Consider the following 144179-nt stretch of genomic DNA (forward strand, 5'->3'; position numbering starts at 1 on the left):
AGCAAAGCATGGTGGAAATCAATTGTTATGGCCTGCCCCTCACCTCTATCCTCTTCACGTGCTGTATTTTGAATGGTAATTGGTTCTTTTGCATTACCACTATAGAATCTTCCTGCCATAGATTTATATCTTGTCCATTGGCTAGGAATACTTGGTCCATGCTGTCTGACATTTGGAGGGCTGGTTCTAATTCAGCACATTGGTCTTCTCCAAAGGAGGATTTAGTCCCTTGGCATATGACAGTCTGTTCTGGTGCACTGCCACGACTCTTGTACTACCGTGACCGTTGTACTTCTTATGTGATTAACACAACCACCCATTACACAGAGAGAGAGAGAGAGAGAGAGAGAGAGAGAGAGGTTGGGGGGTATGTATGTGTGTGGGTAAAACAATCCAAACCCACCCACAAAGGGCTGGATCTGGTTCATCGGCCACTTTTTGCTCTGTGGGTGCCAATTGTCACTGGATGCCATGGGACTTGATCGAACAGGATCAAACTGACTGCATGGGGCAGGACAGATTGGACTAGGAGTCCCGTCCATTGGGCATGGACACCGTAGCTCTTCTATAGTTCTTTGGATCCATGACATCTCTAGATTTGCCAATGAGAAGAACCTTGTTAGAGGGGAAATCAATCATGCTAAAGCCATTGCTTGGATTCCTCTTTGACTCCAAATATGCCTTAGCCTCATTAGCCATTGCTTAGATTCCTCTTTCAATCAAGATGTGCCTTAGCCCCTCCATTCTGAAGCCTCTTAACCGCTTTCGGAAGTCTCCAGTTAGCATGGAAGCTAGGAAAGCAGAGGGTGCCAACTTACTTGCACAATTCATATAGCTATCTCATAAAATTTTCCCAGCACGTAGTCATTTCTTTTGGTTTAGCAATTTGTGAGGCCACAATTGGGAACACCAAACCTCATGAGAGTTTTGAAGAAGTCTAGTGTATCTTATAAAGATTCTGTACAGAGAATGCAGCTATCTGTTGTCAAATATGTCTGTAAAAAGCAATAACAAATGAACCCCAACACTCCAGAATTCACAAATGGATTGGAAATGTGTACTCCTTTTGCAGTTATTCTCTATAAAAGAGCATACAGTGATAGCAATCCATGACAAACTGCAGTTATTTACAAGAGCAGAGTAATCAAATGTCTCAGCAGCTAATGCACTCAGTTTAAAATGGCCACTTATCTGCTCTGAAGAAGTACATACTAGTATAGTAGCATAGCATAAGATGGAGCAGCAGCACTGGTCACTACTGGTTACCTCTGAGAGAGGAAGTAATACTGAATATTATAGTGATGCAGATGGACGTAGCAAGACGAAGCCTGAGAGCACTGGTCGTGATCTTTCCATTACATTGCACAGAAAAATAATTCTGAAAAAGGAAAAAAAAGTTGCATTACTTGCTGCTGTAGTTCCATCTTTAATGCTAAATGTACCTTCATTATACATGGTAAATGTTATGTACAATAGGAAGTGTTCATTTTTTCAAGGTGTGCACAAGAGATGTCCTCACATGGATGTGCATATTGTGTCACTACCTTGACAATACCAATGACTATCTATGACTACTTTTGCAATGTGTGCACAAGAGGATTTCCTTGCATGGATGTGCTTGTTTATCTACAACTACCTTCACAAAAACATCATAAATTGCACATAACATGCCCACCTTGTAGAGGAGTCATCTTTCCACATCTTTGTGACAAGAGTTTCACCAGGATAAACATGAAGTAAAAAGCGTCCCTGAATAGCTTGAACTGATGAGGGGTCTCCTCCACAAAAGTGCCGTACAACAGCACGAACAGCAAAACCAAGAGTACAAAGTCCATGCAATATAGGGCGTGGAAACCTGTGGAAGTGAGAAACCAGTTAAATGCTAGTAGATGCATTATGTACATAGGAAGTAACTGTAATATAAGACAGGCATGCATGCACTTGTGTGCATGTGTGTAGCACACATACACAGAGAGAGAGAGAGAGAGAGAGAGAGAGACCCGGCTATTTCAGCAACTTCAGGATCTGAATGCAAAGGATTGTAATCCCCCGACAGTCGATACAGCAAAGCCTAAGCCGAGTGTCACCTTTCAGTACAGCCTAATAGCAAGACCTCAAGATTGCTCAAAAACAAAATGCTGCACAATCAACAAAGGCCTACTTGATTTGGTTGAATTTGATCTTCATGAATTATCAGTGCTGCAGACTTTGGAGGTTGAATAGGCAATTTAATAACTGCAGATAATGAAGGAGATCGACTATCATAGGAGTATGGTTTTGATGCTGACTTGGAGAATCCTCCCGCTCCTCGTAAAAAGATGGTCATTCTGCAGCTTCACTTGGTTACTGCTTGGAACACAAAAACTACAAGGGTGTTTTCAGGCACCGTGGCCCTAAGTTAAATCAAACAAACTTAAGATTCAACTTATCTGTTTTGAGTATGCCCTGAAAGTGATTACAGAGAGACTTCAAAAAATGAGGACAGAGGTCTACATCAGGCCCAATATAGCTGCTACACAAAGCCCTCAACACCAAAACACAGGCATCTTTTTGTGTTTTTGGCAGGTTTTTAAAGAACATCCAAGGCTGACCAGAATCATTGGCAAGAAAGGGTGGACTGACAGTATGACAGAGACCATGTGGACCAACAAAGTGACAACTAGGATCATGAAGACCAGTGTTACAATTACCAAGATTGAGAGAATCAATTTGGAGACTAAGATGATCGTGGAACCCAGGAGATCAGGTATCAGATCGAGGTTCAAATCATGACTGGGCTCCTTCACACCAACCATCCCTTCAAGTTTCCATCCTCAATGGCACCAAGGGCCCTTGCATTGGTGTTATGGCACCATCTATACGCATGCCTGTTTAACCTTCACTTCCTGAGAAGCAGAAGTTCAATCCCATTGCAACCTCACATCCCATAGTGGACCCCCACATAGGATCCATAGCTGATGAGGCTACTCTTTGGGACCACCTCAACTCTCAATCTCTATGATTGTCCATGACTCTATAGTTGTCCATGTTCACAGGATCTGCTCTGCAGCAAAAGTCTAGACCTGGCTTGCATCTCTTTAACAGGTTCAAACTTTTGCACATCGTATGACCCTCGAAATATGATTACGAGCTTTCTATGGTTAACTCTCTTACCGTGAAGGATAAACATCAACAAGATGGAGGAGATTTGGGATGAGCTTGTGTCACAGGGTCGCTCTGAGTCTAACAGCTCCGTCTCCTCTCTCACTGGAAGTCAAAGGCCACATAACCCGCTCACATGTGACTTGAGGAAGTGAGACATTGCCTCTACAAAGAGTAAGAACAGATACGGGGCCAGGGAGCAGCCCTGCCAAACCGATCTCTCCAATCGAAACTCCTCCCCTCACCTGCCACCTATGAGAACCCTGCTGGTAGCCGATTTGTAAAGTGCGGAGACCCAGCAGATTCATGCCTCCGGGAAGCCCAACCTCACCATGGTGCCCTCTAAGAAGTCCCAATCCACCCTGTCATAGGCTTTCTTGAAATCCAGGAGTAGTACAGTTGATCCCTGACCACTATGCTGGGCCCACTCTGTTGCCTCAAAGAAGGTGAAGACATTGTCTAGGATGCTCCTATCTTGGACAAAGCCTATCTGTGTGTCACGAATAATGTTTGGAAGCACGCGGCAGAGTCGCCTACCAATCATCTTTGCTAGTGCCTTATAGGCCACTGACAGCCTATCTTGGACAAAGCCTGTCTGTGTGTCACGAATAATGTCTGGAAGCATGGGGTAGAGTTGCCTACCAATCATCTTTGCTAGTGCCTTAGAGGCCATTGACAACAAGGTGATCAGTCTCCACTGGGATAGCTCCAACCAATCTCCCCCTTTAGGGAGGAGATTGATAAGACCTGCTGAAAAACTCCCTGGCATCCGTCCTAAAGTGAAAATCTCCTGGAAGGCCAGCAATAATGGGTCCTTCACCACCTCCCAGTCGGTACTGAAGAAGGCCTTAGAGAGGCCATCCTCTCCCGAGCATTTCTGCCGAAAAACTCCAAACCTGCCGAAAAACTCCCTGGCATCCGTCCTAAAGTGAAAATCTCCTAGAAGGCTAGCAATAATGGGTCCTTCACCACCTCCCAGTAGGTACTGAAGAAGGCCTTAGAGAGGCCATCCTCTCCCGAGCATTTCTGCCCGTCTTGTGTATGGAAAGCCTCCAATAGTTCCTTCTCTATGAAGGGGACTAGAAGAGAGCATCCCATCTCTGTGACGAGGGATGAGATGTATACCAAACCTGATATCTACATCACTGTCCTCTAGTTGAGGCTGTCTCCTGCTGCAAAAGGCGTCAGTAGTAGTTGGTGGCAATCTCCATCACCTCATCTGGGCTAGAACGAGTTCTGCCATATTGATCTTGAAAGCTACTTATTTGCTCTCCTGGTGCGGGGCTGGTGCAACTGGAAAAACTCCCTGCACATCATATCCCCCTTCCGTGCCCAGAAGGTTGTTGAGGTGCGGAATGAGAGCTTGGAGCGCCTGTCCTCTACACCAACAATGGCTACTCGTGTGTGCACCTCTTGTGAGTGGAGGATGGGATCCCCTGGTGCCTCCTATAGTAATCTTTGCGTGGCTACTAGGTCCTGCCAGAGTGCTCTCTCCTTCTTCTAGCTCTGCTACCTGGCTTGTAGGGCTGCCTTCTAGCAGATACTGCTCAACTTGGCTAGGATCTTTGCAACCTCCTTTGCAATCCGACCACTCCTGCCCCACTTCCTAGACCAAATCTGCTCAATCTCTCTCTTCATCTTCCTCCCTCCTATAGATCGAGTCAATGATCCGACAGGATCGTGTGTCTAGGGCAGATGTTGGGGGATCAATCATCAAGTGTCAAGAGAATCGGGCAATGATCGGACAATGTGATGCCCACCAACTGCCCTACCTGACCTCCGCGAGAGCGTCCCCACTCTCCCACATAGAACATGTCTAACCACTCCAACAAGACTCCACCTAGCCGCCTGTATCCCCAAGAGAAGTCCACCGACCTCTCTCTCCTGTGGATAGCTCGGTCTCTCCAAGCATCACGCGCTCCTACTGCTAGTAGGAAGGCCTCCCATGCCTCTTGCTCCTCCTCAACCATGCCTCGGTAGTTTCTGCCTCTGCCCTGCTGGTCCTTTAAGACCTCCAGGTTGTTGAAGTCTCCTCCAACAATCTAGGAGTCCACCTCTGGGAGTCCTACAGCAATCTCCACCCAGAACCTGCAGTGTGCCCTAACCTTAATAGGGGTATAGACATTGAGGACTCCAAGGCCCGAGTCCCCAAAATCCAATCTAATCCATAGAACCCTCCCTGCCACGATCGTCCCGTGGTCTCGTACACAGGCGGTGAGGCTTGGGCCAATAGAGGAGCATACGCCTCCACTCGTGCCGTGGGCATTGATGGCATGCTCCCAGTAATTGTGTGAACTACTAGGATAGGCTACAGCTCCTGTTGAACAATCAGCTTCCTGGAACCACATGCTCCACTATAGTGGAGGCTATTCACATTCTAGGATGCAAGATGTAAACTTATAGGGAAACCTATTTGGTGTGGAAGCTGCTCACGAAGAAGAGGAGCTATGAAGCATGTGGATATGCTTCGCTGTCGGCCTAGACGATGAGCTTCATTTCCCCATGGTAGCCCTCGAGAGAACCATGGGGGTGATGGATGCGCCTGGTGGTACCACCAGGGCATCTATCAACCAGGCTAAGAGGCGAGACTCCGTACAGTGGTAGACACAAGTCGCCTGCGCTACAGGCCACTCGATCATATACATCGGAGCTCTCCACTACTGTGGAGGCACTCGAAAGATAATGCTCAGATGTGGGACCTTGCCCCAGCCCACTAGTTAATGTCCATCATGCAACCTAGCCACTGTTGGGAGAATAGTATCAATCCATCTTCTCCCATCCACTGAGACATGTGGTCTCCTACCTGGCTCTTCACCTCCTCCTCTATCTAAGTCATTGTCCAGTCTCCTATGTGTGAGGTCTGAAGGAAGAAGGCGTAGTTTGGTCCATCCGGTAGTACTAGTAGATGGACCTTGCCGCTCCTTGACTTGCATACCACGAAGATTCCCACCTCCAAGGAAAGTGGGAACTCTCCGTGCTTCACAACTCTCATATAAGATCACGGCCCACTGTGAAAAAACTCCTGTGGTAGTAGTTGCACTTGTCTCGCAAAAGTGTGACAGCCCGCATGGACGAATGAGCTGGTGGCTCTATGGGAAGGGGGAGGAAGACTAGACTACTGGTGAGTGGAGGATGTGAGTGTATGGGGCTCCTCACCTCCTGTGGGGAAGGCGGGGATGTGGGGGGGGGGGAAAGAGGAGGGATCACCTGTGCTACATGGGGATCAAGGGGGCTGGTTGGCGGGGGTGGTGTTGGGGAGAGGGAGGATCGAAGGATGGTGGGGTGGTTGGAGGCACACGACGGGTGTTTTGTGGGTGGGGGGGTGTGTGGGGGGGGGAAGGGGTATATGGGTCCTTGGGTGAGGTGGCCTGTGACACCTTAATGGGGGGTGGATGCGTATGCCTGTGGTCTTGCCAGGTGGGACGAGGAGGGGAGGGCCGCGTGGTGCTCTGCTGAGAAGGGGGGGGAGGGACGCTCGCCCTCTTGTCCCCCCCTGCTGTCGTGGTTGTGTCTAAGGGGCTAGTTGTAGCACCCTCTGCCATCTCCCTCTCTGTCATCTCTCGACCCGTGTAAAGCCATCTGCGTCCACTTATGGGCTTGTCGGCAAAGCCGCCTTAGCTCCGAAGCGCATGTACTCTACTGCCAGATGCCCAAAGTCATGGCAACGCAGGCATTGTCCTGGCTGCCCAATCACAATAACCTACTGCTTGAAGAAATGTCCGCTTGCCTCAATCTCTAGAAACTGTAGTATATTCTTTGTCTCTTTCATTGCCACCCGTACCTTTGGGACTCCTGCGGCTATCACTATATCCGCAAAAGAGACGGGAAGGACAGTGCTAAAGAATCGTCCAAGGTCTTCCACGAGCTGGCAGTACTCAATCACTAGTCCGAGGAAGAGTAAGGTGACCGGGTGTCTAAGGAAACTATTGCGGAGCACGAATGCCTCCACTATGAAGCCATTGTACCAAGGGACCATGTAAATGACCCCCTTCGTGGAAGCATAGGAAAAACTGGTCACTAGCTCACGGGCTACGTTTGCCGAGTGACTCGTACCATGAAGATCCCTTACCCCATGAGAATCGACTCCACGATCTGCGCCGTGCCACTAAGCCCTGGATGGGGAGTGTTCTACGACATCACCAAAGAACATTGTTTCTTTTAGTTCCAGCTCTGTGGCATAGACTACTGAGAGCTGTTCCTCAGATAGGACGACGCGCAAGGTATTTAACTAGGGGACACTCGCAGAATGCATTGACGTCTGACAAGAGGTTTCCATTGCACGTCCCTACCGAGAACCTACCAAACACATTGTTGTACTGACAGGGGGGGAGTGTTGTTGCAAGTGGAGGGAGCAATGTACAAGGGGAGGATGATAGCGAGGACAAGGCAGACTATCTTCTAGCAGTGGTAGAGGCGCCGGGCGCCACGGGCGATTGCACTAGCTTGGAGCCACACGGGTGGGGAGCCTAGAGCTGCAAGGTGCAAGGCACCGGGGGCTTGGGGGGGGGCCAAACTGAAGTCGCAGAGGGTGGTGGGCTTGAATTGTCCGCTTGGGGGTAGCGCGGGGGGGATATAGCATGGAAGAACTGTAGGTAGACGCTTCGGGAGCCACAAGGGGGGCGAATGGGTTGTTGGTGAGAGGAGGCTCAGGAGGCGGCGTGAGTGGAGGTATAAGAGCAACATTCTAATGAGAAAAAGAGGGGGTTAGAGGGGCAAGTGAGAGGAACCAAAGGGGGCGCAATGGTCAGTTAGCGGTGGCGCTGATTGATGGGATTCGATGGTGGGGGCAAGGGCAGCGGCGCATTAGTAGGAAGCTAGAGTTCAATGTCAGTGAATATAATAAATGTGAGACATAGTCTAGCCACCTACCATCTATTGTCCAACCATCACCGATTGCAACTCATCAATCCTAGGTGTATGTTTCCAACCATTGCCGTGTTCTTTGGAGGTCTCCATTTGCTGTGTCATAATAGCACCTAATCAATCTGCATTTTCAGCATCTAGTGCCAAGCAACAAGCTACTCCCATCTCTCCTACTAGATGGCTACTGCAATATCCACGTTTCTATTGTGTAGCACACTGCCTATATCAACAAACATCTCTCCTCTTATCACTTGATGGTACTCTACCTTGGATGATCAAGTTTTAGCCTTCTCTAGTAGTACATTGCTGTGTTTAGTAGATTTTAGAGTCCAACATCTCCGACTAGTGATTACAGCACTTGAGATCTGTCTCCGGTAGATGTCACACTCCAATAATCTGCCCTTCAGCCATAGTGACACGGAATGGCCCCCCGAGATGCCTAAACGCTGGTTCGGACCGAAATCCGTTTCAAATCGCATCCATGTTGAATGGGACGTTCCCTATTGAGCATTTTGTACACTCATACATTCATTTATAGTATTCATGCATTTGCTTCAAAGTTCTCCTACTCTCTTTGTTTGTGTTTGTGTTTTTGCATTTCGAGTTTTGAGATTTGTGTTTTAAGTTTAGGGTTTGAGTTTTGTACATCATTGTCTATGTCTGTGTGTTTTTGTCTTAGTCGTACACTCTGTGTTTCCTTAGTGGAAACCCTAGTAGTTTCTTCACAAAAACAACATTGACCATTGCTACTTGACCATGTAATACCAGACACTTACTAAAAATTTTCCAACCAATATCACTATAACATAAGACTCGCAAAGAATCCAAAATTTCTACAAAAAACCCATAGAATGCATCTCTCATTAGCATGTCAACCGTTCTTGTCAAACAACCATAGTAAAGCTGAAATTGAGAATTAAGCATGGTCAAACTTTCAATGGCATTAATAAACACATTGGTGTCCAAAAAAATTTTGAATACCACTGACAACTAATTATCATCCACTAAAATCTTTGATAATCATACAATGATGCGTATTGATGCTTACTGATGCAAATGTATAGTTTTACAGCTTTAGTGGAAACCATATCAATCTGTATATCAAACTGCAATGATTGAATAGTGACCTCATGGCAAACATACTCTCAACGTAATGCCTTGGTTGCATGCTGAATACATCCAAGATCCACAATACACAAGAGCTATCTTTCATTGCAAAAGTCAAAGTGTTGACTACCCCTCAAGCATTAGGCAATGCTCTGAACCCTTGCTTTGCTAAAACTGACTGAATCTAATCCAAACTCGGTCTAATTCAAAATCGTCGAGGTAAAGCTATAACAACTAAGGATGGTCTGCCAAGTCATCCTTTTCTATCCACTTAGCATCTATCAGTGAATAATTTTGAAACTTCACCAAGTAACTTTGGAATCTTTATCTCCAATCTTCCTCTCTTTATGTGCCAACTCTGCTTGGGTACCAATATCTCATCCAACTTCCCAATCTCTAGTTGAATTTCAGCAGATACATCCTCAAGTACATCACCATGAAAAGACCTCAACAAGTGAAGGAATCGATTAGGCACGCAGATCGAGGCAGACAATCATTACGAGCAGTGAGAGAGATGGGGAGAGTGCGAGAGAGCAGAGTATAGAGTGAAGACGTTTTTCGGTACAATGACGAGTGTATCACTTTAGGTTTTAGATAGATATATATATATGAAAGTACAATGTGCTAAGGCCGTGTTTACACCCGTGCACATATAAAAGGCACAATGGTCCTTTATTCCCAACAACCTTCCACCTAAAGGCAATGTGCCTTAAGAGGAGAAAAGAATCAGCTAAGTCTAAGTGTGTACAAAGCTGAAATAAATATGTCTATCCAACTCCCATTATCTATCAGCAATGAGCAAACCGCTCTGCTAGAAGACCCTTCGTGAGAAGGTCTGCAGGATTATCATCTGTATGCACTTTGACAAGCTCAATGCTCTTACTGTCAAGTACATCTCTAATGAAGTGATACTTCACCTGTATGTGCTTTGTCTTTGCATGAAAGACAGGATTCCGTGCTAGCATGATATCACTCTGACTATCACAATGGAGAACAGGTAACTCTATGATGCCAAGCTCTCCCACCAGACGTGAAAGCCATAAAGCCTCCTTGCATGCCTCAGTGGCAGCTACATACTCTGCCTCTGTAGTAGACAATGCAACACACTTTTGTAGCCTGGAGATCCAAGAGACCGCTCCTCTTGTGAAAGTAAATACATACCCAGAAGTGGACTTCCTGCAGTCCAGATGACCAGCATAGTCTGCATCCGTAAAGCCAACAACAAATGCTTTCTACTTTCCAAAGCAGATGCACAACTCCTTTGTGCCTTTGAGGTATCTCATAATACCTTTCACTGCATCCCAATGCTTCTTGCCAGGGGTTGCCATGTATCTGCTAACCACTCCCACTGCAAAAGCAATGTCAGGACGTGTAGTAACCATGGTTTATCTTCATTCTATCGCCGATTTATTAAGCATTATACAACAATTGCAGCTCCTTTGACTGATAGGTTGAAGAAGGAGGCTTTCAATCATCTGTCTTCTTGCCTTTTTCTTTCTCTTTCTTCCATTTGTAGCAATCACGTTTAAAGTGATCCTTCTTGCCACAATGATGGCATTCAACATCTTTGCCACGTGATTTACTACGTTCCTTGCCATCATATTTGCCCTTTTGTTGTGATCTTCCCCTAGTATGCAAAGTACCGGAAGACTTGTTGGATGCATTGTTATGCCAATTCATCTCTTCCATAAATAGAGTACTCTCTACATCAGTATACAAAAGGATCACATTAGAATTGCTCATGGCAGTCTTGAATGTATCCCAACTCTCTAGTAGAGTGCAAAGCAAGAAAGTAGCCTTAAATTCCTCATCAATCATGAACTTCAAGGCAACCAGCTGGCTGAAAATAGAGTTACACTCACTCAAGTGAGTAGACATTGCTGTACCTTCTTTCATACGCAAATCCATAAGCTTTTTCAGCCAATACACTTGCAGCGCTCTTCTGTGCATACAGTTCTTCCAGTCTAGTCCATATAGCATATGCAGAATCCAAACCTTCAATGTTGAAGAGCAAGGCATCAGAAATCGATAGCGCTATGGTTGAGCGTGCAAGCTCATTCAACTCATCCCAATAGTCATGATCCATGTCCACATGCTTTGCCCCTTTAGTTTTGATCGGCTTTTGCTTGCTTCTTTTGTAATAGGATATTGTAGCACTGTTTTTGCCACACTGCAAAATTATGTGCGCCTTCAAGCTTCTTTATATGCATCAAATTACTGCTGTCATTGCTGCCAGCCATGGTTTTCAGCTCAAAAGTGACCAAAAAACAGTAAATGCAGGCCCAAATTGTCACCCAAGTGACCAAGGTACAAACAAGTACTAATCAGCAATAAATGACCACGCAGAAGGACAGATTTCAGATCTGTAATTCAGTTTTCAGAAGCACCAAACCAAGTGCTACAGCACTATCCAACTGATTACATCTGTTCCAAAAGGCATGCGCATCACTTTACATGAGAAATTTCAAAATTTCAGCTGCAATTTCTGTTGTACGTGTAACCACGGGCATAAAATTTGACACGAATGGTCAAAAGCCCCAAAATTTTGTGCTTAACAGCGTCAAACACACATCTGCATTTCCTCTGTCATGCATAGGGCTGTCCAATTTTGCCAAAATGAAGCAATTTCAGCAAAACCCCCAAATTTCACCGAGTATTGATGTCCAAATTGCACGGAATTCAACCGGCATATACATAAGATGATCAAATGCTGCACAAATTTTGCCCAAACTGCAAAAGCCCCAAATTGCACACAGTCCAATGTGCCTCAATGTCGAGAAATTGGGTCAATTTCAGCCCAATTTGTGCATGTACATGAAAAGCCCCAAATGTCGGGGACAAAATGTCACAAATTCCTGCAATTTCTGAGACAAATATAGCTATTGCATCTTGCGTGCAAAAAATCTGGACAAATCCCCAAATTTTCCAAGTCCTGCATGCACTAATTTCAGTGAAATTGAAAGAAATTCACTAAAAAAGTGAAAAACCCCAAAATTTCCGGGCAAATGTGCACCAACTTTGCAATTTCTGAGTCAGATTGTCCACTTCTGTGTTGAGATCCCCAAATTCGAGAAAAGCCTCAAATTTCTGAGTCAATTTTGCACAGATCTGACGTGAAGCCCCGTCAGTGGGTGAAGCAATTTTTGGAGAAAAAAAAAGATGAATTTTGGGAAAGAAAAAAAATTGGATGGATCAACGAACCCGTCAACCGTGCAATGCGACGGCTGCTGGACACGGCGCCTGTTTGCCATCCCGTGATCTCCATCCCATGACGCCTCGTCGTTGGCGTGGCCTCTCGCCCACGTGCCACCTCGCCTGGTCGTTGTTCCCTGTCACCTGTCGCGCAGCTCAATTGGCCACGCAGCAACAGCCTCCTCGTTTGTCAGCTCTATAGCCCATCGCACGCTTGGTCCATGCCTGTTGAAGAGTCACTACCTGCGGCTTACACCTGTGACACTCCTGCTCGCCTTTGAGCTCTCATCACCACACTGGTCTTCTGCTTCAGCCTGACAACCGTCTGCAGCACCTTACGCTCTGATACCAGTTTGAAGGAATCGATTAGGCACAGAGATCGAGACAGACAGTCATTACGCGCAGTGAGAGAGACACGGCGAGTGCGAGAGAGCAAAGTATAGAGTGAACACGTTTTTCGGTACAATGACGAGTGTACCACTTTAGGTTTTAGAGAGATATATATATGAAAGTACAATGTGCTAAGGGTGTGTTCACACTTGTGCACATATAAAAGGCACGATGGCCCTTTATTCCCAACAACAAGCTCACATGAAAGGCATTGTGTATCCGCTACTATGGAGACCCATAATATCTCATTCTCAGCTTTGGACTACATTTTGCCTTTTCCAACCTTGGCTTTTTAAAATGCAGCAACACATAATTGACCTTGACAACTACAAAGCACATCTATGATGATCAACTGTTTTATTTTGCTCCTCTTAAGACCTTTGAAGAGTATACTTAACCTTTACATAGGTTGCCTCCATGTTTACCATATAATGATCAACCTCAAAGATTTTGTCTTTGTGTGAAAATAGAGGGAAATTTCTTGCCATCCTCCACATCTTCAAATGGAGCATTACCAATGGAACTATGGATTGTATTATTGTATGCAAACTCTACCAAAGGCAAATATTGCTCCCACTATGACTAATGCTAAAAAACATAGCATCTCAAGAGATCAAGCATTGTAGAATTTGTCTGTTCTAACTAACCATCTACTTAAATCATAGTTACCACGAATAAGGAATGGGCACGGACGGAATGGCATTATATATATATATATATATATATATATATATATATATATATATATATATATATATATATATATATATATATATATATATATATATATATAGAGAGAGAGAGAGAGAGAGAGAGAAAATCAACATTTAAGTCTTAAAATCTAGAGAGATATCTCATATCAACCATAATTCGTAAAATTAGAGACATAGTAATCAAGTTTCAACAATAATAAAGATTCAAGACATTGTAATCAGCAATGGATTGTCGCATTCATGATTCAACATTGTAATCAACAATGTTGTAAAAGTCCAACAAGTGTGCATTGCAAAGACACACATAGTTGTCAAGTACGAAAAGTACGATATAGTACGGTATGATAAAATACAGTACTAAATGGTGCCTTGCGATTTTATAAGGTATGGTACGATATTAGTGCGAAAAAAATTTAAGATGATTTTTTAAATAACAAAAACCATAAATCATTAAATGATAGATCATAGAATACATGTTTAAAGTGAAAATAGCCATTTCATTACAGAATAAGATGAATACATGAGGGTGATTATCGCAATTACATGGGCTGATTACCTGGGCTGTGCAAAACATGCGATACAACTACAGTCTAGTATATTTGATACAAAAAAAAAAAGACCTATGAATCTACGATGAGTCATCTCTATCATCATCATCAGAACCATCTGAGTGCTCATCAAGAGAGTCTGAAGATGACTCCTTGGCATCCAATGATGAGACGTACTCATACTCATCCTCACTGATGAGGTTACCATCATCATCAAGTGATGGCTTCCTAGGTGGCAGCTGTGTAGGCAAGAGGGGGATGTCATCATGAGGCACATGATGTGAGCTACTAGAGCCCCGCCTTACATATGTCTGCAAGCCACTCGAACCACCTCTCCTCGATGATGGAGGGCGTTGAATGACCATGCCCTTGCTACCACCTACTCGAACTCCTCTCCCACGAGCACGCTGAGACTGCGAGTGTCACGAGTATCTGCTGCTATAAGCTCTCTATAGAGCTCTACAAAAATCATCTCCTCCTCGTCTACCTCCTTATGTATACTCGGAAGAGTGTCGCCCATCAACTTAAATGTATCAACATTCACCTATACAATGCAGTAATGCACATAAGATTGATCATTGTAAAAGCTAAAGTCTAAATTGTAAAGTATAACTTCAAAGCTCAAAGTTTAAAAGTTAAAACAACAAATTTTAAATGTTATGGTTAAGTGTTTAAACTTTACCTGCTTCGGACTACCCATGCTCATCATAGTCCTCATCATGTGTTAAGTTGGTGCGGCAATAGACTAGCCGCTCTAACTATCGCGTACTAAGCTGATTGCAAATGTTTGTATGAATGAGAGAATAGGAACTCCAGTTTCTCTCACATGCACCTGAAGAGCAATCTTGGGAAAGGACTCTCATGGTGGGCTGAAAAGGTCTCCAGTGCGTATCCAAAGTTTTCCCACCAAAATAAAGGCTTTACAAGTGACTCTCTTCTCCAACAAGTGGGAGAAGCAAAAGCCACATGCCCTGTTTGATCTGCATAACATCCTAGCTCCTCCAGCACTGCATTGTGTAGGCCGGATGTACCAATGCGGTAAAACCATAAATGGGCTTATGCATCCACACCCATCTCCTCTCTGCTATCTCTAAAACATGTGCACGTTGTGTCTCTATGATCATTGTACAAGCACGTGCCTCCACCAGTGCCGCTTTAAAGAAGTAAACGAGAAGACCCATGATGGACCCCTCGCAATCACTCATACGTAACACTCTATAAAAGGGAGTCGACAATGACAACGGCACGGACTTTTTGCCAAAACTGCTCATTAAGACACAAGCACTGCATGGCTTTGGCCTCCTCTATCTCATACTCATCCCACTCATTCCATAGAGTGGACACCACTGGCGGACCACACCTCATAAAGGCGCTCCAGCAATAACCACATGTAAGCAAAGCGAGTTGAAGAAGGCTTCTTCAACTCCAGTGTGCTATGCTCATGACACATCGCAAGCACCTTTACCTTTACCATGAAGAATGTGACAATGGATGTAGCTTTGCAGACCACCCTTTTCACCCACTTAAGCTTCCCAATGTCCTCCATGAGCAAGTCCAAACAATGACTTGCACGTGGAGTCCACACAATCTTAGGGAACTTGGCTAAAAGCAAACGCCCCATGCATCGACAATTCGATGTATTGTCGGTAACAACTTGCACCACATTTGAGGAGCCCACATTCAACCACAATTTACAAATTACAAGTATACTTATTAACAATACTTGGAAATTGGAGGTTAGAGAGAGAAAGAGTCTAGAGAGAGTTGAAACTCGAGCCTTTCAAGTTTCACGTTTCAACTTTCAACTTTCAAGATTCAAGAATAAAGAGAGATGCGGCCCGGGGGTTGGGGACCTTACAGCTCGGGAGAAAAGAGAGAATCAAGATAGATCATAGATACTAGAGGCAAATTAATTATTAGAATAGGGAAATAGATAGTTATGCATAAATCAAATTTCAATTATGAATCATTCAATCATGATATTATCATAATGAAATAAAGTGAAATAAATTTAAAAGGTAAATTGCAATGTATACGTAAATGATAGCTTGTCGAATGTGGCGACAGATAAATGCGCCTATCATTTTCCTCCCCCTCTTACTGGTATCTACAGCCCATAAAAAGTAAGTGCTGAGTGGACATGAGACGAGTATGTTGATGATGCCCCGTTTCTTACGATCACTCCATCCGTCGGTGAGAATGGAGCAATTATATTTTATCCATGTGGCCTGAATAGGATCAAGGGCTCTATCAATCCTCTCCTTCTCTTCATCAATCTTTTTCATCCTCATGTCATTGTATGTAACACCAGTGCATCCTTCACATGGATCCACATTGGCAATGGCTTTTACCATCTTCCTCCATTGCTCTTGCTTCAGGACATTGAATGCAAAACTGCACTCAATCACCGTGTGTGCAATTTCAATGTCCGCAAGTCCTTGCCTTTCTCTAACCACACATATGACCGGGAGCTTGAGAGAGAGAGAGGATTGTCTCTCCGGTAGTGCATGAGCCACTACTCTTTGTCTTTTATCGGAGCCAAATGCGGATGTGGAGCCCCCACCACAATGGTAGAGGCCTCTCCCGCATCGGTTGAAGATACGTCCACATTTGATACTTCCTCGTTAGTAGGCATAGGAGTTGATGCCGATAAGCCACTTTCTCCTCTTGTGGATCCCCCTCTCATCTTGGCGAGAATCTCCTCCACGATGTTTTGAGGGATCTCCTTGCATGGAGCAACTTGCCCCCCCGTCTTGGAAAGATGTTGGAGAAGCCGAGTTGCACCACTTGTATAGCACTTTCTGCAATACTTGTCCAATGGTGGGACTTCTTTGTGTCCCTCTCCACATGGATCGCATGCAAATTGAAGGCCCCGTGCTTCTCACCATTCATGGTGCCGATGACAGATAAAGAGGCGAGAGAGAGAGAGAGAGAGAGAGAGAGATGCTCAAGTCTCGACTCTTGAAACTTGAGTCTTGAAAGTTGAAAGGAAGGGAAACTCGAGAGGCCCGAGGGTTGGGATAAAGTTGAAAAAGCAAGAGTGAGAGAGGGGATGGGAGATCAAAATGGCAAATGCCTTGATAGGGTGCGGGATAAAGGGGATGGGTGATGAGATTTGAGAATGGTAAATGCTTCCATGAGTGCGGGAAAGAGGGGATGGGAGGCGAGATTCAAGAATGACAAATCACAAGTCCATTCAAGAATATCCAATAGAGGAAGATGAGAATCAAAGAATGGTAAGTGCTTGCTAAATTGATGTGGAAGCATGGAGGAGAGGAGCACCTTTTGTAGATAAGAGAAGAGTCAAAGTTCAGACAATCAAAGAGAGAAGGGTGAACGGTCAAAGAAAGGGTTGCAAGCTAGAAGGAATCCAAAGAGGGCGAGGGGGGGTTGGGATTGCATGGCTGGAAAAGGGGGTGGAATGAGGTATCCAAGGCTTCCCACCCCCCCAAAAAGTGCAACTGTGCAAGAAACGCAAGATGCGGGGGCGCAAGAAACGCGGGACATGGGATCGAGGACGCGCAAGCCAGATGGCCCAAATAGGCCCGTTTTTACGTATAAAGTCGTACCATACGGATCGTACCGTACGGACGGTGCCGTACGTTGTACGAAGGCAACTATGAAGACACAAAATATGCACTAAACTTTAAAGTCTAAAGATCCAAGTTACAAGAGCTCCAATTTCCAAGTTAATACTCTAAAGTTCCAAAAGGCTAGCCACTAAGTGCTCTGATTCATGAAAGATGGCTCCACTGTGCCTAAATGCTTATCCTACTAAACAACATCATGGCCATCACCATCACCATCGCCATCACCATCATCGTCGTCGTCGTCATCGTCGTCATCTTTTTCCCAACGTATAAAAGAATCAGCCTTTGCAACTGATGTACGAGCTAGCAAGTGAAGATTGGAGCTCACATAAACTAGGTCATTTGTCTTCATTATACCAAGACGATTTCTCTTCTTTGAGTGAATGTGATTGAATGAGCTTCATAGTTACTCTAAACAAGAAGAACTAATTGTTTGGCTAAGAATACGAATAGCCAAAGTTTGCAACTCTGGAGCTTCTGCCCTGTAGTCCTCCTACCATAAAGCAGCCCCAATATTTGTTCTATCCTCTAGTGCATCCTCTATACCAAACATCCCTAATGTTTGCCAATACACAAAGACTGATTTTTAATTTTGTGTTGCATTTCATGGCTAGTATAAAGCCTTGCAAGCAATGTGTTCCAAGCCTTGACCACCTCAAGGTCTCTTTCTTGCATCTTTCCTTGAAACTCGGGATCAAGCACATATGTTGCAGCATGCATAGGAAAGTCATACTCATTCCATCCTGCTAATGCATAAATCCTTGATCTACTCATATCTATTTGCATTTGGTTTCAAACTCTCCAACTTCTCAATCATGCAATCCATACCTTCATAGATCTTCCCAATGCATGGATCCATGCCATCTGCAAGCCTCAACATGTGCAAGATAGGATCAACCATTTGGTTGGTGCGATTCACCTCATCCCAAAAATCTCTATTAGAGACATACATTACATAACACAGTAGTAGCAGTTGCAACCTCAGTCCAATTTTCATACCCATCACTAGCAAATAGCTCCCTAATTGCATCTTTGCAATAGTGCAATCGACCAAGCATAAGAAAGTTATATGCAAATCGTGTATCCGAGTATTTGAGAAGTTCTTTGTCACTTCTCTTGCGAAACTCAGCATGCAAGTACTCATGATTACATATGAATATGATAATCGTGTTCCCTTTCGCAACAAGAGATGCGATCCATGGCAAGTCCCCAATATCCTTCAACAAGTTATTCAAGCAATGCGCCATGCATGGACTAAAGTTGATATGTAGATACATTGCCATTAAAATGTTTCCTGCTACCTTGTTTGTAGGTTCACCATCTGCCATAAACTACACTACATTTTCTGCCCCAAAGCTTGCACTGCCTCGCACCACTCTGATGCCAATAAATCTACACTCTTTCTAGCCTTTGAAGCATCATGACTACCAATGAAGTATACATCCCCACCAGAATATGGAACAACGCCATGTATGGACCCATGGCGTGTGTCACTCCATCCATCTGCTATCAATGTCACTCCATTTCTTGCCCATTGATTGCGAATATTTGCTGTTGCAATCTCTATGGCTGCTTTCTCCTTCTAAAGCAATGTAGTCCTAATAGTTTCTAATGAAGAAGGCTTATATGTGGGTCCGTACTCTGCAATCTTTGTCACCATATTTAAAAAATAAGGTGACCTGGCTGATTTGAATGCAATATGGTCATGGTAAAAAAAGTGTGCCACTACTGCATATGTTTCGGTCTTTTTTCTTTGGTTTCCATGAAGTGTGCAATGAGCTCTGTCTAACACCAGGACTTGCTGCCACTTATGGCCCACGAGAAGGCTAGGTAGCCACTATTCCTGGTGGTCTTCTGCATGAAGCACCATGCCTTGCTGGCCTTGGAGTCCATGTTGTTGGATCCACTACTATATTCGGCATCCTCTTGGCATGTGAATTCCCCATAGAAGTGGCTATGTGGTCAAGTAACTCCTGCCTTTTCTCAATTGATACATTGATGCAAAAACGCACCTCTTTCCCCTCCTCATGTAGAGGATGGACTCTCACTTTATCAACCCCACTAGTGAGAGCATAAGAGCAAAGTTTGCATTTCCAAGGGTGGGCCCCTCCACCTCTCAATGGCACTCCTACATCTACCTCATCCCACCATGACCAAGTACTGCTTCGGGATGATGAAGATCCCATAGATGTTAATGCTGCCATCTATATAAAAGCGACAAATAATTAGTAAAGTTCAATGAAATTGCAGAAATTTGCAGCCAAATTTTCAACATCCATGTGTTAAATGTTTGCTAAAAATGCCGAAACTTTGGTGCTACTTTAGCCTAAATTTCTTTTACTGAAAATGCCGCAAATTTGGGGCATTCCAGCCTGCATTCCCTTGCTGAAAAGGCCCCAAAATTTGGCGCATTTTCAGCTCCCAAATTTGGGGCGATGACTGATTCAAAATGCCCTAAATTTGGGGGCTCTTTCAGTTCTTGGGATGATGGATCCCAATGCCCCAAATTTGGCGACATTGCAGCCAAATTTGGGCCCCAAACCTTGAGAAAGTTCCAAATTTTGGGGCAACTGCCAACAACTCATCCAAAATGCCCCAAATTTGGGGAGATAATGATCCCACTGAACAAAATACAGTACTAAGTAGACAAATACTTTCGTGCTTTACACGAGAGTCCTCACTTGATCACGGGCAGGAGTCAGGCCAGGCAGGTAGGAGAGGCGGGCCAAGGAGGCGGACCTGGCAATCAAGCGGGAGGCAGTTGAGAGAGGCAGGTTAGGCAAGTGAGACAGGCGGAAGAGACATGAGTCGGGCCACCTGGCGCGAGGCAGGGCAAGAGTCACGACAGGTGAGTCATGACACTAATCACGAGAGGCGGGAGTCGGGCCAGCTAGCGTGAGGCGGAATAGGATAGGATCTACGTTTTTTTTATAAAAATGCCCCGCTGCTGGAACGGCCTGGAACAGAACAAGAAACACGATGGAACGTTCCCCCAGCATTTCCTGGCCTCGGACCTCCCGAAATGCGTTAATCCATTCCTAAGTGCAAGAACGGGTGTTCCCCCTCTCTATGACTTAAATATGAAAGGATGAAGAAAATTTTAGTGTGATACCCATGTTTTCGAACCACCCCTTCCAAAACAAACTAGTCATTTGAGGGTCTCCATCACGAATGATCAACTTTGGCATGCCATGATACTTAAACACATGCTGGCAAAATAAGCATGCCATGTAATCAACATTTATCTTCTTCCTCACCGGAATGAAATGGGCTTCCTAACTAAACTTGCAAATGATGATTCATATCTCATCATTCCCCCTAGGTATCCTAGGATGCTCAAAAATAAAGTCTGTAATACTAGGCTACAATAAACTAGGTATCTTTTGCTTATCGTACTTCACTTTTTGACCTATGATGCATGTCCTAACTACATGTTCAACTTCATGTCTCAAAGAAGGCCAATAAAAGAAATACTCCACTATCTTAACCATAGCATTAATACCTCTACACTCTACATGAGGAGAAGCATGACTCTCAATGATTATCTTAGGTCTCAACTGCTTTGTGACACAATCTCCCATGCATCATCAAATGTGAAAATGTAGTTGGAATAAGACATTGGTCTTGCTCACGTATACGCTGCCCTTTCTATCACAATAATCTAACATAATTGTGTGGGGTCCTATGCTTGGACGAGTTATATTTCTTCTTTTTTCTCCTTCTAGTTCACAAAGGAGCTATATTTCAAGGGGGTTTCTAACCACTTTACACATGACCTCTGAGTTAAGGTTGAAAGCTATAACCACGTATTCAGCCTCTCGTTATGAGCTCAGTGCCTCTAAGCCACACTGGCTTTTAGTCGGGCTTTGACCATACACATACACCTCTAAACTGTGTCTTACTTAGAGTCCCTGAGCTTTTCGAAGGACCATGTCATACCTATCTTATATTATCTCTCTCTTACTTATGTATCTCCTTCTCTAGAATCATTGTACCGGATTAGACACTGCCTCTTTGAGATAAGACCTTCCCATTTCTTTTTTCATATGTTTCGTATCACAAGTTCAATCACCCATGACCCGATGAAAGGTTTGTTAGTTTTATTTATCCTCACATGTGAATACCCCTTATTGTGTTATAAGTGTGTATTAAGATGTGAACACCTTTTACACCACTTAGCATTAAATATGGATGAAAGTGTTAGCTACACCACTTAGCCTATATAGTCAAGCTCTATCACTTGTTTTTTGCAAATAAAGTGTGGCTAATTATATTACTTCCGAAAAAACCTGAATACAAGGTAGTGCTCATGCTCAACAGACTACCTAGAGCTGATGCAGAGTCACAGGTATATCAGATGTAAAACCCTCTCAACGCAGTCTAGAGGGGATGGGGGCAAGAAGCCATGGAGAGGGAGTGTATTGCCATCTAGCGCTGCTTGCCTGCATAACGAAAAACAAGTCCTGGCCACCGCAAGTGCACATGAAATGATAATGGAGCTCCTCACGAGCCCTGGACTCGCCCTGCACCTAGTCCCATCGGCCGCAGAGGGAGTGGATGATGGAGGTCCAGAGCTCTGCTAAGGTTGCATGTATTAAAAGTCTCTCTCCGCCAAAAGCCTCCTAACACTGCGCCTTCCAGATATGCCATCCAATAAGACTCCCTATGATCTCCCATACCTCAAGGCTCCAATACCTCGCGGATGGGTAGAACCTCCAAACCCACCACTACGCACGACCCTGCCTCAATAATGAATATTGTGTCCTACATCCCGACCTCATACAGAATGTAAGGCCCTCACTAATCGGCTGCCAACAGAAAGCTCCCCATGAGATACATCCAAGGCTGGGTGCCAAGCATCCATGTGGCACCAGTCATAAGAAATACGATACCCTTCTCGGTCTCTAGCTATTCCATAGGCGGCGCCAAAAGATCCATCAAAAAGGCTTCGTGATGCTGTGCTCCGCCCAATGCCTGCTATGTGACCGCGCCCAATCCATGTCCTGCTGCATCAGTACGTGTCTGTCAATCCTGGTTGTGTACTCCAGGAACCTCGGTGGCTTCTTAGCAACCGTAGTAGCCGGCCATAGCCACACTCTCCCGAATCCCATTCCAAATCATCAAGTGCCTATCCTCCTAAATCCAAAGACGCCACTCCCTGAGCTCCTCCTAGAAGACATAATGGTCCAGCCGCCATGTCTTCCCCTAAAGGCCAATCACCCAAATCCTCATTTATGAAAGGATAGCTATCTCCTCATCCTTCTGCTCTCTGTCAAGGGCCAAACCCCCCTCTTGCACGGTAAAAAAGGTCCCAGGTGGAGCGCCGCCCACTCTACCTGCCACCTATAGGGGGATAACTACTAGTGAAAACCTAGTGGCCCATACCTTCCCGAGCTCTACCGGCTCTTGTATCAGGGGAACAAGCCACTCCTGAGGTATTGCTGCATCTTTCTCCCTTCTTCTCAACTCCACTACTCTTTGACAGCCTAATACTTGCTGCAGCACCTCCTCGTCCACCATCCTATACATCTCCCACCATGTCCAAATGGTACGAGCCGGTCCGGCCTCCCAACCAGCCCATTGAATATGGAGGAACTCGTCAATTTGTGCCCCTTCCCGATCTCTGACCTAGGGGTTCCAGATCACTGGCTGACGGTCTATCTCCTCTTGGTAACCTGGGAGGCTCTGGATTAGGATCTTACAAAAGCCCTGCTACACACGGAGCAAGCTGCCTAGCAAGGGGAATCTAGGGGGGGTGATCTAGGCTGTTGCATAGATCCATCTCAAGGACGGCCTCCACTCACCACCAAGCCTCGGTCTACAATCCTAAAGACCCTCTTGCTATAGGACCTTCCAGGTCTGCCCTCCTGGTGTGAGGCCGCAGACTACAAGCTTACCCAAGAGGACCATACTTTGATACTCTGGGTCTATGATCCCAAGCCCTCCCTCTAAACTGATGCCGGATGATGGTCACCCAAGCCACCTTGGCCCGGGAATCCTTGGAACCGTCTCACCTAGACCACAGGAAGTTCTCCACTAGGCAACGAAGCTGAACTACACAAAATGAGAAGAAGCACCAACATGAGGCGATGTACCACGTCGTCGCTAGAAGGACCTGGTTAACTACCAGGGCTTGGCCTGCTAGGGGGAGGCGAGTAGTACTCCAATAGGTCAGCTTCCTTCGAATAGAGTCAAGGACTAGAGGAAACTACTGGGTGGGAGTGATGTAGAGTCCCACCTGGAACCCTAGGTAATGGATAGTCTGCCCTCTGCTCACCCATCTAAATCCCGGGTGGATGCCCCACTCCGTGCTAGAGTCCGGGTCTATAAGAAATCCAACCAACTTTCGCTAGTTAGTTTTCGCTCTCGCTGCAATACAAAACACCTCAAGAGCTAGTCTCACTCTCTTCAACATCAACTCGTTGTCCTGTATGTAGAGTGTTGTATCATCTGCATACTCTGAGTCTAACAACTCCCTCTCCTCCTCACTGGAAGTCCAAGGCCACATAACCCATTCACACGCGACCTGAGGAAGTAAGACAGCGCCTCTACAAAGAGTAAGAACAGGTACGGGGCCAAGGGCAGCCCTACTGGACCGATCTCTCCAGTTAAAACTCCTCCCCTTGCCTACCACCTATGAGAACCCTGCTGGTAGCCGATCTGTAAAGTACGGAGACCCCACAGATCCATGCCTAGGGAAAGCCCAACCTCACCATGGTGCCCTCTAGAAAATCCCAGTCCACCCTGTCATAGGCTTTCTCGAAGTCGAGGAGTAGTACGACCAGTCCCTGCCACTATGCTAAGCCCACCCTGTCGCCTCAAAGAAGGTGAATACATTGTCTAGGATGCTCCTATCTTGGACAAAGCATGTCTGCGTGTCATGAATGATGTTTGGAAGCACAAGGCGTAGTCATCTACCAAATCATCTTTGCCAATGCCTTATAGGCCACTAACAATAAGGTGATCGGTATCCACTAGGAAAGCTTCAACCGGTCTCCCCCTTTGGGAAGAAGATTGATGAGACCTGCCGAATCCCTGGCATCTGTCCTGAAGTGAAAATCTCCTGGAAGGCCATCAATAAGGAGTCCTTCACCACCTCCCAGTAGGTAGTGCTGAAGAAAGCCTTAGAAAATCCATCCTCTCCCGGTCATTTCTGCTCATCCTGTGTATGGAAAGCCTCCCCTAGTTCCTTCTCTGTGAAGGGGGCTAGAAGGAAGAGTCCCATCTCCTCTGTGATAAGGGATGGGATGTGATCCCAGACCTGCTGTCTACATCGTTGTCCTCTAGCTGAAGCTATTTCCTATTGGAAAAGGCGTCTGTAGTAGTCGGTGGCAATCTCCATCACCTTCCCTGTATCTGCTCTCCCGAGGTGCGGGGCTAGTGTACCTAAAAAAACTCCTCGTACATCGTGTCCCCCTTCTGCGCTCAGAAGGCTACTGAGGTGCGGAAAGAGAACTCCAAGAGCCTGTCCTCTAGGCCAGCGATGGCTACTCAAGGGCACACCTCCTGTGCGTGGAGGGTGGGAACCCCTAGTGCCTCTTGTAGGGCTGCATCCTGGCGGATACTGCTCGACTCGTCGGCTAGGACCTCTACAACCTCCTCTGCGATCCTGTCCATCCTGCCCCACTCCCTAGACCAAACCTGCTCAATCTCTCTCTTCACCTCCTTCCTCCTATAGATCGAGTCAGGGATCCAACATGATCATGTGTCTAGGGCACTTGTTGGGGGATCAAGTGTCAAGAGAACCGGGCAATGATCGGACAATATATTGCCCGCCAACTATCCTATCTGGCCTTCACAAGAGCATCCCCGCTCTCCCACATAGAACCTATCCAACCGCTCCAGCAAGACTTCACCTAGCAGCTTGTATCCCCAAGAGAAGTCTAGCCACCTCTCCCTCTTGTGTGGAAGGTAGGATCTCTCCAAGCATCGCGTGCTCCTACTGCCAATAGAAAGACCTCCCATGTCTCCTGCTCCTCCCCAACCATGCCCTAATAGTTTATGCTCTGCCCTACTGGTCCTCTAAAGCCTCCAGGTTGTTGAAGTCTCCTCCAACAATCCAGGAATCCACCTCAGGGAATCCTGCCATGATCTCCACCCAAACCTGCTATGTACCCTAACCTCAGTAGGGGCATAAACATTAAGGACTCCAAGACACAAGTCCCCAATATCCAATCTGATCCATAGAACCCTCCCTACCACTATCGTCCTGTGGTCTTGTACACAGGCGGTGAGACTCGGGCCGATAAAGGTGCATATGCCTTCACTCTAGTCGTGGGCACTGATGGCGTGCTCCCACTAAGAGTGTGAACTACCGGGGAGTACCTTCCCTACCCGTTGGGCCTAGGCAGGAGTGAGCTGGTGCTCTTGTAAAAGTAGGATGTCAATCCGTTTGCCAAGGGCAGACTGCAACTCCTATCGAACAATCAACTTCTTGGAGCCACATGCCCCACTATAGTGGAGGCTATTCACATTCCATGATGCAAGGTGTAAACTCATAGGGAGACATGTGACTCACCGAACAAGCATCCGTTCGGTGTGGAAGCTACTGACGAAGAAGAGGAACTAAGAGGCATGTGTATACGCTTCGCTGCCGGCCTAGATGGTAAACTCCATTCCCCCATGGTAGCCTGACCATGGGGGTGATGGATGCGCCTAGTGCTACCACCACGGCATCTATCAACCAAGCTGAGAGCCGAGACTCCGTACACTAATAGAAACAGGCCGCTTGTGCTAAGGGCCACTTGATCACATCCATCGGCGCTCTCCACTGCAGAGGGGTTCGAAAGATAATGCTCGGATGAGGGACCTCACTCCCAACCTACGAGTTAATGTCCATCATGCAACCTGGCCACTACTGGGAGAAAAGTGCCAGTTCACCTTCTCCTATCCATTGAGATATGTGGTCTGCAACCTGGCTCTTCGCCTCCTCTATCTGAGTCGTCGTCCAGTCTCTTGTGTGAGATGTCTAAAGGAAGAAGGCGTAGTTTGGTCCATCCGGTATTGCTAGTAGATGGACCTTGCCACTCCTAGACTTGCGTACCACGAAGATTCCCACCTCCAAGGATAGTGGAAACTCTCCCAGTCCACAACTCTCAAGTAAGACCACAGTCCACTGCGAAAAAACTCCTGTGATAGCAGCTGCACCTATCTCGCGAAAGTGTGACCAGTGGCATGGACGGATGAACAGGTGACTATGTGGGGGGCAAGGGGGGGCTTGAGTCTTGGCTTATAAATTTAAGCCTTCTGACAAATACCCTTGAGTCCCCAACTGCATGACCAGATGTGGATTCTCCACTGATGTCTTGGATCGTCTGTACAGTACTATTCAAGGTGCATCTACCGTCAGAACTATCATATCTAGTCATCCTCGCATTTGTAGCTTGATGTTGTTGCTTTCCGCTTTGACTAGATACAGTCCAAATGCAACACATACGTGTTTTTGCGGTGTGGCCTTTTTGCCCTTGTTGGCTAGATTGGCCCATTGAGGTTCTAGGATCTCTATTTGTCTTTGTTCGGGTATAGGCTTTTGGTTGCTCCTTTGCACTCCATGCTTGTGTAGAGTCATTACTACAATAGGATCTAATTTGGAGGACTTGTCATGGTGTGTGTTTTCTCTCAAACCTACTTGGGGGAGCTGCGGAGGGGACAGAGCCCCCTCTGTGGGGGTCCAGAGGGGGCAGTCCCTGCCGGCCCGCAGGGCCGTTACGCTAAACACCATGCATGATTTGAATGACCATTAGTAGCCGACTTTTAAACTACTTGCTCTAGATTTCCGCCCAATGATGGATCTATGATGTGCTCTCAAGCTCTATATGGTCTCTGGGTCAGTTTCAAGGATTAGATGTTAAAATTTTAAAGAAATCCAAATTTAGCCCTGAGGAACCTGTTGTGGAGCGCGAATGCCTCCACTGTGAAGCCACTGTAGCAAGGGACCATATAGATAACCCCCTTCGTAGAAGTATAGGGTGAGCTGACCAGTAGCTCACGGGATGCGTCTACCAAGGTAAGTCGTACAATGAAGATCCCTTGACCCATTAGAACCGCATCCACAATCTGCGTTGTGCCAATGCGCAATGTGGAGTGAAGTCAGTCCCGAAGCTGGGCCCGGGATGGAAAATGTCCTACCACCTGACCAAAGATCGTTGTTTCTTTTAGCTCCAACTCTGTGGCACAAACGGCTAAGAGCTATTCCTCAGATAGGACAGCGCGCAAGGTGTTTGACTGGGGGGGTACTCGCTGAAATGCATTGGTGTCTAACCAGGGATTTCCATTGCGCGTCCCTACTAAGAATCTACCAATCACGCTACTGTGTAGCCGGCAGGGGGGTGATACTGTAAAGGAGGGGGGGAGGATTTTGTTTTCCAACGGTGGGTAAAGTGCTCGTCTCCACTGGTGGCTTGATCCCCCGGGTGGGGGCCTGACGGCGGCTGAGCCACAAGGTGAGGGATGCAAGGGCATTGTGGGGGAAAGGGCGAGGGGGGACTTGAAGGGGGGGGGGGGAGGGGGGAGGGCGGGGGAATGGTGTGCGGGAGGGGTGGGGGAGGGGGGATGTAGGGAGGCAGCCATCACGATAGTGGAGGTGCGCAATGCAAGGGGAGACCCAAGGCGGACAAACGGAAAGAGAGACACGCAATGGCGGGCAAAAAGGAGAAGGAGGCACGATGGCTGCCGAGATGAGGAAGGATTGTAATGGCGGTCAGACGGGAGGAGCAGTGGGCCCACTGGTAAACATGTGGAAGGGAGGGGAAGGCACAGTGGCGGCCAGGAAAGGAGGGGGGGCACCGTGGCTGCCGCCAGGAAGGAGGGAAGCATTAAGGTGGCCAAACGGTGGCGTAATGAAGGCTAGGAAGGGGACGCGATGACGGTCAAAGGAGGGGGGAGGCGCTATGGCAACAAGAGGGATGGGGGAGACACAATGGCGGCATGCAACGCATCGGTAGACCCACTAAGCTTTATCACTTGTACCTACATTTTACCTATCATTATCAATGTATCTTTCAAATTTGTATACATGCAAGAGAGCTCTCTCTCTCTCTCTCTCTTTTTCCATGGAGTTCCATCCGCCATAGCCTACTAATCACATGCAAGCTTCATACTCAAAACACAAACCTTCTATGTGGCTTGAAGATGCACTCCATCATCTAATTAAATGTGGCAACAACATTCATGAGTCCAAAAGGTATGACAAGAAACTCATACAACCCAAAAAATATCCTAAAAGCTATCTTAGAAACATCCTTTGATCTAATGTGAATCTAATGATACCCGCTTTTTAAATCAATATATCTACCCCTACAATCTGTCCATAAAATCATTGATCTGAGGGATTAAAAACCATTTTTCATTGTGATTTTATTCAGAGCACAATAGTCAATGCATATACGCCATGATCCATCATTTTTCTAAATCAAAAGTATTGGAGAATGAAAGAGAGATAAGCGAGGCTGAACAAGTTCTTTTTCTAACAACTCATTTACCAAACTCATCTCCTCTTGCTTAGTAGCATTACCCTTTAGGATGGCTTTTTAAAAGGACTACTTCTAAGAAGATCTATGGCATGATCTTCTTATTCTTTCATGTTGCAACTGCCCCAAAAGTAACTAAGAGAAGTTATCAACATATATTTAAAAAATCACATGCAATCCTTTTCTAACTTAGACATGTTCCCAACCTTTTCATTATTAACCTTATCTTTAGTAAAAACCAAGTATGCTGAAAGATGATTTCCCATTACTTTAGAAATGGCAACACTGAATAGTCAATATAATAGATACAAATTTTTCTTTCAATTTTACATCCAAATACTATTCAACCAATTTGAAGCAAACATTTGCTCAAATTGTACCCATGTTAACAAGGCTCCACCTTGCATCAAGAGTGTGGACCACCACTGCAATGCATTCCCCTTCAAGAAGGTAGCTCCTTTTACAATCTTTGAGGATTCAATGAAGTTGATTCTCAAACAGGCTCCATTAAACTGCTAAATAAAAGTCAAAGCTTTCAATCTATCTTCTGCCCCACTAAAGGCCTTTAACTTCACCATCTTTCAACCCTCATCATAGTCCTTTATTGCATCTTTGGGAGTCAAGTTGTCATAATTAGCTATTGCAAAAAGGATACATTTGTTATATTTATATCATGATAAGCACCATATGAAGCATTTGCATGACTAGTACCCATTCCTTGAGCCCCAAAAGCACTAAGGGATACAAATGCATTACCACATATACCACTTGGTGCCCCAAGCACCATGTCAATGCTACCATACGTGGCGTTATGCATATTATCAACCATACCCGGATACATTGAGCTTTGTATACCATACATTGGTTGTTGCATATACTAAGAAGTCGTGCTATACATTCTCGTATGCAGTCCTTGGTCCACCATACATCACCAAAGTATCCTTGTTGCCCCATACTTGCATGCATGCCCAACTATCCAAAACCCATTGGATTAGTACTATCAAAAGGTAGCATTGCATTTGCATATCCAATTCCACTAGTATCAATTGATTTTTCTTATCATCATTCTTTGGTGCAACTTTAGGCTACAGTGGCTGCCTTTTGCGAGCTTCTTGCTTTCCCAATGCCTTTAAAGATGACATATTCTTCTTGCCCTTGCTTTCCTTTTTAGAAGGATCCAAAAATCTCTCAAATTGTGGAACTTTGGCCAATTGAACAAAGATGTCAGCTGCTCCCTTTGATACTGCTCATCACACTCTCACTTTTTTACTAGTCACCCACACCATGCGGCCTAGAAGGACCCACTTCTTGGTCTACAACCAAATTTTCTTTTTATTGTCCATGTTGGAAGCCTATTCCAAGACTAGGTCTTGCATTTTTCCCTTCATTATGTGCAATTTCAAAATGAGATGCATTATCATTAGTTGATCCCATCCACTATAAGCAGACATTCTTTCTCTAAGTGCTCAGTTGAGCACAATTTCAGCACTAGAGCAAAGCTTTTGATGTCCATCCAAACAGGTGCTTCGAGCCCACCAAGTGAAGGGAATTGATGGTATCCCGGCAATGGAACTATGAAACCAACCTTCCTCTTCAAACAGGGTGGTAATAACTTGATTAATCAATGCTTATAGCAAGCAATTAAAGCACGTCAACTGAAATGCACAATTTACCACTTAATTTTGGACAATAGACAGCCTGTTGGGCCCAAAACTAGTGCCTCTCACGGTATGCAAATGAATGGAGTACACTGAAATTCTTTAATCTCTTTTGCTGATCCAAGTGTCTCTTGCTGTATAATTGGGCTCGGATTTGGCTATATAATGTCTATTTTGCAAGTTGTGAGTGCAAAGCCTCCTGAACCATGGAAACAACCAGTAGCCAAACCTTTCTTCCTACCCCATTAGCATAAAAGTACTTTCATGTCAGCCATCCAGCCTACTTGCAACTCATCCTTTCATCTCAATGAATTTCAGTCCATACTTAACCCATTCTCAGCCCTTGATCTAAACATTAATTCAAACCTATTCTCAAACCATTTCGCCAATTCCAGCCCCATCTCAGTCATCAATTGGAAATTGCACATTTTACATGCCATCCCACAAGCCATCCCCATCCCCTGGTTGTGCGCAAAGGAGAGATGCCTTTATATAGGCAATAACCAGAGGCAATTACAAAAAATAGGCCCAACTCTAGACCCACCTCCAAAATCTGGAAAAGCACTCAGCTATGTACACCAGCCACTCCTCCACAAACACTTTATCTCAAGTACCCTACAAGCATTTTAGTGAGCAGCAGTTTAGTTTCTCTTACTCTCTCCTAACTTTCGACATTAGTATAATTGATCATGCCTTCTTGTATAAGAAAAATATTTAAGCTAATGCACATGTTAATCACATAAATATTATTTCAGGGAGCACAAAATATGAATTGGAGTTTTACACTGAAAGATTCATTCTAGGAGCTAGTAAGCCAACCTGCTCAAGCAAAGAACTTCACCACTTTCAGACTCTCTACATTCATTCTCTATCTCCAAGACAGCTGCCTTTTCTGTGATGACAAGATGGAAAAAATAAAGGCAAGTGTGCAAAACTCATGTCATTAGAAGATTTTACATCCTGTATATAAAGAATGCACAACCTATATGTAAACCAAACATTAAAAAGGACCTTTGTCATGAAGTTGCGACACTCGAGAACTATACGTCACCTACAAACGAAAAGATCAACAAGATTAAACATCTTGAATTCACAAGTTTATTAGCACAAACAAAAAAGAAATCACATAAAGAACTTGCAACGGTGTATGAAGACATCATGGAATGGCCAAGAACTAATCAAGTACAAACAAGATATTTTATGAGTACAAGATTGGAAATGTGTGCACATTATGAAGCACAAGAAAATCTAATCATGGTTCTGGATCATACACAAGCAAAGGATCAAGTAATCCTCCAAACTCTTATAAAGTGTTGTTTAAGAGAACTAACTGTAACTATCGCAAGAGGGAAAGCTGGAGCAGCAGTGGCAGCCAAGCAAATTTCTTTGTAGAAGAGTAGCAGCTAATGGGGAATTAAAAAAGGACCTAACATAACTTTCTAAGTTGAGAATTCCTCAGTCCAATTTATTTCAATATGCGGCCCACTTCTCCAGACAGCAAACTTAACTAACTTTTCACTTTTCTATTTACAACTAAATCCTTTTTTTACTCTTCTAGAATTAGATTTTGGGAAAATTCCAAAAGTTAACCGAGCTCACAGCCTGTGCAATCAATTGCCATGTCACAGCTTGCCATGTTTTACTTCAGGATACCAATGTGAATTTACAAGCAAACCCCCCAGTTTCAATGTTATAATTCTGAATGTGGTAACCATCTCGTTGTTTTCTTAGTTTAACAGCAAAATTGAGCTACCACTTCAACAGAGTTTGGCAGGATGGTTGGGACCTGCCACATGGAGCTTGCAGGGGGGTTAGGAAAGGCTACGGGGCTGTGGTGTTCAAGCGTGCAAATTGGAAAGATCGCATCCATTCTCTGTTTATTTTTTACACAGAAAATGCCTTACATGCAAGCATGTTTGCATAACACTTCATACAAATATAAGCACATTCCTTTAAAAACACAAACAGTGATGCCATGGATCAAGATTGCATAGTGATACTGTGTTTATTCTTGCTCTCTGAATAGTCTATGCAAGCACAACTAAAAACCTTCATCTACCAATAGCTTCATTCTAAGGAGACCAAGCTTCATTTGCAGGCGAATAGAGTCATGGAGGGGAATAAGAGCTTGTAAAATTTGGCTGCTGAAATTAATGGAGATATAGCGTATTGAAGCTGGCCTACACCACATTTACTAAACACTTAATTCAGCTTAACAGTAAATTCAGGAAGAAAAAATCCACACACAGCTAGAGCTAGCTCTACCACACATGACACCTATTGGCCTCAAAGCTTGGTGCCCCTAAAAAATTTTATTTAGATTACTTATGTATGCTCAAAATTAGTTACAAATAGCTGTCTTTCAGCAATTTCTCGCAACACAATTGATCCACGACTGCAAAATCACCTTGTCACCTTCAATCTTGGCCTCGAACCAACTATAGAGTGTTCAAAAATGCGAATGAACACTTCAGCCTGCCAAACCCTAAAAATTACACCCAGCATTTAAACCCAATTTTGTGAAGAATTCGCCTAGACAACTATCATGCATAGTTCCCATGCAATCCCACGTTGTTCCTCTCACAAACAGAGGGATTTCTCGTGATAAACTGTGTGCTTTCTTGGCAAAAGTACATTACACTTGAAATCTCAAAGGAGAAGAGAGAATCTCAACCTGTAGTATTATAATAACTAGTTTTTCTAATATTTAGTCAGAAAACAGCAACATACCTTGCTACCTATGGAGTTATAAGGCTAACCAATGGAATCCCCGCGCCAAGATGAAAAGATTGGCTGTTGTCCACACTCCATCCATGCTATTGGCTTTTAAATTCCATGACTAAAATCTGCAATTTCTGAGCAAAGAAGAGAAAAATGGCTATCTCTAAACTTGGACTGCTCAAAGTGAGAGAGAAAGAGCTCTAAATAGCCAAGATAAGCCTTCAAAATGAGTAACCAACTGATCCTTAATCAGATCTCATTTTCTTAAAAGAGCTTATTCATCACTTAGTCATTAATCATAAGTAAGTTCCTCACTGGACGAAACTTTAGCTCGGGGCCTGACAATTTCTACAGCAAAGAAAAGAAGAATGGCTGTCTCCAAACTGGGCTGCTCAAAGTATGAGAGAAGGAGCCCAAGAGGTAAGGTCCACTGTACTTTTCTATAATTCTAGCAACTATCAAAGGACTCTTGCATATGGATATCCTTCAAAGGTTTCAAAATTGTTGTGACCATTGCAAAGCAAAAGACATGGCTGCAGAAGACAGGTCTGATCAATGACTTACTGAAGTTCAAAAAAGATAGCACCTACAATTTCTTTCAGGGAAGCAGGTTTCCTGGCCAACGTGGTCCAGAAGACCATTGCTTTCTTTCCAAAATGTTAGCAAATGGCCTAGCATCAGGTGTGACTGAGGTGCTGGAGCAAAAAGAAGGAAATATAAATATCCAAAACGCCTCAGGAGCAAAACTGTGCTTTGGTTGTTGCAGAGTATTAAGCAAAGCATGTCTGGAAATATAGGAAAACACACCCCTTTGCTGACATTATCACAAGTATTTGATCCTGGGTTATCCAGAACATCAGAACACCTTCACCATTCATCACAGGCTGGTTATCTTCAGTACTTTGGCCTATGACATCTTTGGAAGCCCTTAACCAACAGTAACCTTTTAGAATGAGTTGTGAATGTAAGTCATTTTGGTCATCTTCTACTGTGTTTATCTAAAGGGATTGTAATTTGATTCTCTCCCTGAACAAGAATTTACCGGGTAGAAAACCAGTTAATTGAGACCTAGAATGTGAACTATTTTAACCATACAGCTGTGATTCAATTGTCTCCCTGAACAAGAATCTACAAGGTAGAAAAAGCGTTAATTGAGACCTAGAATGTGAACTATTTTAACCATGCGGGCTGTGATTTGAGACAATGAATATGGCAAATCAATTAAGCGTCTGACAAAGAGTCTTGTTACTGATTAACGGTTGTCAAAAGATTTGACTCTTTTCCCGGTGAAACATTCTTCTATCAATTAAAATGCTCATAGGCATATTAACTCCCTGAAAAAGGGTACAAAAAAAGAAACTGAAAAATGGGTAACTTGGTGTTCCCTGGCTGCCCCAGTGGGTTGCCACCCAGAACTCTTCTATTCTTTTTGGATTCTCCTGAAATAACATAGATACAAATACATCAACAAAGTTGCGGGCAACAGAGATCACAAATCAAAGCAATCCACATGTCCAGTAGTCACAAAGCAAAGGTTGATGACAGATCCAAATATTAAGTCTAGCATTCCAAGTATATAGGTCGGTCATTCAAAACACTATATATCGGAGCATGAGTGATACTGGAAGTCAGAGAGCATGTCTTGTTTTTAAGGAAATGTAAAACCTTCTTGCAAACTTTTTAAGACAACAGATTCTGAAAGCAGTGAGTGGATAAGCAACAGCATTAAAAACAGCTAGTAATTCTATGATACATACATAAATTCTTTTCAGCTCATTTGAATTTAGAAACCATGTTTGGAGTTCCTTGTCAGAAAATGAAAACCACCAAGGATATTTACCTACCTGACTGTAGTATGCACATAAACTTTGCCAAAAAGAGCAATACAAAGAACCGTTAATACAAGTAAATCACTTACTTCGCCCCTTGTGGGAAGAGGTTTGCACAGCTCTATGTATTGTTCTCCATGTAACAAAAGGCTTGGTAGAAAACTAGCACACACCATTTAGAAGAATTTAGATGGTTAGCTTTCCTATATAGTGCACACACTGACACAGAATAAAAGAAAACAATCTTCAAGAGAGAAACTGGCTCACTGTAGTCCAGGAATTAAGTGAAGTGCTTCCAGTGACCGAAATGCAAACATGATAGCAAATGTCGGTAGTACCTACAATACATACATCTTACATACCTTAACAAACTTTTGACATGAAAAAAAGATCAGGAACTCCCCAACCTTTTTGCTTACAATAACAAACATGTGGAAATCTGTAGCCCAATGTTGACGTTTCTGCACACTAACCTTGACTGCGTGTTGACCTTCATTGCTGTACACATAAGCAAGGTCGATTTTGTCGCAAGGATCAGCTCCACATGCACCAATCCCCAAGGCATACAGCACAACATCCCTGGATAAAACTAGCATTAGTTTGTCTGTTTCCCTCTCTCCATACTTACATCGAGTACACAAAGCATGTCCATTCTAGATAAGCTTTATTCACTACAGTAAAGCTGATAAGAATTGATGTACAAGTAGATTAATGCTAACCACTGGAATCGCGTACCCCTTGGATTTTTTCAAACATTTACTGGATAGCTTTTTGACCAACATCTCATAGGAGTCAAAAAAGTACTGTGAATAGGTGAGCCAGTGTTTTAAGGATCCCCCTAGGAACTTTTGTCAAGTTCCGAGACTCTGTGAGTACAACTGCTTGCCAAAGCACAGGATCATAACATTGTAAAAGGTGGCTTTCACACTGAACAAAATGCTACTTTTCAGCATAATCTTTACCTGCAGAATGCTCATCTGTAATACCATACATCTACAGAGAAATCATCTAAGCCAAAAAATGCTGATAATAGCTGGGGAATTTTTTTTAAGGTGGGCTTTTATAAGAAAAGCTTGTTGACATAGTCCATGAAGTACCTCCTTTTGGGAAAGCAACTCGAACTATCACTCTCACAACAATACTTGAAGAATTGTTTTTTTATTGCAAGTAAAATGTGGCTGATTATATTACTCAAAAAACTGATTACAACAGAATGCTCATGCTCAACAAACTAGCTGGAGCTGATGCAAAGTCACCAATACATCATGTATACAAGCCTCTCAAGGCAGTCTGGGGGCGGGGGGGGGGGGGGGGGGGGGGGGGGGGGGGGGGCGGGCTATATATCGGCAACTGGGGCTGCCTGCCTGCATCACAAAGAATAGACCCTGGCCGCCCCAAGTATGCATGAAGTGACCACGGAGCTCCTGACGAGCCCTGGACTCACCCTGCACCTGATCCCATCGGCCGCAGAGGGAGTGGATGATGGAGATCCAAAGCTCTGCTAAGGTCGCATGTGCTGAAAGTCTCTCTCCGCCGAAAGCCTCCTGACACCGCACCTTCCATATATGCCATCCAATAAGACTCCCTATGATCTCCCATACCTCCGGGCGGTCTATTGTGGGCTCTAATACCTGGCGGATGGGTAGAGCCTCCAAACTGACCACTGCGCACAACCCTGCCTCGATCATGAATATCGTGTCCTGCATCCCGGCCTTATACAAAAGGTGACGGCCCTAGCTAACTACCTGCCAGCAGAAAGCTCCCCATGAGATACACTCAAGGCTAGGTGCTATACAGCAAAGGATGCGGCATGCTCCTCTCAACACGAGTTGCGCCTCCTCACATGATCAAAGGCAGTGCTTTGGGGTTTCCAAAGGCTGCTGTGTGCAATGCTTACAACCTCCCTCCTTCTGCATCTGGGCAAGCCAACTTCCCACCGCCAAGCCTCGATGTGCCACCAGCCATGAAAAGTACGACACCCTCTCAGCCTCCAACTATCCCATAGGCGGCGCCAGAAGGTCCGTCGGAAGGGCTCTGTGATGCTGTGCTCCGCCCAGTGCCTATTACGTAACAGCACCCAGTCCATATCCTCCTGCATCTGTACATGTCTGCCAATCCTAGCAGTGTACTCTAGGAACCAGGGTAGCTTCTTGGCGACTGCAGAGGTTGGCCATAGCCACTCTCCTAGATTCCACTCCAACTCATCAAGTGGTCTGCCCTCCCAGATCTAGAGGCGCCACTCCCTGAGCTCCTTCCAAAAAACATAGGGGTCCAATCACCATGTCTTTCCCTGAAGGCCCACCACCCGAATCCTCCTCCACGAAAGAATCCTCCTCCACGAAAGGGTGGCAATCCCCTCACCCTACTGCCCTCTGTCAAGAGCCAGACGTCCCCCCTCTTGAATGGCAAAGAAAGTCCCCTGCAAGGCGCCACCCACTCTACCTGCCACCTGAACGAGGATCGAGGGAGTAAGCCACTCCGGAGGTATTGCTGCGTCTATCTCTCTTCTCCTCAACTCCACTCCTCTTTGGCAGCCTAATACTCGCTGCAACACCTCCTCATCCGCCATCTTGTACACCTCCCGCCATGTCCTGATGGTACGAGCCGGGCCGGCCTCCCACCCACCTCCCACCCAAGCCACTGGATATGGAGGCACTCACCTATCTATGTCCCTTCCCGATCTTTGACCTAGGGGTTCCAGATCACGGACTGATGGTCTATTTCCTCCTGGTAACCTAGGGAGCTCTGGATTAGGGTCTTATGGAGACCCTACTACACGCAGAGTAAGTTGCGAAGGAAAGGTGATCTGGGGCCCGGGGGGGGTGGTGTGGGTGGGTGGGGGGTGGGGGGGTGTGTCTGGGCTGACGTAAAGATCCATCTCAGGGACGGCCTCTACTCACCACCGAGTCTCAGTCTACAATCCTGAAGGCCCTTCTGCAATAAGACCTTCCAGGTCTGCGCGCCCGGTGTGAGACAGCGGACAACTAGCTTGCCCAAGAGGGCCATACTCTGATGATCCCAAGCCCTCCCTCTGACCTATGTCGTATGACGGTCGCCCACGCTACCTTGGCCCTGGAATCCCTGGAACCATCAGACCCTAACCAAAGAAAATTCCGCACTTAGGCAGCGAAGCTGCACTACACACGATAAGGAGAAGCACCAACACGAGGTGATGTACCAGGCCGTCGCTAGAAGGACGTGGTTAACCACTAGGGATCGTCCGGCTAGTGAGAGGCAAACCGTGCTCTAGTAGGTCAATTTCCTCCGGATAGAATCAAGGACAGGAAGAAACTGTTGGGCAGGAGTGATGTCGAGTCCCACCTAGAACCCTAGGTATCGGACGGTCTGCCCTCTACTCACCCATCTAAATCCCAAGTGGATGTCCCACTCCATGCTGGAGTCCGGGTCTGTGAGGAAACCAACAGACTTTCGCCAGTTGATTTTCGCTCCCGTTGCAAAGCAGAACACGTCAAGTGCCAGCCTCACTCTCTCCAACATCAACTCATCATTCTCTATGTAGAGAGTTGTATCATCTGCGTACTCTGAGTCTAACAACTCAGTCTCCTCTCTCACTAGAAGTCGGAGGCCGCGTAATCTGCTCACACGTGACCTGAGGAAGAGAGACATCGCCTCTGCGAAGAGTAGGAACAGGTACGGGGCCAGGGGGCATCCCTATCAAACCAATCTCTCCAACTGAAACTCCTCCCCTTGCCTTCCGCCTATGAGAACCCTGCTGGTGGCCGATCTGTACAAGCCGGAGACCCCACGAATCCAAGCCTGGGAGAATCCCAACCTCACCATGGTGCCCTCTAGGAAATCCCAGTCCACTATGCTAAGCCCACTCTATCGCCTCAAAGAAGGTAAATACATTGTCTAGGATGCTCCTATCCTGAACAAAGCCTGTCTGTGTGTCATGGATGATATCTAGAAGCACGGGGCATAGTCGACTACCAATCATCTTTGCCAATGCCTTATAGGCCACTGACAATAAGGTGATCGGTCTCCATTGGGAGAGCTCCAACCGGTCTCCCCCTTTGGGGAGAAGACTGATAAGGCCTGCCAAGGGACTCCTTGGCATTTGTCCTGAAGTGAAAATCTTTTGGAAAGCCATGACTAGAGGATCCTTCACCACTTCCCAGTAGGTAGTGAAGAAGGCCTTAGAGAGGCCATCCTCCCCTGGGCATTTCTGCCTATCCTATGTATGGAAAGCCTCCTCTAATTCCTTCTCTGTGAAGGGGGCTAGGAGGGAGCATCCCATCTCCTCTGTGACGAGGGACGGGATGTGATCCCATATCTGTTATCTGCATCTCTTTCCTCTAGCTGAAGCTGTCTCCTACTAGAAGAGATGCGTATAATAGTTGGTGGCAATCTCCATCACCTCATCTGGACTAGAACGGTTCCTCCCATACTGATCATGAAGGCTACGTATCTGCTCTCCTGCGTTGTGGGGTTGGTGCACCTGGAAGAACTCCCTGCACATCGTGTCCCCCTTCCGCGCCCAAAAGGCTGCTGAGGTGCGGAAAGAGAACTCCGAGCACCTGTCCTCTAGGCCAGCAATGGCTGCACGCACGTGCACCTCCGGTGCGTGGAGGGTGGGATCCCCTGGTGCCTCCTGCAATAATCTATGCGTGGTTGCAAGGTCCCGCCGGAGTGCTCTCTCCTCCCTCCCAACACTGCTGCCTGGCCTGTATGGCTGCCTCTTAGCAAATTTTGCTCGACTTGGCTAGGACCTCTGCAACCTCCTCTGCTATCCAATCCCTCCTGTCCCACTCTTTGGTCCAAATCTACTCTATCTGTCTCGTCACCTCCTCCCTCCTATAGATCGAGTCAGGGATCCGATCGGATCGTGTGTCTAGGGCGGATGCTAGGGAGTCAAGTGTCGTGAGAATAGGGCAATGATTGGACAACGTGGTGCCTGCCAACTGCTCAATCTGGCCTCCACGAGAGCCTCCCCACTCTCCCACATAAAACCTTTCCAACCGCTCCAGCAAGACTCCACCTAGCCGCTTGTATCCCCAAGAGAAGTCCAATGACCTCTCCCTCCTGTGGAAGGCAGAATCTTTCCAAGCATCACGTGCTTCGAATGCAAGCAAAAAGACCTCCCATGCCTCTTGCTCCTCCCCAGCCATGCCCTAGTAGTTTTTGCCTCTACCTTGCTGGTCCTCCAAGGCTTCCAAGTTGTTAAAATCTCCTCCAACAATCCAGGAGTCCACCTCTGGGAGTCCATCTACGATCTCCACACAGAACCTGTTGCGTGCCCTAACCTCCGTAGGGACATAGACATTGAGGACTCCAATACACGAGTCCCCAATATCCAATATGATCCATAGAACCCTTCTTGCCACTATCGTCCCGTGGTCTCGTACACAGGTGGTGAGACTCGGGCCAAGAGAGGTACATATCCCTCCACTTCTGCTGTAGGCACCTATGGCGTGCTCCCAGTAAGTGTGCGAGCTGCCCAAAAGTACCTTCCCATTCCACTGGGCCTGGGTGGGAGTGAGCTTGTGCTCCTGCAAAAGCAAGATGTCGATCCGTCCGACAAGGGCAGGCTCCAACTCCTGCCGGACAATCAACTTCCTGGAACCACATGTTCCACTATAGTGGAGACTATTCACATTCCAGGATGCAAGGTGTAAGCTCATGAGGAAACCTGTGACTAACCCAACAAGCATCTGTTCAGTATGGATACTGCTGATGAGGAGGAGAAACTGTGAGGCATGCAATTGCGCTTTGCCACCGGTCTGGATGCTGAACTCCACTTCCCCATGGTGACCCTCGGCCGAACCATAGGGGTGATAGACACTGCAGGTGGTACTATCAATGCATCTATCAGCCATGCTAAGAATCGCACCTCTGTACACTGGTAGAAATGGGCCGCCTGTGCTAGGGGCCACTCGATCACGTCCCTTGAAGCTCTCCACTGTGTGGAGGGGCTCGAAAGATAATGCTCACGTGTGGGACCTCGACACCAGCCCATCAGTTAATGTCCATCATGCAACCTGGCCACTGTTGTGCAAACAGTGCTAATCCTTCATCTCCCATCCACTGGGAGATGTGATCCGCCACCTCACTCTTCAACTCCTCAATTTGTGTAGTCGTCCACTCCCCTGAGTAAGAGGACTGAAGAAAAAAGGCGTAGTTTGGTCTATCCGGTGGTGAAAGTAGGACCTTGCCCCTCCTTGACTTGCGAACAAAGAAGATCCCCACCTCTAGAGGTAGTGGGAACTCTCCGCGCTCCACAACTCGCAGGTAGGACCATGGGCCACTACGGAAGAACTCTTGTGACAACAGCTGTGCCTGTCTCGAGAAGACGTAGCAAGTGACACAGGCAGATGAGCTAGTGGCTGTGTGGAAGGGAAAATCCTGCTAGTGTGCGGAAAAGGTCGGTATGTGTGGCTCATCACCTCCTGCGGGAGAAGGAGGGATGAGTCTGGGGGGGGCTCACCTGAATCGGGTGCGGATCAAGGAGGGTGCTCGGTAGGGGGGGGTGATGGGGGGGGGGGGGGGGGGGGAGGATCGAGGGATGGTGGGATAGATGGAGATGCATGGCGAGTGCGGAGGAGGGGGGGGGTGGTGGAGTGCTTTGCCAAGGGGGGGTCGCTCGGCCACCTACATCGTGGTGACTAGGCTAGATCTAAGGAGCTGGTTGCGCCCCCCTTGCCGTCTCCCTCTCTGACGTCTCTGGACCCGTGTGAAGCCATCAGCGTCCACATGCGGACCTGTGGGCGGAGTCGCCTTGGCTCCGAAACGCATACAACCTATTGCCTAATGCCCAAAGTCGTGGTAGCATAGGCACTGCCCTGGTTGCCCAATCACAATGACCTGCTGCCTAAAGGAGTGCCCGCTTGCCTCAATCTCTAGGAACTGTGGGATATTCTTGACCTCTTTCACTGCTACCCATACCTTTGGGACTCCTGCTGCTATCACTACATCGTGAAAGACGCGGGAAGGACAGTACCGAAGAGCCATTCGAAGTCGTCCACCAACTCACGATACTCAATCGCCAGGCCAAGGAAAAGAAGGGTAACCGGGTGCCAAAGAAACTTGTTGTGGAGTGCAAACGCCTCCACAGTAAAGCCATTGTACCAAGGGACAATGTATATGACCCCCTTTGTGGACGCATATGGTGAACTGGCAAGTAACTCATGAGCTGTGTCTGCCAAGCTAAGCGGGACCATGAGATCCCTTGGCCTAATAGGGCCGCCTCTACAATCTGCGCTGTGCCGATGCGCAGAGTTGAGTGAAGCCAGTCTCGAAGCTGGGCCCTGGCTAGGGAATGTCCTACTACCAAACCATAAATCGTTGTTTCCATTAGCTCCAGCTCCTTAGCTCAGATGGCTAAGAGCTGCTCCTCGGAGAGGACTACACGCAAGGTGTTTGACTGGGGGGTACTCGCTGAGTGCGTCGGTGTCTGACCATAGGTTTCCATTGCGCGTCGCTGCTGGAAACCTACCTATCACACTGCTGTGCTACCGAAGGGGGGAATTGCTGAAGAGGGAGGGAGCAACTGGAGGGGGAGGGGAGTCGATGGCAACAATACTTGAAGAATATGAATACATCTAACATAAATTGCTGTATATAATCGACTATTACGAGCCCAAAAATAAGTTGAAAAGGCCCAGAAGCCTTCAAAACAAATGCAAACACCATCTAGTTTGGCTACCCTATGAAGTCCTCGAGAACAAGTCGATTGAGCTCTTGTGAGAAAAGTTTATTATAGGCAACAAAAGTTATACATTAGAATGCATAATTTGGTGATCCCAAAAATGAGCTCAGAAAACCCAAAGCTTTTAAAACAGCTGTAAATATGACCTATTTTGGCTTTAATGCACACCATCTAGGAGTTCAAAAAGCTACTTCCTTGGCACTTTACTCAATTTTAACCACCCCAAACATTGTTTTAAAAATTAAGCTAGCATTTAGTAAGTTTATGAAGTAATCCATGAAAAAATGAACTCGCAAGGCCTAAGAATCCTTAGAAACACTTAGGTTTTTCTACATATAATCTTTGAAAAAGCCTTGGAACATTTTGAAATCAAATTGTTTGGAGGTGTAATTTGTTGAGGTTCACCAAAAAATAAGCTTAGAGGCCCAAAAACCTTGAAAATAATGATAAACCTATAATTTTTCCCCAAATGAAATTCGAAAGGGCCACTATTTTGTGCATTGGGGTGGTTTGTATTCCAATTTAGACAAAGGGAGTCTTGTGAGTTCACAAAACTATCTAAAGCCAATCCATGTTTGCAATCATCTTTATAGCTTTTAGTCCATCAAAATCACCAAATTTGCATTGTAATATATTTTTGCATTAATCTAATTTTTTTAAGTTGTTTTGAACTACAAAAAACCCCTTTAGTGTTTTGCATAGTAATCAATGAAAAAATGATATTGCAAGGCCCAAGAATGCTTAGATGCATAAGTGCATAAGAGGTATACATGTTGTGCTATCAAGAAAGTGATGGAGTCCTATGTGCAAGTGTTATGAGTAATTGACGCTAGTGGCATTGGTTTACAGTTGGGTTTAAGAGTTCAAAGAGGTAAGTGAACTGTTTAACATGATCGCATCTATACAAGTTAGGGAAACATACAATATCAAAATCTTTTGTGAATATGGTGAAAAAGAAAGTAGTAATGGAATCTAGATTAATATCAATAGGTTAGGATTAGTACAGACATGTCCCCAAAAAGCTCAACTAGAACATGTCTCTCAAAAGCTTGCCTAAAAAAGCTCGCCAAAGAGACACACCCATAATGGTCTATAAACATTGTACCATTTTTATGAAGACATAAAATCTCACTTGAGGAGACTCTTTTATGAACTAGGCATACATGAGTAGCATCCTAGAGTCTATAAATAAATTTTCACCCAACCTTTTGAATGGAAAACCTCTTGCAAACTACATTCATGGGTGTTGGCAATAAAGGCGCCTCCGCCCAACACCGCGTGTCTTACTTCACTGACAGTACCTGCCACTGCATACTGTAGGTGGCAAGCGCCCGTCACCGTCGCTTTATTCTTTATTCTTTTAGTGATAGTTTGAATAAAGAAAGGCCCAGTCACACATTGTGACTGTTGGAGTTCCCATTTTGTGTCTCTCTTTTTCTTGCTCTTGCTCTCCTGCCATAGCTCTTCCAAGAAAGCTTCGATCCTTCTCACCTTTCAACTAGTATCAGAGTATGGATTTATAACTACTCGACCTTGGTTCATGACTCCTTCAACTTCCTAATGATTACCTACACTCATTGGGTCTCCTTCCCAACAACCATAGCCGACTCTCTCGAGCTCCCGTCACTCTCTGGCTTCCCGAGCACCTACCCGGTCCCTTTGGGCACCCTCAAGGCATTGCATCAGAGGTATTTCTTCATTTGTTTCAGGGTTTCATTGAGCTCACAGGTTCACATCAAGGTTTGAGCTTGTGGTAGCCATTGGAGAGCTTGGTTGCTTACCTAGCATGATTTGTGGCCTTCTTTGGCCCCTTGGCAACCACCATAAAGCTTGTTGTAGCCCCAACCCCCCTACAAGCAGCCCACACAGATTTGCGCCATTCTGCCCAATGCATTTACAGCACGTGATCAGTTGTTTAATCTCCTCCAGCTCATCCCAGTCATTGGCAACCTCATTGGGACACTATATACTTGATTTATGCTTGGCATTTGATCCCGAGCCTTGGCATTGAGCATTGATGTGATTTACTTCAGGTTTGGGACTGTATACACAGTTTACAGGCAGCCCACAATAGTGCTACATTAGCATTTTATGTCTGAACCACTTTGGCATTGACATTGGTTGCCCGGTTAGTCTCGAATGCTAAGGGAATGTATGCCTATGATGTGAGATGCTTTTGGGGCTGAATTTACTCAGCCATTGATTGTTTTACACAGTCCACAGGCAGCTCAAAACAAGGCAGCCCCCTGTCATTACATTTTATGCTTATGCTACATGGTCATTTGATGTCCGATTATGCCCAGTTGGTGCCTATACATATGGAAAAGTATGCCTAAGGTTATGAGCTTGGATTGAACCACTATTTGCTCAGTTTTGGACATTTATTTGCTGCTAGAATATTCAGGGTTGAAGCTCATTTGCTTATATTTGGATATGCCTATTGGATTCGGGCTATGTCTTGGATGTATATATTGATGTAATGACTCTAGGGGATTGACATAGAGCTTGGATTTGCTCTCGGATCATTGGTTGAGCTTGGGCTTGCTTCGCATAGCATTTGGATCTCCATCTTTGATGTACTTATGGCATGTACTTTGCTTATGTCTAACTAGTCTTGACATGCTTGGTTTATGCCATCCCTATACATGCTAGTTACATTGTCTTGGAGTTGATTTTGCTACTGCGGCTTACTTGGGCTTGACATTTGATTTCCCGGAGCCTACTTTGACTATTTCTTGGCTTGCCAGAGTTACAATTTGGATGTACTTGTTGTCTATGGATAGTATGTATGGATATTACACAGCCTACATGCTCGGGATGTCTCATTGATGCTTGATCTTGGACACATGTCACTCGTGCACTCTTACATACTTTGTTCAAGCTTTCTTGCTTGACACTTACGGCTTTTGTGCCAATGGAAGCATCTTTGGATGCTTGATAGACATTGAGCAAGCGGCTTATACTATTGAGCACTTTGGATACTTTAGACTATTGGGATCTTCACTTTGGATGATGCTTGGCTTCTACTATTTGGTCCACTGTACTTGCTTATGAGCTGACTTGGGTCCGTTTTCTGTGAGCTCACACCTACTTGTGTCAAGTCTTGGCAGTGGCAGGTACATTTTTTGCTCTGTTGATTCAAGGGTGTACCGACTCATTGGCAAATGTTTATATGATATGTTTGCGTGTTGGTTTCATGATTATCGGCTATCATATGCCTATGATATGCCCGCATGACGCTGGTTTTGGACTTGGCAGTATTTGATTGACTTGGGATCCATTTTTTGGCACTTTCAGCTCTCATTTTCACAGTTCTGTAATTTATTACAGCAAGCATTTATGTTGGATTGACATGGAATTTTCATGCTGAATCGTCCGGATTTGATGCATTACTGATGGTATTTGGTGGGCAGCATCAATAGCTATTTGTTCATGGTCATTTTGCCTTGGTTTTAGTGGTATTTTGGTTATTTACAGCAGTTTACAGCAAACAATTTTGAACTGTCTGCGCTATTTCAACTTGCAGTATGGCATCTTCTTCCACTGGCAGTGCTATCTTCAACATCACTAAGCTTGATGGTATGAATTATGCCTATTGAAAGAGCCAAGTTTGGCAAGTATTGGTGTAGAAATAGCAAATAAAACCATTAAGGCTGCATGGAGAGCAATCTGAAACTATGATTGATGATGAATGGATGGAGCTTGATGAGTTATGCAAGTCCACTCTCATCTTGTCTCTCATTGAACAGGTTCATTACAATGTGGTTGAGGAAGCACAGAGTGCTTGGCAACTCTAGGATAAGATCAAAAACCTCTATGACAAGAAAAGTCCAACGAGTCAGATGCATTGGCTGAAGTAACTTATGGACCTGCACATGAAGGAAAATATGACAATGTCTGCTCATTTGAGCTAGTTCCATGCTATTCTCAAAATCTTAACTTTGCAAGGCATTACCTTCAATGATGAGGTTACTCCAATGTTTTTGCTTGGGACTCTGAGTGAGTCATGGAATATGTTCGGCACTGCCTTATGTGCTCCTACTACTACTTTGAACTTGCCTGATATAGAGAGTGCCCTTCTGCAGGAAGAGATCAACTATAAGAACTTGGATGCCTCTCGTGTGTCGCGTGCTTGACTGTTAGAGACAGAGATGGTAATGGAAAAAATGACCCTGGGAATGGCCATGGCAAAGACTCCCAGAAGTCTAGGTCTAAGTGGTGTGGTAAGTCGCGCAGCAAGTCTCATGGAAGAAATGCTAATGTGACATGTCACCATTGCGGCAAGAAGGGTCATATACGCCCACAATGTCATGAGTTGCACAATGAGAAGCACAAAGAGAAGGGGAAAGACAAAGTATAGGAAAAGTCCTCTAATCACAGCATTATGCCTACGAAATCCAATATGAAAATCGAGGAGATAAATGTCATGCAAACTAAGGACTACATACTTGCAGGTAGTTCTTGTGATGCTATGCCGTTGACCGAGGTTCACTCCATGTATACGCAATGCTGGCTTTTGGATTATGGTGCTTCATTTCATGTTACACCATGCCGTGAGTGGTTCCACTCCTACTGCACTGTCTCTGGTTCAGTTCGCTTGAGTGATGACAAGTCACTTCCTATTGTTGGCATTGGGGATGTACGGCTGCAGTTCTCTACTAGCAGTACTTTTCTGTTACAGGATGCACTTACACGTAGTCTTATGTCTGCAGGGCAGCTTGATGATATTGGGTTTCATGTCTCTTTTGGGGATTCTGCCTGGAAGATCACACATGGCAGACTTGTGCTTGCTAGAGGTGCCAAGGCTAGCAATCTCTATCCTCTTGTCGTTGATGGATCCTCTATTGATCATGTTTTGTCTGTGGATTCGGCATTGCCTTATGTGCTCCTACTACTACTTTGAACTTACCTCATGTAGAGTGTCATTCTGCAGGAAGAGATCAACTGTAAGAACTTGGATGCCTCTCGTGTGTCGCGTGCTTGAGTGTTAGAGGCGGAGATGGTAATGGAAAAAATGACCCTGGAAATGGCCATGGCAAAGACTCCCAGAAGTCTAGGTCTAAGTGGTGTGGTAAGTCGCGCAACAAGTCTCATGGAAAAAATGCTAATGTGACATGTCACCATTGCGGCAAGAAGGGCCATATACGCCCACAATGTCATAAGTTGCACAATGAGAAGCACAAAGAGAAGGGGAAAGACAAAGTATAGGAAAAGTCCTCTAATCACAGCATTACGCCTACGAGATCCAGTATGAAAATCGAGGAGATAAATGTCATGCAAACTAAGAACTTCGATGGGGAGTACATACTTGCAGCTAGTTCTTGTGATGCTACGCCATTGACCGAGGTTCACTCTATGTATGCGCAATGCTGGCTTTTGGATTCTGGTGCTTCATTTCATGTTACACCATGCCGTGAGTGGTTCCACTCCTACTGCACTGTCTCTGGTTCAGTTCGCTTGAGTGATGACAAGTCACTTGCTACTGTTGGCATTGGGAATGTACGGCTACAGTTCTCTACTAGCAGTACTTTTCTGTTACAAGATGTACGTTATATTCCTACACTTACACGTAGTCTTATGTCTGCAGGGCAGCTTGATGATACTGGGCCTACTAAGTCAAACAGTGCATAAATGACTACACTAATTGAGTGGCGCTATGTCTTTGCCAGCTGTAGGTAGGTGTAACAAACTAAATATAATAAGTAATAAGTCAATGGCCATGTGAGTATCATAATGACCACCAACGTGCTAAGTGTGTTGAGATATCGAGCTCCACTCCTGATATGCCAGGGTGACCGCTATGTATTTATATCACCGACTTGTTAGCTGTAGATGTGGTTGGTACACCGCCCATGAATAATAGCTAGATGACAGCTATCCTTATCTACTCTAGTTCGTGGCTCAGTTAGTATACCACCTTAGTTAGTTGAGTTTGGTTTGAGACCCATATATAGGGTTCTTCTATTTCTATGTACTTGAGTTCTTTTTGGCTTACACATCTAAGAAGAGGAAAATTGTTTTCAACCTCCACCTGTGTGTGTATTCCCCCATTGTGCAAGCAAGAAAGCTACAAGTGAGACTCCTTCCTTCTCTCCCACAATCTTGACATGGTATCAGAGCCTTGTTTGTGGCAAGGAGCTCAAGAAAGCAAACCAAGTTCGCGGTGTTCTGGTAAGAGGACCAGTGTTGCTTTCATTTTTCTATTTTGGGAGCAAGTCTCTGCAGGTAGCACAGCCGGGAAGTGCAAGAGTGCATTGTGTCAGATTGAGACATACTTCGCGGTGTAGCAAGAGGGCAGTACCTCTCTCTCTCTCTCTCTCTCTCTCTCTCTCTCTCTCTCTCTCTCTCTCTCTCTCTCTCATGCATGCTAGCTTACATATTGGAGTATAGGTCTAAAATCTTGAAATATTAACATGGGGATCTTTCTCTCTTAGAATTCTATTTCTCTCATATGTGCATGCTCAGAAATAAGTATGGCCAACTATGATCTTGGGAAATTATTATTATTTTGTATGGATGCCTCAAGTACCTTTTGAATTTCTTTATTATAAAATAGAATTCTTTAATTAAAACCATAATTTAAATATCATTTGAAAGATTAGCATTCAATACAAGTATTACAAATTATTTTATCAATCAAAATGTAGGTTGATGTTCTAAGTTCACAAGATTAAAGCTAATAACCTATCAACATTTGTCGCATCTTAAGCCGTTTTGGACTTTTAGAAAGTTTTTGAAATTTTAGGTAATGATGGTTGCTCAACCTACATCTTGCTAGTATCTCTAGTCCTATTAGGGGTAGACAAAAAAGATTCCAGCCTATGCTGTCTAGCTAGAGGCCCTGGAATGTGAGTAAATACATACCGTGCTGTGATGGGACCAATAATTTCCTAATTGGAATGGGAGTGCTGGATTTAAAATGCTGTGCTAAGTGAGCATCTTTCAGATGGTATGTGCTGAAATCAAGAATATGGTGACATTTCCCAGATTCGCACAAGATCTTAAACAACAAAATATATGCTCTACCACAGCATGGGCCACAGCATGCAATTGCTGTGCAAAAGTGGCAAGTTTGCAGCTTCTACTGCTGGTTGCATACAAAAGCGCTAAAGAAAATAATATTAGCGCTTCTACAAACTGCTGCCATACCAGAAAGATGCATTATTGGGGTGACTTACTAACCCAATGAAAACTAAGATATTAAATCCACAGTAGCTGCTCCAGAATTCAGATATGCATTCAGTTTTCTAAATGGCTTGCGGCAGGGAGAAGTTTAAAAAACAACTCAAGAAAGGTTTTCTCCTACATCAATAGAACCCTAGGGCAGCAATCAGCTTAACCCTTTCATTTGAAGAAAGTCCTGTGATGAGTTCCTTTTTCCTTGTAAGTTTTCTCCACTTGCAGCTAGAGAGTGTTGTAGTAGCATGTGAATCAGCAGTAGACACTTATTGCAAAAAAAGTTGTGAAATATGTGAAGACTTGACTTCATCTTGACAGACAAACATTCCAAAGTAGTCTGGAACAGGTCTTGGAGCAAGCCCCAGCTGCTCGTGAAAACTTCAAAGCTGACAAGTGAAGCATTCCCAAAAAGATCTTTTGTGTTTTCCCACTTGTTTCAGCAAGGGCACAACTAGCTCTTCAGTGTAGATGTATAACCACCTACAACAATTCCTTTCAGTGCTTTACCATTGGCATAAAATCTCCTTGTTTGCTTCTAACAGAATACTGCAAGGATTAAGTGATGTTTATTATGACTTCAAGATGCACAGAGCTTGACCATAAAGTCACATCTGATACTGCTTCAAGCGTACAGTTAAACAGAAAGATTAGACTCTACTCTACCTATGCATAAGGTCTACAAAATTTCTGTACACGCCCAAAGTGGCAACCTTAGACACATAGAGCTCCAAGCTATTAGGAAATTATTTGCTCAAGTATAATTCGGAAAAATAAAAGAATAGTCCATTACATAACTACCCTGAACAAATTCAAGGTATGGGAGACCAGAGCTATTTTATGTCATTATTCCTTTCTTTTTCTGGCACAGGCTTTCTTCCAGGCCTACTTAAGGGCTCAATCTAGATACTCTTCCCTGCATTTTCCATAACGTGCATGTAAGCTTCCAGAATGCAAGCATTCTCCAAAGGATCACACATTGAGCTGCATGGAAAAATACATAAGAGCATTGGCATTTACATAGTTACATTTGTGCATGCCATTGCTCATACATGCCTTCTCATGACCCTAAAAGTTACTAACTGGCCTCTAGCTTGAACCTTCACAGTTATTGTAACACATGTAAAGGGATCTTTCTTGCTCTTTTCCCATATACTACGTAGCTAAAGTGTGTGGAGCAGGCTGGACAGGAAGACCTTATGAAGCGTCCATGATACATGGGGTTGGCTTTGGGCTTGGCAAGTTGATGACTTTATGCATTTCTGTGTAACATGTACAAAAAAATGTCAAGAATTAAAGTGGATGTTTTAGCAAACTCTAGCTTCTCACTAAATAGAAACTTCAAGGGACTGATGACAGGTGTTAACGAGATATTCATGAAAGTACAATCACTAGGTTTTACATTCATGCAATCAATGAGCTGAATATCTAACTAGGACAGACTGTAAGCAGTAATATATCTCCATTGAAAAAGCAATAGCTTGATTCCTTTTGCAATAAAGAGTGGCAAACACAACAAAATGTGTCACATAATGCTCCAGACCACTCTCATCATACTCTATACACCAGTCTTGAGTGTCTGATAAGTTGGTAAAAGCACTGAGCTCAACATTTACCACCAAATAAAGATTGGTCAAATGCTCTGATCAGATAAGCACAAGATTGTTTTAATGCCTTTAATTTGTTTAAGAGGACAAATCATTCAGCCATCTTGATTCGAGATTCGACCCCTCATTTTCAGTCCTCTGCCATACCATCATGACCTGTCTTAAATGTCATATGCTTACATTCTAGACATAGTTCAAACAGAATTCTTTCTCGTCAGTTCTTTATGCTCACCTTTCTGTATAACTGCATTTTCCCTGGAATCAAGACAAAAAATAAAGATCATCAAAATGCAAGAATCATTTACATCAAAGCCACACAAATGGAAATAGCTGCTTGAAATAATGACCACATAAAATCAAAGCAAACTTATCTTCCCATTCAGAATATATTTCTACTTTAGCTTACGCATGTCTATGCAAAACCCCACTTCTGATGGAGGATCTGCATAGACTGTTAAACTGATGCAGTTATACTGATGTCTAAGCCAAATTTCCCAAATTACAGTGAACAAATCTAAGAATAGGTGAAGGTATTAAAGAACTGCTTTATGGCCTTGATTGGACCTCTTGTACAAGCATATCCTATTAACAAAAAAGTGTGTATCATGTGTGTATTAGGCCTTTTACTGGCTTGCATGGGCAGTGTAGAGTTTCCAGAAATGGCATTTCGGACCTGCCAATACAGGACGGCCATTTCCGTTTCTTGGAAACACCATTTCGGGCAAGTCTGGTGACAAGCAAGGAAACCTCCTTTTTGGCTGAGTTTTTTCTTGCTTGCTTGTTTTGCCTATTCCCTACATGTTATAGACTATTGCACCTGCTTTAAGTGTTGTGAATCTGTCCTAACTGCTGCATACCAGCGTGTGGTCACCTCGGCAACATTTGAAAGCTCTCTTCTTGAAAGGTAAGCTTCACCTATGAACATTCAGGCTATTTTCCTGCAGATTTCAGACCTGAATTTCTGCAAGTTTCAGCCAAGGTATATGAAATTTTTTCTCTTGCCAGCCATGTTCACACTATTTCAACCTTACCAATCATTTGTTTGCGAACATTTAGTTTGTTTTCCTACAGATTTCAGACCTGAATTTCTACAATTTTCAGCCAAGACATAAGAATTTTTTTGTCTAGCCAACCATGTGTACACTATTTCAGCCTTATGTGTCATTTGTTTGATGTTTAGGTGACTTGCATAGTGGATAGAGCTATTGGAATTGGGTTTTTTGGTTTTTTTTTTTTTTTGTGTGTGTGTGTGTGTGTGTGTGTGTGTGTGAACACAAGACATTGAGCAAGAGTTGGCAATAGTCCCACAGTCCAAAGATGCAACTACTAGAATGATAGAATGAAAGTACAATAGATCTTACGTAAGTTAGACCTATCCCTAACTCAACTCGAGTGAATTTAGTTGGGAATAAAGGGTCACCGTGCCTTTTATTGTGTTCACGTGTGAACGCACCCTTACACTTTGTACTTAATATATATTCAAAACCTAAAATGTGGTACACTAGTCATTGAACCAAACATCAGGTGTCGTGCTCACTCTCTCACTCTCTACTGCTCTCAACTCTTCGCATCTGCACTCTCAGCTCAGCTCACAACAAACTCGTCTACTAACTCGTATTAGAGCACACAGATTGTGCACGTTTCCCAAAGCTCGTGATAGGCGAGCAGGAACTTTAGGCATCAACTGTCAATGTTTGATACGTGCAGAAGAGGCAGGCGGACTAGATGAGCATCAGCCGTCGATGTTTGGCACATGCAGAAGAGGCGACAGACAAGACGGGCAGCAGGTTGCAAATGCTGCAGCGACCAAACAAGACGGGCAGAAGGTCGCAAACGCTGCAGGTGACTAAGCCTAGGCGACACGAACGACAAGGCTGCGGATGTGACACGCAGACTCGCGACGACCAGACACCGGCTCAAGTGGAAGGTGGCGACCTGTTGGACAAGTCACGCTGGTCACGAACCTGACCTGTCAATCACCATTCTTTTTTTTTTAACATCTGCAGTCATTTTACTGGGTGTTCACACGCCAACAGACAAAGTCAATTTTTGCCCAAGAAAATCGAGGCTTTTCTCAGATCTGGGGATTTTCATGCAGAAGTGGACAATTTGACTCAGAAATTGCGAAATCAACGCACAATTCCCATGAAATTTTGGGGTTTTTTCACATTTTGGTGAAATTTCTTCAATTTCAGTGAAATTTGTGCACACCAAACCCGAAAATTTTGGGGCTTTTGCAGAATTTCATCAATTTGTGCAAGAATTGCCTACTATATGCATTTGGGTACTTGAATTGATGCAATTTGAACAGATTATCTTCTTAACATTTGGGGCTTTTGACCCAAATTGTCAAATTTGTGCTCGGGAATCCCTTCGGAGCAAAAATTGCAGTGAAATTTTGGGGATTTCACATGTAACTAGTGGCTTGATCTCCAATTGTGTCAGAAATTGCTTGAAGAGTGCAACAAACGACAATTTTTTAATTCTGAAAATTCATTTGCAGATCTGGAAATTTCTGCAATCTTAGGACTTTCATTGTTGGTTGGTACTCTTGTGCATTGTGGTCACTTGTGTCATATTTGGACTTGCGTTTGGTGACTAGTTAGTCAAATTGGGGCTGCAAATTATGGCTGGAAACAGTGACCGCAGTAATCTTTTGCACATTAAGAAGCTTGAGGGTGCCCATAATTTTTCCATCTAGCAAAAACAATGCTACAATGTCTTGGTGCAGAAAAAACATGTAAAGCCCATCAAAACAAAGGGAATCAAACCAGCAGACATGGAACAAGACGAGTGGGATGACTTGGACGAACTTGCTTGCTCTACCATTGAGCTCTCAGTGTCAGACAACTTGCTCTTCAACATTGAGAAGCTGAATTCAGCATATGCAATGTGGCAAAGGCTTGAAGAATTGTATGCTCAGAAAAGTGTAACCAGTAAGGTTTATTGACTGAAAAAACTGATGGACTTTCGCATGAAAGAGAGTACAGCCATGTCTGTACACTTGAATGAGTTTAACTCAATTTTCAGTTAATTGATTGCTTTGGATTTTCATATTGATGAAGAATTCAAAGCTACCTTCTTGCTATGCACCCTACTTGAAAGTTGGGATACTTTCAAGATAGCTTTGAGTAATTCGACTACTCAACTGGTATACTCTGATGTGGAGAGTTCTTTGTTGATGGAAGAACTCAATAGGCAGAACAACTCAGCAAACAAGTCTTCAAATGCATTACACACTAGAGGCAGATTTCAGCATAAGAGCAATTCTGAAAACCGAGCACATAGTAAGTCTCATGGCAAGAATGTGGAGTGCCATCATTGTGGCAAAAAGGGGCACGGGCACTACAAAAGGGATTGCTTTCAGCTAAAGAAAAAGAAGGGTAAAAACCAAAAACAATCAAGACAACAAGGCTGAAAACAAGGACAGCCAGCATGCCAAAAAGAGCAATGTGAAAATAGAAGAGGTTAATGTAGTCACTCATGATAATGACAATGATGGCGATGTACTCCTAGCTTCTTCTTTGGATGCACATGCATTGATTACAGACTCTGAGGATAACATTCACCCTTGGATACTTGATTCAGGTGCGTCCTTTCATGTCACACCACATCATGAGTGGTTCTCTGACTACAATGGTGCAATACGTGGTGTTGTCCACTTGGGGGATAACTATACATGTAAAATTGCAAGTATTGGCAATGTGAAACTAGAATTTCAGCATGGCTCTATGTTTGTTTTGCATAATGTGAGACATGTACCCTACAAAAAGAGCTTGATCAACACAAGGCAGCTAGATGATGAAGGCTATCACACCATCTTTGGGGATAGCAAATGAAAAATATGTAAGGGCTCCCGCATTGTTGCCAAGGGGTCCAAAAGTGATACTATGTATCCTTTACATGTATCTAGTGTGCATGACCATGTTGTCGCCATAACTAAGCAGCCAAGTGTTTCTTTATACCATAGCCGATTGGGACACATCAGTCAATCTGGAATGAAAGTGCTCTCTTGTTTGGGTTATTTACCGTGTTTGAGATATGTTGATTTTGAACAATGTGATCATCGCATCTATGGTAAACATGCTCAAACGTCACACAAAAAATCTATTTCGCTAAAGTATTCACCCTTAGAGTTAGTACATTCAAATGTATATATATCAAATGCCAAGGTTATCTTTAGGGGGAAAGAAGTATTTTATTACCTTTGTTGATGATGTCACACGCAAAGTTTGGGTTTATCCAATCCGTCACAAAGACGAGGCCTTGGATAAATTTAAAAAAGTCCCAGCACTTGCTGAAAATCAGACCAACAAGACATTAAAATGCCTTCGCTCTGACAATTGGGGGGAATATGTATCCAAAGTCTTTCAAGACTTTTGTGACAGCAAAGGGATTAAGAGAGAGCTTACTGCTCCTCATAATCCGCCCCAAAATGGTGTTGCCGAGTGTATGAATCGAACCATTCAAGACAAGGTCTGTACAATGTTGTCACATGCTGCTTTACCCCATGATTTTTGGACAAAGGCTGTTATGACAACCGTACACTTGATTAATAGGTCACCAAACAGGTCTTTAGGGAGGGAGGGCTCCCCAAGAAGCGTGGTCGGGCAAGCCACCTTCGTATGCACACTTGAAGTGTTTGGCTGCGAGGAATTTGTGCACATACGTAAGGAAGAATGCAACAAACTTGAGCCAAAGTCCTGTAAATGTATATTCCTAGGATATGACGATGAAGGTGAAATGGGATATAGATTATGGGATCCCAAGAAAAGAATAGTAGTATGCAGCAATGATGTCATCTTCCGGGAAGATCACATGCATAAATAGCCCGAAAGAACAAAGGAAGTCACAAGGGTTGTATTCCGAGAGGATGTACCAACAGGACAGCAAAGAATGCCCGTTAGACAATAGCAAATACCTACTGAAAATGTCCCTAAAAATGCAAGGAATGATGCTATAAATGATCAGCAGGATCTTGCCCATGATGTCCCACAAATTCAGCAAGAACATGTGCACCTGGAACAACCTGAACCAATTATACAGCAAGCTGTACCTGCAGAACAGCAAGTTGTTAATGCAGATTTACAAGCTGAACAGCTAGCAAATATTGACCACTGAGTCCGTAGGTTGACCAGAGTGCAAAAACAGCCAAGTAGATTTGTTCCTAGAGTAAACTATGTGGCTGATTATGTCATGTTAACAAATTGTGGTGAACCGTCATGCTTCCACAAAGTAATGGACAAACAAGATAGTAAGAAATGGCAAAAAGCAATGCTATCAGAGATGGAATCTCTCATGAAGAATGGCACTTGGGATTTGGTACTTTTGCCAAAAGGACAAAAAGTGCTACCCTGCAAATGGGCGGTTTACAAAATGAAAGTTACTTCTGATTCTTTGCCCAAGTACAAGGCACACTTAGTTGCTGAAGGGTACAAGCAAGAACATGGAATTGATTTTGATGAAATATTCTCTCCTATAGTCAAAATGACTACTTTGCGAACCATCTTGGGCTTGGTTGCATCTGAGAACATGGAACTCATACAGATGGATGTAAAAACCGCCTTCTAACATGGTGATCTGCATGAGGAAATCTATATGCAACAACTTAACGGTTTTGTTGCAAAGGGAAAAAAGCACATGGTATGTAAACTAAACAAAAGTCTGTATGGACTGAAGCAAGCACCACGCGAATGGTATCACAAATTTGATACATTCATGCAATCTCAGGGATTTCATCATTCTCAAGTTTATCACTGCTTATATACCAAAAAGGCAGCAGATGGCAGCCTTATTCTCTTGGTATTGTATGGGGATGGCATGCTAATTGCAAGCAAGGATGTTCATGCCTTGGACTCCTTGAAGGAGAGTCTACACAATAGCTTTGATATGAAAGATCTCGATGAGGCAACTCACATTCTTGGCATGTGTATACTCAGAGACAAATCAAAGGGTCTTCTTTATCTGTCACAGCAGGAGTATATTACCAAAGTTCTGCAGTGTTTCAATATGGAGAGGGGGAAAGCTATCAGTGTGCCATTGCCTCCATATGTGAAACTAGGTGCAAATGACAGCCCCATATCACATGGTGGGAAGGCTAAAATGGCCAAGATGCCCTATGCTTCAGCTGTTGGTAGCTTGATATATGCTATGGTTGCTACACATCCTAACATTGCATTTGCAATGGGAGTGGTTAGCAAATACATGGCATATCCTGGCAAAAAGCATTGGGAAGCAGTGAAGGGTATCGTGAGATGCCTTAAGGACACAAAGGATTTGTGTATCTACTTTGGTAAGCAGAAGTCATCTGTTGTTGGTTTCACGAATGCAGACTATGCTGGTCATCCTGAATGCAGGAAATCTACTTCAGGATATGTGTTTGTGTTCACATGAGGAGCAATCTCTTAGATATCTAGGCTACAAAAGTGTGTTGCACTGTCTACTACAAAGGCAGAATATGTGGTTGCCACAGAGGCATACAAAGAGGCTTTATGGCTCTCACGTCTGGTGAGAGAGCTTGGGATTACAGAGGTTCCTATCCTCCACTGTGGTAGTCAGAGTGTTATCATGCTAGCACACAATCCTGTCTTTCATGCAAAGATAAACCACATATAGGTAAAGTATCACTTCATCAAGAATATACTTAACAGCAAAGGCATTGAGCTTATCAAGATACATAGAGATGATAATCCTGCAGACCTTCTCACGAAAGGTCTCCCAGCCGAGCGGTTTGCTCATTGCCGCCAGACGATGGGGGTTGGATAGTATATGTGTCTTTCAACTTTGTATATACATAGACTTACTTGATTCTTTCCTCTACCTTCAAGCACGTTGCCTTTAGGTGGGAGATTGCTGGGAATAAAGGGTCACCGTGCCTTTTATTGTGTTTGAGTGTGAACACACCGTTACACTTTGTACTTTATATATATTCAAAACCTAGAATATGGTACACTAGTCATTGTACTGAACATCAAGTGTCGTGCTCACTCTCTCACTCTCTACTACTCTCAACTCTTCGCATTTGCACTCTCAGCTCAGCTTACAATAGACTCTTGTCTACAAATTTAAGTCTAGAGTCTAGTGTCACTACTTTTAAAGTCTTAGACACACTATACTTTGACACTTTAATAAGTATCCACACCACACAAATTAAATTAGGCACTGCCCAAGAATTGGCAAATTTTAACATCCTCCTGCAATGCCAATGTGATGAAGTATAAGGATTCTGACTATCTCAAAGAATGTAGAACCCTCCAACAAAACTTATGGATTAACTAGCAATTTGCGTAGCCATACACATTCAACCATTGCTGTAAAGGCTGCCATATACTCATCCTCACAAGACAAGGTAGCCACAATAGGTTGTTTCTTACTAAATCATAAAAAGTATGAACTGCCCAAAAAGAAACAATATCCACTAGTAGGCTGACGGGTGTCTCAGTCTCCAACCCAATCTAAATCGATGTAGGACTGTGGCTGCAAGACTCTCCCCCTCCCCCTCCCCCTCTAAAAAATAATACGTATGTCTTAAGTACCTTGCAAATGGCCAAAAGATTCGCTTAGCAACTTGCCAATGTATTGTCCTTGGCCTATGCGTAAACTTGCTCACTTCAGATACAACAAACTGTATGTCAAGGCGTGTGTTGCAAAGATAAATAAGACAGCCATTAACCTAGCTGTAGATTGCAACATCAAGCATCTCACTACCATCATGCATGGAAAACTTCACCCCTAGCTCCATTCGGATACTCATAGGCATACAGTCTTGCATGCTGAACCCATGCAAGAGCTTGTTCACAAATTGTGAATGTGAAATGATGATACCATGACGGTTTTGGGTGACATGAATCCCCAATAATAACGTAAGCCGTCCATATCTAACATAGCAAAAGCATATTTCAAATCAACCTTAAAATTTGCAATTTTATCCTCTCTAGATCCAGTGATAAGCAACATATCATCTATAACCAATCTTCATCCTCATATAGGGTGGTAATGACTTGATTTACACTAATTACAGTAAGTAATTAATTCATATAAATTGAAATGCATACTTTACCTCTTTAATCTTGGACAATGGACAGCCTATTAGCCCCAAAACTAACGCCCCTTGTAATACTTCTTTATCTTTTATTGCAAACGAATGGACTACATGTCACGAGGACATGTATTTTTATAACCTCACTTAACATGTGGATTAATTTTTAACCACATGGTGAAGTAAATGTTACACATGTAAAATGTAACTAGGGTTAGTAAATTTATGAGCCCGAGACCCGAGAAAATCACGGGATCTCAAAGGCAAACATTGCTACCAGTTATGCCGCACAAGTACTTGGTAGTATCTGGTGCTAGTTGTTGGCCTAGGTCATTCATTTGGCCATCAGTTTATTTTGGTGACGCTAAAGAAGTGGCATTTAATGGTACCTAACACCAATCTAATGGTCAAAGATGACGCACAGACACTTAGGAATGAAATTTTCCTAGCCAATTTAATTATTGGCTAGTCATATTATTTTTCACGACACCAAAATAATTATTAGATTAATTTTCAGTATTTAAAGACTGAAATTTAATATTTAATTATGAATAATGTTAAAAAACCATTTGGAAAGGTTGTCACTTGTTGAAAAAAATACCCATGCAAGACTAAAAAACGTCTTTAGAGGTTGGTCTAATTTGCAGCCATTGGAGAACCTTCTAAGGCAGCTAGAGGTAGAAGAAGAGCAATCAACAGTAAGTGATAGCATCTACACACTCTTGAGGCAGGGCACCACTAGTAAATGACTGATTTTCTTCAATTATTTGCATCTACAAGTTGTTGAGACATGACAACAACAGTAAATGATAGATTTTCTTCAATTCTTCCCGAAGAAAGTCTGAATTTTCTCTCTCCTCAACATTCTCTCTCATCTCCCAGCCTTGAGATCACCAAAGGCTGAGAAATTTCAGATTTCTCTGTTGTAAACCCCAACCTGTAGCACAAATTAGGGTTTAGCAGTAGCCTCAGGAGGCATGCCAAAAATTGGAAGCTCGAAGGCTTGGATTCAACAGGGCTAAAGCTGTTTTTAGTCAAATTCAAGTGAAGGGACTAGCAAATCAATGAATTTGGGGCATTTTCCATCTCCATCAAAGCGGGTGAAGGCCAATTGAATGCCTGAATCAAGGGGCAAATCAAATTAAAAACTTGCTGGTCATTTTGGACAGTAAGGGAAGTTGAAATACCGAAAGAGATTGGGAGAATCCCATTGTATATCAACTTCTTTTTCAATGAGGTCAAATAAATATCAAAAGGGACTCCAGTTTTGGGGCCAACAAGGTATCCATTGTCCAAGATTGTAAGTAAATTTGCATTTCTCAGTTTTGTAATAAATGTTACTGCTTTAACTAAGTTGTAATTAGGGAATTACCACCTATCCACAGAAGGAAGGCTAGTTTCAGTACAACTAAGATTCTGTGATCTCCTCTGTTAATCCAAGTCATAGTTACCTAGAACAGGGAACGGGACCCCCTGGAACGGGGGGAACGTCCAAGGTGGGGGAACGAGAACAGGGGGAACTGCACATGTCTTAAGTGTCCCAAATATGCCCTATATGACCAAGTTGCCCCAAAGAATGTCCCTCTAATTGCTCCAATACCCCTCAATGTTCCAAATAGATTCGAATGTCCCAAAATTGACTCGATTATCCCCATAGCTCCAAATTGCTCTGAATTGCCCCAATTATTCTAGTTTCCCTTGAAATTAGACAATATAAATGGATGATTACCTTGGAATTGAGAATAGGCTGAAATTTGATTGTGATTTGCAAGAGTTCATAATGCATCAAATTTGAACTTTGCATGGACTCCTGATTGGCTTGTGGGTTATCTTGACACTTTGAATATTCAAAAAGAGAGGGAGAGAGAGAGAGAGAGAGAGAGAGAGAGAGAGAGAGAAAGAGAGATTAGTGTGTGCACATTAGGCGATGGATATGAGTGAACATTTGGTAGGAGTGTGATACAAGCAAAAAGAGAAAACGTGGAAAAATGTAAATTTCTGGTCAACAGGCAGGAGGAACGGCAAGGGGAACGGCAAGGGGAACCGTAGGGAACGGTAGGGAATGGCCTTGGGAACAGCAGGGAACATTCCCTAGCCGTTTCACCTCCTCCACAGGTCTGGAACGCCTCTTGCCGTTAATATTAATTAGCAAGCCTTCAAACAAATTTGCCCTTGGTTTGCTTAGGGATTTTCACTTCACCCTACACCTTGTGTGACAAATTTATCCCCAAATTGACAGTGGCTGGCTGGCCTCTTGAATCTCCCTAAATTAGGGTTTGACAGCCACCTTGAGATGTATACTCAAAATTAAGAGTCTAGGGCTTGAATTCCAACAACTCAAATTAAAGAATTTTAGGGAGATTCAAAAATTAGGGTTTGATAGCCATATCAAGATGTGTGCTCAAAATTGAGGGCCTAGAGCTTGAATTCCAATAGCCAAAATTAAAGAATTTTAGAGAGATTTGAGAGGCCAGCAAGCCAATGTCAATTTAGGGTTAAATTTGTCTCGCAACAAAAACAAGGTAAAGGCCAAATCCCCAAGCAAACCAAGGGCCCCCAAAACCTTAAGATGATGGATGACCTCCATTCTATCCAATTATGGAAATCTTCCTCCATTTGGCCTAGGATTCAAACCTAGTCTCACCACATCACTACTACACCGATAGTGAGCTAGTTTTCTCTAGCAAGTGTAGATTGCATTTCCAACACACCCTCTCAAGCCACACCTTGGTTGAGGTCCTAGTGCCACCCAAGCTCAGTAACCTAAGCTCTAATACTATGTTAGAAACTAAGTGGGGGTCCTTGTACCTCCCCTTCCCACACGAGGTTACCCATCCTAGTATTGTTCACACCATTGCACACTTAACTAAAAGTTTCCCATGATTGGACTAGCCATCTAGCCCCCAAAGCCTTAAGGTAAGGATGACCTCCAATCTATCCAATAATGAAAATCTTCCTCCATTTGATCTAGGATTCAAACCTAGTCTCAACGCATCGTCGTTGCATTTCCAACATCCCCTCTCAAGCAATACCTTGGTTAAGGTCCTAGTGCCACCCAAGCTCAGTAACCTAAGCTCTAATACTAAGTTAGAAACTGGGTGGGGGCCCTTGTACCTCCCCTTCCCACACGAGGTCGCCCATTCTACTATTGTTCACGCCATTGCACACTTAACTAAAAGTTTCCCATGATTGGACTAGCCATCTAGCCCCCAAAGCCTTAAGGTGAGGATAACCTCCAATCTATCCAATAATGAAAATCTTCCTGCATTCAAACCTAGGCTCAACACATCGTCATTGCACCAATAGTAAGAAAGTTCTCTATAGCACGTGTGGATCGCATTTCCAACATCAATGAGGGCACCATATTAGGTTTGTGACGATGGCAACACCAAGCACGAAGAGTGGGAGTATCAAAGTGTGTCTCTGCAAATGGAAGACTAAAGACTAAAGAGTGTGTGTGTCTTTGCCAAGTGGGGGATGCAGCTATAAATAGCCAAAACACCAAAAAATTGGCTAACCTGCTCTTGTAGGGAGAGCACGAGACTACAAACATGGCAGAATCAGGGACTAATCACAGACATGACGAAGAGCTTGACCTAGGCGGTTTTCCGACCATAATCCAACAACTAGTCACCAATTACGATCTACAAACCCATACAAACCACCACGGTAGGACGTCCGAGGATATCATAGAGAACCTCACAAATGCTTGCCAACCAACAATAAATGCTGGTCACTAAAGAGAAAAATGCCAAAAAATCTTAGGAGTCCTCAAAAAAATCCAAGATGACAAGGGCAATGTCTGATAGGTGGACACACTGTGAAAAGTAAAAACTGGCCTAGAAATGCACATAGGAAGCCGACAAATAGCTCTTGAAGCTAAGGACCAGCAATGACCAAAAGATCAGCTAAGAATAGCAACTAAAATGTTTATGCAATCGGCTAATTCATATGCTTTTTGAACTTCCTAAAGGAGGGCAACAAGGACAAGAGGAAATCATCATCATCAAGAGCTTCATGAAAGCGAGATGCACCGAAGGAAGAGTCAATATAGCAGCATGATGTTCCAAATGTGGATAGTGAGCATAAGCAAGTCATGCCAATGGGACAACTGATGCATATGCAAAGCCAGCTTGTAAGTGCCAATCCAATGCTTTTTGGATAGCAAGGCATGCATGTGTTGATGGGGCAGCCAGGGTACTTTGTTGGTGACATTAGTTTATCAAAAGTGATGCAGGAATCGAAGCATAGACAAGTGCTGAAATAAATTGCTGAACACAAGACAGAAGAAAAAGAAAACAAATGAACACTGCAAAAGAAGAGAACTCGGAGATGTGTTCAAGAAATGGAATCCATATTCCAAACATGAGAATGATGTATACAATAGTGAGTCATTGGTTGCATGGCCACCGGCACATACTCATCTCTCCAATAGAAAGACCACTTGAATAAAAGATGATGATTGAATGAGGAGGAGGAGGAGCGCCTCAATAAATAGCCCAAAATATACCAGATTTGGCAGCCATGAAATGCCACAAATGCCTCACAAAAAATAATTAAAATAATGCCTAAAATACAGAGTAAAATGCCCAACCCCTCAAACATGCATAGACTCACAAATGAGCTGACAATCCTACTGACACTCTCTCTTAGATCATAGACGATTTAATGAAAACAACCTTCCTTCTTCAAAAGGGTAGTAATTCCCTAATTAAGCACATTACAACAATCAACAAATAAACATAAATTCAAATGCGCAATTTACCCTAATAATCTTGGACAATAGATACCCAATTGGCCCCAAAACTAGCGCCCCTTTCAGTATATCTTTAACTTAAATTGCTAATGAATAAAGGGCAAGTTGAGATTCCACAATCTCCTTTATTGATCCAACAGCCCCTTGCTGTACATACAATGAACAAGCAATTTGGGCCAATTGCCTCTTGATTTTCACCCAAGAATTCCACAAATGGAATGACCAACTAGCCAAATGGTTCCCCAATTCACAATGGACGGCTTGGCACCTGAAATCCCTGTCAATTTCACAAATTTCAGGTGCTGATTTCAATATACAATGCCTTCTCCTATGCGCATGGGTCCAAAGGTGGCTGCAAAACCCTAATTTCTGCATAAATTTAGGGTTTACAGCAAAGATCTCTCTACTCTCCACACCAAATTTGGTTGAGATCTACTTCTCAAAATGGCTGAGAAATGCTAAGATCTCCTGAGAATGAGTTGAAGAAGATGAGAGAAAGCCAAGATAAGAGAAAAATCTGATTTTCTTCAAGAGAAAATCTTAAATTCTGCTTGATGCCTACTCTAGCCTGCATTTAATCTAGTTACTTGCTACTAGGCATATTGAAAATGCTATCACCTCATCGACAATGATGTCCCCTACTTATTGAGGCCCCACATAAGAGGAAAACCGGCCCCTCCCTCTTTTTAAGAATTTATTGAAACAAACCACAGGCACCAAGTGCTTAAACCATATACAAAAGGACTAACTTGTTGCAATTCTGAAAACTAGGGTTTTGAAAACCTAATTTTTACAAACTCCGCGTAGCAAGTTGATTCTCTTCTTTAGTGCTTGAATTAGATCAAGCTAAGTAGAAAGTGTTTCTTGGATGAGAGATAGATAGGAGAGTATAAAGCATGCGACTAAAATTTCAACACGAGAGTTTGTTTCAAACGAAGAGAGAGAGCTCCAATATATAGGTATGGGACTTGGGTGCTCAAAAGTGAAAAGTAGAGATTACAAGTAACAAGTATTTACTGAAAATGACAAGTATATGGACACTTCTCTCTTCAAAATGACACATATTCTCTTCTAAATGCCACATCATTTTTCTAAAGAAAAAAACTTACAAACCTTCTACTCTAAAAATCTCTCAAATGGTTAAAAATTTGAGATAGTTGTTGAAGACAAAATTGTTCCTTGTGAAATTCCGGAGCTTTGATGTGAATAGAATTTCCATTTGAGCGACTTCCAAAAATAGTAACCTTCTAAACTTTAGGAGTCGCCAAATTTAGCTTTTGGAGAGTTGCATTATATAGGCTCACCGGTTCATGGTTTGTTTCTTCGATCATGAGCATCTGGTTTCACTTTTTGAAACCACTCATTATATAGGCTTCTAGTCAATGTGACTATCTAAGAGTAAAAGTCTTAGTCATTTGAGTTTTCTGGTCAATCTGACTGCCCAACTAAAACTTTTAATTTCTCTTCGGCATCTCATCAATGATGACCCAAGTATAATTATAGGGCTTTCTGGCCATTGGTAGCTACCCTTAAATAAAAAGATGAGCATTTAATCATATCTTGAAATACTCAAATAATACAAATCGCCTTTCAAAGTACATGAGCATCAAATTGATTTGAAATCATTGAGCCAATATATCTTGGTAATAATTGATATACAAAGGGTTTATTACACTTCCTGGCTACTTGGGATGATACATTGATGTGTATGGTTGATGCCACATGCTTCACTATACTCTCGCAGTGCTCTTGGGCTTGGATTAAGCTCACTTTTGCTCTATCTTAACTATCATTTTACTGCTGTACATACAATGTTCAACAAGCTTTTAATAAGGACAGTCAATGCCTAATGCTCTTTCATCCTATTTGGACATTCTATTGGATGTATCGGTGCATGACATTGAAGCTCTATGCTTGTCTATGCTATTGAATGCATTTGAGCTTAGGACATTTGACATTGGTTGTTAGTTACTTTATTGGATACTTCAGAGGTCAATGACATTCCGGGCTTAAAGCTTTTATTGGGACTTGCTATGTACTTAATGTATCTTGGATGCTTGGATACTACTCACATGAGCTTTTGAGCTTTGTTTGCTCATCTGGCATCTAACTTTTGTTCCAGTGGGAGCCGCTTACTTGACACTTGAATGTTACATTGAGCTTTGGATTTTATTTGTAGTTGAGCTTGATCTACTTCAACTTCTACTTGCGTGCTGCAAGTTGTTTTGTATCAATGATTGCCCTTGTTTGGCATTGATTTCTTACAAATATACCTCCTTTTCAGCATGCTGTAATTGTAGATTGTTGCATTATTTATGAGAGCAAACCCCTCCATTTGATGCTATTTTAGTCATAGTTTGTGGACAGCTCATTATTTGATCCATAACTCTTTTTTTGGCAGTGGTTTTGGGGCTGTTTGCAGATATTACAGCAACCTGTTTGGTATGTACTCTGCCTTCTTCCTACAATATGCTTGGTCATTCAAATGGCAATGCCATCTTCAAGATTGAAAGGTTGGGTGGCAACAAGAATGGCTATTGGAAGACCCAAATTTGGCTCGTTTTGGTATAGAAATCTCAAATTAGGCCGATCAAATGCAAGAGCATTAAGCTTGCAGGTCAAGATCACAATGTATGGGATGACTTCGATGAGCTTTGCAGGTCCACAATTATCATGTCCCTCAACAAGTAGGCTTATTATAATATTGTCACAAATGGGCAGTCTGCATGGGATCTTTGGGAGAAAATGTGTAATCTCTATGATAAGCAAGGCCTTGCTTCTCAGATGTATTGGGTAAAGCAGCTTATGGACCTTCGTATGAAGGAAGATATAAGTGTTTCTCAACATTTGAGCGAGTTTCATGCTATCATTGGTCAACTGTCATTGTAGAGCATTAACTTTAAGGACAATTTTCCACCTTTATTCATGTTGGTCATAGTGTCTGAGTCTTGGGACACATTCCATACTGCTGTGTGTGCAAATATGCTTGAGAATGGACTGAAATTGTCTCATGAAGAGGGTGCACCCTAATAGAGGAGATAAATAGAAAGAATATGAATGATTCTCATACTTCTCATACTTTGATTGTTCTGAGTTGCCATTATGGCAAGAGCACGAATAGCCGCCATGGTAGAGACATAGAAATCTCATTCTAAGTCCCGTGGACGTAAGTCTAATTTGACATGCCATTATTGTGGGAAAGCACGACATATCAAGCCACACTACCATAAAATACACAATGACAAGCACAAGGAAAATGGCAAAGGGAAAGCGCAAGACAAGTCTAATGATCGCAGCATTATCCCTACTAAGTCCAATGTTAAGATCGACAAGATCAACGTAGTGCAGCAACCTGACACTAATAATAATTATATACTTGCAACTTTTTCTTTGGATGAGTCATAGATGATCGATGCCTCGCCTGGTTTTACTCAATGTTGGTTGATAGATTCAGGGGCTTCCTTTCATGTGACCCCTCATAGAGAGTGGTTCCACTCCTATCACAGTATGACTGGATCCATCCGTTTGGGAAATGACTTGGCATTGCAAATAGTTGGAATTGGTAATATTTGGCTGCAGTTTGATTCAAGCAGTATGTTTACTTTGCATAATGTTCGACATGTACCAGCTCTCACGAAGAGTCTTATCTCTACTGGCACACTGGATGATGAGGGTTACTTTGTTTCCTTTGGGAATTCTTCTTGGAAGATCACCCATAGGAACCTTGTTCTGACCCATGGTACCAAGTTTGGCACTTTATATCCCTTGGTTGTATTTGAATCCATAGATTATGTTCTATCTATGGCTGCACTTTCACATGTATCTCTTTGGCATCGCCGCCTTAGGCACATCTTCTTAAAGGGAATGAAAACACTTACTCATTTGCAGTATCTTCCGCCCCTTGACTATAAGTATTTTAAGTCATGCGATCATTGTTTGTATGGCTACCAGACATATAGTACACATAAAAAGTCTGGCAATGTGCACATGGGTGAGCCTTTGGCTCTTGTTCATTCTGATATCTGTGGACCCATGCTTTTGTCAGTCGTTAGGAGACGTGAAGTACTTTGTTACATTCATTGATGATTACTTACATAAGTTCTAGATATATCCCATAAAGATAAAATCTGATATTTTCGCTATCTTTCAACGTTGGCTTGCATTGGTTGAGAACCAGTCTAGGTATAGGCCGAAATGCCTATGGTCAGATCGTGGGGGTGAGTAAATCTCTAAAGCCTTTGCGTAATTTTGCAATGAGGGGTATTAAGCGTCAGTTGACTGCTCCGTACACCCCACCCCAAAATGGTATGGCTGAGAGTATGAACAGGACAATATAGGAAAGGGTCCATAGCATGCTTAGCCAAGAAGGCTTACCACAACATTTTTAAGCTGAGGCAGTGACTACCATCGTACACTTGATCAATCAATCTCCTTGCAGTACTATTAACCTTCAAGTTGCAAAGGAAGAGTGATCTGGAAAACTTCCCTTGTATGCTCATTTTGTTATGACAGAGAGTGCGAGAATCAAGACAAGCAATGCTTTCTCATAGTAGAGAGAGAGGGTGAGTCAGCATGACACACTGGGTGTTTGGTACAATGACAAGTATACCTCTTTAGGTTTTAGATAGATATATATGAAAGTACAAATGTGCTAAGGGTGTGTTTACACCTGTGCACATAAAAAGGCACGATGGCTCTTTATTCCCAACAACCTCCCACCTAAAGGCAATGTGCCTTAAGAGGAGAAAAGAATCAACTAAGTCTAGGTATGTACAAAGCTGAAATACATATATCTATCCAACTCCCATCATCTGTCGACAATGAGCAAACCGCTTTGCTGGAAGACCCTTTCTGAGAAGATCTACAGGATTATCATTTGTATGCACTTTGACAAGCTCAATGCTCTTGCCGTCAAGTACATCTCTAATGAAGTGATACTTCACCTATATGTGCTTCGTCTTTGCATGAAAAACAAGATTCCGTGCTAGCATGATAGCACTCTGACTATCACAATGGAGAACAAGTAACTATGTTATGCCAAGCTCTCCCACCAAACGTGAAAGCCATGAAGCCTCCTTGCATGTCTCAGTGACAGCCACATACTCTACCTCTGTAGTAGATAATGCAACACACTTTTGTAGCCTAGAGATCCAAGAGACTGCTCCTCCTGTGAAGGTAACACATACCGAGAAGTGGACTTTCTACAGTCCGCATGACCAACATAGTCTGCATCCATAAAGCCAACAACAGATGCCTTCTCCTTTCCAAAGCAAATGCACAAATCCTTTGTGCCTTTGAGGTATTTCATAATACCTTTCACTGCTTCCCAATGCTTTTTTCCAGGGTTTGCCATGTATCTGCTAACCACTCCCACTGCAAAGGCAATGTTAGGACGTGTAGCAACCATAGCATACATCAAACTACCAATAGCAGAAGCATATGGTATCTTGGTCATTTCAGTCTTCTCATCATCAGAGATGTAGGGTTGTCCTCTGCACTGAGCTCCTACTGAGATAGATAGAGTAATCCTTTTGACCTACCTCTAAGTATTTGCATGCCAAGAATGTGATTTGCATCACCAAGATCCTTCATGTCAAAGCTGCCATGAAGACTTTGCTTCAGTGAGTCCAAGGCATGAGTATCCCTGCCAGCAATCAACATGTCATCAACATACAAAACCAAGATAATCAAGCCACCATTTGCTACCTTCTTGGTGTACAAGCAGTGATCCACTTGACTTCTATGAAAGCCTTGAGACTGCATAAATGCATCAAGCTTATGATACTATTCTCTTGGTACTTGTTTCAGCCCATACAAACTCGTTTTGAGTTTACATATCATCTTCTCTTTCCCTTTTGCCACAAAACCTTCAGGCTGCTGCATATATATGTCTTCATGTAATCACTATGTAAGAATATAGTCTTTACATCCATCTATATAAGCTTCATATCTTCAGCTACAACCAAGCCCAAAATGATTCTCAATGTAGTCATCTTGACTACAAAAGAGAATATCTCATCAAAGTCAACTCCATATTCTTGCTTGTACCCCTTTGCAACCAATTTTGCTTTATACTTCGGCGAGGAACCAGAAGTAACCTTCATCTCGTAAACCCATTTGCATGGAAGGGTTTTCTGCCCTTTAAGCAACTGCACCAAATCCCAAGTGCCATTTTTCTCAAGAGATTCTACCTCTGACAACATGGCTTTATACCATTTCTTGCTGTCCTATCTGTCCATTGCTTCCTTGAGGCAAGACGGTTCACCACAGTCTGTCAACATGACATAATCTGCCACATTGTTTGCACCAAGAACGAATCTATCAGGTTGTCTAGTAGCCCTAGACGATCTCCTAACCCAATGATCATTGTTTGCTAGCTGTTGAGGCTGCAAATTTTCATTTTCAGCTTGGTGTCCTGGCATTTCAGCTGCAAATCAGCATTAACGGCTTGTTGTCATGGTTGTTCCTGCACATCCAGTGGCTTATCATTATGGGCAATGGCTGGCTGATCATTTCCAGCATTATTTTTTGCATTTGCAGGTTCATTTACAGCAGGTATTTACTGCTGTACAACAGGCACATTTTGTTGTCCAAAATGTATTTCTTTCCGGAATACAACCCTACGGACTTCCTCTATTTTTTCAAGCTGTTTGTGCATATGATCTTCCTGGAAGATAACATCAATGTTGCGTACTACTTTTCTTTTCTCGGGATCCCATAATCTATACCCCATTTCACCTTCATGACCATATCCTAAGAAAATACATTTACAGGACTTTGGCTCAAGTTTAATGTGTTCTTCCTTTTGTATGTGCATAAATGCTTCACAGCCAAACACTTTCAAGTATGCGCATACGAAGGTGGTTTGCCCGACCACGCTTCTTGGGGAACTCCCCTCCCCCCTCCCAAAGACCTGTTTGGTGACCGATTAATCAAGTATATGGCTGTCATAACAACCTCTACCCAAAAACCATGAGGTAAAGCAGCATGAGACAGCATCGTACCGACCTTATCCTGTATGGTCCGATTCATACACTCTGCAACTCCCTTTTGGGGTGGATTATGAGGGGCAATGAGCTCCCTCTTTATCCCTTTGATGTCACAAAATGCTTGAAAGGCCTTGGACACATATTCCCCACCATTGTCAGAGCGAAGATACTTAAGTGTCTTATCAATCTGATTCTCAACCAATGCCAAGAATTTTTTAAACTTGTCAAGCACTTCGTTTTTGTTCTGAATAAGGTAAACCCATACTTTCCGTGTAGCATCATCGACAAAGGTGACAAAGTATTTCTTTCCCCCTAAAGATAACCCTGGCATCTAACATACATTGGATTGTACTAACTCTAGAGAAGAAGATTTCAACGAAAGAGACTTCTTATGAAACATCTGTGAAATGTTTACCATAAACACAATGATCACAATGCTCAAAATCAGCATAATGAAGACAAGGCAAGTAACCCAAACGAGAAAGCACTTTCATTCCAGTAGGATTCATGTGTCCCAACCGGCCATGCCACAAAGAAACACTTGACTGCTCGGTTACGGCAACAACATGGTCACGCAAACTAGATACATGGAGAGGATATAAGGTATCACTTTTACAACCTCTGGCAATCACTCTAGATTACTTACAGTCCATTTCCCATCAAAAAAGGTGGTATGAAATCCATCGCCATCTAGCTACCCTGTGCTAATCAAGCTCTTCTTCAGTTGAGGTACATACCATACATGTTGAAGTACCTGCATGTACATTAAATGACCAAATGGCGCACAAATTTCGCCCAAACAACAAAAGCCCCAAATTGCATGGGGTCCAATGTGTATCAATGTCGAGAAATTGGATAAATTTCAGCCCAATTATTGCATGTACATGAAAAGCGCCAAATGTCATAGGCAAAATGTCACAAATTCCTGCAATTTCTAAGACAAATATCACTGTTGTGTCTTGCTTGCATCAAATCTAGACAAATCCCCAGATTTCTAGCACAAATCTACCCAAAATCCTGAACTGTGCTTACACGCACGAACACCCATCAATGAGCAAAGAGCTTGCTCGCAAGGAACCTTTGAAAAATTTTTACAAAATTTGCTCGCAAGGAGCCTGCTTGTGTGACTTGCGCAGTCTGAAAAACGTCGTTTTGACTTGTGTGCAACCCGTTGCCTACTCGCATAACCTGCGCTTGATGTTTTGACTTGCATGCAGCCAGTCGAATCCAGTCTGTTGTATCCCTGCAGTGAATTCTGTCAGTACTGTTTGTCTACGCTAAACCTATCAATTGCATCTCTTGCACACGAGCGTGCCTACGACTTGTCTTTCACACCTGCTTGACTACATGAATGACGTTTTGACATGCTTGCAACTTGGAACTGTCGCCTTGGCAGTCGCCTGCTCACGCCTGACTACGCCTTGAGAAGCGTGCACTCCTAAGCTCTCTCAAGAAGCGTGCACTCCTTGCCTGCTCTGATACCAATTTGTTATGATAGAGAGCGTGAGGATCAAGACACGCAATGCTCTCTCACAGCAGAGAGTATCTGTGTGTGTGTGTGCAGAGTGAGCACGACACACTAGGTGTTCAATACAATGACGAGTGTATCTCTTTAGGTTTTAGATAGATATATATGAAAGTACAAATGTACTAAGGGTGTGTTTACAACCGTGCACATATAAAAGGCACGATGGCCCTTTATTCCCAACACATTTGTGTGTCTTTGGTTGCGAGGCTTTTTGCCATGTACCAAAGGACAAGTGCACAAAGCTAGATCCTAAATTCGTGAAATGCATCTTTCTTGGTTATGGGGATGCACGTGACATGGGATGTCGCCTATGGGATCCACAAGCTCGGAAAGTCATCCGCGACCATGATGTAGTTTTCCATGAGGAAAAGATGCATAAGCAACCTAAGCGGATAGTCGAGATACATAGGGTTATATTTCATAGGGAGCCTTCTACTCCCGTACAGCCAACTAGACAACCTCTAGCAGCAGCTGATGCTCCAATGGCCTATGACCATGATGTTAGACAACATGTGCATGTTCCTTAGGCTACCTTGAGACGCTCTACTAGAGCCAGACATCCTCTCGAGCGGTTTAAACCCTTCGTTGATTATGTGATAGCAACATATGCAAGTAAGCCTCTCACTTATAATGAGGCCATGTGCCATGGAGATAGTCACTCTTGGAAGAGGGCCATGCAGTCACAGTTTGACTCTTTACAGAAAAATCATACATGGGAATTGGTCCCCTTGCCTAGTGGAAAGCATATATTGTCATGCAAGTGAATTAACAAGTTGAAGAGCATCCCTGAATGCCCCAAGCTTGCCTATAAGGCCAGATTAGTTGCTAAGGGTTTTAAAAAGCATCATGGTGTTGACTTCGAGGAAGTCTTTTCTCCTGTAGTCAAGATGACTAACCTATGCCTGGTACTAGCTATCATGAGGACACGTATTTTTGAAACCTCACTTAACATGTGGATTAATTTTTAATCACATGGTTAAGTAAATGTTGCACATGTGAGCTCTAATTGGGATTAGAGTAAATTTACGAGCTCAACAGGTTCTTGGTGGTATCTAGTGTCACTTGTTGGCCTAGGTCATTCATTTGGTCATAAGTGTCAGTTGGTGACACTAGAGAAGTGGCATTTAATGATACCTAGCGCCAATCTAATGGTCAAAGATGGGACAGAGACACTCAGGAATGGAAGTTGCCTAGCCAACTTAATTATTGGCCAATCAGAAAATTAATATTTAATTATGGCTAATGCTGGAAAAACCATTTGGAAAGGCTGCCACTTGTCAAAAAAGCCCAAGCATGATTGAAAAAAGTCTTTAGAGGCTGGAGAGAGGCATTTTTAGTGTATTCAACCTACAAGAGAGAGGGAGGAGATGTTGCTGGTCTGATTTGCAGCCATTGGAGAACCTTTTGAGGCAACCAGGGGTAAGAGACACCCAATCAATAGCAGGTGACAGCATCTATAAGCTGTCGAGACAAGGCAACAGCAATAAATGACTAACTTTCTTCAGTTCTTTGCATCTACAAGCTGTTGTGGCAGGGCAGCAACTGCATTTGATTGATTTTCAGTCATTCTTCACGACAAAACTCCGATTTTTCTCTCTCTACAACTTTCTCTCTCATCTCCCACCCATTTCATAGCCTTGCTTCGAAGATCTCAGTATTTGGACCCTTGGAGGTTGAGAAATTGCAAATTTCTCTGTTGTAAACCCTAATTTACAGCAGAAATTAGGGTTTAGCAGAAGCCTCGAGAAGCGTGCCAAAAATTGGAAGCTCTAAGGCTTGGATTTTTCAGGGCTGAAGGTGAATTTCAGCTAAATTCAGATGGAGGACTAGCCAGCAATTGAATTTGGGGCATTTCCATCGTCTATGAAGTAGGTGAAGGCCAATTAAGTGCCCAAATCAAAGGGCAAATTAAATTGAAGACTTGCTGGTCACTTTGGACAGCAAGGGGAGTTTGGATTGCGAAGGGGATCAAGAGAATCCCATTATAAATCAACTTTTTCTTCAATAAAGTTAAAGAAATACTGAAAGGGGCGCCAAATTTGGGGCCAATCGGGTGTGCATTGTCCAAGGTCAATAGGTAAATTTGTATTTTCAGATTTGCATTTATTGTTTGCTGCTGTAATTAAGTTGTCACCAGGGATTTACCACCCATCCATGGAAGGAAGGTTGGTTACACTAGCATTGGTTGCTCAGTTAGATCTGGACCTTTATCAGATGGATGTTAAGAAAGCTTTCTTACATAGGGACTTACATAAGCAGATTTATATGCAACAGTCTAAGGGCTTCGAGAAAAAAGGCAAGCAACGTTTAGTGTGCAAATTAAGAAAGAGCCTTTATGGCCTTAAGCAGGCACCTAGGAAATGGTACCACAAGTTTGATGCTTTTATGAATCCATAGGGCTACTATACACATTAGTGATATGCATCCGTGATGGCAGCCTTTTGATTTTGGCACTCTATATGGATGACATGTTGATTGCTAGGGGAGCTCCTGATGAGCTAGATGCTCTGAAAAGTCAACTCAAGAAGAGCTTTGAGATGAAAGACATGAAACAGGCCTCACATCTCCTTGGAATCTGCATTATGCGCGATCACTCTCAAGGGCTCCTTTACTTGTCACAGAAGGAGTATATGCAAAAGGTCCTTCAGCAATTTCATATGCAGGATGTTAAGCATATTGGTTGTCCTTTGCCTTCTCATGTGAAGGCGAGCCAAGCCAATTGTCCACAGTCAAATGAGCAAAAGGCAAAGATGGCAAAGATCCCTTATGCATCCATAGTAGGCAATTTGATGTATACCATGATAGCCACTCATCTTGACACAGCTTTTGCAGTGGGATTTGTGGCATACTTGTTGGGATGTAAAGGTCCTTTATTCACCTCCATGTATTGTACACATGTATTATTATGTTGTACATGTGAATGCACCCTTACGAGTCCTAAGTATAGATATATTTTATTCTTTGTGTACCAACACATTGTTGGTACACCCAAATCAGCCGCTACTTTCTCTATCACGCTCACTCTCACTCACCTACACACTTCCCATGCTGCAAATCTTCACGCTTCTGCTATCCGCACACTCAACAACTGATATCAGAGCTCGACAGTACAAGCCGGCAGTCACTGCAGACAGTGCAGTCGTCATTGAGAGCGACAGATCAAACGGGCTGCTGAGGTGTAGGCAATAGCCGCAGGCTATAGTTGCAAGAAGCAATCGCAGAACAGAGCAGACGACACACAGTACTACACGAGATGTGTAGTCTACAGTCGCAGGCGAACGGACAGGCCAAGCAACCAATCGACGGGGTCCAACGGGGACTAGCAAGGAGGTTGCGCATGGCGGGCTGCTCGCGACGACAGTCGACGGAGTCCAACAAGGACCATCAGGATCTCCCGTCACGTCACACGACAGACTGACATGACGGGATAGGCAAGTCAACGCCCCCCCTCCCCCCCAAAAAAAAATATTTTTTAAATCAGAAATTCCAGTTCATTTTTTATTTCTCCCCTTCCAGGCGTTCATGTGCATTAGCACAGATCATAAATCTGTGCAAATCTGCTTCTCGAAATTTGGGGCTTTTCCCAGATTTGATGCTATTTATGCTTGATAGTGACATTTGTGTCAGAAATTGCAGACATTGTGCATGTTGACCTCAATTAAATTGGAAAATTTGTTGGAATTTTGCTCATCCAAGTAAAATTTCTTGACATTGGACCTGGAAAAATTGGGGCTTTTCATGTATTGATGAAATTTTGCTCAGCTGGGTCAGATTAGCTGACATTTACGCACTATTGGACCTGGAAATTTCGGATTTTGTACAGATTTTGGTAAATTTCTGCAGCATTTGCCTATATGGTGGCTGGTTTATGTAAAAACAGTAAAGGTTTATTGCTGGTTGGACAAGAGCAGCAATGTATTTGCTGGTTCAGCTTGTGCTCTTGCAGTTCAGTGCATTTACTCTTGTGTTTGTGATAAAATGGCTGTAACTTCTTCCACTTCTAACATTAAGAGTTTGATGGAAATCAAACGGTTTGATGATCAAGGTTTTAACCTTTGGAAAGACCGTATGCAAGGCATTTTGTTCTTAAAGGATTGTGAGGATGCTTTGCAAGAAGATAAACCCGCACAAATGTCTGATGCAAAAAGTCAACAAAAAGGTTGTGGCTTATATAAAGATGGGTGTCACTAATGACATTTTGACAGACATTAAGGGCTTAGGTACTGGTCATGCAATATGGGAGAACTTGAAAACTACTTATGAGATCACCACACATGTTAATCAGGTACATTTAATGCGCAAGTTGGTGAATATGCGGTTGGATGAGTCCGAGCCTATAGCTGAGCACTTGAGTGCATTTATTGGTATTTTAAATCAACTCGAGGATGCTAGTTTGGATTTTAATGATAAGTTGAGGGTGATCTTTCTAACCGTGACACTACCTGACTCCTGGGAGACCTTGGTAGTTTCTCTCAGTAATAACCCCAATCTCTCATATAATGGTATGAGGGGTTCAATGTTGAATGAAGAAATTAGATGTAAGTCTAGTGGAGGGGACGGCAACTCAACTTACAATGTTAGAGGAAGGGCTGAAAAGAAAAATGCAAATGTTGGAAAGAGAATCAGAAGCAAGAGCGAAGGAAAGGAAAAGAGTGATGTTACTTGCTATCAATGTGGTCGGAAGGGCCGCAAGAAGCCCGATTGCAGGTACTACAAGAAGGAACGAGAGAGAAAGAAAAATGTAGGAGACAAAAAGAAGAAAGAGGATAAGGCAGATGCATTTGAGGCAGCCAAAGGCAAGGAAAAGGCCAATGTGGCCTCTAGTGTAGTCATAGAGGAGCTCTCGGAAGCAGAGGCTGATGTACTATGTGCAGTAGATTATGATACCCTTCACATGTAAGATATGCGGATTACCAAGGCTGATGTGATTGATACACTTTCGTCAGTTGATGATGGTGTCACTCAAACTTGGATTGTAGACTCTCGTGCCTCTTTCCATGTAACTCCTTGCTTGGAGTGTTTTGCTATGTTCAATGCAGGCAATTATGGAAAAGTATATCTTGAAAATAGCCATGCTTGTAGCATTGATGGGATAGGCACTGTACACTTGTCTTTGGATAATGGGCAAGAGCTTGTGTTGAAAGATGTCAGATATGTGCCTGGCATCAAGAAGAGTTTCCTATCTGTTGGACAGCTTGACTTGCATGGTTACACTACATTGTTTGGTGGTCGTTTGTGGAAATTGAAAAAGGGTTCCATGCTTATTGCGAAAGAAACCAAGAAGGGCACTTTTTGTATTGTCTACAATGTAAAGCTTTGAATGGCAAGTTTCTTGTAGTTGCTGAAATTGGCAGCCATTTTGAGTTATGGCATAAGAGATTAGGCCATATGAGCCAGAAAGGACTTGATGTCCTTACCTCTTTGAAGAGGGTTGATGGAAAAGACTCTAAGCTTGATTTTTGTAATGACTGTCAATTTGGAAAGAAAATGAAAATTTTCCTTTTACTTTGGTGTCTCCCGTAAGTCCAATGTCTTGGACTTAGTGCATTCCGATGTATGTAGTATCCCATGAAATCATTGGGTGGTGTTGCATATTTTGTCTCTTTTATTGATGATTGTTCCAGGAAGATTTGGGTTTATTTATTGAAAAAGAATAGTGAAGTGTTTGCTATTTTTAAAACTTTTCATGCATTTGTGACCACCCAAACAAATAGAAAGTTGAAATGCTTGAGAACTGATAATGGGGGTGAGTTCACATCTACTTAGTTTAAGTCTTTTTGTAACTTGCATGGAATCGCGAGGAAGCTTACAGCTATGGCCATACAACCCTTCGTCAAATGGTGTGGCTAAAAGATACAATAGGACTTTATATGAGAGAGTGCGGTGCATGCTGTCTACTGCTAATCTCCCTCATGAATTTTGGGAAGAGGCACTTAAAACCACGGTTCACATTTGCAACCACCCTCCAAACAGGTCCTTAAATAATGGCATCCCTGAGGAGGTTTGGTCTGGCAAATCGGCCTCATATGACCATTTATGGATATTCAGTTGTGATGCTTTTGTGCATGTTAGAGATGAGTTGAGGAGTAAACTTGACGCAAAATCCACCAAAGGCATTTTCATGGGCTATGGTGATGAGGGTGAATTTGGCTATAGTGTGTGGTTACCATAGTCCAAGAAAATTGTTCACAACCGTAATGTTGTGTTTAATGAGGGAAAGTTGCTGAAAAATACTTTAGCCTTTGATGAAGAAATGAAAAAGGTCAAATTTCAAAATTTGCAGCCATCTATTACTTCAAATGATGAGCCTCATGATGCTGTACCACAGGCTGAAACTGATGATCAGCCCGTTATTTTTGAGCCAGATGATGATGGACAGCAAATAGAAGCACAAGGAGGTCATGGACAGCGAGATAGACTTGTTGATTATGAAAATGCAAGTGTTGGAAATGGAAATGAAGGTGTTGTACCACATGAACAGCATGCTGAAAATGGCTTACAGCAGCCAATAAATGCTGAAAATAGCATGCCTCCAGATGTAGACCCGATTCCTAAGAATGTAGACCATTGGGTACGCATGTCTACATGCTTAAGAAGGCAGCCACATAGGTATGACCCCTCTTTGCACTATGTGATACTTACAGATGAGGGTAAGCCTCTTACATATAAAGAGGCCAAGTCATGCAAATTCAGCAGTAAGTGAAAGCTAGCTATGCAGGAAGAGATTAAATCTCTGTATGCTAATGATACACTTGGGATCTTGTGTTGTTGCCCAAAGGAAGAAAGCCTCTTCGAAACAAATGGGTTTACAAATAAAAGACAGTTGACGGGAAACCCAAGTACAAGGCAAGACTCGTTGCCAAAGGGTATGCACAGAAGGAAGGGATTGACTTCCAAGAGGTCTTCTCACCTATTGTGAAGATGACCACTCTACGTGTGCTTTTTGCTCTCACTGTTGTATTGGCTCTAGAGCTGTGCCAAATGGATATGAAAACTGCTTTTTTGCATGGCAACATTGATGAGGAGATCTACATGAAAAAGCCCGAGGGCTTTGTATTTCCTCGAAAAGAGCAGTTGGTGTGTAAACTAAAACGTGGCTTCTATGGGCTGAAGCAAGCACCACGGCAGTGGTACAAAAAGTTTGACACTTTTATGCTCTCTCATGGGTTTACACGCAGCCATGCAAATCATTGTTTGTACATGAAAAAGGATACAGATGGCAACCCCATCATACTTGTTTTGTATGTGGATGATATGTTGCTAGCTAGGAAAAGAAAGACTAGCTTGGATGCTCTCAAAGATTAGCTGAAATCAGCTCTCTCCATGAAAGATTTGGGGAATGCAAAGCATATTATATATTGCCAATTGGGCATGAGGATTCGGAGAGATAGAACGCAGAAATTGTTATTCTTATCTCAAGAGAAGTACATTGAAAAGGTACTGGACAGATGTAACATGGTTGAAGCCCTTACCTCTATATCTTAAGATGACATGGACACCAATGCTATGAAGGGAGTCCCTTATGCATCAACTTGTGGCTCTCTTATGTATGCTATGGTTGCTACTTGTCCAGACATTGCTCGTGCAATGGGAGTTATTAGCAGGTTTATGTCAAATCCTGGCAAACCACATTGGGAGGCTATCGAGTGTATTCTTAGATATCTAAAGGGTACACAAAGAAAGTGTATTTGCTATGGGCAAGGTATACTTAGTCTGCAAGGTTATTGTGATGCAAACATGGAAGGTGACTTGGACACTCACAGGTCCACTAGCAAGTATGTCTTTAAAGTTTGCTGGCGGGGCTGTCTCTTGGTGCTCCAGGTTGCAGCACATCGTAGCACTTAGTACTACTGAAGCTGAATACATATCAGCTTACTGAAGCTTCTAAGAAAGCTATATGGTTGAGCAGACTTGCAGAGGATCTTGGCATGTCTATGAGTACTTCAATGTCGGGATGTAATAGCCAGAGTGTTATGTATCTGGCTAAGAATGCCATGTATCATTCATGCACAAAGCATATAGATGTGAGATATCACTTTATTAAACAGATTCTGGAAGATAGTCTAATCACATTGACTGTGACATTAAAAGTAATACTTAATGTTACATTAATGTCATAAGTGTGGAATGTAACATTAAAAGGGATATTTAATGTTACATTAAGGTAAATTTAGGGGAACATGCACGAGAATGACCGTCCAGGCTCTTGGGCGCCCGAACGGGGTTAAGGGGAGCCTAGAGAGTAAGGGAGTCCAGGAATAGTAGGACTCCAGCAAGTTGACGGTTGGCAAAGAGATAAGATTGAGGGCCAGCACTTATCTAGGCGTGGCTGGGAGGTGAAGAACACTCGTGCTTCCATCAGTCTGAAGAAATCTATCTCCCATAATCTAACATTGGTATCAGAGCCTATGTTTCTGATCATTAAGAATTTGTCAGGCCGTCAGTCAAGAAGCGGGCCATCAGTTAGAAGTGTTCTGTTCCATCGCATGAGAAAGCGTGTCATCTACCCTGTCCCGTCGCGTGCAGTATTTCCGCCCTGCCCCGTCACATAAGAAAACCGTCACGCGATCTGACGGAGTATTTCCGCCCTGCCCCGTCACATAAGAAAACGGGCCGCGAAGAAAAAATTAAAAGGAGAAGCCACGTCACGTCACATTAATGTGACCATTTCGTTGCGGGCAGGAAACGATTACATCATATCAAGGCGACCCGCCTCGTTACGGACAGAAAAGAATAATTAAAAAAAACGTAAGGACCAGGGTCACGAAGACCAACTAGCACCAGGCGAGCAGCCACCAGCATCCGTGAGGACCAGGAGTGGAGTCGCCAGCATTCGCGAGGACGAACCAGCTCAGACGTGAAGCTGCCAGCAGCAGCGAGAAACAGATCAGAAGTGGAGCTGCCAGTATCAGATTGTTGTTGACAGATAGGACTGCTTCTGAGGCGGATAAGACTGCGACTGCTGTGAGACAGGCAAAAAACTTCATATATAACTGAAGCCACAGCCTGCCATAAAAAATCAGGGAAGTATTTTATCTTGTATGCAAATTTCTTATTTTTGCTTTCCAATTCCAATGTATTAATGGCAGAAAAAGGGAAAGAAAGGGTAATGGAAAGTCCTAGTTCTGGGGATCAACCTATGGCAGATCCCCATGAACCAGACATACAAGAAGAACAATGGGAAGAATTTTTTGCCACGAGAGAGCAATTTGATGATCTTTCTGCTCGTGTGCAAACTCAGGGGGTTCAAATGGAGTTTTTAACTTAAACACTAACTGAAATAAAATCTCAGTTAACTTTATTGTTGGAAAAAGACAAAAATAAGATAGAAATCTCAGATGTCCCATCTTCATCGAAAGATTTAGATGCGACCATTCGAGATTCTAAAGAACCCCAAACCTATCATAAATTGAGGGATAATCTGGTTTTAAAGGATATGAAACCACCTCAATTTTACGGGGAGGAAAAAGATAGGAATAAAGATACAATCTTTAATTTCCTCCAAAAATGGGAAGATTTACATAAATTAAAAAATACACCACCACATCTCCAAGCACTGGAGGCCAGTTTAACTTTGGGGCCCAAAGCATATAAGTGGTGGCGAACCTTAAAGGAGGCGAATAAAATACCTAAAACTTGGGCTCAATTTGAATCCGTATTTTTAAAAGAATTTCTTCCTGAAAATGAAATGGAAAGAAATTGGGAAGATTGAGATTATGTCAGACAAAAGGGATGACCCCTACTGACATATTTGGAGGAATATCGTGAGATAATCCTCAAACTAGAAGGAATTGATGAATTCCAAAAAACAAGAGGATTCATTAGGGGACTGGATAAAGCCTGTAAAAAGGAAGTAAAACGGAGTTTACCTAAGACGCTTGAAGAGGCAATTAAATTTGCATTAATTTATGAAGATAGTACGCGTCTAGGTACACTCACCAGTCTCACTGATATGGAGCCCAAGTCTAAGGAATTAGAAACCTCAAAATTTGTGGGCAAATTTAAAAGAAAAATGCCATTTTTCAAAGGTAAAAAACAACCTTTTGAAAAGAAACCATATATGAGGCCAAAGCTAAGTCGTGATGATTTTGATAAGGCCAAAAAACAAAAATTGTGTTTTAATTGCCTATCCCCTAACCATGCTGCTTGGAATTGCCCTCAAAAGAAAAAGGGGGAAGACAAAGAAAATGACAAGGGCAAGGGAAAAGAAAAACAAATCCATGTAGTGTAGACCTTAGAATTAAAGGGGCATGAAAAGTATAAATCTTTAGAGGTCTTGCACATGGATGTACAACGTAAGTGTTGTATGTCAACTTCTTTGAGGCAGCCTACCTTTGGGCCACATGATTTACTTAGAGTACATGGATTGATAGCTGGAAAACGGGTTAGAGTCATGATTGATGACTCTGCCACACATAATTTTATAAATTATGCACTTGTCAAAAAATTGAAACTTCCCCAACAAAACAGTGAGCATCAATACGTTGTGCGTATGATGCAAGGCCAAGACAATAAAATATGGGATACCATGGTATCCAATTTGGAAATCGAGATTCAAGGATATAAAGATAAGCTTGATTTCCAAATAATGAATATGGAAAGAGCTGATATTGCTCTAGGGAGGGAGTGGCTATGGGGATTGGAACCATCCTTAAAACGTAGCTATCACTATAATACACTAGAATTTGAAAGGGATGGTAAGACTTTTGTCATTCAAGGTGAACATGAAGTATCTGATAATCCTTTGCTGTGTTCTACTGAAGTTCAGAAGCTGATAAAGAAGGAAGTTTGTGAGGTATATATGCTATGATCTTTTCCTGTACAAAATACTTTTACTTCCTGTAATATAAAGCAACAATTTTCTTATGTTTGCGAATTGAATGTAAATAATGAATTGAACAGTTTGTTAGATGATTTTAAAGATGTGTTTCCTTCTGATTTACCTAGTGGCCTTCCACCAGATAGGGGTGAAATAAATCACCCAATTGATATAAATAAGGATACACACCCAATTTCAAAACCACCATATAGGTTAAGTGAAACACAACATCAAGAAGTTGAAAGACAAATTAAGGATTACCTGGATAAAGGGTTTATTCAACCCAATAATTCACCTTGGGCTTCACCAATTTTATTGGTAAAGAAAAAAGATGGTTCTATGCGACTTTGTGTTGACTATAGAGCACTTAATAAAATAACGGTGAAGAATAAATTTCCTATGCCCAGAATGGAAGATCTTTTTGATCAATTGCAAGGGGCAAAATTCTTCACAAAGATAGACTTAAGATCAGGTTATCACCAAATAAGAATTAAGGCACAAGATATTTCCAAAACGGCATTTCGTACTAGATACGGGCATTATGATTTTTTAGTGATGCCTTTTGGTCTCACTAATGCACCAACTACTTTTATGAAGCTGATGAATAGTGTTTTACGGCCCTATCTAGGACATTTTGTAGTAGTCTTTTTGGATGATATCTTGATCTTTAGTAAATCAAGAGAAGAACATTTGGAACACTTATTATTAGTATTCCAACTATTAAGAACACATTCCCTTTATGCGAAGAAAACTAAATGTGAATTCTTTGCACAAGAGGTCAAATATTTAGGGCATATAATCTCGAAAGAGGGAATCAACATGGATCCAGAAAAAGTAAGGGCAATTATTGAATGGCCACCTCCACGGAACCTGGAAGAGCTGCAGATCTTCCTAGGTTTATCTGGATTTTATCGTAGATTCATTCGAGATTATGCCAAAATAGTTGTTCCAATGACAGACCAACTTAAAGGAAAAGGGAAAAGTTTTAATTGGGGAATAGACCAAAATGAAAGTTTTCAAAAACTTAAGGTAGCTATTGCTACAGCTCCAGTATTATTAATAGTGGATCCCAATAAACCATTTGTGGTTGAAGCTGATTCCAGTGACAAGGCAATAGGCGCGGTCTTATTACAAGAAGGTCGACCAGTTGCTTTTGAAAGCAAGAAATTAGATCATGCAAAACAGAATTATTCTGTTTATGAGAGGGAGCTGTATGCAATAGTACATGCAATGAAGAAATGGAGGCATTATTTGTATGGTGCCAAACTTTTGATCTTATCGGATCATGAAAGCATCAAGTGGCTTAATGATCAACCAAATTTACATGGGCGTAAAGCCAGATGGGCCGAACTCCTCCAAGAGTTCGACTATGAAATAAGATATAGAAAAGGAAAGTATAATATAGTAGCTGATGCACTCAGCAGAATGCCCATCATTAATGAATTGAGTTTTACTCAGTTCACTTCCAATTTGCTTGAATCTTTAAAAGGGAAATGTCAGGTTGATCCGGTATATTCCAACATATGGGAAGCAATAAAAAATGGGGATCCAAATGAAAGTGCTTCTGCTAAGGAAGGAATATCTGAAGATGTTCAACTAGGAAATGAAGCATCAGGGGTTGCTCAAACTGGATTCAAGTGGAAGAATTTTACCATTGATAATGGTTATTTACTCTACAAGGGTAGGGTATGTGTCCCGAAAGATATAGAAATAAGGCGCCAGATACTCTTTGAGTGTCATGATACCCCTAGTGCGGGACATCCAGGAGTTAATAAGACTTATAGTCTTATTAAAAGGCAGTTCTATTGGCCTGGAATGAATAAGGACGTCCTTGACTATGTGGTCAAATGTAATAAATGCCAGGTTAATAAAGCTGAAAAATTAAAAATGGGAGGACTTCTCCATCCATTAGAAATTCCTTAAGGAAAATGGGAGAGTATCTCCATGGATTTTATTGTTGCTTTACCTAGAACACAGAGGGGGCACGACTCTGTGTGGGTAATTGTGGATAGGTTAACCAAAATGGCTAGGTTTATTCCAACTTCAACTGATGTTAAAACACCAGAATTGGCTAGATTGTTCGTAGAGAACATATACCGATTGTATGGCCTTCCGGCAAATATAGTTTCTGATCGGGATAGAAAATTTGATAGCCATTTTTGGCGTGCGGTATTTAGAAAATTGGATACTAAACTTAGCATGAGTACGGCGGATCATCCGCAAACAGATGGGCAAACTGAAAGGGTTAACCAAATTCTTGAAGATATGCTTAGGGCATATGTAAGCAAAAGGCAAACTAATTGGGAAGAGTATTTACCGATAGCAGAGTTTGCATATAACAGTGCCAAACACTCTTCCACTGGATATAGTCCATTTATGTTGATGTATGGGTTTCAGCCCAGAGCTCCTTTTGCAGTAGGACTGCATAAGGAAAAGGTTCAGGCAGCTAAAGACTTTTTGGAGGATATGAATAATATGTTAAAATTTGCTCAAGAAAATATTAAAAAGGCTCAAAGTCGAGCTAGAGCATATGCCGATCCTCACCGAAGAGACATCTACTTTGAAGAAGGAGAATTGGTCTATCTTAAGGTGCCTGAACAAACTAAAACTATGAAAAAGGGACATTGTCCAAAGCTTTCACCAAGGTATTGTGGTCCTTTCATAATACTTAAAAGGGTGGGAGAATTGGCTTACAAGCTCCAACTACCTGCTGGTAGTAAAATACATCCAGTTTTTCATGTAAGCAAACTAAGGAAGAAGCTGGGTGATTTGGATAATCTAATCTTAAATGATGATATTGAGAAGTTATTCTATGACCAATCTAATCCACATGAACCAGAAAAAATATTAAATGTTCGTAATAGACGAACGAGGAATACTATTTATCAAGAATGTTTGGTTAAGTGGAAAGATTGTTCAGAGGAAAGCTCAACATGGGAGCGAGTAAGTACTTTAAAGAAAAGGTTTCCCGATTTACAGTTAGACCTTCCAAATATCGTTTTCGAGGACGAAACCGATTCTTAAGGGGAAGGAAACGTGACATTAATGTGACATTAAAAGTAATACTTAATGTTACATTAATGTCATAAGTGTGGAATGTAACATTAAAAGGGATATTTAATGTTACATTAAGGTAAATTTAGGGGAACATGCACGAGAATGACCGTCCGGGCTCTTGGGCGCCCGAACGGGGTCAAGGGGAGCCTAGAGAGTAAGGGAGTCCAGGAATAGTAGGACTCCAGCAAGTTGACGGCTGGCAAAGAGATAAGATTGAGGGCCAGCACTTATCTAGGCGTAGCTGGGAGGTGAAGAACACTCGTGCTTCCATCAGTCTGAAGAAATCTATCTCCCGTAATCTAACATTGACCAAGATCAAAACACAGGACAACCCTACAGATGTTCTCACTAAAAGCTTAAGCAAGGCTCAGCATGAGCATAGCATATGACTAGTGGAAGTTGGTTAAAGATTCACTTTAGACCTTTAAGTGGGAGGTCGTTGGGATATAAAGGTCCTTTATTCACCTTCGTATATTGTACACGTGTATTATTAAATGTACCCTTACGAGCCCCAAGTATAAATACATTTTATTCTTTGTGTGACAACACATTGTTGGTATACCCAAATCACTCTCACACTCACTCTCACTCACCTGCGCACTTCCCCTGCTGCAAATCTTCACGCTTTTGCTATCCGTGTACTCAACAATACTATATGGCTACACCTGGCATGCAACATTGGGATGCCGTCAAGGACATCGTGAGGTACTTGAAGGGCACAACAGACATGTGCATATGTTATGGTGATGGTGGCCAAGATACAAGAGTCATGGGGTACACTAACTTTGATTATGCAGAACATACAGACAATAGAAAATCCACCTCTAGCTATGTGTTTACCTTTATCGGCGGTGGTGTTTCTTGGATGTCCAGGGTGCAAAAATGCACACCCCTCTCTACTACAAAGGCCAAGTATATTGAGCTACTAAGGCTTACAAGGAGGCTCTCTAGTTAGGCCGTCTGGGTGGCAGACCTTGGTATGACTGACATGGTCCCTATATTGCATTCGGATTCTAGGAATGCTATCTAGTTAGCCAAGAATCTAGTCTTCCATACAAAGACGAAGCACATTGAGGTGCGGTATCACTTTATCAAAGAGGTTGTTGAGGACAGGTCTATATCTCAACTAACCAAAATCTTGCAGATCTACTCATGAAAAGTCTCTCAGCAAAGCGTTTTGCCTTTCATAGGAAGTTGATGGGCGTTGGATAAGATGACCTCTATTCCTCATCCTATTGTACTCTATGTACACATTGTACTTTGTCTTTTTTTTCTTGTTCCCTCTTCACTTAAGGCACATTCACCTTTAAGTGGGAGGTTGTTGGGGGTAAAGGAGCCTGTGCCTAGCCGCCCGTCTATTACTACACTAATAATACCTGCACCTGCACATTGCACACAATGGGCGCCCATTACTATCACCTCATTCTTTATTCTTTCAATGACATTTGAATAAAGAAAAGGCCAGTCACATATTGTGACCATTGGAGTTCCCACATCTTGAGTCTCTCTCTCTTACTCTCTTGCTCCATCTGCCATAGCTCACACCTCTCTTGCTTCCGCTTACTGGTGCTTCCACTTGGGCTTCTCCCTTCATCTATCTGTGAAGTTTGTTGGCTACACTTTAGTTTCCTTGTGATTCTCCTACAGTTGTCTACTACGACAACCAAAGTGCCATTGCCCTTGCGGACAACCCGATCATCACACCTCGGACATGGCATATGGGAGTCCACGTCCACTTCACCAAAGAGCAAGTTGAGCTAGGCACTCTTCATCTAGAGTTTGTGCCTTCAAGCGACAATTTTGCAGGTGAATAATTCCCCCACAAGGGCACTCTCCAATGGCACTGTTGCACCGCATTCTCCTTGAGTATGACATCTTGCATACCCCTTTGCATTACCCCATGCATTGGCATTCTATTCATGTAACCATGCATCTATGCGCATTTCTCCCTTTTCGATCTTTCATGAGTGGTAAACTCTAGATCCACCATATCCATGGTATTGCACATGGCAATTCTCCAAGGCAATTTCCCCATACTTGCCCGCTTCCTTTACTTATCTTGCTAAGCTCACCATCATTCTTTTTGCCTCTCTACATATTCTCCATATGATTAGCACACACACACACTTCCATTATCCCTAGGCACTTATCCTAGTAGTGTATGCAATTGGTTTGCTTCTTTTATGAAGGACTTGGGTTAATTTGCTCTCTTATACTTCATTCGCCATCGCCTCTCCATTACTTACATATTCTTGAAATTTATTTTTTTTTAAAGTCCATTGTTGATTACATCCGTCTTTATAAGACTTCGTAGGCCCTTGGGCAGCCAAGGACCACCCCTGGTCTGATGCCCTGGCGTCTCTAGGGTGATCAGTTGGTCTCCTTTGGTAAGGTAACCATCATCTCTATAGTCTTGGTAGGCCACTAGGTAGCCACCGTGCACACTTTGTCCAATGCTCTAGCTGCTTTGGGATGGGACGCCTTGGGGTAAATAAAAACTTTTGATTGGCCCACTTTTCTAGCTCAATTTTGCAAACTGAGAGGAGGTGTTGAGCTAAGAAATGCATATAGCCACTTAAAAAGCCCCAAAACAACTTCTTTAATGCATGTTTTAGCCTTACTTTAGTTAAAACCCTTGAATGGGACGTAGATCGAGAGAGAGAAGTGGGGGCTCCCAATCTTTCTATAAATAGGCAGCCTGCCTTGTTGAGAAACCATTTCTTCTGTTCATCACCTTCAGTTAGGGTTTTGCACTGACAGCCCCAAAAAAGGCATAGCGCCCTTATTTTTTGGGCACTTTATCAATGGGTGCCCACATCAGTGGGGTGCCACCCTAGATTGTGCATGCCTATTTATAGGGCACATCTTCCACATTCTACACATTCACACTTTATTCTTCACCTCACATCTTGGCGACAGCCCATACACCCTGGCGACAACATCTACACTGTTGGCGTCATCATCCTTACACTTGGCGTCATCATCCAGGCCCTCCTGCCTCTTGCATTTTGGGTCTATTCTCCCCTGGCATCATCTCCTCAGCCTTGGCATCAATATTCCTCCCTCTTGGCATTTGCGTTTGGTGGATGAGGCCACACCTCGCTGCGTTTTCACCTTCTGGAGCCTTCCTCATACCTAGCATTACTTCTCTCAACTGGCGTCAGCTTCATCATCATCAGGCATCAGCCTTCTACACCTGGCGTCATCTCTTCTAGCTGTGCACCTTGCGTTTGATAGCTAGATCTTCCCCCGACATCGGATCGGCTTCGACAGATACTCCACACCTTGCAAGAGACTGCGTTCTACAGCTATTGGGCTTCTACACCTGACGTTCCAGCTTTCTGCTGGTTGTTCTACTGTCTGACATCCTCCGGAGACCGACTGTAGTTGGTAATCACTCTCCCTCACTCAGACAGCATCAAAGGATTGCGGTCCGCTCCCTCAATAGCTGTCTTTCGCCTTCAACATACATCTTTGATATTCCTACTGCCTGAGGACTGTGTTTCGCTCCCTTCACTATGCAGATTTCCTATAGGTGCTACTACCTGATTCAGACAGGACAGTGCAGTTATCTTCTAAGCTTTGGCTCAACTGTATCAGCTTTTCTCATTATAGCATGATTCAGTGCATCATCATTGTGTTCTTCTAAGTTTCTTTTCTTTCTAAGTGTTTTCCGTACACACATTGTGTTTCACCCCGCAAACCCTACTCTCTTCCGTACGTCGCTTTTCTCGACATGCCCTCCATTGTTGCTATCTCATTTTCGCAGTTTTCGGGTCTTACAGCCTGTTGTCCACACCCCCAACGCGGAGGACATTGTAGTTCAACCTGCCCATTGCTGTATCTACATTAGTCTGGCGTCCATTTCCCATCTTTCCATGCTGATCGAAGCTGATTACAGTGAGGCAACTGTTGCTGACATTTGTCTACCACGTCATCGTCATTGCTCGCGACAACTGATTTGCTACTGTATGGACAGTTTTCTCTCTCCTCAAATTGTTGCCCTGTTGCGTTTAGTAGTCTCTCACCTCAGCCAGCTATCCCCCAGCCCGCACAGGCTGCTTTTTGTTGTTTTCTCCCTCCTTACTCTGCATTGGCAGATTTTCTCTCTCCTCAACTTGCGTTTTCTACTGCACACTATCGTCTGCATCAAATCCAACATACCTACCGCTGCGTTTGCTAGTGTTCAATATTTAAAGGCTGCCTTGCTACATTTCAGGATCCGTTCAAAGTAAGACCCACTCTCCAGCACATTACCTCTACCCTAATCCTCCAGATATAGGAGTTTATGGTGCAGTATTCACTCTCTACGTAGTGTGTTTGCTACATGAGTGTCGTATATTCAACAGTCATTCACTTCAACATTCTGTGTATTCATCGTCACTAAGTTAAGCTAACCCTAACCCTAACCCTAACTGTGTTCTGTGATATCAGTTTGCGCTTTGTCGTACAATTGGCATTGTATTTTCTATGTTTAGAGCCTTTGTTCACTATATTGTGTACAAAAAGATTAAGTTTGATCGTCAAAAGCCTACAGGGCTTTTGCAACCATTACCAATTCCAAGCCAACCTTGGAAAAGCATTGCTATGGATTTTATTTTTGGCATGCTGAAATCAGCAAACAATAATTATGGCGTGTAGACTACTATTAACAGGTTTAGTAAACATGCTCATTTTATTCCAGTCAAGAAGACTATCAAGTCTCGACATATGGCTAGAATATTTATTCAACAAAACTTTAAGTATCATGGGTTACCAGAATCCATCGTAGATAATAGAGATACACAAACCATTAGTCTTTGTTGGTGAGATTTTTTTGAAAATTTGGGTACAAAGCTTATATTTTCTTCTGTTTATCATCCTCAAATAGATTGTCAAAGTGAGATAGGCAATCTCACAATATTGGATATGCTAACGTGCTATTGCCATAAAGCTAACCAACAATGGAAAAAGTATTTGCCTTCGGTAGAACATACCTATAATAACACAGTTCATACTACTATAGGTAAAACACCATTTGAGATCATAAATGGAAAACCACTCTTGTTACCTATTCTCAAAACCAAGAAGCATGTATTTCATGCCGATGAGTTTCTGTGTTATATCAATAAAGCTTTCACCCAAGTTAGACAAGCTATCCAAAGACCTCAAAAAAAAAAAAAAGTAACAAATAAACATCCAAGGCAATTGAATTTACAAGAAGCAGATTGCATATGGCTGAAATTTGACAAAGCTTGTTAAGAAGCTCTAACAAGCCTTCATCCCAAGTCACTAAAGCTCGCACCAAGAAATTATGGGTCATTTCAAGTCACTAAAAAGATTAATGATGTTTGTTATAGGTTACAACTTCCAAGGCATTCGAGAATTCACAATGCTTTTCATATCCATCTTTTGAAGCTTTATGAAGAGCCTCCACCATTGGAACCTATAATAGAGGATCCACTTGAACTAGATGAACAAGAGAATATACATCAACCAAAGCAAATAGTCTTTCATATGATCAAAAAACAAAGAAAAAATATTTTTAAAAATTTTATTTTAAAATTTAAAAGTTACTCTCATTTAGATTCTAAATGGATGCCAAAAGAGTATTTGAAAGACTATTCAAAAATACTTAAAACTTATAAAGAAGCTGTAAGATCAAAAATACTTCAAGCAACGCCTTCAGAACAAAACGAATTTCAAGAGGGAGGAATGTAACAAATCTTTTATATATCGATTGTTACCGAGACATATTGGCTCAATGATTTTGAATTAATTTAATGCTCATGTACTTTGAAAGGTGATTTGTATCATTTAAGTGTTTCAAAATACATTTAAATGTTTATTTTTCTATTTAAGAGTGGCCAATGGCTAGAATGCCTTATAATTATACTTGAGTCATCATTGACAAGAAGTCGCTTCTTAAGAGAAATTAAAAGTTTAGTTAGACGATCACATTGACCAAAAAGCTCAGATAACTAAGACTTTTACACTCGAATAGTCACATTGACTAAAAGCCTAAATAATGAGTGGTTTCAAAAAATAAAACCAAATGCTCATAATCGAAAAAACAAACCATGAACCGTTGAACCTATATAATGAAACTCTCCATAAGCTAAATTTGGCAATTCCTAAAATTTAGGAGGTTACTATTTTTTAAAGTTGCTTAAATGAAAATTATGTTTGCATCAAAGGCTCCGAAATTTCGCAAAGAACAATTTTGTTGTCAACGGCTATCTCAAATTCTTAACCATTTAAGAGATCTTTAGAGTAGAAGGTTTAAAAGTTTCTTTTTCTAGAAAAGTGACATGTGGCATCCAAAAGAGGACATGTGTCATTTTGAATAGACAAGTGTTCCTACACTTGTTATTTGTAGCCTCTACTTTCCACTTTTGAGTACCCAAGCCCCACACTTATATATTGGAGATCTCTCTTTTCATTTGAAACAAGCTCTTATGCTGAAATTTCAGCCTCATACTTTGTACACTTCTATTTAACTCTCATCCAAGAAGCACTTTTTACTTAACGTTATCTAATCCAAGCACTAAAGAAGAGAATTAACTTGCTGCTCGAAGTTTGCAAAAATTAGGGTTTCAAAACCCTAATTTTCAGAATTGTAATAAATTAGCCCTTTTGAATATGGTTTAGGCACTTCGTACCCGTGGTTTTGTTTTAATAAATTCATGTCAAGAGAGAGAGGTTGGTTCCCCTCTTAATATGCTCTCTCTCTCTCTCTCTCTCTCTCTCTCTCTCTCTCTCTCTCTCTCGCTCTCTCTCACACATTTTCATAGTGATAATTAATCGAGTTGGTGAAGTTCAAAGTATTCTCATTCTCATGTTCTTCCCCACGCTTACACGCACAACATAGAAGGTCGAGAGTATTGCATTAAACTCAATTGAAAGGTTGCATCTCCACTCCCTTAGTGATGAATAGCTCCGTTATGTAGTGGATCTCGAATGTACTTAGCTTGCATCCAAGGTACCCTGCACTAATAGTATTTTTGCCATTGGAATTACTATTGAGTATACTAGTCACTATGAGTTGCTATGCAGATGTGTATGGTTTGTACCCAAGCTCTAAAACTATACATTTGCAAGGTTGTTAACATGTACGGAATATATAGAATGTACGTTTGGATGTAATGTACGTTTGCAAGGCATGTATGGGATACATGGATGATATGCAGGGTACATTTGCAGGTGATACAAGAGAAATACAATTCCATAAGTTACATGTGGTTTGCAATTGAGTATGCTTTACATCAGTATCATGTGATACATCATTGCTATGAGGTATTGGTCATGCTTAGTTTATGCATTACAATGCCTTAGAGGTCAAAACAATGTTAGATTTTGACATGTGGATGCATCCCTTATAATTCTATCAGTTTCATGTGTGTGGATTGTAACTAGTTTAAGTAACTGGAATTTCACATGCAGAGGGCATAAGCATGGTTGAGCAATAGGTACATGTGTTGTTCGACTACAATATCAGCATGTATTTCTAGTAGTGATAATGGATGCTTTGGCACTTTACAATGCAATCGAGAACAATTACAAGGATTTCAAGGGGGTGGTCTATCACGAGGACGTGAAATTTTATTGCTTTGCATAGCATTTGATTAAAAGTTAATGAAATGTGCTAATGTGGCTTACACATGTGAGGTGCAAATTAATTATTTCACTATGTGAAACCCACGACCTCGAAAAATTAATTAGTGCCAAAGGAAAGATAAAATTTATAAAAAGTTATATCTAACAGGTATATCAGATTTTAGCCTAGACCAATTTATTGGCAACTAATGTCACTTGTGACATTAGAGACTAGGCATTAATTAAATAATTAATGTCAATCTAAGAGTCAATAACTACTTAAGGATACTTGGAAGACAAATAAGCCTAGCCAATTTAATTATTAACTATTTTTTATGACACTAAAATAAAAGTAATATTCTAAAAATAACTTTAATAAGCTAGATAATGCTGAAAAATGGGATTCAAAAGCTACTACTTGATAAAAACTTGCCCGTGCAAGTGGAAAAACCGTTCTTGGGGGTTGATGGAAGTCTATCCAGTCATCATGAGAGAGGAGGAGGCCATTAGAAAGCAAAGAGATGTTGTTGATATGGTTAGGAGCCCTCCAAGTACAAATGACAACAGTCCAAGGTCCTGGTGGTGCAAATGACAGTATATAGGAGGGGTCAGCAACATTTCTAGTGGTCTTGAGCTGTAGATGATAGCTTCCATAGCTATTTGAGCAGGTGGAAGCAGTTTTTCAACCTTTCTCGCGCGACGAAACTCTAAAATTTCTCTCTCATTCTACAGTCATTTCTCAACTTCCCTCCACATTTTCCAACAGTTTAAGTCATCAAACGTACACATATTGAAAAATCTCTATTGTAAACCATAATTTACAGCAAAAATTAGGATTTGACAACCACCTCGAGCTGCGTACTCAAAATTGAGGGCCTAGAGCTTAAATTCCAACAATTAAAATTAAAGAATTTCAAGGAGATTCAAGAGGCTATCCAGCAAATATCAATTTGGGGCTAAATTGTCTCACAAAGAGCATGGTGAAGGCGAAATCCCCAAATAAACCAAGGGGCAAATTGGTTTAAAGACTTATTAGTCAATTTTGACAGCAAGGGGCATTTGGATTAGCTGAGGAGATCAAATAATCTCGGTTGTACTTCATCCATTTGCAGTAAAATTTAAAGAAATACCACAAGGGGTCCCAATTTTTAGGCCAATAGGTTGTCTATTGTCCAAGATTAAAAAGGTAAAGTGTACATTTCAATTTATGTGAATTAATTACTTGTTGTAATTAGTGTTAAATCAAGTCATTACCAACCTATCTAAGGAGGAAGGCTGGTTACATCAAATACATAGAGAATGATAACCAACAAGTCCCCCCGTCCCCTTCATTCTTAATGTAGAGAGTTGAAAGAGTTGGACTATTTTTTAACCCAATGCTAGCCAAATAAGTATCAATTTTTTAGTGCCATACACGAGGAGCCTATTTTAAACCATGAAGAGCCATATACAACTTCCATAGTATCAACCAAATGTGCCCTACCCCCCCTCTGTGCATCATGTGTTGCTTGTCTAGCAGCCCTTCTAGTGCATTGAAGTAAGGGTGCATCAAATTTACTCTCCTTGAGTGTCCATAACAAACATATAGGTACTGTTTTGCTGCATTTACAGCAGCCCTTTCTTCCTCAACTACATGTTCCACTTTGGGGTAAATACCATGATCAATTAATGGCTATTCGGCGGCGTGTGGAGACTATTTTTTTAATTCGTTTTGCAACCCTATTCTATGAAACAAAATGAAACGTTTCGCGTGTTTGGAAGTTTCACATCCCACCAAGAGAAAACACGTTTTTTGGTTACTATAAGACAGAGTGGCAGATATCTCCTGGACAGCCAAAACAGAGTCTTTCGTCTTCTCCTTGGCCAATCTTTTAAGTTTTCTTGCATTCTTCAATCTAATGACAAGGTTTCTTACAATTGTGGCATTTACCTTTCTTCTTGCCTTCATTTGCATCATGGGCAGCTTTGCCAAATGGTTGTTCCACATCAGCCCTTGCCTGATTTTTCTTTGGCTACTTTGCTTTCCCTTTGCCTTTATATTTGGAAAGCATAGCTACATCACATGAACACATAGCAACATTCTTCCTAGTCTATTCCTCTTGCAACAAGAGGTCTGGAGGTCTATCAACTCCACGAATGTGAGGGGCTGTTGTGCCCCCCTCAAAGACAAATTCAAAGAAGTGTGAAATCCAACATAGAACTCTTAGAAGAGAGTTCACCGTGATGTTTACCATCTCATCATCTATCACCACCTTATTGATATTCAGCAGCTACTCTCTCAAATCATGAATGTATGTAAGGAGATCTGCCATAGCATCAACCTCATCCATATGTGCATTAGCCAATTCTCTACTCAAGTAAGAGAGATTCTGGCTTCATTGCCTGCTGCAAACATCTCTTCCAAGATATCCCAAGCTGCCTTTGAGGTCTTGCATGACCAAATATGAGGGATAATTGCCCTCTTCACTATAAGAGCAATCAAAGATAAAGCCTATGCATCCTTAGAATCCCATTTCTTTTGTTCTTCTATAGGAAGAACATGGGCAGTAACAAGGGCGGCTTATTGTCCTCTGGCCCCTCTTTGAGACGTCTGAGATGCAAAACCTCCTAGTCAGGCTCACTTGCAAGTCACAAAATCCCAAAGACCCTTTGCAACAAGCAAATTGCACACCATAAAACTAAAGTAGTTACTACCATACAATTTATCCTCTTGAGTGAGGATACCCAAAATGTTGCTATGGTCACTGTGACCTTCCTAAGCCATTGCTACAATAAATGCATAAACTACAACCAAACACTTCCACGCTAAAGTGCAAAATGTACTCTCATGAGTACTAAGATCTCAATAGGGATATAAATGCAAGTACCAAAATTGTCAAGTGCCTCCAAATGCATATCTAGATTGCACAAAACACTACCAAATCTGCAATACACAACAATTTACTGATGTACCGCTGCATTTGCCTTGGAATGCATACCAAATATAAAATTTCAGCAATTTAATGCTAAAAAGCAACAAATTTCCAAAAATTTCTCTGCTAGATTTGTTCCAAACAGCAATTGAATGTTGTTGCTATACCTATTTAAATTGGGAATGCGTGCCAAGCAAAATTCGCAAAATCTTCTAACAAAATTTCAACAAATAGAACAAATTTTATACTCAAATTCTGCCTTAGAATTCAGTGCAATGTTGCCTCAATTAAGTTCGTATAGCAAACAGCACTAGAATTTACCTCAGGATGCATGCCGGACCCAAAGATCAGAAAAGCCTAAAATTTCTCATACCAATGGGGAAGAAATTGTGCAATGTTAGCAATTTTAGTGGAGATTCACACACAAGAACTCAAATCGGATAAAAGCCCCGAATTCCTCAAGGAAATTTCAAGAAATTGGGCAAGTCAATCGAAAACCCCTACATTTCTTAGCACAAAGTGTGAGAAATTGATTTTTTTTTTTAATTAGGGATGAGACCAGAAAAATGGATGAGAAATTGCACAATTTTTTGAAAAACCCAAAATGTCAAAAATTAGGGTTTCTACAAAAAATCTGGCACAACTAAGAAAATGGTGGGTAGAGCTGAGAATGTCACGAGCAAAGCTAAGAGAAACTAGGTGTGTAGCGTTGCATGCAAGACTGCGTATGGGACTGCGTAGACTACGTGCAAGGTGAAAACAACAACAACTCCTCCAAAACAACAACTTTTCTTCCAAAATAGCAACTCCCCCTCCAAAACAATAGCTCCTCTTCCTTTATCGGTTGAGTGGACTCCACATGGGTGGCACTGACTGAGCTATTGGAAATGGAAAGAGAGAGAGAGAGAGAGAGTGTGTGTGTGTGTGTGTGTGTGAACACAAGACAGTAAGTAAGAGTGGATAGCAGTCCCACACTTGAAAGATGCAAGTACTAGAATGATAGAATGCAATCGGTCTTAAGTAAGTTAGACCTATCCCTAACTCAACTGGAGTAAAATTAACTCTAGAAACTAGTATCACTACTCTTAAAGTCCTAGAAACACTATACTTTGATACTTAAATAAGTGTCCAAACCACGCAAATTACATTGGGCACTGCCCATAATTGGCAAACTCTAATAGGTGGATGGAGTGCATGTGAGACCTGTCGTGCTGTCGTTCCCGTAAGGGTTCTCCCTTGATCATCGTGGGCCTTCTTAGGCCTCCTAGGCTTGTTGTCACATCCCTTAGGGTTCTCCCGATTGTCATGGACCTTCCAAGCCTACTGCACTCATAGTTTTGGTCTGTTATATGCCCTCACTGAGCCCCAAGCCTCCTGTCTTTTGCTCTTGGGCTGCTCGCTCCTTCCAAGTTATGATTAAGCCTTTTTACTCCCCCAAAGCACTTTTTTTGGGCAGCATTTGAAGTTTTTGTCTACTTTGGCCCTACAGCAGCCTACTCTTCTCCTTTTTGTTCTCTCCTCTTTTGCCTCCTCTGCCAGGAACTAGGGGATGCACAAGGGAGTGTATGTGTGCATGTGGTGGTGTGTGCACCTTGCATTTTAAGGATTTTATGAGGTTTACCTTACATACGCTTCTTATAACCAAAAACATTTCAAGCTTTGTCCTTTGTTTTACAAGTTACAGATGATGCATGTTTTGCCATGGTCTCCTAATAACGATTATTAAAGTTAGATTTTCCATAATTGCCTCATGGTTAACATTCCTAATTACATAAAGATGGACTTCCAGAATTGGCTGCTTCTTTGGGGCAACTCATTTGTCCACCTCATCCAATTGGCAATGGGAAGAGATTTTCTATTCTATGGAACAGATATAAACCATCCCTCTATCCATAGCTTGGGAGGTCGAGGATGTTCAATTGGGAGAGATTTTAATTTGAAATGGGGGATGTTTGCAAGAGCCTACTTGGATGTGTCATAAATTTGGACACTTGGCAACATAATACCCCACAATTTTGCACCAACCTCTGGCTATTGATGTTCCTCAACATATTGTTCAGTCACCTAATCGTAATATGGGTCTAGTTACAAAAGACTTCAAGTGATAAAAACCATGACAAGGTTGGTAAATCAGCTAGTCAGACAATGCTGCAGCCAGCGAATGTTATTAAGGCATAAGATAATGGAAAAGAAAAAGTGAAAGATTAAATAGATAACACAACCTGAAAGGTTATCATGTTGAGATAGAGGCTTATACGATCCTTCCTTACAATGGGATGCCTTCTTTCCCAGTGCAGGTCAAACTTCTGCTTCTACTAAACACCCTGCAAGTTGTGGATCGATGTGCTTCAGAAAGGATTACAAAACTTGGATATGACCGAGATAGGCCATACCATGGACATAATGATGAAGGTCATATTGATGCTAGGCCCATTATTTGAGGTTGTTCTTGTCAGAACTAGTGCAGCAATGGAAGCATAGACAAGTGCTGAAATAAACTCCTGAACACAAGACATAAGAGAGAAAACAAAAAACATTGCAAAGGAACAGAACTCAGAGATATGCTCAGGAGATGGAATCCATATACCAAACACGAGAATGAGGCATACAGCTGTGAGTCACTAGCTCCTAAGCACTAGCACCGGCTCCCTCTCTCCATAAAACTTGTAGATGATGATGATCTACATGAGGAGGGAGCCAAATATATAAAGAAGAAAATAATGCCAAAATAGGGACAGCCGGCCAGCATTTGATGCCGGTTGGCCGACATAAAATGCCCTAAATAAGCATAAAATGACCATAATAAAATACCTAAATAACCTAACCATGCCCGGCATAGGTCAAACTCACGCATGAGCTATCTAACTACCACCCTCTCTTAGATCACGGGTGATCTGATACAATACAAGGATACAATGATAAAGGCTAATCATAGACCATACAACAAAGAACTACCATAGTAGAACCATGGGCACCCAAGCAGTGGGTAATCAAGCCACCACCAAGGTGTCTTGAAGAGAACCTAATGTTGATGTCAACCGTACCAGCCCTTGAAAATAGAGAAGAGTTATAGCCCTTGAACCTAATGTTGATGTCAACCGTACCAGCCCTTGAAAATAGAGAAGAGTTATAGCACATCTCTGTGTCTATTATCAATGTCTCAGAATAGCATACAAAACCATCCTGTCAAAAATGCCTCTAAACATATGTGACCACGGATTCCCCCTCTTTGGCTAGGACCACATAAGTGTCCCCTCATGTCAGCTCGGGACTTGGAGCCAATCCCGCCCTTTGTGAAATAACAACTCATCATGAACCTGGGTGTCAATCCTAGCTCCAAGATTTGAGCCTACTAGACTTCGGTTGATACGTCATGAATCCCTCTCTCTCGAACCTATGCATCAGTATGCCTGTATAGATGAGGCTCTGCTGCCTTATCTCACCACCCTCTCACACTCCTCCTCTAGCATTAGAGAGTCAATCCTGGGTGTCAATCCTAGCTCTAGGATTTGAGCGTACTAGACTTCGGTTGTTGCATTGGGAATCCTTCTCTCTCGAACCTATGCATCGATATGCCTATATAGATGAGACTCCGCTACCTTATCTCACCACCCTCTCATACTCCTCCTCTAGCATTAGAGAGTCATGAGGAATGACCACATCACTTGGACTAGAAAGCAGCAGAGGAAGAGGCAATCAAGCCCTTCCCTCAATCTAAAGAAGTGGATCCCTTCTACGCCTTGGACTTTGCCATGGCCGGAGGATCAAAGTTGAGAGTCTGAGGAAAAGGATGACTTGATACCATGTCAGAAGTGATGCAACAATGGAAGTATACACAAGTGCTGAAATAAACTGCTAAACACAAGATAGAAAAGAAAGAAAACAAAAAAATATTGCAAAGGAAGAGAACTCAGAGATGTGCTCGAGAAATGGAATCCATATACCCAACACGAGAATGACATGTACAACAATGAGTCGCTAGCTCTTAGGCACTAGCACTAGCTCCCTCTCTCCACAGAACCTGTAGGTGATGACGATCTAAATGAGGAGGGGGCTAGATATATAAAGAAGAAAACAATGCCAAAACATGGGCAGGTCAGCCAACATAAAATGCCCCAAATAAGCATAAAATGGCCATCATAAAATGCCTAAAAACCTAGCCATGCCCGACGTACACATGAGCTGTTTGAACTACTAATAGTTTTGGCACTACATACATACCATGCATCTTGATGCGATACGTTCGCAAGAGTATAACCATCAAAGTTTGGGTGGGCAGCTTGATTTCTTTGCTGGCTATATGATATATTCTATGTTGGATCTAGACAGTTTTCCAGAATTTGTAAAATTTATTTGAAATGATTTACCGCCACATATAATGACCAACAGGGTCAATGTTGCTAGAACAATGTGTTTTGCACAGAGAGAGAGAGATGAATTGCTGCTATTTCTGCTTCACAATCATCTAGGGTTTGTATGCAAATGAGGGAATCCATTGCACAATATCCTTGATGCCAAAATGCATTTTCTCTATGGTCATTCCAATCATTCCTCACATTATGATGATTATACCACATACCACTCGCATATTATTGGTTCTGAAATGCAAAAATATAATGATATGATGGATACATTGAATCCATTCGAACATATGGAAAATCTTTACATTAGGGGATTGTTGGCCACACTTTTCATCAAAAAGCTTTCACAGATTATTGAGCAAGATTGGACAGATGGTACTTGCTGCATGCTACATAATATGATTCCTTCACATGTAAAATTTAAGTGGATCACTATCTTAAGTTATCTGATCATTCCCCAGTATGATTAGGCACATTCATTGATATGCAGATGGATGATACACCTCTTCCACATCAAAGATTATTGCATGTGAATAGTGCTTATTTGTCATATCAATAATTTCAGCGAGTGGCACGAATGGTTATTCACCATATCTTGCTTCATGCTCAAAAAGATTTCAGGTTTGCATGACATAATTTTGTGACAAACAATACAAGACTATGGCCAATGATTTATGTGAGAGTCAACACAAACCTTGTCATCAAAAAAAAAGATTATTTGTGTACAACAAATCATCTGATCCAATAGAATCACCACATAAGTTTCAAAAAAGGGCCTTCAACTTCCTCCTGTCTGTCACCCCTCTCTAAAACTATAAAGGTCTCACTAGAACCACCAAACTGCGATGGAAGCCTCCCTTATAGCTGTAAAGACGTCTCATGCTCAAGCAGCATCAAGAACATCTATAGAAAACTGACAGGTGTTGATGACATTTGAATCCTCAAAGCATTGGCCACTCCATCAAACTCAAAGGGAGCTTGTAGAGCATGATCCCCACAAAATGAGCCTCTAGAAGGGGAGACTGCATGTGTCGAAGCTGATCCTATACCCATGTGACAGAAAGTAAGAAAGACTGAATAGTGTCCTTTGGCTCAAACTTCATCTGCTGGAGTTCTCCATAAAGAGTAGCAGCGCACATAGATGAAGGAGTCTTATACGACATCTAAAGCTTCGGCCAAATCACTGGAGAAGTCCTACAAGAGGTAACCACTAGAAAGATATCTTTAGAGATGCAACAAAGAAGAAAAGAATATGCACAAGCATATTCAATATCCCATGTGAGCACAGCTTCTTCATAATTACCCTCATCAAAATCAACTCGAAAAGAAATACGATGCTTACATGCTCCAAACACAATGTACCATAATTGCTTCTGCACAAACCATGCTTTTATAACAACACTCCAAGCTAGGTAATTTGGGGCTGTGTAATTTGTCATCAATAGAACAACAAGGGGAGCCATCTGGAGAGGATGGATAAGAAAATAAAGAAAAGAAGAGGAGAAGAGAGTGTGTGTCATGAGGACATGTATTTTTGAAACCTCACTTAACATGTAGATTAATTTTTTATCACGTGGTTAAGTAAATGTTACACATGTGAGGTGTAACAGGGGTTAGAGTAAATTTACAAGCCCGAGACCCGAGGAAATAATGGGATGTCAAAGACAAAAGTTGTTATTAGTTATGCCGCATAGGTACTTGGTGGTATCTAGTGCCAATTGTTGACCTAGGTCATTCATTTGGCCATAAGTGTCAATTGGTGACACTGGGAAAGTGGCATTTAATGGTACCTAATGTCCATCTAATGGTCAAAGATGGCGCAAAGATACTTGGGAATGAAAATTGCTTAGCCAATTTAATTATTGACCAATTAGATTATTTTTCAGGGCACCGAAATAATTATCAAATTAATTTTTAGTATTTCAAGATTGAACATTAATATTTAATTGTGAATAATGCTAAAAAAACCATTTGGGAAGGCTGCCACTTATCAAAAATGCCCATGCAAGACTCGAAAGAGGCATTTTTAGTGTATTCAGCCTGCAAGAGAGAGGGAGGAGATGTTGTTGGTCTGATTTACAGCCATTGGAGGACCTTCTGAGGCAACCAAAGGCAGAAGAAGACCAATCAATAGCAGGTGAGAGCATCTACAGGCTGTTGAGATAGGGCAGCAGCAGTAAATGACTGATTTTCTTCAGTTCTTTGCATCTACAAGCTACTGAGATAGGTCAGCAGCAATAAATGACAGATTTTCTTCAGTTCTTCGAGAAGAAAGTCTGAATTTTCTCTCTTCTCAGCATTCTCTCTCATCTCCCAGCCTTTCTATAGCCTTATTCCGAAGATTACAACATTGAGATCACCAAAGACTGAGAAACTTCAAATTTCTCTACGGTAAATGAAACCGGTCTTTCTCCTCGGATAGGGTGGTAAATAACCTGATTAAGCACTATTTACAGCAATTAACAAATTCACAAAACTAAAATGCACACTTTACCATATAATCTTGGATATTGAATACATTGTTGGTCCCAAAACTAGCGCCCCTTTCGGTATTTATTTAACTTAATTGATGAAGAAGTTGATGTACAATGGGATTCTCCCAATCCCTTTCAGTATTCCAACTTTCTTTATTGTTTAAAATGACCAACAAGTCTTCAATCTGATTTGCCCCTAGATTCGGGCAATCAATAGGCCTTCACCCGCTTTGATAGAGATGAAAAATGCCCCAAGTTCATTGATTTGTTGGTCCCTCCACTTGAATTTGACTAAAAACAGCTTCAGCCCTATTGAATCCAAGTCTTGGAGCTTCCAATTTCTGGCACACTTCCCTAGGTTGCTATTAAACCCTAATTTTTGCTCTGCAGATTAGGGTTTACAACAAAGAAATCTGAAATTCCTTAGCCTCCAGTGATCTCAATGTTATAATCTTCGAAGCAAGGCTGTAGAAAAGCTAGGAGATGAGAGAGAATGTTGAGGAGAGAGAAAATTCAGACTTTCTTCGCAAAGAACTAAAGAAAATATGTCATTTACTGCTACTGCCCTATCTCAACAGCTTGTAGATACAAAGAATTGAAGAAAATCAATCACCCTATCCCAACAGCCTATAGATGTTGTCACTTGTTGTTGATTAGTCTTCTCTAGCCCTTGGCTGTCTCAGAAGGTCCTCCAATGGCTGCAAATCAGACCAGCAGCATCTCCTTTCTCTCTATTGCAGGCTAAATACACTAAAAATGTCTCTCTCCAGGCTCTAAAGACGTTTTTCAGTCTTGCATGGGCATTTTTGACAAGGGACAACCTTTCCAAATGGTTTTTTCAGCATTATCCATAATTAAATATTAAATTTTCAATCTTTAAATACTAAAAATTAATCTAACAATTATTTCAGTGCCCTAAAAAATAATCTAACTGGCCAATAATTAAATTGGCTAGGCAACTTCCATTCTCGAGTGTCTATGCGCCATCTTTGACCATCAAATTGGCATTAGATACCATTAAACGTCACTTCCCTAGTATCACCACAACTGACACTTATGGCCAAATGAATAACCTAGGTCAACTTACAATAACTTTTGCCTTTGATATCCTAAGATTTCCTCGGGTTCCGAGCTCATAAATTTACTCTAACCCCAGTTACACCTCACAAGTGCAACATTTACTTAACCATGTGGTTAGAAATTATTTCACATGTTAAGTGAGGTTTTAAAAATACATGTCCTCATGACAGTAAACCCTATTTTGCAACAGCAAAAATTAGGGTTTAGCAACAGCCTCAGGAAGCGTGCCGAAAATTGGAAGCTCCAAGACTTGGATTCAATAGGGTTGAAGTTGTTTTCAATTAAATTCAAGTGGAGGGACCAACAAAATCAATTAACTTGGGGCATTTTCCATCTCCATCAAAGCGATGAAGGCCAATTGACTACCCAAATCAAGGGGCAAATCAAATTAAAGACTTGTTGGTCATTTTCGACAGCAAGGGGAGTTGGAATATCGAAAAGGATTGCGAGAATCCCATTGTACATCAACTTCTTCTCCAATTAAGTTAAATAAATACCGAAAGGGGCACCAATTTTTAGCGCAATAAGGTGTCCATTATCCAAGATTGTAAGTTAATTTGCATTTCTCAGTTTTGTAATAAATGTTACTGTTGTAACTAAGTTGTAATCAAGGAATTACCACCCATCCATGAAAGGAAGCTACTTACAGAAAGTACGGCCAAGGCAGTACAACTACGCAAAACAGAGTTTATACGCAATGTTTGATCACAAAACCTGCAAAAACCCAGAAGAATCAGTCAAGAGAAGATAGACAGAAGCTGAAAATGCTGTCACCCAGCCTTCAAAGCCCAAGAGGCTGAATGTGCAAAGGCTACAAGTCAAAACACAGACAAAAGAGGCATTAAATGCAGTTGCCAACAGAAATACAATGTAAAAAATCACAATACACACGCAGCAATGGCATTAAATGCAGTCAACGCGGTCTACAAGATGAATGCAGCAGCCAAACACAAATTTCTTATGGCTAAAAGGTCCTTGAAACTCATCGCCTAGCTAGAGTAGACAAGGAGCATCAATAATTAGCGGAAGGCTTAAAAACAGCAAAAAACAGCAACAAGAGTGTAGATCATGAAATCTGATAGCATGTCCGAAGAGGATGTAACAATGGAAGCATAAATAGATGTTGTGCTCGGGAAATGGAATTCATATACCAAATGCTAGACAATCGCATTAAAAAATGAGTCACTAGTTGTGTAGGCACTTGCACCAACTCCCTCTCTCCAACAGAACCTGCAAGTAATGAATGATTGATTGAGGAGCGAAAACCTGGATATATAAGACCAAAAGATGCCATAAATGGTAACACGTTGGCCAACATTTAATACTGGTTGGCCAACAATAAATGCCTAAAAAAGCATCATAAAGACCACAATAAAATGTCTAAATAACCTAGTAATATCTACCATTATCCAAACCGTCACAAAGATGTAAAATTTTTAAGATGCTTTAATCTTGCTAGTAACATTTGACTAATTTAAATTAATCAAATGTGCAAGGTTGTAAGGCACATGTGATACACATGACGGTTATTTCATGGTAACACGCCAAGGACCTCGAGAAAGCAATGGATGCCAAAGGCAAAAGTTGTGACAAGTTATGCCACCTGGGTTTTGGATATCAGTTGGTATCGGTTTTGACCCTAGGAGAGTCAATTGATCGTTAAGTATCAATGGCGACATTAGGGACTAGCATTAATTAATTCATTAATACCAATCTAAGGATCAGTAAAAGCTGGGGACCACTTGAGGTTGCAAATGGCCTAGCCAATTTAGTTGTGGATGGGCATTTTTTCTTTTGGGCAAGGTCAGAAGGGCTGAAATTAATTTTCAAAATTAATTAATTCTAAAAATTAACTAATTGGCTGAAAATTGCTAGAAAATGGGATTTAAAAATTGCCACTTGGCAAAAATGCCCATGCAATGGGGGAGAAAGCTATTTGGGGTTGAGAGAGGGTCCTTCAATGCATTCAACCTAAAAAAGACAGAGAGGAAGAGCTACTCATCGTTTCCCTATGCAAAATTCAGCATTTGCAGCAGGCAACAGCCATCGGAGACCTTCAAAAGGCATTCAACAGCAGGGAGACTCTCAGCAGGGGTTGGTGACAGCATTGTTGATCAAGCGACAGCATTTATGAGACCTCAGGACAGCAAGCGACTGCATTAAATGCAGAATTGACAAGGCAACAATCACTTTTGGGACTTTTTCCGTAAAGAATCTCAGATTCCTCTCTCATCTCAGCATTCTCTCACCTTCTCCAACTTATTCTCTAAAGATCTCAGCATCTCTCAGCCAATTGAAGGTGGTCTTGGTCAAATTTAGTCGACAGCAGTGAGAATTCTGCTGTAAACCCTAAATTTCTATAGGAATTAGGATTTAGCAACCACCTTAGGATCCGTGCAATCAATCAAACGCATTGTACACTGAAATCAACACATGAAATTCAAGGAATTATCACGAATTTCACATGCCAACGGGCATCATTTGGCTAGTTTATGGTTCCATTTGTACAAAATCAAAGGGCAATTGGCCCGAATTCTTTGATGATTGGTTGGGCAGCAAAAGGACTTTTGGATCAATGAAGAAGATTGTGAAATCTAAGGTTATACTCCATCCATTAGCAATTCAAGTTAAAGAAATACCGCAAGGGGCACCAATTTTGGGGCCAACAAAGTGTCCAATGTCCAAGGTTATGATGGTAATTTGTGCATTTATTGATTGTTGTAATTAAGTGCTTGATCAAGTTTTACCAGGGCTGGCTGATCGAGCAGCAAATCAGCCAAGTCTTCGTGATCCTTCCAATATTGGTCACAAGTTCACATCTGAAAGTATAAAAGAGCTCAAAATAGGTGAAAATTCTTTCTTTTCATTAGCTGAAAAACACTCTTTTATGCAAACGCTAATAAAACATGGAAAAGCTTTTGCATTTCAGCTAAGTGAAATAGGCTATGTGGATCCAAATATTGTGGCTCCTATGGTCATTTTTACGGTTCCACATGTGCCTTGGAACCTCAAGCCCATTCCCGTAATGCCTCAACAAAGCCTCCATTGAAGGAGTAGCTTAAAAAAGCATCAAAGGATTTGAAGATGGAGTAGTCTAAGCCATCGTGAATAAACAGGTGACATATGGTGTAAGCAATCCAAGATAGCCTCAAAATACTCTTTAGAAGAGCATTGGCCTTGATACAATGTGGACGTATGGTAGGGTTTGCAAAAGAAAACACTGAGTGTACAACCACAACTAAGACACAAAGAAATCAAATACAAACATAAAACACAAAACACAAACAAAGAAAAAGCAGGACTCTAAAGTGAATGAATGAATGTTGTAAATGAAGGAAAGAGTATACAAGATGCTCAAGGGGGACAGAGCTGTCCAACAATCGATGGCTCTCCTGGGAGTGGCCTAAGGAAGGTATCGATATGTGACATCCAACAAAGACAAATACCGAGTATTGTAACTACTAGTCGGAGCTCAGATGAGGCTAAAAGTAGAAGGGGGCAGGCTAGAAACCAAAACGCAGTAGTCTCTAGGGCTAGAATTGGTAAACACAGCAATGTAACTGCTTGAATATGATAGCAGCTGATCACTAGGGGCTCTGCTGACTAGGCCTACACTACAGTGAACGCAAGCTGTTGTAAACGCCCCGAACAACGTAGTATGCTTAACAATTATGATATTCGCTTGTTTTTGAGATTTAATATAAAAGAAAATGAACACTTAAAGCTGAAAATGAAAATAACTCACAAAATTATAGCCATGAAAATGTAAAAGTAATGGAGACAAGATTGAGGGTTGAAGATGGGCAACCCCCCCCCGAAGGAATGTATTTCTGCTCAACCCAAGTCCCTTAGGGAAGAGCTCAGTTACAATCAACTTGAGAGTGAGAAGAAGTAATTCTCACTCTCACAAGATCATGCAAAGATGTACAAACACACATGCATTATCTATTATGCAATGATAAGAACTGATTTCTTTACACTATGAGAGAAGAAAAAGGGGAATTCAGCCTTTCTCCATCGTTGATCAACAGTACATGGATAGGGCTTTGCTTCTTGTAGCTAAAATGGAAGAAAGAGCTCAAGAAGGAGGTGCTGTAATGAATTTACAGGCTTGTTGTCTTGTAAAACAGCAATGATAGAAGAGGGAGTATGGAGGAATTTGATAATGGAGAAGTGGGGGATAATGATGGGGATGGATGGGGCCAGTTTCTGGCTATCTGTGGGTGCTGTACATGAGTTTACAGCAAAGAAAAATGATGCTCAATGAAAAAAAAAGAGCTCTTATTTATAGGAGAGGGGAGAGCTAGTACAAAAGGGGAAAGTGGAATAGCACAAGACAAGTGTCCAGCCACATGTCATGAGATGTGACAAGTGGTGGGACACTTGGAAACTTGTGTGACAAGTGGTGGGACACTTGGAAACTTGTGTGACAAGTGTCTTGACACTTGTCTCTTCTCTATGGCCTTCCTTTTTGGGTTGAATACTGTCAAGAATAGAAACAACCAAATTTAGTAAGCACAGTCAGAGTACAAAACTTACTATTTTTAGAATGACATCCCTATTTTTTAGGACTAGCATTTTTAGGCTAATTTGAGGCTCCTAAAATTTAGGGATCTCCTAAAATTTAGGGACCCCCCCAATATGGGTGTCATATGAAAGCTTTTTCCGTGTACATTGCAAAAATGGTATCCGAATCTTCATGTGACTTTCCTATGCAAAGAAATGTGCATTTCAGGCTTTCAGCCCACACATGCACATTATACAAGCATTTCATGATCATGCCATCTTGTTGATTGTAATTGTCTGTTCTAGTGGATCTAGCCCACACTTCAAGGCATCAATCCTTTCTGTGTGCGAGTCTAACCCTGATATGCGTAAGTTCTAGTCACAAGTGCCCAATCAGATCATATAGGTGGAAGTGTGAACTATCTTTTCTCTAACCCACCGCGTGGGTCCACCATAACCTGTGACCACTCATCAGTGGCCAGCTCCAATGCACTTTTCTTTATATCTAATTAGTGCAAAGAAAATAAATTTAATAAATCATTATATAGACAAATTAATGAAAAAGGATACAATTCTATTTCTATAGAGTTGTGACAGCCCTCTGGCTTTTATTCAGCTGTCCTCAGCTGAAAAGCTTCTTGATATTGCTGTAGAATATTTGGGTAATCCTTCATGAATTTTTCATCTACCCACTGTGCATCTGTTGTGGGTAGATTCTTGAATTTTAGTAAGAATTTTTGTGTCACAAGGCCACTTCTCGTGGTTCGATCTTTGAGAAACAAAATCTTTTCAGGTTCCAAGAGTTGCTCTGTTTCTTCAACTTCTGGGGGATCTTCAGTAATGGGTTCCTTTGGTTCTGGTCCTATGTAAGGTTTTAGCAAACTTACATGAAAAGCGTTGTGTATTTTCCAATGAGCAGGAAGCTCAAGTCAATAAGAAACTTCATTTATTTTCTCAATCACTTTGAAGGGTCCAAAGTATCTACTGGAGAGCTTTGGAAAAGATGAATTTTGACCAAAACCTTGTTTGAGCCTGCTTTTATCAAACTTTAGCAAGACATATTGACCTTTTTCAAAAGCCAAAGGTCTTCTTCGTTTATCTGCTTGCTTCTTTTGTCGCTCTTGCGCAACTTTGATAGTGGCTCGAACTTGATCCATTGTTGTTTTTAAATCTAAAGCAAACTCATCAGCAGCAAAAATCTTATCTTTAGTGCAAATAATTGGAGGAGGAATCACTTTACCCTGTACTATTTCATTTGGAGCTTTCCCTGTGGATGAGTGCACTGTATTGTTGTAAGCAAACTCCAATAATGGAAGATATTTCTCCCATTGTGACTTATGTTCACTAACATAAGCTTTCAACATATCCAAAAGAGTGAGATTCATCACCTCTGTTTGGCCGTCAGTTTGAGGATGAAAAGCTCAGGAGAACTTTAAAGCGGTTCCCAAATTCTCAAATAAAGCACGCCAAAAGTTACTTGTGAATTTGGAGTCTCTATCTGAAATGATCTCAGAAGGCATACCATGCAATCTGAAGATATGTTGAATGAAAAGTCTTGCAGCTTGTGCGGATTTCAATGTTTTATGACATGGAATAAAATGTGATTGTTTGCTGAATCTATCAATTATGACCCAAATCATATCATGACCTTGAGGTGTTCTTGGAATACCTGAGATGAAATCCATTGTGATAGATTCCCATAGATCTTTGGGCACTGGAAGAGGTTGCAACAATCCTGGAATCTTCTGCCTATCATATTTGGATTTTTGGCATACCAGACAAGCCTCAATGAAGTTATGTGTATCTTTTCGTAATGTTGGCCAATAAAAGTAGCGCTCAATTGCACTTAGAGTGGCTGCCCTTCCTCTATGCCCTGCATAAGGGGGTTCATGACTTTCTTTAAGCACCTTTTGTCGAACAGGAAGAGTGACACAAAGGCGGTTGTTCATGAGAAGGTAACCGTCCTTGATGGAATAATCTGGATGAGAACCTCCTTGCTGTAAATTTGACCAAATTGCTGCAAAATCAGTATCTTCATCATAAGTATTCTTCATCGTTTGAAAATCTTCATGATGAGCCACTGTAATAGTTGCAATGCGAGGCACTCTAGAAAGTGCATCAGCAACTACATTTTGTTTCCCTCGAGTGTACATAATTTGAAAATGAAACATAGACAAGAAATTTTCCCATCTTGCATGTTTCTCCTGCAAATGCTTTTGAGTCTTGAAATACTTCAAGCTTTGATGATCGGTTTTAATAAGGAATTCATTGCCTAAAAGATAATGTTTCCATATCTTTAAAGCATGAACCACTGCTAAGAGCTCCTTTTCATAAATGTCATACCTTTTCTCCACATCATTTAGACGGCGGCTTTCAAAGGCTACGGCATGGCCTTCTTGATTTAGCACTGCACCAATACAATCACCGCAAGCATCTGCTTCCACCACAAATGGTTTTACCAGATCTGGAATGATAAGAACAGGTCCAAAAGTAAGAGCTGTTTTCAGCCTTGTGAAGGCTGCCTTCTCTTTTTCCTTCCATTGGAAAGAGATCTTCTTCTTTGTAAGGTCATGAAGTGGAGAAGCCACATGTGCAAAATGCTTGATGAAGCGGCGGTAATAAGAACATAAGCCAAGAAACGATCGCACCTCATGTACATCACGAAGATGAGGCCATTCTTGGATTATCCTGATCTTTTCAGGATCCATCTGAATCCCTTCAGAAGAGATGACATGCCCAAGGTAATTTATTTTATGTATGAAAAATTCACTCTTTTTACCATTTACCAAGAGTTGATTTTGTTGTAGTAATTGTAGAACAATTTCCAAGTGTTGATGATGCTCCTCTTCATTCTTGCTAAAGACAAGAATATCATCAAAGAAAGTACCAACATATTATCGATGCTCGCTAAAGATGCGCTCCATCATTCGATTAAAGGTGGCTGGTGCATGGGTTAATCCGAAAGGAACCACCAAGAATTCATAAAGACCGTATGAAGTGCGGAAAGCAATTTTGTGTACATCTTGTGGTATTACCCTAATTTGATGATAACCACTCTTTAGATCAATGCGGCTGAAAACCTTTGAGCCTCCTAGACGATCCAAAATGTCGTCAATTCTGGGAATAGGAAACCGATTCTTCACAGTGATTTTGTTGAGGGCTCGATAATCAATGCACATCCTGAATGTGCCATCTTTCTTTTGAACAAGAAGAACCGGTGAACAAAATGGTGAGCTACTTGGCCTAATTAGCCCACCGTTGAGTAGGTCTTCGACTTGCTTTCTGATTTCTTCTTGTTGAGGACGGCTCACACGGTATGGTGCTATATTAGGAGGAGAACTGCCCGGAATAATATCAATATGATGGTCTTCTGGCCTTTCTGGGGGAAGTTGATAAGGAAGATCTTCCGAAAAACAATCTTTATACTTTTCCAAAAGCTGAAGTTGCTCTTGGTTTTCAGCATTCATATTATCTTTTACATCAGTGACATAAAGCAGACAACATTGAACACAATCCTTAATTGCTCTAGAGACTTGCATATGGCTTACCATAGGTATGGTGTCTCCAGAAACTCCAGCTTGAATCTCGTACTTCTTGTCTTTGTTGGTGAGTTCTACCTTCTTTTTCAAAGAGAAGATGGTTGAATCTATTCTATGATTCCAGGGCATGCCAAGAATCACATCGCAACCATCAAGGTCTCCGATACAGAAGGTATCTTCGTCACTGTAGCCTTGAATTTGAAACTTGAGCTTGCCAATGTAGGGTATCACAGTCTTCACTGTGTCACCTTCATCAGCATTTAAAGCTTGGCGAACTTCTGCAGGAGTGTCCATCTCTTCATTCTTTAATCCAAGCTCTTTAGCTAATTGCAAGGAAATAATATTTTCATTCGCCCCAAGATCTATCAAGAATAGTGCTTGCTTACCTTGCAACTGTCCCCAAGCTTTTAATAATTTGCGCGTCTCTAGAGTGTGAGTTGTGTTTGCAACTACATCACTGATAGCATTGATTTTCACTGGCGACTTAGGCTTGTTGTCAGAAACCTTGCTTTGTCCCTTGTTTGGACATTGCTTCGCTATGTGGCCTGTTTGTCCACATTTAAAGCACTTCCCTTCTTTCATGAAGGGTTGCTTTTCTTCTTCGGAAAATTGCTTTGCTTGTGGGTATAGATTGGAGCGAAATTGAGGAGCATTAGGAGGTGCATAGGGCTTCATCTTCTTTTGATTTGATGGCTGCTTTTGCCACTGTTTTTGTCCTTCATTTGGGGCTGAATACTCCTCATCATCAGCTACTCTCTTCTTATCATTCTTTTGGAATGATTTGTTGCCATTATGCTCCATTTTCCATGTCTCAGCATGGTCAATGAGTTCCCTGAGACTAGAACAATGATAATGATTAAGAGCAGTACGAAGTTTAAAATGCAAACCTCCTTGAAACTTCCTAAGCTTTTCCGAACTGCTGATCTTCTTGAAATGTTGGACCTTCAAAAGTAGCTCCCAAAATCTCTTGGTATAGTCACCAAGTGACTCATTTTTCCTTTGCCAAAGCCGATCCCATTCCATTTTTACATCTCTTTTGAAATGAACAGGAAGAAATTGGCTTTGTATCAGGCGAACAAAGGACCGCCATGATTTTGGGGCAGCATGATCATATTCCAACCCCGTCCACCAAGTATGGGCTAAGTCGGTTAAATGTAAAGCTGCAAACTTAATCTTTTCTTTTTCTTTATACTTGTCACGACTTCAGAAGAAGATCAGGATTTCGGGAACCATCATACATATTGAACTTGATCTTCTTTTCAAGTTGAGATAGTGACTTAGTCTTCTTCTTCTTCTTATGCCTTCGTCCATGCTCGGATCTTGAGGTTGAAGATGATGAAGTGCTTGATGGGAATGAAGATGGAGACGAGGGTGAAGAATGTCGATGCCTTTGACGATGATGAGGTCTTCCACGAGAAGGGTGTGACTCTTCATTACTAGAAGAGGATCCATCAGAATAGGCACCAGATGACTTTGAAGAAGAGGATGAGCTTCGACGCGATCTCTTTCTTTGTATTGAAGTAGAATGGGACTGCCTCTTAGAAGTAGTTGGACTTCTTGATCGGCTTCTTTCATTGGTATGGCTTTGTCTCCTTGAAGTAGATGGGCTTCTTTCCTTGAATTCTTTGGGATTCTCAACTTTTTCTAGTTTGAGAAGTTGCTCACGAATTTGCTGATTTTCCTCTCTAAGACTTTGAATGGCTTGAAGGATAGCACTCGATTGATCCATTGAGACTAAAGAAAAAAAAATATGCTCAAGCACTCAATGCAAGGGCTAAAACAAACAAACTTATAGTTGTAAGCACTACCAGTGTTGGGGGTGAGGACCGAGCCAAAGCTCTGATACCACTGTAAACGCCCCGAACAACGTAGTATGCTTAACAATTATGATATTCGCTTGTTTTTGAGATTTAATATAAAAGAGAATGAACACTTAAAGCTAAAAATGAAAATAACTCACAAAATTATAGCCATGAAAATGTAAAAGTAATGGAGACAAGATTGAGGGTTGAAGATGGGTACCCCCCCCCGAAGGAATGTATTTCTGCTCAACCCAAGTCCCTTAGGGAAGAGAGTGAGAAGAAGTAATTCTCACTCTCACAAGATCATGCAAAGATGTACAAATACACATGCATTATCTATTATGCAATGATAAGAACTGATTTCTTTACACTATGAGAGAAGAAAAAGGGGAATTCAGCCTTTCTCCATCGTTGATCAGCAGTACATGGATAGGGCTTTGCTTCTTGTAGCTAAAATGGAAGAAAGAGCTCAAGAAGGAGGTGCTGTAATGAATTTACAGGCTTGTTGTCTTGTAAAACAGCAGTGATAGAAGAGGGAATATGGAGGAATTTGATAATGGAGAAGTGGGGGATGATGATGGGGATGGATGGGGCCAATTTCTGGCTATCTGTGGGTGCTGTACATGAGTTTACAGCAAAGAAAAATGATGCTCAATGAAGAAAAACGAGCTCTTATTTATAGGAGAGGGGAGAGCTAGTACAAAAGGGGAAAGTGGAATAGCACAAGACAAGTGTCCAGCCACATGTCATGAGATGTGACAAGTGGTGGGACACTTGGAAACTTGTGTGACAAGTGTCTTGACACTTGTCTCTTCTATATGGCCTTCCTTTTTGGGTTGAATACTGTCAAGAATAGAAACAACCAAATTTAGTAAGCACAGTCAGAGTACAAAACTTACTTTTTTTAGAATGACATCCCTATTTTTTAGGACTAGCATTTTTGGGCTAATTCGAGGCTCCTAAATTTTAGGAGGTCCCTAAAATTTAGGGATCTCCTAAAATTTAGGGACCCCCCCAATATGGGTGTCATATGAAAGCTTTTTCCATGTACATCGCAAAAATGGTATCCGAATCTTCATGTGACTTTCCTATACAAAGAAATGTGCATTTCAGGCTTTCAGCCCACACATGCACATTATACAAGCATTTCATGATCATGCCATCTTGTTGATTGTAACTGTCTGTTCTAGTGAATCTAGCCCACACTTCAAGGCATCAATCCTTTCTGTGTGCGAGTCTAACCCTGATATGCGTGAGTTCTAGTCACAGGTGCCCAATCGGGTCATATAGGTGAAAGTGTGAACTATCTTTTCTCTAACCTACCGCGTGGGTCCACCATAACCTGTGACCACTCATCAGTGGCCAGCTCCAATGCACTTTTCTTTATATCTAATTAGTGCAAAGGAAATAAATTTAATAAATCATTATATAGACAAATTAATGAAAAAGGATACAAATTCTGTTTTTATAGAGTTGTGACAGCTGTAACATGCACTGGAAGTGGCTAGATAGCAAGACAACCACAATGAACAAGGTGTCAAGGCTGGTGATGATGTGGCAGCAGTTGCTATGGGCTAAACAGTCAATGGAGAGGGAGCTGATGGCTAAAACCTAGAAAAAAAAGGATGGGGCTAAGTGGTGGGCAGCCTATCTATTAATAGATAAGTAGATCCTCCCAAATTAGGGGACACCAACACTCTCTAGAACTACGTACCATTTGCTAATACTTTGGGTAATTCACATGTTTTGGGATTGTTTTAAACAGCTAATCAATTTGTGATGCAATTTTTAGCTCTAATACCAAGCACCTTAAGCGTATCATTCACATGTGTTTCCTACATAGCAGCCAGAAACATCAAAAACTTTTAAAAACGTCAAATACGTGTTTCATAAGTTTCTTTCAAGAGGGGATAAAATAAGAAATGTGGGTTTTTTTATATAGGGATTTTTTATGGTTTTGACTAGGAAAAGAGGTTCTAAACCTCTATGGAACTCTCTCTTAAACAAAGAATAGCCAATTGAGCTTGAATGATAATAGTCAATTGAGAATAATATGTTACATATCCATGATCCATTATTGACTTGTCACTTATATTAAAGTTAGTCTTTGGACAAGCTATACTATGGTTTAGAACTCAAACATTATGATTTATACATATTATACGAAGAAATTTGAAATTAACATGTAAATAGTCTATCTGCAATATGAACTGAGTCAAGTTGCAACATCATGATTCTCATTTCAAAACAAATTGACAAAATGTCAAAATCGAGAATGAATCATAATATATAATAAATAACTCATACACAAGACTAAAGTCGTATAATTTTCAACTCTCAAGACAAGAATAGATACTAGATTGACAATGTCCAATAACTAAACAAAATCACAAAAAATCAGTCTCTCGTCCAAAATCGTGAGCCCTCACGAGTCATTACACATCATCATCATCATGTTTAACATTGCCCAATAGTTTTGTCAAAAAAACCATGTTTTGGATTCCAACTCACAAAAAAAAAAAACCACAAATTTTTTACTCTCAGAAATGTTTCGTAAGTTTCAAATTCAAAGAAACGTGTTTCTTAGCTACTATGGTTTCCTACCCAAACATACCCACTCTCTAGTGTTGACTAGTTAGTACCACAAATTGCACAGATGAAAGATACTAGCTTTCCGGTAAGGAACGGGTACACCAAAGCCACATGCACCCCTTTCTAAACAAGAATAGACAAAGTGTGCTTACAAGAGAAATGCTTATTCTTAAGGATATTGCTCCTAATGTAAGCTTAGTGAACCTACAACCATGGGATATATTATTAGGTAGTAAAATAATTAGAAATTTTGTAGAAAAGCTACAACCTATAATGATGACTACAAACTGGATATCCTCTACAATACAGTATTAGGGCAATTCTATTATTGGAGGCCTTAGATGACAACTCTTTGTAAATCAGCATGATATGTAAAATGATTGGGAATGCTATTTATGAAAAGTTATGGACAAACAATAAGGTGTGTTAATATTGTGAACATTGCTTTAGTTAGATTGGGTGTCTTTAGCAGTAAAAGGATGTTGTGTGTTTGTGACAAGGGCCTTTGAAATGCTACAAGTTTCACACTTTGCTTTGGCTAGGGCAAATTTTGCAATTGCATGTGCTGGCAAACACCGAGGTTATTTATAGGATGAAAAGTCACTTTCAAGCAACAATATGTTACAAAAGATAAGATAGTATTAGAGGTTGTGAACTTGGGCCTAATATATCAAATTCTAAATAGTGTGATCTATTATCATGGTTTATGCAAGTTCATTGGCCAAGAAAGACATTGACAATTTCATGTCGTAGCTAGAGGTCAAATAGTTGTGCGTGTTGCAATAGCTAGCACTCAAACTCATAGAATGTGGGCATAGTAGGTTATAAGATCACTTGTTGGACAAAATTGAAGTATTTTTTAGGAAGTTTATTCAAGAACAATGTGGCCTAGTCATCGGGGCACTTAGGAAGTCCCATAGTGGCAAACTCAACCAGTAAATGCCAATACTCTACTAACTTGACCTTAAGGTTTGTGATCTTAAAACTCTTGGAGCTCAAGACCGAGATTAATACAATGGGTCCTATCTCAAGCTACTTAGTGGTCAGTCAATTGTTCCAACTGCTCAAATGCTAAGTCAAAGTGTTGCGATTGTGAGGGGAGTTCTGGTAAAAGACCTTGCATTAACTCACCTATAGCGAAAGCATTCCATGCTTTCCAAGAGTGGACATCTGGAGGAGCCCAAGAAGGGTGAGTCCGGTTGGGGTTCCAATCCCTAAACTAGTTTAAACAAGTTCTGCAGATTTAAAACATGCCTCGTGAGATTTGACCATATTGTGTAATTAGACCCATTAAAATGAGTCTTGTTAGTGAAAGCATTCTTTGCAGAGGTAGATGACGAATAATAACTTTGAGATGTTGGTTAAGGGGGTAGGGTGGGAAGGAGCTGGATCCTGCGTTCCTTGTCCATCTGCAGGCTGTGGCAATAGAACATAGCTAGAAGGTCCACTGGGTAAGGTTATTGGAAACTCTCTGCATACTTTTATAACCGCACATACTCCTATTGTATATTCAATTGGGTCTTTAGGGGGCTAGCTAAGATAGGCATTATCGCCGGCTCGCTAAAAGTTGCGTGAGCCTCCTGCTTCAATTCCTTTCCCGTGGGAAACGTCTTTCGTTTGGACAACAGTTTTTCCTGAACTTTTCTTATTGTTGATTTAAGCATTAGGAATAGAATCATATACCAAGGAATTGCAAGCAAACCCCGTACGTTGACTTTGGAAAACCTCAAAACACATCAGATTTCAGTGTGGCAGAAAACGTTTGACACGGGATTAGGAGAATAAAAAAGGACATGTGCGAGTACCTTGGGAAATTTGTATGTTAGCACAGCTTCAGGGTCGATACGGGGTATAGTGCAATCCATAAGTCAGCCGCAGCGCCTCTCTCTCTCTCTCTGTGTGCGAACATATGACTGCACAGGCCAAATAGAAATCCCGAAGAACCAAAATCTGAGTGGATTAAATCACAGCCGATAATCCAGGCTCGTGGCCACTTTTTGAGTTAAGAGTTGTGAATCTCTCTTTTGAGTATGTGATGTCTTGGAATAGAAAAATAGATCTAGGTATCTTAGTGGGATACGTAGCTTCATATAGGAAAAAAGAGATCTTGCTTTTAGACATAAAAATAAAAATAATATTTGAGGAGATACTCAGAGATGCTTGTACATATTGCCGGGTTCACTTCTTTGGTTGAAGGCCTTCAATCTCTCACTCTAACTCGTGTCCTTTTGCACTCGTGCTTATCACTCACTCGTGTCGTGTCGGTCTGCACTTGTGGTTATCATTCTCACATGACTTTTGTTTTCATTATGGCATGGTATCAAGCACCAAGTTTGGGGCTTGGTCGTTATCTCACTCATGTCCTGCACTCATGCACCAAGTTTGGACCTTGGTCATCGTCTCACTCATTTCCTTCTGCACTTGTGCTTGTTATTTCACATGAGGTTCTATATTCATTATGGCATAGTATCAAGCACCAAGTTTGGAGCTTGGTTGATAAAGATGCTACATTTTGGGAGTCTAATTGTTGTGATCTTAGGGCAAGTAGAAAGCAAAGTAATAATTGCTATGTTTGAGCTACAAACTATCAATTAAAGGAGTCTAATTATTGTCATCTGAGGGCAAGTAGAAAGCAAGGCATGTTCATTATGTTTGACCTACAGACAACCAATTAATTGACCTATCTAAGAGTCTAGTACATGACAAGCATGTCTGTTATGTTTGAGCTACAGACACCCAATTAATTGACACATTTAAGAGTCATGTTTTGTTTTCATCCTAGCACGATATCTAAGCACTAGAGATGCTACATTTTAGGAGTCTAATTGTTGTAATCTCAGGGCAAATAGAATGCAAATCAACATTTCTTGTGTTGAAGTCATAGACAGCCAATTAATTGACCCATCTAAGAGTTTACCAAACGCGTAATAGCTATGTTTCTATTTGCTTAATAGAAAACCCTGAAGCTAATTCCAGCATCTACTCTACTAGTGAACAAAATCTACATTGCTGATTCATAATTATTTACAACTATTTGATTATATACACAACCCTATTCAACCCTAAACATGCTTGCATTAAATAAGAATATCTATGTATATTACCAAGTATCTATCTCCAGTATTAGCAGCTTTGTTTTAACTTTTAACTAGTAACCATCTCTGACATCCATGTTTTATGTAGACAACTAAATGCTTGATCATTTTACAGCTACTGCATATATGCCACTTAAAAATTTGTTGTTCTTTTCAGATTGACTCGGAAGTTTGTGTGTTTTTCCATGATAGTCAGTGGCTATTATCTTCTAGATATTGTTGGTAAAGCAAGAGAAGCTGACACATTAAGGTGAGTACTCACAAACACACAGAGCTTTTCTATTTTTGATCACCTACGCATACCCTATCTCTTGAAGATTGAATGATTCAACTTCCATCTGAATGATTGACTATTAACCAAAGGCTAGCCTAATTGAAAGATTAATTTCAAAATTTATATTGTTGACACTAGCTTGTGTGCCTCACAAGTACATGTATCAAGATGGGCGATTCACTTAGATCACCTAGCGGCAATGTCAAGCCTGCTAGAGGATATTACACTTATTTTATCTAATTAAAAATATTGAATCTTTGGTTTTACTCAGATTGTCTCTGATATAGACTATTGAATCCATATTTAGTTAATTAATAAGTTGCATTCAAGCTAATAATTGTTTCAATATCAATAAAGCATATATTTGTGGGGCATTACTAATAATATAGAATAATGTTATACATTAATCAATGAGCATAGAACTCACTCAACCTTTCCTAATAATATGCAATGCATCTTAAACTTATCTAACTATTCTAAAAAGCTTTGTGGTGCATTAACGGATCTATGTGATTGATGATAGATTAAGTGCATTGCAAGATGCATTTTTGGTCTATGATTAAGTGTAGTAGAGGTAGGGAGGTTGGCAAGTGCTAGTGGCTATATTATATAGGGCACAATAATATACTATTTCCACATGGAACTAGGACAATTTCCACAATTATAATTTATATTTTGGTCCATGATACTTGAATTTCGCTTGGTGACACACTAAAGTGATCCATAATCAAAACACTTTCTATTACATTGATGATTGTTTTGCAAGCATGTTATGAAGTAGGACAAGTAGAGGCTTGTAAGAAACTGCATTTTGACACTATATCTACAAGTTATGAGATGAAGAAAAACCTTGCAAATACCATATTACCACTTATGGGAGTTGTCTAAACATGGCAAATGTGCAAGCAATATTTGATGGACTTGTCCAGCGTGATATCGTGTCATAGAATGTGTGTGCTGCTAGCTATGCATAATAAGGAATTTGCAATGCTAGTTTTCACATGTTCTTAGAAATGCAATTGGAAGGTTATGATCCAAATCAAGTGGCCTTCCTATCTCTTCTCTCAACTTGTAGTCAATCTGTTGTTGATCTCGAATAGTCAAAACATCTTTCATTACATTGATACTTGTTTTGCAAACCTTCTATGGAGTAGGAGAATTAGATGCATGTAGGAAACTACATTCTGATATTGTATCTAAAGGTTATGAGATGAACATAATCCTTGTGAATACTCTCCTTAGTGCTTATGGGCGTTGTACAAACATGGCAAATGCTCATGCAATATTTGATGCACGTGTCCACCCTAATGTTGTGTCATAAAATGTGTGCATTGATGGCTATGTAGAACAAGGAAATTGTACTGGTAGTTTTCACATGTTCCAGGAAATGCAATTGTCTAATTATGATCCAAACCAAGTAACCTTCTTATCTCTTCTATTAATTTGTAGTCATATGGCATGGTATCATGTGACTGATGATAAATTATGTGCATTGTAACATGCATTTTTGGTCTCTCATTAAGTGTAGCAAAGGTGGGGAGGTTGGCAAGTGCAAGTAGTTATAATGTATAAGGCACACCAATATGCTAGTTCAGCATGGAACTACAACAATTTCCACAGGCATGATTTATTTTTCAAACTTGTTTATGAGTCATGAAATGTGTGCATTTTTGGCTATGGCACAACACACATATTGTAGTGTTCCAAAAAATGCGATTGGCAGGTTATGATCCAGATCAAGTGACCTTCATGTCTCTTCTCTTAGCTTCCAATCAATGTGTTCTCGATCTCAAATAGTCAAAACATATTTCATTACATCGATGACTATTTTGCGAGCCTACTTTGAAGTAAGAGAATTCTTATAAGAAACTCCATTTTGATCTTGTATCTATAGGTTATGAGATGAACATAGCCCTTGCAAATACTCTCCTTAGTGCTTATGGGAGTTGTGCATACATGGCAAATGCTTAGGCAATATTTGATGCACTTGTCCAACTTGATGCTATGTCATGGAATGTGTGCATTGTTGGCTCAAAGGAAATTGTAATGCTAGTTTTCACATGTTTTAGAAAACACAATTAGCAAGTTATGATCTAGACCAAGTGACCTTCTTGCCTCTTATATTAGCTTGTAATCATATGGCATGGTATCAAGCACCAAGTTTGGAGCTTGGTCTATAGAGATACCATATTTAGCAAACTAATTGTTGTGATCTCAGATCAAATAGGAAGCAAAGCAACATCTGCTATGTTTGAGCTATAGAATGCCAATTAAATGACCCATCTAAGAGTCTAGCAAATGTGCAATAGTTGTGTTTCAATTTGCTTAATGGAAAACCTAAAGTTGCTCCCAACATCTACTTTGTTGGTGGATAGAATCTACATTACTTATTGGTAATGATCTAAAACTGTTTCGTTATATATACAACCCTATTCAACTCTAGACATGCTTGCATTTTATGGTGATAGCTATGTATTACCAACTCATATTTGAATACATGACTACTTCAATGAAGACAAATCAATCTTAAGTTCATTGAAATGTTGCTTTCAAAAACTAAGATTAGTTCTTATTGCTTGTGCATGGCCAATCTTATAAAATGTATTCATATTCATGGAAATTGCTTGAGAGTTATCAAGGACTCCAAGTGAAATAGCAAAAGCGAAGTCCTAAAATGGGTTGTGATTTTCTTGAGTGCAAAGTATGGATCCCTGTTGCAAAGATTACTACTCACGATCCTCTGGAAAATATAAGAGATTATGACCCTCATCAAACAAAGTCTATCAATGCTCTGTTATCAAAGCCAGCAAAGCAAATGCATATTGTTACCCAACTATTCAATAGTGAGGTTTTTGGTTTTCACATTAGCTAGCAATACATTAGCACCATTCATTTTGACACGTGAATAATGAATAACTAGTTGAATAACTTGAACAAGGTATTCTTGATTATTTTAATATAGTATAAATGCATACCTTACAATCAACTTGGTTTGGGAGCAACTTCTCTACTAGTGGAAAGAATCTACATTGCTAATTGGTAATGACCTACAACCATTTAGTTATATACACAACCCTATTTAGCCCTAAACATGCTTGCATTTTGTGGTAATAGCTCTATATTACCAATTCATGTTTGAACACATGACTATTTTGATGAAGACAAAACAATCATAAATTCATTGAAATGCTAGTTTCAAATTTGAGATTAGTTTTTATTGCTCATGCATTGCCAATCTTATAAACTGTATTCATATTCATGGAGACTACTCTAGAGATGGATACATTTGATCTTAATTCCATGTTGCTCTAATACAAATGGCAAAAGGCTAACATGTTCGAGTACCTTACCAGCTTACCCCTCTTGGGTTTTAATACTACCAAAGTGACCATGTTGTCTTGTAAATCCAAATGGTTGGGGTTGCTCATGTCTTGGAGGGGTAAAATTGTGGCTCAATGCTTTAAAGGGGTAGACTATTTGCAACACAGTGACATCATCTTAATACTACATCTTCCACATCTACTTCTAATCCTAGATTGCAAGTTTAGTGCTATTGGGAGGACCACGTCATATGACTAGTTGCAAGTTCAATGCTATTGATAGGAGCAATGTTTGGCTACATCGTTAGCCTCAATTTGCTACAGTTTCATTTGAGCTTGATCTATTCAATAGAGCTCTGCTCTAGCATTGCAATCAAGTGGAATTGATTGAGGATTTCCTCTTTGGTGAAATTTTCTAGTCATGCTAGCAACAACAACATAACTGGATTGGTTTGTTGTACTAGCCACATTGGGCTTGTTCTTGCGAAACCTTATGTGAGCAAGCAACACATTTACCTTGTCTTGTATGGCAATGCATGTGATTAGCATAGCACATAAATTGTGAACAACATGCTAGCAATAGCTAGTACAATGCTAGTAGATTTGGACTGGTCTGCTATAGCCATCAAGAATAGGGACACCCTTTGGCAATGATCAATGTAGCACTAAATGATGGACCAATGCTAGTAGCAACACCACTAGTAGAGCAGAGCTAGATTGGTCTACTGTGACCATAAAAAACAAGCACAAGTGAGTCAATATTTGGATATCCATGTAAGAATTGTCCAATGCCAGACTATTCTTGTAAATAGTGTCTAGTTGACATGACAGCCTTCATTGACAAGCGCAAGAATTCCTCTCAATTCTGCTACCATGCTAGGTTCTAATTTTTTAGAGAGTCCATACAAATAATATATTATGACTATGCATGTATCTAGACACAGCCTCTCTCTCTCTTTCATATGTGCCTCTACTTGATTGCATAGTTATACATGATTCAATCATTTGCCTTCTTTGTATTTCAACCTTTTACTCTTCTCTCCAAAGCGACAGTTCTCACTTCTATTGCCCATGATCTTGCTCACCCGTGGTTTAGATCTCTCATGTCAAATTATAATAAGAACAATGCTGCCAAGCTATGAATAATAGTCTAGATCAACATAATTATTTTCAAGATTGATGGTGTTAATCACTCTTTTTCTTTTTGGATTGTATCACGTACTAGCATTCACGCACATCTTAATTGTCTCAATGCTCTTACTAAGGAAGAGCATGATCAGAGTCTCTAGATATCCATGTAGAAATTGCACAAGATGCTAAGATTGCACCTCTTGAAGTTGTCCATACGTGGATGTCTAATGTTGTTTACTTTGCACGTTAATTGATATGGTTCTTACAATGGTGATGCACCAAGAGCCTAGGGATTACTTCAAGATCTCCTAGTAGGTGGCTCATCACTTGAAATGTAAAAAGGCTCCTTAGAATGAGTCACAATTGTTGTGACTAATGCTACAACTCAAATATCCAATAACATAGCTAAAATCACTTGATTAGAAGTTGATCTCTTACGCAATCCTTAGTTGAGGCAATGATATGTTGAACATAGTGGCTCTTATACTTCATATAGAATGATGCAAACCTTAAGAACATATTTAGTTGCCGGTACACTATTTGTACAAGAATTGTTAAGCCAAACAATTGGGATAGGATTGACATGCCTGAAATTGTCTTGAAAGCATCTTGTGGCAATTTATGTAGATTGAGTGTGATTTGGCTGTTTACATTGCATGCCTATAATCTCATAGGATCATGTTTTTGTTTGGCATAATCCTAGATTTTGCTTCTACTTTCTCAATTTGACATGGAAGAAAAATTGTTGGCTATACTCTAGCTGTCTCATCTCAAAGTTTACCATCATATTGCCATAATATTTCCTTAGGTGTTCATGTTGCCATTACATTTCCTTGCACTATTTTGCTAATTTTCCACTTGTTTGGTGCCAAATACCTACCCCATAACTATTGTGGTCTTACTACCCTTATCGTGTCTTGCCATTTTTGTCAATCTTTGATTATGACTCAATGATATCACGCACTGTTTGTGCCACTTATTGCTTGTTTTGGTTGCATCTTTAGCCTCAATCTAGCACAATTTCATTTGAGCCTCATCTGTTGAGTAGAGCTATACTCCAATACAAGTAATCGAGTGGGATCATTTGAGGACTGCTTCTTTTGTGAAATTTGCTAGGTATAACTAACAACAACATAGTTGAACTAGTCTACTATAGCCACACTAGGCTTGTCTTAGAATCCTTGGAAGTAAGCAGTGCATTTACCTCTTCTTGTATGGTACCACCACTTGTGATCAACATAGCACAGCATGGTGAATGACATGCTAATAGTAGCTAGTAGAGTTGGATTGTTCTATTATAGCCATCAAGAACAAGGATACCCTTTGACAATGATCAATGTAGCATAGAATAATGAAGGACATGCTAATAGCACTAGCACCAGTAGTAGCAAAGTTGGATTGGTCTACTGTAGCAATAAAGAACAAGCACAAATGAGTCACTCTCTAGATATCCATATAGGAATTGTCAAATATGCTAGACTGTTCTTGCCAATAGTATCTAGTTAACATGGTAGCCTTCATTGACATGCACAAGAATCCCTCTCAAATTTGCTGCTCTGCTAGGTTCTCCTTTTTGTAGAGAGTCCATACAAATTATATATTATGACTATGCATGTATCCAAACAAAGCCTCTCTCTCTTTCATGCGTGTGTCTACTTGCTTGTATAGTTACACATGATTCAATCCTCTACCTTCTTTGTCTTTTGATCTTTTACTCTTGCCTCCAAATAGACATTTCTTCATGCATTTGTCTCATACATGTTACCTATGATCATGCTCATCCATGGTTTGGGTCTTTCGTGACAAATGCCCAGTTGACATATCGACCTTCATTGAGATGTAGAAGAATTCTTATCAAATTTACCTCTTTGCTAGGTTATGTTTTTGCTAAAGAGTGAATACGAATTACATATTATGGGTATGCATGTATCAACACAAAGTCACACACACACACACACACACACACACACACACACACACACTCTCTCTCTCTCTCTCTCTCTCTCTCTCTCTCTCTCTCTCTCTCTCTCTCTCTCTCTCTCTCTCTCTCTCTCTCTCTCTCTCTCTCTCTCTCTCTCTCTCTCTCTCTCTCTCTCACATTGGTGTCTCTACTTGCTTGCATAGTTGTACATGATTCAATCATTTGCCTTCTCTCTCTTTCAATCTCCTCTCCAAAGCAACAGTTCATCTTACTTCTATCTCACACGTTGCCCATGATCTTGCTCACTTGTGGTTTCAATCTCTCATTCAAATTGTAACAAGAACAATGTTGGCAAGCTTGTAGATTATACTCTAGATTAATACAATTCTTGCCAAGATTGAGCATTGAGCATGGTGTTGATCACTCTATTTTTTTATTGGATTCTATCACATAACTAGCATTACACAACATCTTAATTCTCTTGATGCTCTTACTAAGAAGAGCATGGGCCAGTCTTCGGATATCCATGTAGAAATTGCACAAAATGCTAGATTGTGCCTCTTGAGAGTGTCCATACATGGATGCCTAATGTTGGCTACTTTGCACATGTGACATGGTTATGTGAATGGTGATGTCGATAACTTCAAGATCTCCTAGTAGGTGCCTTATCACTTGAAACATAAAAAAGCTTCTTAGCATGAATCACAATTGTGTGACTAAGGCTACAATTGAGATATCTAATATCATAGGTAAATTCACTTGATCTCTTACACAATCAACTACTATCACAAATCCTTAGAATGCTAAGCATATTGAAGACTCAAATCTCTCAAAATATGATTCAACTCAAGGAACATGTTCCATCATATGCTCTCATTGTAAGTATATATAAATGGTTTGGGTTTCATGATCAATAGCAAATTCCCAGGTCCTTAACCAAAAAGATAGCTTAAAGCTATTCTTGAACTGCATTAGAGCTTGCATATCCAACCTCTTGATGACAATGCACTTGCATGGAATGTTGCCTCTTAGCATTAACTATGCCAACAAAGCACAAGATTGGGGTCTTGATTCTTGCATTCTAATTAGGATTAGGCAAAATATTATAATCTTTCATTCTCATTGTTTGTCAATGTAGTAAATCACATTGCAAACCACACATTAAACAAAATTTGCTTGAGATACATGTAAACAAAATGGTGATAATGGTGCTACACAAGCTTGCCTAGTCTAGGAGGTAAACATAGTTGATGGTGTGGCAATTGCAGATGGAGCAAACATAATGTTGTTGCATATGCTTGTCCAAGCCATGATTATCATGAGCTTGACCATGAAATCCTTATGCTTGTAAGGGAACCTTTTGGTCAAGTTATGCTCCTTGATCAAGTTGCAATGAGTAGTGAACCTCTCTTATAAGCGATTCATAGGCCTCATTCCAAATGGGTTAGCACATTAAGTATTCTAAATAAGCTAATACTTTGAAGCATCTTAACAAGAACCACACCTAATGACTTGAAGAAATGCAAGAAGCTAGCCTCACACTTAAACCACAATTGATTGATAGGTACAATTTCACCATGGTAGACAACATCGTAAACATTGGCATTGCTCTCAATTTGAACTAAACTCATCTAACATGTAACCTTCTAGGATAGAAATCCTTGAGATTTGACTTGCTCATTGGAATCAACTCAAAGGTGGCAAAATAAAATGAGATGAATGTTACTTTGTGGTTTGAAATGTAAGAAATGTCCTAAGGATGAGCATCATTTATTTTGCCTAATATGTAAATAATGCAAATGGAAAGAAAAATGAAATAAATGGTGAAAATTTCACAATTTTTGCATGCATCCTAAATCGTAGCAATCCAATGCAAGTTGTGAAATCTTCAGTGTGTGCGTGCATGTGTGTGTGTGTGTGTGTGTGTGTGTGTGTGTGTGTGTGTGTGTGTGTGTGTGTGTGTGTGTGTGTGTGTGTGTGTGTGTGTGTGTGTGTGTGTGTGTGTGTGTGTGTGTGTGTGTGTGTGTGTGTGTGTGTGTGTGTGTGTGTGTGTGTGTGTGTGTGTGTGTGTGTGAAGATTTTGTGTGTGTATGTGTGTGTGTGTGTGTGTGCGCGCGTGTGTGTGTGTGCGCGGGCGCGCGCATGTGTGTGTGTGTGTGTGTGTGTGTGTGAAGATTTTGTGTGTGTATGTGTGTGTGTGTGTGTGTGCGCGCGTGTGTGTGTGTGCGCGGGCGCGCGCATGTGTGTGTGTGTGTGTGTGTGTGTGTGTGTGAAGATTTTGCAAATACGCTTTGAAAAGGTATTTGCTAATGTATTCCAAAATTGATGTATATCAAATAATAACTTTTAGAAGCTCTATTAGATATGATCTATGCTATTGGAAATTCTAACCTTCAGATGAAATATGAAAAGCAGCTTGCTAACATGTTTCCAAAAACTAACCTATATCAAGTACTACTAATTTTAGAAATTGTAATACATATGTTGTATGTTGTTGCAGATTCTACACTGAGGAACACTAAAAAGAATAGAATAAGTTAATGCCATATGCAACCCATGTATTCCCCAAGTCTTTTTATCATTTTTTATTTAGTGTTTCATTTTTGATACATTAAGTAATGCATTGAAAAAGATATAATTGCATGCAATTCATTTTAAAACACACTTCTATTTTTAATCAATCATTAACCCATCTTAAATATAGTATCTAGTTAAGAAACCATGATTTAACATTAACATGTTCATTTGCATTGTGTTGTTTTATTTTTGACACACTAATCAATAGTGTTGAAATAGAATAGAGTTACATGTAAATGATTTCAAAAATAGATTTCCATCTTTACTTAACCATTTACATATCTTAAAAATAGTATTCAATTAATAAACAATGATTTAACGTTAACATGTTCATCTATATGCTAAAGCTTGTTCTTAAAAATTTTAATGTTATCATTTGATAACAAGTTGTCTTTTGCTAACATTATATTACTAACTTTTTTAATCATTCTTTAGTTGTTTTTTGTTTTTCATAAATTAATCAAAATGATCCAAAAGAATACAGCTGCATCTAATCTTTTACTTGAGCATCTAAGTTGTCTTTACCTGTTCACTAGTATCTTGCTACAATGAAGTACATGATCTTCTTATGATGCAATCTCCAAAGCATGAGAGCTGTTGTTGTTCTTGCATGTCAATAATGATATTACAGCCCTCTTATTTATACTTGTTGTTGATTCAAGGAAACATAAATTAGCTGAAAAAGTTAATGCAAATGTTATCTTGAATTTAACATAAGAAAACCCATTTTTTTTGTTTACCATACGGTGCAATTATACTCAAAACAAGTCAATAGTTGTTGGCCAACATCAATGGCAATATTGTTGTGATTTGAGCATGATTTTGGCACTTTATCTAGTTCAAAAAATTCTTATAATTTGAAAATGTTAAGAGTTAAATTGTAATATTTTTAAATTTATATTTATTTTTAATAATTATCTATAATATTTTTTAAAAAACTTTTAGAAGTAGATTTTATTTCAGTTCATACTAATATAATAGATATAAAAACATAGTTTCACTTTTTTGAACACTTTAAAACACATAACTTTGTTCATAACTTATATTTTATTAGAAATTTTAGAAATTAAGTGACATTCTTGAATTGTGATATCAATTTAAGTGTAATTTATTGTTATTGGTAGCAATTTTAAAGTTTAGATTTAGTGATGTGAAATTGATTTCACATTTTTTCATCGAGTAAATTAATTTAAATTGACATACCTCATCACACAATTACCAAAAAAATCCATACTCTACTACTGTATTGTTGTTTTAAACTATTTCTTCAAAAAATTTTCAAGCCTTAGTTTGAATTAGTATGTTTCATTACAGTTAATAACAAAACCTATAATCTACTACTATGTTCTTATCATAAATTACTTGTTCAAATTTGAGTCTTGATAGTGTTTATAACTTTAAATTTTGTAACTAATTGTTTTTGCAAGTTTATAGTTATAAGTATCAGATTACTTTGCAGTTACTTGGCTTTTGCTTTCCAACCTCGATAATGTAACCATAATTAATTAATTCAATGGTCTATAAACAAATATCGTTTTATACATTATACTATTTGCACAAATTAGATATCTAGAAGTTGTGTGATACAACTTAAAAAATGATTTAATATGTTTTACAAACAATGGAATTGATATAAACTATATTGAACAAAATGCTACAAAAAGCTCTTCCTATGTATTTAAATATAAAAGATTCAGCAATTGCATTGTCAAATGATTTTGCACAATGGGGATATGCATACACGATTGAGCAAGCAACATGATACATCTTAGGTAATATACAAATCATCATTCAAGATCAAACAATTACTACACTTGTAAAGGAGTATAAAATTATTGAAAATTTTCATTCACTTCTAGGAGAAAGCTCAACTATGCTAGCAAACTAAATGAATATAGCAAGTATAAAGGAATTAGTCAAAACATGGTTAGTAGAATATTATACTACAAAAAAGATGCTAAATTAACCTTCCAATAAGAGAAAAATTAGTAATATCCAATAGGTCACTGAACAAATTAAAGTTCCAATATAATAATGCAAATCTTGAAGCCTATTTGCAAAAAATTATGAATCAATGCACAATTACATCAACACTATATAGTTTATTGATACTATATCAATAAAATTGAGCAAAAATATCTATATGATATGTACAATGTAGTTACATCTGTCATCAAGGTATATTTATACCACATATTGATCCTAGTGTTCCATATATGGTGTTGGAATATAAAGATACAAAAAATAGACTCAAACAAATGTGCCAAAATATATATTTTCAATTAAGATATTTCGACTTTGTACAATGCATTGATTTGGTACTAGTTCCATCATTCTAGGCTATTTCCAACTTGTGGAATGGTAGGATATTTCCACAAAATTTTGGAGCTACTTTAGAAGCTATTACTTATCTACATATAGTAGGCTTTGTACTGAAAGGTGAGAAGGATCGAAGCTTGCTTGGAAGTGAGCTATGGCGGAGAGCAAGAGTAAGAAGAGAGAGAGACACACAAATGGCAACTCCAACAGTCACAATGTGTGACCGGGCGTTCCTTTATTCAAACTGTTACCAAAAGAATAAAGAAAAAAATGTTGGTGATGGGCGCCCGCCACCTATAGTGTGTAGTGGCGGGTACTGTTAGTGTAGTAATACACGGGCGGCTAGGCAGAGGTGCCTTTACCCCCAACAACCTCCCACTTAAAGGCGAATCAGCCCTAGTGAGGAGTGAAAAGAAAAAGAAAAGACACTACAATGTACACATGTACAACAGGATGAGGAAAAAGGTCATCTCGTCCAATGCCCATCAATCTCCTGAGGAAGGCAAAGTGCTCAATAGTGAGGCTTTTTGTGAGCAGATCTGTAGGATTTTTGTTAGTGGGGATCTTGACAAGGTCAATAGACTTGTTTTCCACGACCCCATGTATGAAGTGATACCTTATCTCAATGTGTTTCGTCTTTGCATGGAAAACCAGATTCTTGGCTAGCTGAATAGCACTCATAGAATCCGAATGTAGCGTAGGTATAGTATCAATCACAAGGTCATGAACCAAATGGCCCAACCATATGGCCTCCTTGCAAGCCTCAGTGGCCACAACACACTTACCCTCAGTGGTAGAGAAAGCCGTACACTTCTGAACCATGGACATCCAAGAAACAACATCTCCAGCATAGGTAAAGACATAGCCAGAAGTGGACTTCCTACTATTTGCATGTCCTACATAGTCGGAGTTTGTGTAGCCCACAACCCCTGTATCCTGGCTGCCATAGCAAATACACATATCTGCTATGCCCTTCAAGTATCTCATGATACCCTTTACGGTCCCCCAATGCTTTTTGCTAGGTTGTAGCCATATAGCGTGCCACAACACTAGCTGCAAAGGCAATATCTGGACGAGTGGCTATCATGGCATACATCAAACTGCCCATGGTTGATGCATAGTGATCTTGGCCATCTTGGCCCTCTGCTCATCTGTCTTTGCGGACAATCGGCCTGTGAAACCTTCACATAAGAAGGTAATGGATAGCCATTGGCTTTACGTCCTGCATGTGGAAATGCTCAAGGACTTTATGAATGTACTCCCTTTGTGAGAGGTAGAGTAGTCCCTGATGCCTGTCGCACTTAATGTGCATACCAAGAATGTGAGAGGCTTGTCCTAAATCCTTCATCTCAAAGCTCTTCTTCAACTGAGATTTAAGAGCATCCAGCTCATCATGAGCTTTCCCTGCTATGAGCATATCATTCACATAAAGTACCAAAATAAGCAAGGAGCCATCATGGGCTTTCTTCGTGTAAGGATACGGATCCATAGCACTCCTGCTATAGCCCTGTGACTGCATAAAGGCATCAAACTTATGATACCACTCCCTAGGTGTCTGCTTCAAAAGCCATAAAAACTTTTCTTCAACTTGCACACTAGGTGCGCCCTACCAGGTTCTGCAAAGTCCTTAGGTTGTTCCATGTATATCTCATCATGCCAATCCCCATGCAAGAATGTAGTATTGACATCCATCTTATACATGTCCAAGTCAAGATGTGTGAAACTAAGGCCAAAACTAAGCGTAGGGTGGTCATCTTGACCACAAGAGAAAAGACTTCATCAAAGTCAACTCCATGCTCCTGTTTAAAACCCTTAGCGACAAGTCTTGCCTTATAAGCCAGCTTGGGGTTTCCAGGGGTACTTTTCAACTTGTACACCCATTTGCATGGCGAAGCCTTCTTGCCCTGAGGCTATGCAACCGAATCCCAAGTCATATCGACGGCTCAAATCTATCAGGTGGACGTCTATCTCTAGTAGACCGTCTCATGGCAGGCTCTGTGACCGGTCCAACACCCTGGCCATGTGTACCAACTGCTGCTTCTGCAGGCTGTCCAACTGGCAGTGCAGAAGCACGTGGCTCCTCTTGGAATATAACCCTGCATATCTCTACCACCTTCTCAGGCTGCCTATGCATCTTGTCTTCATGGAAGACTACATCATGGCTACAGATGACTTTTCGTGCTTGCGGGCCCCAGAGGTGGTAACCCATCTTGCCTGCATCCCCATAGCCAAGGAAAATGCATTTGACACTCTTAGGATCCAACTTAGTACTCTTGTCTTTGGGCACATGGTAGAATGCCTCACATCCAAAGACATGTAGATGTGTATAAGATGGAGGTTTCCTAGTCCATACCTCCTCTGCAACCTAGAAATCCAAACCACTAGGAGGTGATCTATTTATGACATGCACAGCTGTACTAACTGCCTCAGTCCAAAAGCTTTGTGGTAAGCATGCATGGCTAAGCATACTACGTACACGCTCCTAGATGGTTCTATTCATCCGCTCAGCCAAACCATTCTTGGGTGGGGTATAGGGGACGGCAGTCAACTGATGCTTAATACCCCTCCTGTCACATAGTTGCTCAAAAGAACATGACACATATTCTCCCCCATTGTCAATCCTAAGGGATTTCAGCCTATGCCTAGTCTGGTTTTCAACAAATGCAAGCCATCTGTGAAATATAGCCAAGACATCTCGCTTAAGCTTAATGGGGTAAGCCTAGACTTTACACGAAAAGTCGTCAATGAACGCCACAAAATACTTGGCACCACCCATAGACTGACAGGGCATGGGTCCACAGACATCCAAATGTACTAGTGTCAGGGGATTACTCATGCGTGTCCTACCAGACTTCTTATGCGTATTCCAAGTCTATCAGATAAAGACAATGTTCACATGAATCAAAACATGCGTAGTCAAGGGGTAGTAAGTACTGTAAACCAGAAAACATTTTCATTCCCTTCAAGGACATGTGGCCCAAACAGGCATGCCAAAGAGATATATGTGGGATGGAACCCACTGACAAAACATGGTCAACAGAGGACCCATCAACTATAAGAGGATAGAGGCTACTAGCTTTGGCACCTCTAGCAAGCACAAGTCTGCCCACGGGTGATCTTCTAGGCAGAATACCCAAATGAAACATGAAACTGAAGGGAGCTACAAGCTCAACCCCCGAGACCTACGGACCGCTTATTGGTCAAGTGTTTCAAGCCGCGAGCTGCCATGGCTACCTCTCACATAGCCAACACACCCTCCCTACCTATGGGGTGTAGTGAGCTTACCTTGATGCCTAATCAAGTACCCTCCTCTCCCGTGCACGCCGGTAGCTCCATGATCCTTGAGGCAAGCTCAAGCAACCTCAATTCCTCTCCAACAAGCTCCATCCTCCATAGCTGCGCCAGACAAGAGAAGAGTAGAGAAGAGAAGAAGATGAAGAGAGGAGATGGGGAGCTTCTTCTCCTCGATCCCTCACTCTCACACACTCACTCCCTTACACTCACTCACTCCCTCACTCAAGCACAAGCAAGAAGGTAAGAAGAAGAGAAGAAGAAGAAGAAGCTTTTTGCCACACACAAGAATGAGCTTCTCATTCACTTCTCAACTTTATATACAAAACCCTAAATCCCTTTTGGGCGGTCATCCCCTTATCCCCTTTTTTACATGGCCGATCGATGCCTAGGACCTTTGTCCCATTGTTCTTCTATCTTCCTAGCTTCCTTCCTACTGCCCAACCACCTTTACAAATTTCACAGATGAGAGCCTGGCACTCTTTTAATAAATCATGGTTATGCTTTTTTACAAAAGTATAGACTCACGCATTTTCTTGTGCGCCTTGTCTTCTGCTTTACATTTTCTGGCTTTTCCACCTTGTTGTTTGAGGGTTAACATTACCCCCTCCTAGACGAGTGCCAGTCCCACGGCGGTCACTGTCGTAGGTAGCAAGCTTTAGCATGCACCGAAGATGTGGATGGAAGGGACTGCTATGGCGGGCATTGGAGAAGTTTTAGTGGTGGTGCGGATGAAGGTGGTTGGTGGCACTTTGTTGGCCTGCTTGGTTGGTGATAGGGGTGTTGAAGTTGGGGATAGGACTGATTTTTGTTGGGAGTTGCATTCATGGGTTGGCACAGGTGTTGATGTTCGGGGGATTCTAGGGCGGGTGACGATTCGTTGGTGGGCTTGCAGGATGATGAAGGATAAGAATTCAGAGTGAAGTGTTGATGAAGAGCTGATGGGACTTTTGTTGGAGTCTGCAATACCTACAATTGAAAAGCTTTATATGTGGTCTCTCCCTCGGGTTAGTGCTAGTATTCCTATCATGCACAAGACGTAGTTTGATTAGGTTGGGAGATAGGTCGAACTCTCAACAAGCTGAGAGTATTGTCCTGCACTTGAGGACCCAAACTGTATATATATTGTGGTGGTGCAGATATTATGTGAGTGTACGTGCATACTTAGATATTACATAGTTAGGAACACGCTGGTCTGGTTCCTCGATACCAATGATTGATGATGCAAGGGTTCGATGGGATGGGAAACATTGTCAATGTTGAGGATAAGTATACTTGAAGGCTTCTTGAGACATCATTTGTGATTTTGACAACACGATGTAGCATAATTGAGCTCATTGATGCCTTAGCTTTGGTAGTTGGTGGCTACTCATAGTGGTTGAAGAATACAATGTACTTTCCATGGGCTTCCATACCTTCCTTACCACCACTGTTGATTTCAATGGCACTGAGATGGAGTATGAAAAAGAATTGTGTAAATGGTTTAGGGTGACAGGTCCCCAAACAACCATAGGCGAGACGAGCTCCCTAGGTATGTCTTGCCCTTGATGTGCTACCCTTAATAATTGTGCGAGATGTGGAAAAGGGCTAGGGGATTAGGGATGGAGCCAACCCACTATGGTCACTGGACGTACCTAATTTGAGGACCCCTAGGTGTTGGTGTTGTAATCGTGGGTGCCCCCTCCTCTCTCTCTCTCTCTCTCTCTCTCTCTCTCTCTCTCTATTTTTATTTTTTCTTTCTTTCTTTTCTTTTCTTGTTCTTTTGCTTTTTTTTTTGTGTGGATAAAATAAATACAACCATTGCAATACATTGAGGCTACCAGTCTTTCATTTGGATTGGGAAATGTCAAGATCCAAAGGTTGTGAAAAATGGATATTACAAAGATGATTATGTTACTAGCCTCGATGCTAGAGGAACATTTCTTGAGATGGAGAGATACACTTGAGATTTTGCAAACCTCTTTGTAACATGTGAGACATCCTACAATTGAGGTAGCGACTGCAGTGAGCTATACATGGACAAGGGATAGAGCATCTGGTGGCAAATGGCATCCTGGTAGACAAAGAACTATTTACCTTGTCATTGTTGAGAGCATGGTTCCTACCCGGCTATTGAGTTTAGCCAAGAAAGAAAGAGTAGCCTATGACTATGCCTTGGGCCATGCTCAAATGCACTGCGTGCTTTTTGTATGGTTGATTTTCTCTTTCAACGGGGCTTCTGTGCTCTTTGCTCTTGGTATTTCTGTCACTTTCTCCATAATGGTTCTTTGTGGGGTTGGTGGTCTTGTGGTGACTTGGACCTTAAACACTTTCGTTACGAAGATCTATGCCGTCCTACATCCACTTGACGCTTCGTGAGAGTATATGCAAATCACATGTGTCAATTATGATGAACAGATGCAACGCAAGAAGATATTACTTCATCTCAATCCTATGGTGTTGACCTGTAATACATCTCATTGGCGCTTGTTAAAGACATGCCATGTATTAGTAGTAAGGGAGGCTTGTATAGCTGGGGGGAGCTTGCCCCTTTAACCACTTAAGAACAAAAAGTTTTGGTAAGATGGCCTTTGTTAAGCAGCTTATACAACACAGGGGCTATTCTATATGTATGAGGCAGGGTGAGTTCGGGTGGTCGGGCGACTGGGGGGTGAGGGGCTCCCATCAGGTCGGGCAGGGAAGATATCGACCGAGACCCGAATGGTGTAGTCCCTGGCTGTAGCTGTTTCAAGAATGCTTTTAAATAATTCATCGAATTCTCGCTTGTTTCTAGCTGCCTTCTCCTCTTTTGAGCACCTAGTGCCCGAGCATCTGGTGAGGGCCTGCACGATAAGTGTTGCTACACCCCGGGTGCTCCCTTGAGCCTTCGTCCTCTTGGCTTGGGGATTTTTCGACTTATGTCTTGGGCAGTGTCTCTTGGGGCCTCTTTTCGATGCGTACCTCTTTTAGAGTAGGCACATAGCATTCTGGTGGAGGCGCTAGTGCCTTATGCTCCCTCCGACGGTGGAGAGCTTCCTTGCAAGCTAGCTGCACTATGTGCTCCATGATGGCTAGTGGTGGGAAACCTGAAAAATGTGAACCAAGAGTTAGGCCCTAATGCAGGACAGAATTATTCACATAATAGGGATCAAATAGTGGATTATCAAGCGCATATGACGAGGGGTGTGGTGCGGCATGCAGTGTTTGTTGTAGAGGGACGACCCCCGTGATGATGTTCATTCTGCCTAGATTGCGGGGCGTATTCCAGCCAGTTTCTTTGCTCTTAAGTGCGCTTTGCTCTTAAGTTTTTATGCGTAGTTCAACTCTTCATTATGTTTTTCCTTTGTGTTATGTTTTCCTGATCACCTTACCCCCTCCCCCTCCCCCTCGTAGAAAGATGAAAATCCTTCCTAGGATTGAATAGGACGAGGCAAGGGCGTTAAAGCACAGCGTGGTGTGTTTAATTTGACAACAACCACTGGTAGAAATTTGGGTTGTATTCCAATTGGGCATGACGGTCAAGTTCATGCGGTCTAATGGATGCTTGCGTGATATACGTAAGGACATCGTGTAGCACATCGCTAGATTTGAAGCGGCTAGCAACGTGTAGCTCTTCTTATGTAAGGATTTGGTCGATGTATGGATGGGCCAATAAATGGTCGTCAAGCAGTTTGTTATGCAGGATGGCCATAACCCTAAAAGAAGTAGGAGCTATGTACATGGGGTCATATTCCGCAACCTTGATTGCGCGTCTCTACTCCGCATTTGTCATAATTTGGCAACCTTTTCACTCCCATTGGAGGCGTAAGGCATACCATTTCTGTAAAAATGAAGAGGTAGAGTTTGCAAGACTCGTGAGCTCTTCAAGCCCCTGGACTAGTGCAAAGTCGGCAGGCTTTCGGTATGAGGTCAGCATCCTGCCGATGATTGCTTGCTCCTTTGAGACTTCATTGCTAGCGATAAGCTCAGCTTCAACCTTGGGGAATTTGATGGTCATGAGCTCGTACTCTTCCCAGGTGCATGGTAAAGCACAGACTTTAGAAGCAAGTGGCTCATCAAGAAGGCCAAGGTTTAGCCGCTCATAACTTCGGGCGAAGGTCGTGAATGTGCTATCTAGCATTTTAATGCAAGTAACCAAGTCATCACCTGAATTGGCAGCAAGGTCCTTGGCCATAGCAAGAAATGAGCGACACTCATATGAAGGCCTAAGACTTGGTGGATGCGGCGGAACAGAACTAGATGGATGCATTAGCAATGATGTTCTGCTAGATTGCTCCTTGGGATGAGCATCCGCTTGGAAGGTTAGTTGTGTGTCCTGCGACTTGGAAGATGTGCAACCTTCATCGTGAGCTGCTTTGAGCATGCAAGAGTCGGTTGCATTAGATGATTGCGGGACATCTAGTTGCTGCGTAAGTTGATGGGTTTGTGAGATCTCGAGAGACATAGTGGGTTCAGGTTGCACAGGTTTGATTGGTCGAGTCTCTAGAGACTTCGCTTTGGCATCAATAATGGCTGGTTTAGAGCTAGTGGGTTGCGGCTTTGGTCGGTAGATGGGCTTAGGTTTTGGGGCTTCGGCCTTTGTGGTTGTCATAGATTTGACAGCTTGGGTCTTATGTATGGCTGGTTGTTTAGTGAACACGCTACTTGAAGTGGATGTGGCCGCAAGTTGTGTAAGGGGTTAGTTCTTAAGGACTGATGTCTTGGGTACCCAGATCCAGCTATTTCCCTCATAGTATCCTTGAGCACATAAGAGGGTTATGGGGACCCATTGCAACTTAAGGGTGCGTTTATGGCTTTGGCGTCTAGGCTGCTTTCTAGGCTTTGCATGAGAGTTCCTAGGTCTGCGGGGTCGTGTTTGCTTATTGTGGGAAGGCTTGCCTTGATGTTTAGGTACCCATTGAAATGTAGGTTTCTTAATCTTAGGAGTGGGTTTGGTGGGGTGGTTTTTTGTGGGCTGAGTGGGGTGTGACACATCCCGACCCCCCTCCTTAGCCTTAGGCATGGTCTTCTCTATTGGTGGAGTGGCGGTCTTGGAGACACCCGCACTGCCCTTGCTGTGAAAGTTGTCACGATGCGCACATTTCCTATGGCAAGGTGGATACGCTGCAGGTCGTAATCGACGTAACAATGGGTTTGTTTTTTGAAAGTGCACCTTAGCAATGATGCCTTGCCTACCTCCTTCGTGTTAGGAAACACATAGAAGATGATTGGCAAACTTTCAAACTCAATAGAGACAACGACTTGGCACTTTCCAAGGAGTGCATAGGATTTGCCCCTAAATGGGCTAAGTTTAGCGTTAGTTGGTTGCAATTGGGGTTGACCAATGAGGGTCCAATGAGCACGGGTTAGGATATTGAAGTCAGCTCCCTCATCGATCAAAGCATCAAAAGAATGTGTCTTTTGGGTTGTGGTCGTGATTCGTAAATAAGCTGGAGCAACAGCTTCCTCATCATCCTCTATCTCAATGATGGTTGCGACGCAGACATTGACAGGGTCCTCTATCATAGGGGGCTCATGTAAAGGATGTGTGGGAGGATAGTACTCCTTCATGCGACTGCCATTGAAAAAGCCTATCCCCTTGCCTTCCAGTGTTTCAAGTTTGACATTGCCCAAACTCTAAAAGGTCCTAACCCTCGGAACTTCATTTTCTGCTTATGGCCCTTCACAGAGCACAACGACACAAGGTCGCCCTGGTCAAAATCACGTTGTTTGGCATGCTTGTCAAACCACATCTTTCTTCACACCTTTTCACAAATTAGAGCGTGGGTGGTGATGAGTCTAGTTTCAGTGACATGTTCCAACTCGATAAGACGGTTAGTCCAAGCCTATTTCCCTTCCCAGCGCTCCTGCACCGCTATCCTCAAGCTAGGGATAAAAAATTCTAAAGATAGGATAGCCTCGATTCCGTATGTCAGCCTGAAGGGCGTTTGTCCCATAGCCGTTTTATAGGCTGTTCAATAGGCCCATAAAGCTGCCATGAGCTTGTTATCCCAATCACTCCGAGAAGTGCAAACCACCTTTGTGAGCACGTTGACAAGGATCTGATTCGTTGATTCTACCTAGCCATTGGCTTTGGGATAGTATGGTGAAGACTTCCTATGGATAATCAAGAAGGTTAAGAGCAAGTGGGCAATCACCTCATTGATGAAGTGGGTGCCCTGGTCGCTCACTATCTCAATAGGGCAACCAAATCTCTAGATGACCTGCTCCCATAAGAACTTTGTTGTGGTCCTTGTGTCGTTCTTCCTTATGGCTCTTGCTTTAGCCCATTTCGTCAAATAGTCAGTTGCTACGATGATATATCGAGCGTGTGAATACTGGGCCACGGGACTAATGGGTCCGATGAAGTCAATGCCCCATTTCTCGAAAGGTTGTCGTGCTATTATAGGGGTCAATTCCATTTTGTCCTTCCATGCGGGGACCTTGGTCCTTTGGCACTCATCACAGTGCTTGACAAACTTAGCTGCATCACGGAATAGCGTGGACCACCACAGTTGAGACTGCAGCACCTTGCGGGCTATCATGTCTCCACTGAAATGCCCCCCACCGATTCCGGCGTGTGCCTCTCTCAACATGTCGTGCATCTCATATTCGCACACACACCTGCATAGCAACCCGCCTTGTTCTAACCTATAGAGTTGGATGGCAATCAGTTGATAGGGTTGGATCTTCACAATAAGCCTCCTAAGCTTGGCCTTCTCGATAGCTCTCTTGAGTAGACCATGTTCGAGCACGTAGATGACATCGTTAGCCCAGTATGGTGTTAAATCAGCCTTGAATAATTCCTTGACACTGGACAGGCCAAAGAGATGCGCATTTGGAAGGTCGTTTGTTATGCCTTGTCCAGCGGCTTCACCTGTGGGTATGTGGGACATGTGATATGCCATGTAATGTTGTTTCCCTTTGCGTACAACCACAGAGAAGTCACACTCTAGAAGAAGCAATAACCATCATGCAATGCATCCTGTAGCGTAAGGCTTGTTCACTAGATAGAGCAATGCTTGATGGTCAACAAGAAAGGTGAAAGGTGTGGCCAAAAGATAATGCCTAAATTTCTTAATGGCAAATACCATGGCCAGCCTCTCCCTTTCCATAGTAAAATAGTTCATCTCCGTGTCAGTGAGCTGCCTGCTAGCAAAGCTCATTGGGTAATCAAGGTTGTGTTCGCCAGGTTGGCACATAACAACTCCAATGGCAAACTTAGATGTATCTATATACACATGGAATGTTCTAGTCCAATCTGGGGCTCGTAAGATGGGTGCGGTGGTAAGATCCTTTTTCAACTCTTCGTAAGCACATTGGCATTCTTCAGTCCACTTGAATACAATTAGCAGCTTGTACAATGGTCTTGTGATTAGTGCATAATTATGGTACAAAGCGTCGATAATACCTGATGTGACCTAGGAAGCACTGAACACCCTTATAATTGTTGGGTGGTGGCAAGTTGATAATAACCCTGATCTTTGAGAAATTAGTGGTGATGCCATTCTTGAATACCACATGCCCTAGGATGCATCCGTGTCTCACCCAAAATTGGTACTTCAGGGGGTTCAATGAGAGATTATAAAAGTCGACACCACTCAAAGACTGCCTGTAGTTTCCCTAAGTGTTCCGCCTAGCTAGAGTGTAAGCATAGATCATCCACAAAGACCTCTAGCTCTCGTTTGAGCATGTCTTTGAAGATCATGCACATCAGGCGTTGGAAGGTTGCGGGTGCGTTCATTAGCCCAAAGGGCATAACGATGTAGGCAAATACCCCCCACTCTGTAAGCGAAGGCAGTCTTGTGCATGTCGTCAGGGTGTACTCGCACTTGATTGTAGCCCGAGAAGCCGTCCAGAAAATTGTAGGCTTCTTTACTTGCCACCCTCTCAAGCATGTGCTCGGTGTATGGCAATGGGTAGTTATCTCTCTTCGTAGCGGCATTGACTTTCTTGTAGTTGACGCACACTCGGATCTTTCCATTTTTCTTCATAACGATCACTATTGATGATACCCAGTCCATGTGCTCTATTTCATAGATGAATACTGCTCTCATGAGTTGATCGATCTCCTCTTTTACTGCATGGGCATGCTTTGGATTCATGGGATAAGGGCGTTGTTTTACAGAGATAGCATCAGGGACCATAGGGATGTTGTGGGTCACAACCCTAGGGTCGACTCCCTTAAGTTCATCTAGAGACCAAGCAAACACGTCCACGTACTCTCGTAGGAGAGCAACAAGGCTAGCCTTCTCATCCTTGGTCAGGTTGTCTGCTATGAATACATGTCGAGGCTTCTCACCTTCCCCTGCCAGGTTGACTTCCTTGACCTTGGCAGGTCCTTCAATAGGCTCGCTGGTCTGTCCCTGCCTCTTTGCTCCTAGCAAGACCACCACTTTGTCACCCTTCTTGAACTTAGTGAAGCGTTTGGGTATGCCCTGCAGTTTTTTCTATCATTTTGCGTCTGAATCTTTTATTCGTTTATTTCTTTCCTCCTTTAGCCAATTGCGCCTTAGGTGGATCGTCAAGTCCCCCTTGGTGCGTTTGATTTTGGATGGCATGGGTATTTCAGGGTCTCTCTCCGTACTGACTTCAG

At 41.8% G+C, this 144179-nt stretch overlaps 1 protein-coding gene across 2 annotated transcripts; it reads right to left on the reverse strand.

Annotated features, from left to right (window-relative positions):
• Positions 1 to 1008: 1008 nt before the first annotated feature.
• ECH2 (enoyl-CoA hydratase 2) lies at positions 1009 to 119751 on the reverse strand. 2 transcript variants are annotated; one of them, XM_087692369.1, is made up of 12 exons: positions 119503 to 119751; positions 51902 to 51924; positions 51259 to 51324; positions 35694 to 35799; positions 35488 to 35558; positions 35310 to 35382; positions 31682 to 31721; positions 31490 to 31562; positions 2162 to 2327; positions 2001 to 2071; positions 1676 to 1855; positions 1009 to 1378 (listed from the first exon to the last, which is right to left on the reverse strand). In XM_087692369.1, exons 3-12 carry the CDS (start codon positions 51279 to 51281, stop codon positions 1294 to 1296), a joined length of 888 nt encoding a protein of 295 aa, XP_087548495.1. In that variant the 5' UTR covers positions 51282 to 51324; positions 51902 to 51924; positions 119503 to 119751; the 3' UTR covers positions 1009 to 1293. The 2 variants fall into 2 exon arrangements, with proteins under 2 accessions (XP_087548495.1, XP_087548494.1); XM_087692368.1 differs by lacking the exon at positions 51259 to 51324 and having other exon boundaries at positions 119503 to 119750.
• Between the last annotated feature and the right edge of the window lie 24428 nt (positions 119752 to 144179).

The sequence above is a fragment of the Lygodium microphyllum genome, chromosome 14 (genome assembly GCF_053477565.2).
Source record: "Lygodium microphyllum isolate KBCC chromosome 14, Lygodium_microphyllum_v1.1.10, whole genome shotgun sequence".
NCBI classification, from domain to species: Eukaryota; Viridiplantae; Streptophyta; class Polypodiopsida; order Schizaeales; family Lygodiaceae; genus Lygodium; species Lygodium microphyllum.

Excerpts from the sequence above, each read along its gene's own strand:
- ECH2 (XM_087692368.1), bottom strand. The coding sequence starts at position 119,562 with ATGGATTGCACTATACCCCGTATCGACCCTGAAGCTGTGCTAACATAC. Across the intron at positions 31,722-35,309 it reads CTCTTCCCACAAGGGGCGAA|GTGACGTATAGTTCTCGAGT; the intron begins GTAAGTGATTTA and ends TTTCGTTTGTAG. Across the intron at positions 2,328-31,489 it reads GAAGTTCTTTGCTTGAGCAG|AATGACCATCTTTTTACGAG; the intron begins GTTGGCTTACTA and ends GTGAAGCTGCAG.